The following is a 106,142-nucleotide window of genomic DNA, read 5'->3' on the forward strand; positions in this document are numbered from 1 at the left end:
CACGGGGACATCTGTGGTTAGTAAGCTGCTGTAGGACATCAGACACTTATCATAGGAAACCAGGCTCCTTTAGTTCTGCATGCAGCCAGTTGTTCCTTTCTTTAAATTAACCTACAGAAGAAAGATCCTTGTTAAAGGTCACAGCAACAGAGATGATGTTTGCAAGAAAGTGTCATCAAGAAGCCAGTGTCTGATAGTTTCAAATGAATCACACTGATATTAGAGCATGTTATACTATTCTAAACTGACCATGATGCTCATGTAATCTGCAGATGCCCACTCTGAACCCCCCTTTTAAAAAAATAAAATCCTAGTGCCTTACTGCTATTTGGAATTTTATGTTGAACTCACACGCAGGAACAAATGAAATCAGAAGAGCATAAGTAGTTTTCCAGTGTTTTCTCTTGTGAAGATGAACAAGCATCTTAGGAAGCCACTAATCATTTGCACTGGAGGGAACAGTAAGAGAAATCTCGTAACTTTGAAAGCATCATAAAAAAGTGTATTTCCTCCCCTTCTCCATCCCCACTAGCACCTTCTGCAGAGAACTGCCCTCATTGCTGGAAAGCAGCACACCTTGTGGTATCAACCACGGGAAGATGTGGTCTATGCCCTTGGGAAAGCTCAGAATCACTGATTTTTGTCAGATTAGTTAAGGAGGAGGGGACACGGAAAGATTCAGAGTCTGGATGGCAACCATGAGAGTAGCATGCTGCTTCTTTTAACCATTTGCTAACTAGAGTTGGGAACATACAGTTTATTTTCAGTAGAAAGAAGAAATTGGGACCAATATTTCTTTGTTCAGTCCTATTTATTTGTAAAGAAGGAAAAAAACAACCCCTGTGTCTTTAAATGTAAAAGGAATCAAACCACAGGAGATATGGGCTTTGCTCACAAATCCAACCCCCTTTAAAGCTAAGACTTTGCCTTAAAGGTCCTTTTCTTAAAAAAAAAAAAAAAAAAAAAATTAACAGCAGACTGCTGTCACTTCTATGGCTGTGGCCATTGCTTTCTTACATCCCTGTCTGAGTTTCGGGGGATTTTTCTCTGCCCTTCCTCACAGAACCACAAACCTTTACCAAACAGCGCTCAATAAAACCTCTTTACCTTGCACATGCTGATGCTCTGGAAAAAAGCTTCTATATTTCAGTTATCTGGCCCATAAAAGATCCAATTTCTTACCAACTTACCAAAACTTACCTAAGCTTATTAAAACTACTTACCTCTCTGAAGGCCTGGATAGCGTTAGACGTGGGAAAATGATAGCAGCATGTAATCTGACTAAAGACACTCAGCATGGTATGACCTAAGGAAATAATAAAAAGGATCTCAACTCTGGTCTGCAGAGCTAAAAGCAACACTAAATGACATAGTGCTACAATTCCTCCAGTAACAGATTGTTTGCAGATAAAAGAGATCAGCAGTCAGTGAAACCTCAAATGTAATACAGCAAATACAGGAAAGGATGGAGAAAAAAAGAAATGTATCAAGAAAATACTGAAGAAATTGCCGTATCTTCAATCAGTGTATCTTCAGTGAAGGCGATGATCTTCTTTAGTGTAATGGAGCTGAGAAAATAGCCCAGAACAATTACTAGAGATTAGGATAGTTATAGAAGAACAAGGAGGAAGGGAATAAATGAATGGGTGAAAACTAGTTTCACTTTGCATTATCTAGCAAAAGAATACTTTAAATAATGTGCTTACTCAGATGAACAGAACTTTACAATATTCTAATGGTAAACCCAATAACCCCATTCCTCCAAGTGCTGCTGACAGTTTCTAGTCACCTGCACAGACTTCCAAGTTCCTTCAGACTCAGAGTCCTAATCCCTGAAAGCACAAGTACTATGCCTTTCTAAGGCACGAGAAACAAAGAGGCAGTGCCTGGGAAGTGTCCTTTCCTAAAGGCGCAACAGTTGGACAGAGGGAAACATAACCTTGATGGGTTTTGCTGTTTGGGATAACACGGTGATTTGGCCAAGGAGTAATTCTAGACTGTGCAAACATACAACACAAATAAGTGTGAGCTGATTTTCAAGTGTTCCATAGATAAAGTAGATTTCCATTCTGATAAATTAAAAAGTTTTTTGGAAACCAGCTCTTGGCATTGAGAAAACACTCTTACCCTCGAAACGAGGGCACTGCTTGTGCACTGCATACTGAGGGCTTGGGAAAGTGAGTCCGGGCAAGGTGCCATTCCAGCAAAATAGCAATAGAGATGGGAGAGTCCCAGTAGCTGGGAACAGTCCCTGCATTGTTTAATTTACTTATGTGGCCATAGTCTCAGGTTTCTGGTGATCCTCCAGAATCCTTTCCTATAGCTTCAGTTTTGTAGACGTTTTGGTCTTTAGAAGTTAAAGTCCTGGGCAAATCATACACAGCACTTACACAGGATGATGGTCATGGTAACCTACTCTGTAGTCAGTGTAGAGGGACAGGTGGTCTTCAGAGAGCCCACCTGGGATGTGACTTTCCATTACTGAGCACCTAGCTTGCCCCACTGACTGGAGAATGCTTTGGCTTTAGGCATGTCAGGTCACTGCCTACAGCTTGGGTAGGATCAGGCTATATGCAAGTCTCTGGATGTCTGTGCAAAGCAGGGTTCATAGCCATGCAGGAGGCTTTGTAATGAACTCTAAAACAAGTGAATCAGCACTTGACTCAGAAAAGAAATATACAACTGTACACAAAATAATAAACTTTAACAGTATTTTCCAAGCCTCTGTTTCCACAGCATTGTTTGGCAATATATCAGACATCCTCTAGTGTATCTACAAACTTCTTGTATCTCACTGCTTCTCCTCAAAATTACGGGTCCTTCCTTTGACATCGTAGGATGTCACAGTTAAATCCCACCTCTTTTCTCCTGCTTCAAAAAATTGCCTTTCTTTCCCATTCAAAACCTTTGAAGGACTTCCTATATCTCCCCCTTTGTTCCCTCTGTGAGTCCCTCTGGAACCGCCATTCTTTTAATATCTGTTCCTTCTTCCTGTTTGAGAAGTTTCCACTTTATCTGGTACAGCCATTAAAGTCAGTGCCTCTTCATCACTCTGGCAAGTTATGTGGTAGAGACTCATTGAGCAGATGGTCTGTTTCACATTAAAAATACAACATTCATAATAACATTGTCCGAAATTCGTAAGATATGTAGAACACGCTGACCACCTCATATGCCTGGGATCAAACAGAGTTTAAATGTTGTTTAAAAGGGATGCTTTAGAGGTTTTTCTAAGAGAAAGCATAGGACTGAGCCTACTTTAATCTCATAAACAGCAGCTGACCAGCTAAGTCAATCAACCCAGATATTTAAGTAAGACATAGGTAACAATGTTTTTGAAATTTCACCTTTTTTATGGGAAAAAAGGTAATAGTCAATGCTAATAATAAAACAGCAGTAACAAATGTAAGTGTTTGAAATCCCCCACTGCCCTGTTGGGCAGGGCAAACAAACACTAAAGACAATTAAGTGTCAATACATTTTTATAATGTTTAGTAATTAGATGTGTGGGCAGCAGTGCATTCAACACGGGACTACAGTGAAGACACTTTATAAATAAAAAACTGAGAATTTATACAACCTCTGAAACCTCTGTGGTGAAAATTGCTGAAGATAGGAAACAATTTTTGATCTAGAACATATATTTGGAGGTCTGAATGGGTCCTTTCCGATGATAGAAATCACATATATGTGGTTAGTGTATTCATTTGTCCACCTTATTTTGGAAATGCAGTGAATATTCCCGCCTTCTCTCCAGTAGAGTGATCTAGAAAAACAGTCAGCTGTGCCTGTATTAAATAAAACTGGAAGGCACCTTTTAACTATGCTCCCCTCTTTTTCTGAACACTTCAATTTGCACAGTGGAAAAGCAGGGGTAGGTTTCACAGCATGACACCTCACGCGTGGCACAGTACAGCTGTAGACACAGAATAAAAACATACTACACAAGAAATGCAGGGCACAGCAACAATACTTTAAAAGCTCTCCTCTCCCTTAGCAAACTTACTAGTGACTCTTCTTAACAGCCACAAAAATCCCAAAGTTGGAGTAATTGTTCTTGGGTTTGAGAGAGCAACAAAGTCTATGCAAAAAAAAAGTCGATTTTTTTAATTCGTGCTGTTGAACTCATAACAGCACCGAGTATCTTTGGCTCATTTAACCAGAGATGATGTTGGAAGAACTCCTAACATTTTTCTGCCTTATTTTACACACACGGTTTATACAAGTGCATTGATGCCACTTTGTGATAAATGCATGTTAAATGACTTTAATCTACAAAGGAGCCCATGTCCTAAGCCAGTTATGATTTTCTGTGATTGCCTTAATTTATCAGCTCTCCTACTTCCTAAATTTCTAAGCTGCTTCAAAGACGTGCCCCCAGTGGTGGCTCCCCAGAAGACAATAAACTTCCTCAGGCGGTGGGGCATTAAGTGGGCAGTGCATACAGTGACAGCATCATGCATCCTATGGAAAAGGTTATGGCATTTACTTTTCTTGTGAAGACCCTCTCAATCATTATTGCTTTAAGACAAGCAAAGCACACCCAGGCACAGAACTACACTTTTCTGCACTGGTTCCCAACTAATGCCTGCAGTGCAGGTGGAGCGGGCTGACAAATTCTGCAGGACTCATGCCAGCTCTGGGCAGAGAAAGTTCAGGACAGACTCATACATTTTCCAGCTGGGGCCGGAAATCATCCTGGCTACAGAGGGTGGAAGTGGTGGGAGAGCAGGACACCACCTGGCAGGAAAAAGGGAGGGGAGGTGGCAGCAGTGGCCCCATGGACAAGAAGTACAAAGATGCTGAAGGCAAGTAGAGGAGGAAGGAAGTGTGCAGCCCTGCAATGTGAGGAGTGAACACAGATGGATGCCAGCAAGAGAAAGCCTGGGAAGCAGTGCTCTGTGTGATAGCCCGCTCACAGCGGGACAGAATCCCTATGGATCATTTCATTGACTTGCAGGAGTGTGCAGCAGATGCATCAGGTTTTGGTGGAGATATTTGGTGTTAAGAATTGCATGGATCTGGGAGACCTGACACCAAACTCTGTAGTTATATGCAGATAACCCAAAGAAGACCTGCTGAAGGGGCATGGCACAAAGGCATATCGCAGACCCTTTTATTCTGCCAAATTGAGGGACTGTCTTGAACTCAATTTGATCTTAACAGACTAGAACAGAAAGTATAAAAATGAAATATAAATTAGTCATTTAACATAATGCAGAGGTAGGACATGAGAAGCAAAGAGACCGGGAATGGCTATGGAGATGGACGCTAGCCTAGCAAGATGTCTGGCCCAAGCCAATAGCATACTCAGAGAGGCAGAGGTATCCTGGTCTGAACTAGATGTACTTCAGAATGTTTACCAAACATATACATTTAAGATTGTATATATGTATCATCTTAGTCCCTTCCTATGCCTGTATACCTTTAATGTTTTTAACGAGTCGTCTCAGAACAGCATCAAGTCTTACTTATAGATCAGCTTGTACTTTGGCTGCCTACCTGTTCTGCAAGAAAATGGATTCCTTTCCTTCCCGGGCACCCACTTCAGTGATAAAAAAGATAATAAAAATTAACTTCAGAAAAATTAATTCCTCCCTGTTTACCATTTTAATTATAAAATCTGGCCTTCAGGCTTGTGTAAGGAATTGGTCCTTAATGAAATAAATTAGTACATTTTATGTCAATGTAACGTTGACAGCTTTGGTGGGTTTATGACCTCCAAAAGCTACATTACAGAAGTAGGCCACTAGCTTTTACAGAAGAAGAAAAATGGAAGAAGATTCTGAAGTACCCCTATATGAGGGCCTATATTACCTAATAGTTTAGCCTGTTTTTCCTTTAAGCTCTGTTTTATGTTTTAACTCACTAATCAGTGAGAAATAACCTAGAAAGGAATTACAGCAGGTTATACTCTAATCTTCTGCTTCACTTCAGACAGTTCTGAGGTCTGCTAAGACAAAATATAGTCTGAGTTTGTTCTTTCCTTAGAAGCTGGCAGCTAGTTAATGAAGAGATAGACTGGGGTAGCGTATGTAGTTACTGCAATCTGTTCTGATCAGTGCTGACTAATTAGGGTTTGGCTATTTAATTTTGAAAGATGGTTTGAGTTAGAATCTGAAAACTCTTGTTTAGTAATACAAACGAGAAGTGAAAACATATGTTACAACTGAGAACGAAACAGCACTTGTACGGCTCATGTTAAAGGAAGCTGTAGGTGTCACTGACAGCAGCTCATGTCAACTCAAGGGAGATGACATATTTTTAAAGTGTGAAATAACCCACCGATAAACTGCAGTGTTTCAAAAGAGACACTAAAAGTTACAAGGTCAAAGTAATCAGTAATGGGCTTCAGTGGAAAACCCTCAAAAAAGCCTTTAGTCTCTGTAAAAGATCTTTTCTGATGATTTGGTTTTGTTTCATCTGAAGAGATGCCATTGCAAATTTCTATTAGTTTGATTAGAAACCCGGGATATTTTTCTCAACACTAACAGCCTCTCCTAAGGCGTCAACAGGAGAGAAGTTCTGCCATTGCTTCGTGGCATTTTCCTGAAGGGCTAAGCAGGTAGGACTTGCATACATTTAACTGGATAGCACGGCCACTCCACGGTGTAGTGTGGTTTGAGCCAGAATAATATCAAACATGTGCTCATAATTGACTTCATAAGGGTGCTGAATTATCTAAGAGTTGTCCAGTATCTTCCTTCCCCAGAAAGATGGGCTTTCCCAGAAACGCAGTAAGGTGAGATAATGGCTTTGGTCTCATCCTGTTCCACCTCTCCAGGGTGTAAGTGGGTTGTGACTTCTAACGCCAGCTTTGCCCTGAAGCCAGGATACCTTGTAACAGCATGGTACACAAACTTTCTAACATATACTGAATTGTATCTTTTTTATGCTTTTCCATGACTGGGTGAAGATAAATATGTCTACAGCAAAATTTCAGGTTGGAGCCCATTACGCATACTGTGATCAACTCGTTTTGTACTATTAAAAATATTACATCTTAAAAAAAAAAAAGTGGTTGACTCATCTTTTAAGAATACTCAAACATATTTAATATTCCTGACATTTGGCTACCTATTTGCACTCACAAAGCTCTTTCTGGAAGGTGAAAAAAGCACTGTGTTTCTCAGCAATGTTTAACTTTCTGCTTCTTAAATAGTTAAGCAGTATCGCTATTTAGGCTGCTAGAGCATTTGATCTGTTTAAATCTTCCCTGTCTGAAAACATGGTTTATTTATTTATTTATAATATATGGAAACGCGGTTGGAAAAAAAAAAAGAAAAAGAAAAATAAAGTAACAAGCTGGAGTTATGAACTGAAATTACCATAATGGTGTGAAAAGGAAAATATTCAGAGGTTAAAAACATGCCATGTTGATAACTGGTAATTCAGGACAGAATTCGTCTCTTCCAAAAATGGCAAGGTCGCATACTGTCTAATCACATTCATGCTACATGAAGTTTTATTTCTCCCAAAATCTTTGTCTTTTTAGTTGGTGTTGATCTAAGATGTTAGAAATGATTGCAATCTACAGCAACAAGGGGGAAAAAAAAATCAGTTGTTAAACACGTCTGACTCTTGGAGATAATTCAAATGGAAAAAAATCCAGGTCATTGGCCTTTTTAAATAGACCCCCGGCAATATTTACTCCTCCATAAATAGCACAGTCACATGAAATAAAACTGTGTTCAGTAAAGCCTGCAAAACAAAAGAACAATTTACAGACTGAAATGCAAACTGTGGCTCATGTGTTCGCTGGGTAGGATTAAGTGAGCTTGCTGCACGGTCTGTGCTCAGTGACTGTGGTGTCAGATCCACTGGAAGGAGAGCAAGCCGGGTCACGGGAGGTGCTCCATCCTTCAGCGAAAGCAGGGCAGTGCTGAGGTCCTGCTGTAGGCAGTGACTTGTGAGAGACAGCTCTTGCTGTAACATTGCATCTCACAGTGGCAGACACAAGCGCCGCTGCTTTCATCATCATGACTAAGAGCACCTTATGTACAGAAAAATCACAGGCGTTACTGTGCCGCTTCGATTTGACCACTATGGCTCTGCTGCTATAGGGAAAGCAGTCCATTTCCCAGCATGGAGGTACATGCCTCTGAAACCTCAGGAAGACCATTTCTCTCATCTGCTGGCAAAAACAAAGCTTTTTGGATGTTATAGGCAAAAAGGCAAAGGACTAAATTACTACAAATGTTATTTACATCTCTCTAAAGCTCGCGTCAATCTCTCCTGCGTGCTTACCCACGCTTACCGTTTTATCTCAAGTCTTACTTGGTTTTTTTCTCCCCTATAGATCCAGCTCAGGCAATCATGCTATTACATAAGAAACACAGCTGTCTCTTTTAAGTCTCGTTTACAGCTCTCAAAACAGTTGAGAAAGGCTCTAAAATATGAAACAACTGCACACAAAAGCTGCACAACCTCTATGACAAGCTAGTAGTATCCGCAAGTACATGTGACGAGTTCATTCATTAACTGGGGGAGCAGAAGGACTGATCATAATGAATCAATAGTTAAGACTCCTCCTTACTAATAACACTCATTCTGCTTTTGCAAAAGAGGTTTAAAAAATGCCTCCTGAAAAGGTATAGCTTGAAGCTGAGCCTGGTTAGAGAAGAAAGATTTGCAGACAGTGGGTGCCAGCCCACTTGCTGGCGGGCTGTGGAGAACTGGCTGTTCGGAAGACTTGGCTTTTTGTTTCCAGTTGCTAAACCACAGCAGAGACAGATGAAAATATAAAAATACTTTTCTGTTATTATTCTCCAGGGGGAATAGAATTACAAGGGAATAGAATTACAATTTGAGGCGCAAAACCAATTCCAGAAAGCATTCTGCACTGCCAAAGTGCTCAGAACCCCTGGTATAGCAAACCCCTTCCACCTCAGGTTTAGGGAGAGATTTCCTGATCCTCTTCGTTTCCCTTTGTTACAGCCTATATATCTGGCTTACATCTCTTGGCCACATTTTGTACTTTTCTGGCTGCCACATTCATTAAGTTTCCAAGAGCAGCTGATTCCTAGGCACGCAGTAATTCTTGATAGCCTGCTGTGAAGCTGACAGAATAAACCTTGCTGTTTGTTTGTTTAATTCCCTTCACTGAGCATTAGGAATTATTTCTGAAAGAACTCAAGCTTCCAGGTGTTCGCTTTGACATGCAAACATTTCAAAACAGAAATAGTTCCCTTTTATTTTCTAAATGCTGTGTTGAAAAATCTTTACAGGAGAGTGTAACGCTGAGGAGAGAGCTTGTTGGCATTTACAAAGGTCTGGTTTGCCACAGACAAAAGCATTTAGAAAGCGGTAGAGGAAAGGCTGCAGTGGGTTTTGCTGTTGGCAGTGGTGGTTGGTCAGTGGTTGGGTTGGGGTTTTTTGCATTTCAGTGAATGCAAGTGCCATTTATTATATTTAAAAGGACCATGAATCCACTCCTCTTGCTGAGGACCTTTCCCCATTTTGTATATAAACCAGGAAGAAATCTTCTGCACAGAGAATGGATTAATAAATACACACGTGCCCACGTTCTGCAGCTTTTTGCTAAGGAAATGTCATTATGGCAAAGATGCTAACCGACTCTGAAAGCTTAGTTGTAAACCTACATCCCTGAGGGACGCCTAGCATCTTGCTGAGCCAGAAAGATTGCTGTTGAGTTCTCAGACTGTTTCCACCCAGAATGACAGTTCATGGCACAGGCAGAATTAAGGAGTTAAACCGGGATATGTATGCATTGGACTGCCAGCTACAATACCCAGTGTGCAAGTGCATGTGTGTGCCTGTGTGTACAGGCTTACTAAAATACATTTTCTGTTTGCAACACAGTCACGCCGGATTGCCTGACAGAAGATTTAATTAAAAGGTTTTTAAAATAACAACATGAATCAGAGCTAGTTTTAACAATCCATTGCCTGCACATACCCATGTGCATAGTTTTGCCTGGAAAGACTGTAGTGACGTATTCATAGGTATGCCGAAGGAAATCGAACTCGGGGCCTTTACAAAGAAGGTCTCACCAACTAATCTCTGAGTTCCAATCCTGTAACTTCAAATCCTGCTCTAGGAGAAACGTGACAGATGGTCCCTGAGATAACCAATGCTATATTATTTAAGGATTAATCAAGCAGAAGGCTTGGGAACACTTCTGCTAGGTAACGACTAGTTGGTGCAGACCACAGACCATGGAAACATACACTTTAACCTGAAGCATGCAAATAGCTCACTTGGTTTTACTGGGATAGTCCAAGTGCTTAAACTTAATTCCATGCATGCCTGAAAGAGCACAACCTTAACCCTGAAAGCGTTTTAAGTCAGTTCAAATACCCTGAGAAACCGATGGGGTGGTGCATTAGTAAATACAAGCATGGCTACAGCCAACGGGGCTTTTCCTTAAAATGTTTCCTTTTGAGACCAGAGGCAAGTTTTCATGACCTTTCTTCTCAAACCTTCCTGGCTGAGGGTTCATGCAGCTAGGGCATCCTCTTTACTAAATTATTACTTCCATTGTCTCTGAGAAGAGCTAGATTTCTTGTAGCTTGGTCTCTCAGCATCTGTACAGAAGAAGAGGAAAGCAGAGCCATAGTTAACTCCTAGTCTGCTGGTCACCAGGCAACTCCCTGCAACAAAGGCTTGGTAGCAACCTGGTACTTGAAGCATCATTCCAAGCCAAGTCAATCAGGATTCTTCAAGTTAATGATACATCATGTTCTCATCCACCTTTCAAAAGGCCTCCTTGCTGGGTAAAAGGATGCTAACTACAGGAAATAAATCTCTAGGACTGGACAAAAAGAACTGCAAACATGACTTTTTCTTAAATCCGTTACAGAACGTTGCTTCTCTGTTTTGAATAATGATGATGAATGATAATGAGCTTTCTCCCAAACCAAGTTAGAGACGTGTGTGAGGTTTTGCAGAACCGATGCTTCAGTGCATATTGAGGGCTCTGATTTAAGTGTGGCAATAGCTTGGCATAAAATTACTATTCACAACATTCTCTGTGGACAGCTCAGACTTTTATGAATTGGATTTGGAGCCAGCAGCTTATAACCTGGCACCATCGCTGTGCCTTTAAATACACTCCAAAAACCAGGGGGTTCAGAAGCTGACTCAGAGCAGCTCCAACAGCTGTGTAGGAAGCAGTATGTGCAGAAAGCAAGGAAGGGCAATTTTCAGCCTTCTCAGACACAGCGATTTCAGATTGCCCGTCAGAGCTCTCAATTGCTTTTTTATTTTCCTCCAACTACCGTAGTCCCACAGGCCTGTATATTCCTGGCTTTGTAAATCCACTCAACTCCCTGTGCACTGACTTCTAGTGTACATTCATTCAAACACTACCATTTCAGTTTGGGAAGCTGTAGCTGGTCTGTTAGAGGTGCTACTGATTCTTTTCCAAAACAGGAGTAATATTAAAAAGACAAAAGAAAACTCAACAGCAAAACCCCCCTTTTTTTTAATTCAAGACAATACAAGAATTTCTCTCTGCTCGGCTGACTCAGATTTCAGCAATATTTCTTTTATGAGCAATATGTGAAGGTATGATCTGAGAATACCTTCCAGTGCAATTGATATGAAAATTCCATCATTGCAAGACTACACCTATTATTTGCTGAGGTCTTTGTGCCATGGATTTCAACTGCCAAAAGGCGTAGATTTTTACAACATGGTCTTAAACGGCATGGCAGCCACTCCAAAGGCTAGTAACCCTGGAGAAAAAATATTTACATCTCAGAAAAATATTTTTATACGACTTAGAACTTACACAAGGTTTCTCATTAACAATTTCCTAAGTATGTAATTGATGGAACTTTTAAGGTAGACTCTTACACTGGCAACAGGCAGCTAGCCTTGAGTTGCCAATAAACAGTATGCAGGACACACTGGGCAGTGTCACTTTCTAAAAATGGGCGCAGAAGAAAACGACAGCTGCTGGAGGGCAGGCAGGAAGAGAGGAACACACCGACACAGGTTCTGGGCCTCAGTGCCCTCTCAATAGGAGCTGTGGGCCATGAACTGCAAATTAACCAAGCCAGGAATGCAAGGATTCCCTTTACTGCAATGAATTCACGAGGGGGCAGTTTAAAGGACAAGTTGTTTTGTCTATGAAATGGATTTTGCTATATGTATTTAAAAAAAAACCAAACGTCCACACACCTACAAGAAAGATGACAGTGTAGGACTTGTCCCCTATCAGTCTAGATATGCTGGGTCCAGAATTGAATCTAAAGTATACTGAAAAGAACTCTAATCTGAGAGTAGCCCCCACCTCTCTATTTCCAGTCACTAAATGTGGTTTATTGGGGGGGGTGGGCCACACAGGTTCAAACATGTAAAATTTAGTCGAGATTGTGCTGACGGAGGAAGAAACAGCAGAAGGAAACCCAGACAACAGCTTCTACTGAACAGGCTCCCGTCGTCTTAAGTTGTCTTTTATTTTTGCACGAAGCTGTAATCTACACTTGGCTTCCGATTTGTGGCTTATAGGTGTAAACCACAGCTCATGAAGGCCTTCAACAAACACGTACTTACAGGCTTTATGTTCCCACCACAGCTCCTGAAACCTGAGCACGTCATTACAACACTACAGATGCTTCGTCGCTGAATTGGGACGTAGGACTAGGTGGCAAGGAGAAATGTGCTGATGTGCCTAGAACTTATCTCTGTATGAATGACTGCGAGCTCAGGCATCCCACATGCTGGCAGTTCAAGGGCGGGGGGAGGCTGTTCGCCTACGGAAATGGGGCCGAGCAAACGCCAGGCCCGCACGCAGCCCCGTGACACCACCATCGTGCCCCGCAGCGGGCACGGTTCCCCTCTCCCACAGCCGCAACGAGCAGCGGAACGGGGTGCGGGGGTTTCGGGCGCCCTGTGCCCGCAGCCAAACAAGAGCGCGGTGACCGACTCAGCGTGGCGAAGGAAACGCCGCGGCAAGGCGGCTCCCCTGAGGCGGGGGAAGGAGAGCGGGCGGCTCGGCAGGCACGCGCGGGACCCCGCCTCGTCAGCAGCTTCCCGCGCGGGAGGCGGCATCGGCCTGCGGCCGCGTGCGGCTGCTTGAAAGGAGCGGGCGCGACCCGTGTCACCCCAGCAGCTCCAGTGCCGCCCTGCGCGCCCGGGGCGCGGCTCGAGGCACGCTCCCGCCCTCGGGGCAGGGCCCTAGCCAGGACAGCCGCCTTCCCGCGCACCAGCGCGGACCCCCGGCCCGGGCTCCCGGTTGCAACCTCCTCCCCACCCCCGGCAGTTCCCCCGGCGTAGCCCGCGGCCGCGGCAGCGAGCGAGCCCGGGCACCGCGACGAGCAGCAGCCTGCGCCGCCCGCGACGGCCGCCGCGGCTCGGTAAAGCGCGGTGCTGCCGTACCGGCGACGTCGCGCTCCCGACATCCCCGCTCCGGCCCGCGCCGCTTCCCCGCGACCACCCCCCAGCGCGGATTGGCCGGCGGCCGCCCCACCCGCCATCTCCGCCCCTTCCCTTTCTCCCGCGTGCTACGTCAGCCGGGAAAACCCCACCCACCTCACTTCCCCTCCTCTCCATTGGGGAAACCTGTCGTCGATCACTGAACCCCCGGTGCACCGCCTGGCTCCCGGCTCCTCCACAGGCCGCTAAACGGGGAGGGGTTGGGGGCGTTCCACGATCCTCTCTTGCTATTGACTGATCTGCACCGTCAATCACCCAGCACCGCCCTCAACAGGCGTTCCCCTTTCCCTCTTCTTGCTCCTGGCTCTACTCCTTTTCCCTCCTCCCTCCCCAACTCCACTCGCTCCGCCAAGTTGCACGGCCGCTCGCCCGCCGGCTCCGGGGCTCTGGCGGCGCGGCTGCGGCGGGCGGAGACACTCGCGGAGGCCCCCGGTGGAGCAGTAGGGGGCAGGATGACGGCGGAGGCGCGGGGAGCACCCGGCGGCGGTTGAAGGCGGAGAAGGGGGCGTGTGGAAGCGACTGGGGAGCGGGGAGTGGAAGCCGCCTCCCCGGCGAGCTCGGCCCAGGGTTGAGTGCAGCCGATGACAGCGGGCCCGGCGCGGGCTGGCGCAGGCGAGCCTGGCTGAGGGGAACGCGGAGCGGGAGCGGGGCAGCGGCGCCGCCGAGCTCGGCCCGCCGCGGCTCGCGTTGCGCCTGCCCTGAGGAGAGTGGTTCTCCCCCCTCCACCCTTCCCGTTTCCCGCCCCCCTTCCCCCCCCCCCCCCCCTCCCGCCGCGGGAAAGTTTGGCGCCCGCCCGCCCCGCCGGGCAAAGTTGTCGTTGGGTTTGTTTGTTTGTTTTTCCCTTTCCTCCTCCCCCACTTCCGCTCCCCTCGCCGGCCGCCGCGCTCCCCCGCCTCCCCGGCAGCCGGCTGCGAACCGCGGAGAGGAAACTACGAGGGAAGCAGGAACTGAAGAGCCAGGCGGCAGCCCGGACCCAGGAGCCTCCCCAGCGCCCGGCAGCCTGCGCCGGCACCGCCGCCGCCCCGCTCGGACGCCAGCCCTCTCCTCCCCGTTTCCCGTTGGTGTGTGTACGCGCGGGCGGGTGTGAGGGCAGGGAGGACTTCGGTGGGGATCTTTAAAGCCCTATTTTTGCCCGCCCGCTTCTTCCTCCGCTTTAATATATGCTTGTGGAGAGCGACGTCCCCCAGCGCCTCCTCACCGCCCAGCCATGTCGGCGGCCATCTCTGCCGCGGAGAAAGTGGATGGCTTCACACGGAAATCGGTGCGCAAGGCTCAGAGGCAGAAGCGCTCGCAGGGCTCCTCGCAGTTCCGCAGCCAGAGCAGCCAGGTGGAGCTCTCGCCGCTGCCCCAGCTCAAAGGTACTGCCGTTCTTTCACCGCCCCCCCCTCCTCAGCCCCCCGGCTACAGGTGCTGGTGCGCTCGGCTGCCTGTTCTGACACCCCGCTTTGCCCTCCCCGCGCTGCCCTGCCGCCGTCCTGGCTTGTCCCTTTCCACCGCGTTCTCTGCCCTTTCAGCCGTGCCCTTCTCCGCCCCCGGCCCTTTCCAGGTAGGGGCACGGTGGGAGTAATTCAGTGCGCGGATAGGCTTCCCCCTCTCGCGTAAACAAGTGCCATACGGGTCGGTTCTCGTTTACTGCCTGGGGGCAGACTCCATTAACTCGCCACCTCTCTCCTGGGTCACTTAGGAGTGAGCGTTGGGAGGGCAGGTGCCCTTTTGGAGGGCTTACCGCGGAGAATGCGGACGGTAAGTTGAGTTTGGGAGCGCAGGGAACCGAGCGCTAAACCCTGGGAGCGAGCGGTGGCTCCTCCCACGGGGGGATTTTGCGAAGAGGATCTCTGTGCCTGGGGCGTGATGCCCCGAGTTAGCGGAGGGCAGCTCGAGTTGGGGTTATTGATTCCTTCCCGTCGCTCCTGGGCAGTGTTTGAATGGCGTTTTGCCTGTCGTGTTTCAATGATCAGGAGTTGCCTCGGACGTGTTCCGCATGATGCCGAGTGCGAGCGCCCACGAGTGAATGGGAATTGTGGATGTTGGCATTGCTGGCGTTAAAATGCACGGTGAAGGTTTTGTCCTTTGTACTCGAGCTAAAAATCTGATAAGACTCACTTCGCTAGATCACAGAAGTGAAACTGCGGTCTTCCGCACTTCTGAACATCAAAACAAATTTGGTTTCGTCTTTAAAAACAAAATACAGAAATGATTATTAGGCAGAGGCTATAAATTTGTCATCTAAGTATTTGACAGGCACCTGAAAAGTAAGGGAGAGAGACTACCTTAACATGACCCAGCATATTCATTTTACTTCTACTGGTGTTAAAGTCTAAAGGTTTTTGCAGCCGCATATGATAGTGGGGGGAAAAAAAAACCCTCGACTTGCAGCAAGTACTCAAAACTTGAATGAAATACAGCAACGTTTAAAAATGTTCCTAGATACTGGGTATTTTTTTTCCTCGTTCGATTTTTATGGCTTTTGTAGTCATGTCTGCAGTACTTCAAGGCAACTTTTTTTCCCCCTACACTTGAGTGGTAGATGTACGTGAACCACAAAGCTGTCAGCTCTGCTATTAGATGGAAAGAAGCTCGGGTGGGACAGTAACAAGGGGAGGTTTCTTGGGGTTTTTTTTAGCATCTTTGTTGCAGCAGCTTTTGGTGTTGCTTTCAGCAGCAACAGGGCTGTTCTTGCTGCTTGTTTTCAGCTTTACCTGCAAAGTTATGTCCTGCCTTGGCATGCTAGTTTGATTTGAGGGATTTATTACTGGAGTATTTCGTTTGAAATAAAGATTCTGCTCTTCAGGTGATGTTTAGACAGTATGTTTTCCTTAAAGATCGCTTTTATAAACCACGCTTGAGACCTTGTAACAGCGCTTGGTAAATATCACACATAGGTGGCAGACTTAAGAAAGTTTGAATCCTGATCCAGCAAATAGTTAAACAGGCTTACTTCATGCAGGGAGTAATTCCAGCTTAAATCAGCAAAATGTCCAAGTTTACATTCTTTGCTGAGCTGGGACTTTAATATTAAAATTTTTAACTTTCTATGATTAAGTCTTACAGTCTTGTAAGTGCAATTTTCCAGCTTTTTTTACGTAGAAAGCAGAGACATTTGCATGGCATCAGCAGCTCAGATGTTTGGAAATTTGAGGCTATAAACTATCAGAGGAATTTCTTCAGTTATGCAGTTTTATAGTAGTTTGAATTGCCTTAAATTCTTGAAGGAAAATTGTATCTGACTATGCATGTAATTTAAATTTGAAGACTTGCCCTCTAAACCTGCTTCAGAACATATATTTTGGGAAAAATACACTTTTATTAGTTACCCTCTCCCAACTAGCCAGTTAGCAGGAAGATGGGCAGCATTGTTCTCTGTGTGTTTTCCACTAGGTTTGTGATGTTAGATTTGTCCTAAATGTAGCTATAGGATGAGCCCCACAAACAAACAAACAAAAGATTCTAGAAAAGAAGGTGTTTACTCTCTCTGGAATGTGTTGTTTTGTAAAACTTACTGTCCTAAGCACATATGTCTTGGGAAGACTGAGATTTTTGCTTTGTTCATTAAAGCCAATATGGAATTCAGCAATAGTGGTGATGCTGCCAGTGTAGTATCATCTACAAAGTAGTAGCCAGTGTTCCCAGGGAGGGGCTGAAAAAGGAACCTACAGTCATTATACTGATGCCTAAGGGTGCTCAGGATACTCTTAGGAAATAAGGTTAAGACTCTTTACTTTTCAAGGTATATTAAAATAAATGTTTTTTGAGGAGTTTTTTTGAGGTGTTTGAAGCATTTATTGGGATAAAAGTTGTATTTTGCACATGAAAAAGCAGCTTGGTAAAATATTTCATCCTGTTTACAATTTCTGACTTGTTTCATCCCTTTAAAAAAAGAAATTCTAAACCAAGAACAAACAGTATTCTAAAAAGTCCCCAACAGGCTTGTCAGACTGGCCTGAAATGTTTACATCTGTTTTACTGGACAGAGAGAAGTTTCAGAACAAAAGTGAAAATTACCCATGCACTTGAAAAGTACCTTCTTGGGTATATAGATACTGTTGTGGTTTTTTTCCCTTCTTTTCTAGGGACTTTGCCACTGATCAGATAGTGTAACACACTTTGGCTGTGGTGTTTGAAAGCCTATAGACAGATAACCTTAAAAGTATGTATTTCTGGAGTTAATTGTGCTGCTGCTGCGTAGTACCAAATTCCTTAATTTGACTGCATCTTATATCACTGCTAGGAGAAGCAATATGTCTAACTAGTAGCTAATGGTGCCAAATAGTAGGTGCTCCTCTTTCCTTGGGTGCTTTGTTGGGGGAGTGATATTGAGAGGAGGGGCAAGAAGATTGTGTGTTGTCAGTAATGTTCAGCTTGGTTTTGTGTGTGGTGATCTCTCACTTTGAGAGAAAAGCTCAGCGGAACTTGACTCATGTCAGCTACATAAATTAGTATCATGTTCTTCAGTTAAGTTAGCAGATTTTAGGAGAGTGTCCATTTTAATTTATTTAAAAGCTGAATAAGAAATTCTTAAGACCCAGTGACTGTCTTTAAAAGAGAAAGGCTTCTTCGACCTGTTAAATGTTGAAGTTATTCCCCCCACATCTCCTTTTCATTTTGTTACTTTACAGTTTACATAATATAAATCCTTTGAAAAAGCAGAAGCAAAAAAAATGTGCTAACAGCAGGGTTTTATCACTTTATGGATGATTCTAAGAGTGGTGAGTTTCAACCTGGCAAAGGAAGTGGGGCTTTTTTTAAATGTCTTAAGTGGTAATTTTGCCTCAATAGCAGGCAGTTTTAAAAGACTGCAATAGCACATGCAGCTACCTTCAGCTTTGAAAAGAGAGATGCAGCGTGACCTTGGAACCTGATCTGACTTATTACTGTAAAAGTATGCATACTTGTTTCTTTTGGTGTTGGTTGAACAAGCGTGTAAAGATACAGGTGGAAATTGGTGAATAGAAAACATGGTTTGTTGCTTTTATTTATCACAGTTAATATGATCTGTCAGGTCCTGAAGGAAATACACCTTTTTCTCCTGTATACCAAATGTGTCAAGTGCAGCTGGAATGAATAAACATTTCCTGATGCCTTTCTGTGATCTTCTGGATAGCGAATATCCATTTGGGAAGGTGCATGTCACCACAGGCTTATTTCTTATATCATGGTCAGAGAACAAATATGTGAAAAGAAATCCTTAGTATTTGCTTCCAAATTAATCTGTCTCCCCATGGAGAAAACCCTGGCCCTTGCAGCAGAAGAACTGGAAAGTGGTCCAAAAATCTTTCAACCATAGGCTAGCAATGGTTATAATGATCTCTGAGGGGCTGAGAGTTACAGTGGTAAAGCATGCTGGAAAGACATTTTTAAGATGACTTGGTGTGTGGCTTCACTGTTGAAATATGGGGTCTAGAACAGGTGTTAACAATAGTATTTTCTTTACCTAAACCCATGGGGGAGGCCTTGTTTTGACTGAAAACTAGTTGCTGTGTTCAAGCTAAGCTCTTGTGGACACCTTACAGGAATACCTAACAATTCTAATGTTACTAAATCCATCAGAGTCAATTCAAACCTTAAACTTTGGTGTTTTGAGTCATGTAGTGTGTGCTTCAGAGTGACAAAATAAGTGGAGTTAAAAACAGCAGAGAGCAATTCTCTTTGCATATTAAGTTGCCTTTGCTCTCCAAAGGAAAATGCCTGTCAAATTTTTGGAATGGTTCACTGTTACTATAGCCTTAAATACTTGTAAAACAGCAGTTTTCTGTCCCAGGCTTGCACTCTTTTTGTGTATCTCATGATTCATTGTGACTTCTTCTGTAGTCCCCCCATTCTCTACCTTTTGTGTTCAACATCCCTTGCAACAGCAATCCTCTTGGGTGAATTTTTCTTTGAGAGATAGTCTTTATTTCAAATGAAGAATGAGGATGTTCTGTGTGGAGTTGAGGTTTGTCTTGTATATAGTCTGAGCAGGATGTACTAAAAGTGGTTGAAGCTTCTGTTCAGTGAAGTTGCAATCTTGAGAAGTAGACTATAGTAGCTAAAAAGCTTTAAGATTTTTTTTTTTTTAGAATTCTAATGTAGTTCTATGAAAAATGGGTGTTTAATTATTTTTTTTCTATATTAAAGAGCTGTTCCTGGTATATGGAGTGGAACATTTAGTCTTTAATTCTTAAATTGACCTTTTTTTATCCTTAGACTTGAATTTTTGTTCTTAGAATATACTTCCATCAAGAACCACTCCTAAATATAGAGCCTATTGACAGTCTTCACATGAACTTTTCTATTTAAATCTTTCACATCTTCTGTCTGCCAACTTAGTATCAGATTTCTTTTTCCATATTCGTTGCTTTCCAGTTTAGTCAGATATTAGTTTTGCAGGTGCTGAATTTAATATTACTTGCTGTAGGAAATACAAATGGAATTACTTACTGTTCCAGCCCATCCGATCAAAAGATGATAACTTCAATCTACAGTTCGGGTTTTGGTGTTTTACTTTGTTTTTTTAATATCTATCTTAAAAAAAAAACTTATTGCTTTTGAAAGGGTGTCATACCAGTAGTTCGGGACAGATTAATATTCTCTTTCAGCACAGAAGGGGTATGTGTTTTGTTCTTAGGAAAAAAGACACTTTCATTCAAGAAAGGTATGAAATTCATCTTCTATGCCATTGTAGTCCTGACTCCTGTTTTTTCTAGCAGGCTAAAGTTATATGTAGTCTCATAACAGCGCGTGAATTTTGGAGGTTGGAACCACAGCTGAACTAGATGAATAGGTAGTAAAAACCGTCTGGTTTATAAGACTCCTTTGGCAAAACACTCCACTAGAAACTGGACTGGCACTGGCAGCTTCTTTTTAATGCCTGAATCATTGATTTTTATCAGAGAGTCACTGAACTCGTTTCTCTTAAGTTTTGCTGAGTTCATGGCTGATGAAATATATTGCCTACAAGATGCCTGTTTCGCAGTATGCTTTTGACTTCAAGGCAGAGTTAAGGTTGCCTACAGTTTTCCTTCACAAGACCTTATTCTCAGCTGCTTACAGCACTGCTAGATTGTTTGGACTGAAGTTTTCCATGCCAAGTATGGACAGTTTTATTTGAACTGTTCCTCTGGCTAATTTTCTTGGTTTCAGCAAAAACAGTTCAGACTGCTTTTAAGAACAGAGCAAAAATAAATTGTATAGTGTCAGTATAAAAAAAAAAAAATTAAAAACAAAATCCATGCCTTGAAATTTCAATGTTTGCTGTACTTTGGAGCTTAGCATGTAGTTATTAATGAAAATTGATCTAGCTTGGCCCAAATTCTAAGCAGCTATTGTAGCTCAGTAGTAAGACTGATGATTCGGTGCCTACTGCACTATTCTTTATAGATACTTAAGGATCTGCTTTACTGCTTTCATATGCTCCGTGATGGTCCTGTGCATGGCTCTTCATTGGTTTTGTTGGCAAGAACCTAGAAGTGTATTTGCAGGTGAGAGAATAGTATGAGAGTGGTGAGCTGAATAGAGACACTGAAGTGGAAAAAGAGGGTAAAAGCTAGCTCTTCTCCAGTCACTTCAGTAAGTCCAGTATTGAAGTTGTAATGCTCCTGTAAAACTTACTGGAAGTGTTTTTTGTCATACGCTCTTCTTGTTTCTTCATAATTTTTCACTGTAACCGTGGCTTCTGAACTTCCTGTGATCTTCCTGAAACATCATGGGCTTCGGGGTTTTGTTCTGTGCATCAGAAATTGATTGCAGATGAGTTGGCTCATCAAATGAGAAACTTTGCTTGAATTTAAAAATGAGAACACGGGTGCAGTAACTGATTAGAACACAAAATTCACTGTCAGTCATGGTGTTTAGTAGCACTGCTTCTGGCAGCGTTTGGAGGAGGTGCGGAAAGTGGAGTTGGCAAAGGCTGCTGAAATGTAGATGAAGGAAGATAGACAGCAGTCTGATTAGAATTGTAGGTGACCTATAGCCTGCTAAGAGTAACATGCATTGCTGGAATAAAGGTGAAGGGAAAAGGCTGTAGATTCAAAAAGAAAAAAAGATTGTGCTGTTGTGTTATCTTGCTATGATTGGGGAAAAGATTGCATCTCAACTTCACCTTCAGTTTCCTGTCTTTGCTGTTGTCAGGGCCTGTAGGGATGCAACTAGGAAGGCTAAAGCGCACTGGGAAGTGAAGCTGGCAATGGGTTTTTTAGATATGTGAATAGTAACAGGATGACCAGGGATAATGTAGGTCCCTTGCTGAACGAGGCGGGTGTCCTGGTAACAGGGGATGCTGAGAAGGTGGAGATACTGAATGCCTTCTTCGCTTCGGTCTTCACTTCAGAGGCCCCTCAGGACCCACAGATCCTGGATGAAAGAAGTAACATTTGGGAAATGAAGAGCTTCCCCCTGGTTGAGGTGGGGGTGGTCCAGGAGCATCTCAGAGGAATTAACACACATAAATCCATGGGCCTGGACGGTATGCATCCACGTGTGCTGAGGGAGCTGGCAGAAGTGATTGCTGAGCCGCTCTCTATCATCTACGATAGGTCTTGGAGAACAGGAGAAGTGCCTGAGGACTGGAGGATAGCCAATGTCACTCCGGCCCTTTAAAAAAGGGCAAGAAGGAGGATCCAGGCAACTGTAGGCCAGTCAACCTCACTTCTGTCCCTGGAAAGGTGATGGAACAGCTTGTTCTGGATGCCATCTCCAAGCAATTGGATGAGAAGAAGGTCATGAGGAGCAGTCAGCATGGATTCACCAAGGGCAGATTGTGCTTGACCAATCTCATAGCCTTCTATGATCTCATCTCCGGCTGGTTGGATGAAGGGAGAGCAGTGGATGTCATCTACCTTGACTTTCCATACTGTCTCCTGCGACACCCTGATAACAAAGCTGAGAGAGCATGGGATAGATGAGTGGAGAGTGAGGTGGGTTGAGAACTGGCTGTCGGACTGAGCCCAGAGGGTGGTGGTCAGTGGAGCAGTGGCTGACACGCAGGAACACTGCGCTGCCATCTAGAGAGACCTGGACAGGCTGGAGCTGGGCAGGGAGAAACCAGATGAGGTTCAACAAAGGCAAGTGTAGAGTCTTGCACCTGGGAAGGAACAACCGTCTGTATCTGTACAGGCTGGGGGATGACCTGCTGGAGAAGAGCTCTGTGGAGAAGGACCTGGGGTCCTGGTTGATGACAGGTTGGCCATGAGCCAGCAATGTGCCCTGGTGGCTAAGAGAGCCAATGGGATCCTGGGGTGCATCAGGAGGAGTGTGGCCAGCAGGTCAAAGGAGGTGATCCTCCCCCTCTACTCTGCCCTGATCAGGCCCCACCTGGAGTATTGTGTCCAGTTCTGGGCTCCCTGGTATAAAAAGGACAGGGATCTCCTGGAGAGCGTTCAAAGAAGGGCTGTGAAGATGATTAAGGGCCTGGAGCATCTCCACTATGAGGAGAGGCTGAATAAGCTGGGGCTGTTCAGTCTTGAGAAGACTAAGGAGGGATCCAATTAATGTCTATAATTATCTGAAGCAGGGGGTGCAGGGGGAAACAGCCAGCCCCTTTTCAGTGGTCTGTGGGGATAGGACAAGGGGCAATGGCTGCAAGTTGGAGCACAGGAAGTTCCGCACAGACATGTGGAAGAACTTTTTCACAGTGAGGGTGACAGAGCCCTGGGACAGGCTGCCCAGGGAGGTGGTGGAGTCTCCATCTCTGGAGATATTCAAGACCTGTCTGGACTCCTATCTGTGCAGTATGTCCTAGGGAGCTGCTTTGGCAGCGGGGTTGCACCCAATGATCTCTCGAGGTCCCTTCCAATCCCTACGATTCTGTGATTCTCACTATCTTACCAAGCAAAACTTTGATGCAATTGGTAGCTTCTGTCAGCTTCACTGATATGCTAGAGTTCAGAAGAGAAATTAAATTTTTTGCTGTGGAGCTGGGAGGTCAAGGGGTGAGTAACCGCAAATTATATTTGCATGTGCATGTTCAAGAATAGTGCTGCAAAAGGAGGATGTTCTAATTCTAGTAAGTTATTTTTAAACCCTTGAGAATTAAAGGCATTACAGTTACTCCTTGCCATAACAGGGCAACTTTCAATATGATACACAGGTTTATTTTTTCAAATAACTGATTAAAAGTTTGTATCTGAGACCATCATGCTCTTGTAGAGCTGTTGTGCTGTGGCTAACGGGTGAAAGTAGTGAGAGATGTTCTCTTTCAGTTCTTCTGAGAAAACCTGCGGTGGGTGAGCTTAGAGGACAGCTTTAGAGTGTAGCATGGGCCAGGAAGGCTGATCTGAAGAATAGTAGGAATAAAAAGTCACAAGAAGTTGAATATGAAGGGGGGAAAAAAGCTCTTTTTCTGCTGTTGCTGTGTTTGAGAATTAGCAGGGTGCATCACTGCATAAACAAGTGAGCTTTTTGAAATTTAATAGGTTACTGTAGATGGTTGGTCCTTTTAAAAATAAACCCACAGCTTTTATTAATTTATTTTGTAGTAAAACTATATGGGAAAATGTAGGGGAATAAAGTAGTTCACCAAATTGGAACTTTTCAGGTAATTGGGTAATAATTTTGAAAAATGTATTATGTTTTTCATTTAAAATTCTATGCTTATTTAAAGTACAGCATGTATGTAAGACTGAAGTCTTGTTAAGCAAGTGTAAATTTTGGTTCCACAGCAACAAATGATGAAAATTTACCTTTGGTTTTGAATTGTACACGTAAAATACATGCATTTCAGAATTGTTGGATTCTGTAGAAAAGCAGGTATTAACTGCCTCGAGATGAAAAATTAAGATGTAAATATCAGAACCCTTTAGAAAATCATAGGCTGTATCCCACAGTACAGTCAGGAAGGACTGGTTTTGATAGTTTATATTTCTGTGTATTTTCCTTTAAAAGTAGGAAGCAAGAGCATAATGAAGTCAGTACATCAAGATGGTGTAAATTGAGCTTAAAAATAGCCGAGAGATTTTGCCAAATGCGAATATACGTAAGTGTAGGATTCCTCATTACTGAACACCTGATGTTTATGGTTTTTGATAAAATATAATTGCTAGAGTACAGTTAGAATAGATGGGGGGCAAAAAATACCTCAACCTTTTATTTATGAGGCTAAACACTTAAGTGAAGTGCATAAAGAACCCCTGCAAGTGCTTGAGTATGCATCTGCTCAGAAGGATTATTCCCTGAAGGTCGGTGGGACTCAAGTCACTGAATGTGGCAGAACTAGGATTTTGCTTGTTTCCAGTCAAATTTAAGCTTAGTTCTTCCCACTGTAACACTTACTGTTATGAAGTATCTTATTTGCCTGAGAACTTTGAAGATTAAGTAGCACTGGTTTAGCCAATTCATAAAGAATATATTTATCTGAAGAATTAATCCGGTACCTGTGATTTCCACCTGGATTTACACAGGGATTCAAGAGAAGAGGAGGCTTTTCCTTGGCTTTTGAAAAGCTAGATTGCATGTTTTCTCTGGCATGGATTTCCTATTTAATTACTCCCTTATACATCCCCTTCACACATTTAAAACAGCGAAGTGCTAAATTAACTGCATAAATGTATTTCTGTACTTCTGTGAAGTAACGTTTAACAGCTACCCCTTGGTTTCAAATAAAAGGTGGTTTTGTATTGCACTGATTTTGCCATATGAAAATGACATGGGTGTTTCTTCAGTTTCTGGGAAAACACAAACTTGATTTGTAATGTTGACTTGCATTTTGTAGTGTGATGCCAATCTGGAGCAGCTTCAGCATCTTACTCATAATTAATTTCATACTTATCTAAGGCAAGGAAATGATTGGGGAGGTATAAAAGTTAATAGATTTAAAAAGAAATAATATCCCATGCCAGATCCACTCATGGTATATTTCATTATTGATGCTTACTAAATATAAAATACCATGATTTCAGTCAGACAAGAGTTTTGCAGTTGCCTTAATAAAAAGGGATCTTTCTCAAATTGTAAGTACAGCTCCTGTCATTTCAAGCTTAAACAGTGCAAATCAATTTGTTTTGGTCTTCTGGTCAAGCAAAGTGTTTGTGTTCCTATGAATAGAGCACTGTCGTGCAGTGACACAGTGCTGTGGGATGGGTGTAGAGCTGAGGCTTTTACTGGGGGTGTGTGGCACACAGCTTTGCCATGTGTTTTTCGGCCGTCTCTATTCCCTGGTAGTGTGTGTGCAGAGTACTGCAGCTGCTGGGGATGTGAAAGGAGGAGCGGAGCTGTTATTTTACTACTTAGCGGGGTAGAAGTGAAAGTTTCCTTGGGTTTGCCCTGTCGTAAAGTGAAGAGTTGTTTTACATCTTTGTAACTCCACATGACAATCCAAAATCATGTTGAGCCCTTGCATTTGGGTAAGTAGTATTTCTTTAAGGGCAAAAGCTTGTCTTTGGGGACAAGTATAATTAAGGGTTTATGTGTTGGGGACAAGCAGCATCGTACTGATTGTTCCTTCTGATCTTTTTGACTTGACAGTCTTAGAAACTTGGTCTTTAGTCTCCTTCCCTTTCTGTAGAGTCCGGTCTTGCTGGTGGTTAATTTTACTGGCACGTGTGTGAGTTACCAGGAGTGACAAGTTGTTGTGTGCCAGGCTCTCTGTGGGTGCTTTCAGCTTTGGCTAATACAATATAACCTGAGTTACACTTTAGAGAGAGGACCTGTTTGTATACCCAGGACTTTACATGACCTTTGTTTGACCCCCCCCCCTTTTTTTTTTTAGGAGGACTTCTTAGACCTTGTGTATTTTACCATAACATTGCATTGCAATATAGCTATCTAGGAGTTATAGTTTCTGTTTTGGGAAAGCAGTGTTAATTCTCAGGCCTTTGTATCCACATTTGTAATTTCAAGTTAAAGGTTGCTATGTCTCCCTTATTCACTCAAATCTTTGGAGAAACCATCTCCTACTCCAGAAATCAATTACTGTCATTCTTTAACAGTTTAATGACCTGGCTGTGCATGTTAATTCTGTGGTAGGATTTATGACCCTTAAATTTAGCACTATCTTCCTTGAAGAGGCATGGTTCCTATCTTAAATTATTTTAAGATCACTGTTGCTTAATAATCACAAAGCTACTATGCCTTTGTCAGGTCAGTGAAACCATTATTTGGGCTAATGCATCCAGGAGAGAATGCTAAGCTCTTAGAGCCTCTGGTTATATTCCTGGCATGTGATCAGTCATTAAAGCTGCTTGATGGTTTTTAAGTGAAGACAGCAAATACAGTGGCAGCATGTGCCAAAACTGTAAGCATTGGGGAACAGAGCAGTTGGCTAACTGGTGGAAGAAAGCTTGTTTCAAATACATGATGAGTAGTGTAATTGTTTTTTGAAAACATACTCTTCGGCTCTGAGAAGCGAAACTCCTTTGCCTTCTGTAATAAAAATAGTGGCACTGAACAAAACTTGCATCTGGTTAACCATATGCAAATTGCTCAACTTCTCAGTACTTTCAAAAGCATCATTGATTCAGCTGCCATAGGTCACTGGACAATTTTTTGTCCTACTTTTTGTTGTACGGATTTGAATTTTAGCTAGGTTCTGCACTGACGGTGTGCTCTTGAAACCTTTGTATTGTTCAAACGGTACATGTTGTTAAGGATTACTTCAGGGTGTTTTATGCTCCTGTGCCAGTAGTCGGTATGTTTGGCGAGTTACTACTTTGCTTTTGTAAAGAATCAATGGTGCTTTAAATCTCTTTGAGAAAGTGTAGTAGAAATGAAGTGAATTGTGGCAGACCTGGCTACTATAGTCTTACTATTTAACTTTTTGAGGACCAAGAGAATCATTTCTGTTACTTTTTGCGTCTGACTGCATGTTGTCTTCTGTAATTAGTAGAAAATAGGGCTATTAATATGAAAGCGCTTCAGCAGGGCAGTTATTTTACTGTCTGAAGCATCTTACTTGACTCATTAAAATTGAGGGATTTAATATAGTTGTAGCTGAGGACTTTTAACTATATGAGCTTATAAGAAAGCTTGGAAGATAGTAGAAACAATCTAGAGGGGACACTTGCAGCTTACTATCACTGCAGGAAGTCATTCACAGAATTTGTGACAGATGTTGTTAGATCAGCATAGGCTTTTCAGATTTTCTGGACTGATTTTAAGGTCAACTGCTGGCCACGTGGAATGGCAGATGCCACTGAACAAACAATATCTGCTATTGGATGGAAGACAGCTTTCCAGGACTGCTTTAAGTAAACAATTAAGGAAAAAAAATTGTATAGCCCTAGATTGTAACTACCTCTGTAAACCATGATTCTGTGTGTGAATAAAAATAATTGTTGATTTTTCTCTAGTTTTACTCCTAATATGTGATTATTAATTTTTTTCCTGTTTCTTCCCTGGCATGTATCACAGAATTAATCTTAATTTCAGAATACTCTAATGAGCAAAATTTCTGACGACTGGCTATTTCAAAAGAAAATGGAGGTTTACTTGGACATTGGTATGGCTTTTAGCAGGTTGGTGGGTTTTGGCAGCTTTAATTTGACCTTGCACAACTGTTTGGAGGAAGGTGTATGTTAACTTGGATAAAGCACATGTTGTAGGGGCAGTTGAGCAAGTAGGGTGTCATGGTATATTTTTGAAGTATTGTTCATGTGGATCTCCTAGTTCCAAGTCCTGTCTATTGACCATGTGCAGAATTGTTTACCTTTTAAGTGGAAGTACAGCAGAAGCTCAGCTCATTATCTTGACAGCTCCTTTGCCTTTCTTTTGAAGCGGTTGTTGGACTCGGTGATTTCAAAGGTCTTTTCCAACTTAGCGATTCAGTGAAGTTTTAGTATGTTTACAAGGGTCCTAGACAGGATTGACCAATGTGTGTTCTGTACCTTTTATTCTGTGCCAAGTCTTTGTTTTGGTTCTCTCTTACATGTAGTATGAATTTCCTTGTAGTATGATGTTTGAGAATACCATTCCATGTTGCTGTCTTCCAATTCTTCTTCTCTATTGACCAACCTTACAGCTATATATAGGGGCTGGCAAAACTTCGAGATGTATGTTGTTTTATTTGACTCAAGGCCTTATCTGACCTGGAAAGTCAGAGTTCTGTTTACTGAAAGCACACAAAGTAGTTTACTCAGCCTCTTCCAGAGTTCCAGCAACAGCTGTAGGCTTCGGAGTAACAGGTAATTTGACAATATATGCTGTTGAACTCTGAGTGGAGTGTGGTGGGGAAGCCTACAACCCTAGTCTATTAAGAAATGGTAGTTTTTCCTTAGAGTGGAAAAGTTTTTCTATATGGATAACCTGAAAATAGTGATGACAAGATTCCTTAGATGCCGAAGGTGCTGCACAAGTGCTTGTCTGAGTAGCTCTGCCAGTTTCAGTTGGGCTGTTGAGCTACCAAAGTTGGGAATTGTGGAAACTTCTCTTACTGGTGTATGGAGTTACTGAAGAGTGTTACTGGCTGCCAGTGTAGCCAAGTACACTGTGAGATTTTACATGGGAGCTACACTTATTCTTCAAAAAACAGGCTTAAATTAATGGGGGGGAGAGAGAAAACCAATGCACAACCAACAACAAAACAGAAATATTATTCAGTATGTAGGTAGGATTTTTCCGTTATCTCATACCTCTGTAGTTGATGATACAGTTCCAGAGGAGATGGTGGCTAACAGCTCACTGCAGCTGAAAGGAGTTTCTGCTCCTATCACTAATCTAGTGCCAGAGCTGATGCACATCAGGCCCCTCCAGAAGCCATTTAGCCTCACTAATATGGCTATGTTATTGAGTTAAAGCAGCTCACAGAAGAGTCTGACAAGTTCCAGAGCCAGTGTTGAGGGATGGATGTGACTAGGAGCAGAGGAGGGGAAGGGAGGAATAAATGGCAAGGGGGTAGCAGTGAAAGAGACCTCCTCTCCTTTTTATTGTCAACCAACTATTTGGCTGCCTGTCAGGCTGCAGATGTAGACTTCTGAGAACCCAGAAACATACTGTTCTGTCCCCTGCTGTAGCATCAATTGCCTTAAAACTCCATTTTTTAAGTGCTTTACTATGCCTCCTGTAAACACTGACCCCCAGATGCTGTGAGAGATCACAACAGTAATGCACCCAAGAACTTCCCAGAACAAACAAAAATCTTAAATTTAGGATAAACAGGGCTCCCTATGCTTGATTTACGTAGCCTTGGCCAGAGTTTACCAGCCCAGTCCCTTTTCAGACTAAGGGTATCTATGAAAACAGCAGGCTGTATGACAGTGTTGATAATTTACTGATGTGAAGAAATAAATAAGAAAGCAAACAAAACCAAACACTTAATGGCTCACAGTACAAGTGCTTTTCTCTCCATGGCAGTGTTAGGGCTTCGTTCTGTTCTAGCTGATCCCCCCTGCCCTTGAGTCCAGCTGCATACAGCACAGCAAATAGAACCAGAGAGCAAATGCTAAACTTCACGCTGTGGAAGATGATGTAACTACAGCACAGTCCTTATCTGTATTCCTGTGTGACAGGTAACTATGTAGAAGCATAGGATGGCCTAGCAGGCTCAGTATACTGTAAGGAGAGAGGCAGTACTTCATTACTTAATGTCATTGTCCTATAAATGTTTGAAAGGGCTGTATGTGAACTGCCTTAAGAGGCTGTCAGGAAAACTTTATGGTTGTTTCTCTGGTTTCTGCATCATCCTGGGGTAGCTTTTTCAGGGGAAAAAAAAAGAAAATATTTGCTTAGAGATACTAAAAAATCTCCAAAACCGACAACCAGACAAAAAAAAAAGCTAGAAACCAGTTGCAAATGTTTGAGAGGGTTTACTTTTTATTGGCAGGGGAAGTATGGCTTTTGAACTTCCGATTTGTGTAGCTGAGGGAGTTTTTTGTGAACTTGGATTCTGGTTCTTGCTGCTGAAGCAATCATTATGTGATTCTGGCTTTGTACAAAAGTCTTGGGTAAACAATTCTGTTGATAAAGAGGTAGTATCTATCTTTTCCTTCCAGGAGAAAGGTTTGTAAACATAGGAGACAAATACACTGTGAGAAGACGTCATTGTAGTCCCTGGACTGGCGATATGGTTGTGTGTTTGTCTCTCCAGTTACATACTAGTGAGGTAGCTCTGTGATTTTGAACTTTCCTACGTATATTTTTGTTTGGGCCCTCCCTGATAAGAAATTAAACTTTTAATTGAATATTCCACATGTAGACTTGGATTGATGACCTTATAAATTTGAAAGCATTCAATTTAGAGACAGATATGTCAAGTCATGGAGCTTGAATGTTTGATAACTTCTGCTCACGAGGAACTTCCAAGTCAGCTTGTTTGTAACTTTTTATCCTTTAATATTGTGGGTACTGTCTGTAATGATCAGGCTTTTGTAAATAGTAGTAGTCCATTGAATGGGTGTTATGAAGTGCAATGATCAAATGAACATTTTGCCATCTATTGTGGAAGTGACCAGAGCCAGTGCATATCCTTAGGAGTCATGGCTAAAGTGGATCATAATTTACAGTAATTCTTTTGGTGTCGGATGGAAACTTTTGTCTTTAGGATTTCCCACCATCATACCTGATTAAGAGTTGGCTTCCTTGAGGTGCCTAAAATCTCACTACTAAATTCCCAAAGACCTCAGATCAACTTACAACTGACATATCAAAGAATGTGACAGTGGATTTAAAGAACTTCCTAAAGCACGCTTTTGGTGAGCAGCCTCTAGAAAATAAAGTTGAGGCAGTTGCATTTTGATCACCTGGATCACATGGTGTGCAGGCCATTCTCTGGGGGGTGTGCTTTGTTGTATGTATCTTGATACTTCTAGATAGGATTAAATGTCCTTGGAGTTTGTTTCTGCTTCAGGCTTCCTCGTGTTTTTTGTTTGTTTTTTTTTTTTCTTCTGTCTCTCTTTTCCCCTAAAAATGCAGCAATTCAGGGACAAGCTGGTAATGGAATTCATGCTTTGCTTTTTATCCCCCCCCTTTCGAAACACAGCCTGTCAACAGGGCTATTTTATTGAGGCATTCACTGTCTACTTTGAACCTATGTAATCTTCTATGACCCTTATGGTGTTTGGGGTGTTTGAAGAAAAGCAGTTATCTTGAACTTCAGATTATGTACATCTTGGTAGATACTAAATTGAAAATGGTTTAAAAACCACAAATTGTTCAACTACTAAAGCTAAAAGTTCTGATGTTGACACAGTTATGATGATACGGGTTACTTTAGTCATAGAACTGAAATTGCAATGTGAATTTTATTGTGATGTGGAGTTGTCTAGCTTCTGTTGTACTAGGATAGTTAAAGTCAAGGCTGTAAAAAGTGAAGAATGCTATCCAACAAACAAATTTTCCCAAATCAGTTGGTGGTTCCCATGGTACCTCTCATAACATTCCTGGGATAAATGTGCTATTTGTCAAGCAGGAATTGAGCGCATGAAGACAAATAGTGCTGATACAACAGAACTGTCTTTCTTGTTACCTTATTTATTACCATGGTTGCACATGATTTTCATCTCTTGCAGATGTCTTTACTTTTTGATTCCCCGTATAAGTGTGGAAAATGAATGTATGTGTAGAAGAAAATGCTTCCTTTGGTTTTACTTAAGTTGGAGGAGTAACAAAACAAATTAATGGGCAGGTTTTTCATTTGAGAAAACATGTCTGATTGAGACAGATGAGATTGCTAATAAACCAGACTGCTGATGCATGACAAGGGAGATATGATCTCTGCTACTCTAATTTCTAAGGAAAAGTAGTTCATACAGGGATTTCTTTGATATTTTAGGAACGGTAACGGAGTGATGTGATTACTTTGAATGCCTGCTGCTTGCTTTTAACCTTAGCTAGGTCTTCAGTCTGTTCTGAACACTGTTAAGGAGTATTCAGATGCTGTCGTCTGGTTTTTAAACTCGTAGGCGAATTTTGGTTAATGAAACTTCATTTACTGAACACAAATCAATACACTGTTAGCTGTGGCTCACTGCTGGGCTTCTGTAGCCTAAAGGAAGCATAGTTAAGTTTTTGGGGTGAGGAAAAACAAGAATAGGTTTGATTCCTGTTTCAAGTCCTGCTATTGGCTTGGGGCTAGTGTTTAAAAAAAAAAAAAGCTGTCCTCTCTGTGTCGGTTCCTTAAATTAGGCTTTTTGGATTTTATCCTCAGCATGTCACTTATTCCCTTGTTGCTATGATACAGTACTTACTCATGCAATCTGCTGTAGAATATTAGAAGATCTGAGCTGAAATGTTATGTAACTTACAAATGTTTTTACAGCTGATGTTCATTGTTTTGCAGAGTGTAACAATTCATGTCTTTGTGGCTCTCTGAGCAAAATAACCATCTTGCAAGATTTTTTTTTTTTAATTCAAAAGAAAAACAGTTAAAATTGCAGAATTAACATTCAGAAGTGTGACTTGTTCTTCGTGAGGGAGTAGTAATTGCTAGCTCTTTCAAAAGCTCCCTGAAGTTGTTGTGCTTGGTTAATAGGATCATAACTGTCAGATGGGGAAAGGGAATACAATATTCTGGTGTTTGAACTTTCAGGACAGAGTGAGCAGTTGAGATTACAGTGGAGGCGTTTCAGTCCATTTTAGCAATTACTTTTTGCTTATGGAAACGAAAGAATTATATCAGATAATTCCTGAATATTACAGTCACTGTTGACTGTTGTTGTTCCAGCCACTAAATGGAAGGTGTTTTGGTAAGAAACTTGAGCAGCTGGCATTATTAAAGTGTGTTAGAGTTATTAAACTTACCAACTTTAACTGAAGTTTAATTACAGTAATCCTGAAAAGAGAGAAACATGAGATCCTTTTGTGATGTGTTCAGATTTTAAAGTGAGATTTTTGAATAGCCAGTGCTACAAGGGTATTTGCCTTTTTCTTGTTTTGATAGTTTTCCTTTTGATGAGCCCACAGTGCTAATATCAATACTAAAGGGACTGAATGAAGCTAAGGGACTAGTAGTCTGGCTATAGACAGGTCTTGAAAATGCTTGTGGGGTAGAGCATCACTTATTTCTAATTTTTACCTGCAAATAAACACTTTTGACCAAAACAAGTGAAATCCCAGCTGTCCAATAGATGAGGAGATGCTATGTTACTGGCATGGTTTAGAACCCCGACAAACAGTTAAACAGGAACAAAAGACACTTTAAACCAATTTCTTAGTTAAAACAATGGCTGCTTTTGTTGTGATCATGCAGCTTCTGAAGAGTTAAAAATATTTTAAGAATGTCTTAAATTTTTGAAGTGTACTGTACTTAATCCATCTGTTTTAGAGCTAATGTGAAACACTAATGGAGGAATTTTGCTTATCAGCTTATAGAGAAACTGCATTCTGGAATGAAAATGCCAAGTCATAACCAAACATGTTGTCTTAATAGGGCAAAAAAGCTGGAAAACCTTACATGATGCAGATTATAATAAATTATTTAGGCCAAAGCATGAAAATTCAGGATTAATCCTTTTGAAATATTAGTGTTGATTCTTAAGAGAAACATTCATCACATGATGTCAAAAGTATGTGAAGTATTTTGCATTGGGGTAAAAAGACAAGGTTCCTTCAAAGCAGATTTTGCAGCTTTTAAGCAGGTTACATAATAAAGGATTAGGGAACGGGATGAGACAAATCGGATGAATGAAAGGTTAGCATGATGCACTGCTGCTGCATGCGACTTCTGGGGAGGAAGAGTTGGTACTTATTAATGTTTGTGGATTTCAAATAAAGTTAATTCAGGAACTGGCTCTGTAAATATATTTACTGCCATATGTTTCTCCCATGGCTTCTTGCGTGAAACTCAAGTTAGGAATTTTGGGTTTTTCATTCCAACATCCTTAACCAGATGTTTTCAGTTTTGACAATATTGTGTATTTGCTGACTATAGAACATACTATTCCCCACAATAAAAAAACTGATAGCTCTGCAAATTTTAGTCAATAAAATAGACCTAGAAATGGTGAGTTTGCTTCAACAGACTTATATGTTGTGGGTTTTTTCTTTCTTTTATAGATGCCACTTTCAATGAACAGCAGGATCTTTTTTGTCAGAAGTTGCAACTGTGTTGTGTACTCTTTGACTTCATAGACACTGTTTCAGACCTGAAAAACAAAGAAATTAAGAGAGCAACACTGAATGAACTGGTTGAATATGTTTCAACAAATCGTGGAGTGATTGTTGAATCAGCTTATGCTGACATAGTTAAAATGGTGAGTAGAAAGCTTTTGTTGTAGTTTGAATTTTAATAAAATGTCTTAATTGGTTCATAACTTTGGCATCTAACTCAGAGCTGCTGTTGGCTATTCTGCTTATATAATTCATTAATGATAACTTGGATTACATGATTGTTTAGAAAGGCTTGTAAAAACAACCAACTTGTAAGTTTTAATTATTAGCTGAACTATGGTGCATTCAGGTTAATTAACATGAAATAACTAGTATATTGCAGATGCTTGCAGTCTGGGTAAGCTTTGAAGTTGTTCTCGTTCAGAAAATAGCAATATTTTGGTGCTGCCTGTCTCTCTTCATTTAAGCGTAGTGACAGGCTAAAGTTTTCTGGTAAAGATTCTTGCAGGTACTAGTACTAGTGTCAACAGAATGGTTTCTCAGTGAAGAAAGCAGCTCTACTTTGTAAATACTTTGTGTGGCTGTTTGTTACTGTTCTGGCCTTGGAGAGCTGTGCTAGAGTGGTCTAAGTGGTTTGCTTGAGTTGTAAACCGCAGAAAGACGCGTACTGTGCAATGCCTACAAATGGCTTGTTGAGTAAGCAACAGAATGTTTGTGGTTGTTATCTGCTGACTTTCCCAGTTTTTTAATACGCTTTTTCAAATGCTACATAAGTGATGCTTTAGGTATGCCTGTACTCTGTGTACAAGGAACGCAGCTGAAGGACGCTGATGATAATACAAAACAAGGTGAAATTATTTTTACTAGGAACATGAGATGTAAAAAGTATGAGTTAGTGCCCGTGGATGTAGGCTAATTGTTGTCTAAACTTCGGTTAAGTTTACTTAGGCACCATGCTGACTTGAAAAGTAGCTATTGAGAACTTAAGCAGACCAGTTCAAACATATGGCCTATGACTTTCATAGTTTTCTATACAGTGCAGTCTACTTTTTCTTAAGGTTTGGTTTGGTGGGTTTTGTTCTTGTGTTTTTCTTTTTCTCTGAGGAGCTGACGTATAAGATCATATCTTTAATAAGCATAACAATTTTGCTGTGGTGCTGAAAGGATAGGAATATTGAAATCCTTTTAATCATTTTGGCTGTTTCACTGGATGCCTATTAAGTTTTACAAAAGATCTAGGGCACTGGTTTGTTTTTTATAGCTTTGTTGTTGTTGGTTTTTTTATGTTTTTAAAAGGCCTGTGTTTCTCTAAGTGTGTTTCACATAAGAAAATAGACAGAGTATGTCTACCTCTTCCTTGGCTTTTATTTTTTCTTTGCTGCTGGTGGCAGCCAGCCTGAATCCTTCTGAATCCTTTCAGTATTTTCTTACTCTGTGTGCCCTCTATAGCCTCTTGTTAGAAAAAAGAGTGTACTAACTAGCCTATCATACTTGTTGAAGGGAGATTTTCTCTTATAGTGGAGCTGTTTTCTTTTCTTGGAGATAAGGCAGTTTTGAACTGTTCTTCAGAGGTTATTGTTGTTGTGCAAATGATTGGGCTCTGTGGATGCTTGTTTTTCTTTCCATAACAAATTACCATCTCCTTTTCTCCCCTAAAATAACAAAAAATGAAGAAGGCCTTAAATGCTCAGTGAGAGCTTTTTCAGAGCTTGAGACAAAAGATCTCTCCAAGCCTGAATAGTATTTCTAGTCTCCCTGGTAACTGGAGGCAGAAAAGGTCTTTGCTCTGAATTAGGACCAAGTACCAGCTTTCAGAAGGAACTCTGGATGGGTCTCCCCCTCCAAACAACACGTGTGTCAGGCCTGAGGCCTTTCTTTGTAGCAAAGCTTCTGTGAGATTTTAGAGAATTTTTTTCATTAGTTTTTAGACTGTTCAATGTTCCTACATTAGGAGAAAAGGCAGTTGAGTAATTTGCAGAGTTTGAGAGATAGTGTTTTTTTGGAAAGAACAAGTAGAAGTTTGCCTTAATGAAACCCAGCTGTTATCTCACTGGTAATAAAGGATGAACAGACTACAAAAATTCCCTGAAAAAAGCCAGAGTGGCATCAGTGGCAGAAGTGGAGCCAAATTCTTTGCAAAGCCCCTTGTCTTTCCCTAGGCCTGGGACACCTTTCCTCCAGCTTGCAAAGGAAGCAGACCAGTTTCCTTGGAGTCACCTGGGTCTTTGGGACACAGAGTTAAGCCTCTACCTCAAATATTGAGAGGACAAAATAACATTGTTCCTGACCAGTGCAAAGACAAAGGCTGTGCAGGGTGAGAAGGTCTCCTAGCATTCCTTCCCTTCTCGTGATCTCTGTTTCCATGATAACTATTGGGCCAGTACCAGATGATAATGCCGCAGGTAGTTTTCCCTGCTCTGCTTGGATTCTGAGGTAGGGAGCATTAGTTGAATGTAGTCTTAAGCCACCAAGGATGGCACAAGATCATACCCCCCCAACTTTGTTTAGGCAGATGTGCACTACCTTAGCTGTAGGTTCTTTTTTGTGCCCCAGGCAACTGAAGTTTTCTACTTTTTTTTTTTTTCCCCAAAGCCTTTGAATGAAAAACCAAAGGAAGAATTGTGCTTACAAATAGTTTTGAAGGGGTAGCACAGTGACATCTCTTTTCTAGGGTGCCTAAAAACAGTGTCTTCTCTGTTTGGGAACTCTCAGTTGAAAGTACTCTGAAGCTAACAGCAAACTATGGTTTGGCGCAGTGAATATTTTAGGTTTTAAAACTTCCTTGAAAGTTAGAAAGCTCTGGCCTTTATCGGGTCTGGGAGTGTAACAGTAATATCCCTACCATACACATTACTTCTCAATCTCCATGTGCCTTCCAGCCTCCCCTCATTTCCCACTAACATGTAAAATTCTGATGTAAATGAGCAGCTTGTACAAGCTGTGAATTCAGAATTTCAAAAGCCATCAGGTATCCCTATCTGCATGCTCAGAAACAGAGTTCAATCTAGTATCTCTCCAAATGCTTAGCTCCTTGGGAAGTACACAAACAATACTTTTTTGTCTTTGTTTTAATAAAATGTAACTGCTGTATCTTAATACATTAACTGGCATGTTTTCAGATGTCACTTTCCCAAAAACCTTTGAGATGTAATTTAGAAAGCTAATGCTGGGTTTCTCTGGAAACACATCCAGCTGTAAAAGCCTTTTATCATTTGTATTTCTTAAATCGCAGTATTGGGATAAGACCCTACCTAAGGAGAAAAAGGCGTGTTTTAAATAATATGAGAGGATATAGAGAAGAATCTGCCCTTGGAAGAACAGTGAGAGTTTTAACCCAAATCACAGCTTTGACCAATACAAGACATTATAAAGAAGAAAGTATTTCAAATGTCATAAAGTAAATAAACCAGTTCCTTCTTAAGGGAGACAGGCTAGTACATAAAATGCTGCACAGTCTATTGTGTTTCATATGTTCTGAGGAGGATGATAATGCTAATAGAAGAACTGAGTACTTGGAAAAAAAAAATCGTTTTCTAGAGGTCTAGCTAAGAGGCTTGCTGTTTGTTTCTGCTGCAGAGGTATGTTCAGTAGTTACTACCTTTTTCTTTGGACTTCAGACTTCTGCATTCTGTACTTAACTCTGTTCTGTGCTAAAGGATTGATCGGTTCAGTTGCCCAAGATGCATCTAGACAAAGATTCATTTTCAAGAGATGATACCAGAAGACTTGTACTCAGAGGTAGGGAAGTCTCTATACGGGACTGCTTTGTATGCTGGATGTTTCTGTCAAAATGCTTTCTGCTTCAGAGCAGCAGCATCTGCAGCTTTACTGGGTACCCACAGGAGATGGTGACAGAACATAGAATGAAGTGCACAGAAGGAAATGAAAACTCTGAGTGATAGCTTTTATAACTTCATTAATGAACCAGCTAATTATTCTATATAGAGCCAACTTTAGGATCTTTTAATGTCCTTTTGCAATATTCTCCAAACACCTTGAAAGCTATGTACTGGCATTTGCTGAAAACTGTCAAACATTCTCTTTTGTGTTCAGTAGGCTTGGTAGTTAGAAACTATATCAAATGGATTTGGAAAAATAACCTAAAGAGTTTGAAAGATGCTTGGAAAAGTTGGGCTAAAGATGTTCCTGAAAAAACAACAGTAGAAAATGCAGAAAAGAAATAAACTTCATATTTTCTTTTGTTCCTAAGAGGTTTAAAATCCAGTATGTTACATATGGCAGAAGAGGTGACCTTTCTTCTGACATGTGAAAGATTGGTCTTCTCTCCAGACTTCCATATACTTCAAAAAATCTTGAAGAAGCCTTTTTAAACTTGGCCTTTTGAAATTGATTTGATATGACTGTATCATAATTAAAGTAACTTGGTAGCTATTTTTTCTTAAAATAAGTTACTCCTGTTAAGTCAAAAAGTTAGAATTGTTTTGTATTTCTGACTTCACAAAACCTTGAAACATCTTAGAATTGTATAAGGTGAAAAACTGTAAACAGTTCTTCAGTTCTTGCTTGAAGGTGAGAAATATCTTGAAATGAAGAATCCTAAAATTAGATACCTTTTTGGGATTGTCTGCCTTACATGTGTTTAAATCATATTTGAATAGCCATACTGTATTTCTTGACTTCTATGGAACTTGGCTCTTGGTGTAACATAGTTAAAAATTGGTCTTTATATGGGGAAACTAGAATTTTCTTTTAACTCTCCTGGTTTCAGAGAAAATTAAATATGACCATGTCTAGTTACAACTTGTAAAATGGTTGAGACAAAAGTTACTACTTATTTTCATTGGCCTGTTTCAGACTTTCAGCTGTTTGGAACCAGCATTTATAATATTAACTTTTTAAAGATGGTTTTGTTTTGTGTCGTTTTAAGTTAAAAGCAGTATGTTGCCCAGTGTGGTATGTGGAAGCATAAAAAGTGGAGCAATTAAAAATAATTTCTCTTGCAGATTAGTTACAATATTTTCAGAACACTTCCACCGAGCGATAACCCAGACTTTGATCCAGAAGAAGATGAACCAACTCTTGAAGCCTCATGGCCCCACATACAGGTATGTTATTTCTTTACTTTGAAGCCTTCTTGTAAGGCAAGAACTGGGAGTGGGTACATGCCTCATTTTGTGCCTTTGGTAAGAATGTCAAAAATTGTTCTTATAGTACAACTGAGCTTCTGTGCTTGGGAGGGAAGAAAATAGTGCTTTTCTTACAGTGTAGAAATATGGCAGAGTGCAAGTCTTCCAAACTGTGTAAATGTTTGTGGGCTTTTGTTAATGGGGTGATTGCACTGTTAGTTCAGTATATGTGTGTGTCTCAAAATATTTATATATTTAGGTAATTATGCTCTTAAGAGGCTGATTTTTTGCACTTGAGTGACTTCAATAAAATAAGTGGATCTTAAAATTTCTGGGTTTTTTTGTGACAGTAACAAAAAAGTTGAGTAATAGCCTTTGTATTTTGAGCGAGAAATAGATATTTCCTCATTCTTCCCACCCTCCTCCCTCCCTTCATGCAAAAACTTTACAATATAGGCGTTGTTGTTTGGTAACAGTTGGACAGTTATTCTATTGTTGCTCTCCTGTGCCAATCACACAGCAGTGATGGATCAATCACGTGATTGACTTGCAATACTGCTGAACTCCTTTTTATATTCAATTAGCTGTTAAAAGTCCAGCAAACCTAAATGGCTTGTAGGCACCCAGGTCTGTATTTCAGGTAGTTCCTTGCCACATTTCAGTAGTATCTGTTAAATAAGTCATGTAGCAGCTCCTGTTTGTGAGTAGAAGATAATAGGTGCTGCACATCTGCATACCATTCTCTCCCCTCTCTGAAGAGAGCTAAAAATGCTACTCCATCCCTGTAACACTACAGTTCTAATGTGTCAGCGAGTGCTCTTACCTAAAAACTGGACTTATAATATCTGCTGTAAAAAAGTATGTGTGCAGGATAGTATTTGAAACTTAAGCCAAGTAGGAAACAAATTCTCACAAAAAACAACTCTGCAGGTTAAAGGCTGTGACCTTGCACCTGGGGGATCCTAATTCATAGGAGAAATGGTTATTACTGAACTAGATGAGAGGTGTGGTTTTTTTGTGGAGTTGGGGGTGTGCAAGGGCTATGTAAATCCTTTTATAGTCAGTACTGGCATCACCTTTAAAATGCCTCTGTGTCAGGAGTAGAGCTTGTAAATGTTAGCTCGGGTCACTTGAGGTCATAAGTAAGCTATAGTTCTTCTATAAAAAGACTCGTGGCTTCGTGACTGGTTCACTTGTGCTTCAGGCTTGTCTAGGAGAAAGAGCTTCGAAGCCTGTCGTATTATTTGAAACTTCTTTTCCTATTTCTTCCTTTTTCTAAATGAGTTTTGGCCAGGCTGTCTTATCATTTGATTGTGGATTTCCCCTGCTCCTGCATCAGTTGTTCCTGTCCTTGGAAAAGATTGCTCATTGCAGTACAATGGAAACAGTTACATTTTCCTCTTCTTTTACAGTTCGTGTGGTACTGGATGGTAGAAGACTGAGTTCAGTAACTTAGTATAACTGCCTTCCAGGAGCACAGAGCTGCTGGAATTGTCGAATTTTGTGTATGGAGGAAGGACACACCCATTCCTTTCCCCACCCCCTCCCCATTAAAAGCCATTATTTTTGATATAGTCTAAAGAACTGCTGGGGGGGGCGGGGGTTGCGGTGCATTTCACTGGCTGTGATTTGATTGCTTAGTTTACAAACAAATTCAGAACTTCATCCTGATCTGGCAGTCACATGGACTCTTTCCTGGGAGGGAGAAAGAAAATCTGACTATTTGGTTGAATCTGTTGGCATTTTTCTGCAAAATAACGTTAGATAATGGCTTAGTAAGTTATCATGTGTGCACTCACAGGAAAAGGCTCTAGGCCTTCAGTAAAAGTGCTGCTTAACAGATACTGCTTAGGTTGAACAGGTTGACATTAAAGCCACTGTGTATTTTGAAGCTTGGGGAGTTGCAGAGCTTGGTGGAATCGGTAGCTTAAAGCAGTAATACTCTGGTGGTCTCTGCAAGAAAGAAAATTGAATCCCTGCAGTAATAGGAGTTACATTTCATAGCTCTTTGACTCAAGCAGACCAATTTTGAGGACCAAAATGAAAAAATTCAGCAGTTCTCCCCTAATTTAGTGTTTCCCATGGCAATGCTTTGGTTAAACTTAGTCAAGCATACCTATCTCTCTTTTTTTTTTTTTTTTTAATTTTTTATTTTAGGTAGAAGCAGCCAGCATCTGTTGTGGCTAGAATTCATTCTCTATCTTCTAATTGATAGATGTTATGCTTCTAAGTTTGTAAACATTAGCATACAGGAGAAGGGAGAGGCTGACTATATCCAGATGTGGTCGTTGCAGCTTGCTTCCTGAAATGTCTGTGATAGTTTTGTGGATTTCCAAAGTGCACGTTCTAGGAGCAGTGGTACTAGTCTGATATAGATAGATACCAGAACTACATAAATCTAGATGTTCCTGAGATACCAGAACTACACAAATACCTCAGTGCACAAAACTTCCGTGATACAACTCAGAAATTGGATTTTTGAGCACTAAATTTTGGCTTTTGACAGCTCTTCAAGAAAAGTAGCAGTGTTTGTGATTCTGGAATTGCATGGGTTAATATGGAGAACTCAAATGGCTACTGGCATACTCTTATTAAAAACGAGACATGTAAGTGATATATTTGTTGTCATGTATTTAGAATCTTGTATTGACTGTTTCTGCTTTATAGAGGAGTTGTACATTGGTTTTAATCCTGTTTGATACCCTAAACCTGATCAAGGACAGCTTGTACCAAGGTGTTAGTGTTATACTTCAACTTTGTTCTTCTGCTTGATGTTCATTGCAGTTGGTATCTGTTCATGGACAGAAGTCATCATTGACCTTCTTCCTGCTGCCTTGTAGGGAAAACAAGACATCCCAATTTAGTCAACTTGTAAAAGGTGCTTTAACCCACAACAGTTCCAGTGGCTCTTTCTCTGTCTCCTTTCAAGTTTGAATAAATTTCCTTGAGCATGTGTAAGGACTGTGCATCTCCAGCTGTACTGTCAGTGTTGTCTTGGAATATCCCAAGATTTCTCCACCTGTCACTTCCATGGCATTGTGGCTTAGATGTACCTTAGTTGTTCTGTGGTTAACCTTTTCTCAGCTGAAAACTCTGCTAAGCCTTTGTAAGCCTTTGTCACGGATGTCTAACTATGGCTTTGCAATCCTTGGGTTGAATCTTGTATGTAGTTCTCCAGGCCTTTGCAGGTCAAGGTTTCTTATTGGTAACCTGACATACTTGTTCCCTATTTTTTCTTCTTGGTGGAGGCCTCCAATATTATGTCATTCTCTAAGCAGCTGTCACACATGACTTGTGTTTGCTGACAGAAGTATTTAATGTGGGAATTTATCACAGTAATATTTAATGATTAATTCCTGTGCAGCTGTGCTAATAATGTCCCTCCAGCCATACATTTCCCACTTCAATACAAACAACCACCAAATTTATCTAGTTTTCTAGCTTGAAAAAGTTCAGGGGAATCCTAGAATGGTTTGATTTGGAAAGGACCTTTGAAGGTCACCTAGTCCAAATCCCCTGCAAATGAGCAGGGACACTTCAGCTAGATCAGGCTGCACAGAGTCCCATCCTACATGACCTTGAATGCTTCCAGGGATGGGGCATCTACCACCTCTCTGAACAACTTGTTCCAGTGTTTCACCACCCATACTGTAAAACTTTCTTCCTTACATCTAGCCTGAATCTACCTTTCTTAATTTAAAATAATTACCCTTTGTACTATCACAGCTGGTGCTACTAGAAAGTCTGTCCCTTTCTTATAAGCCCCCTTTAAATCCAGGAAGGCTGCAATAAGGTCTTCCTGGAGCCATCTCTGCTCCAGGCTCTGAGAGAGTTGAGGTTTCTCAGCCATCTTAATCCGAGAGGAGTTTCCCTCTCATTGTTGTGGACTCATTGAGTCCTCTGGGCTCATTCCAAATTCATGCCTTCCTGTGCTGAGGATGCCCATAGCTCGATGCAGTACTCCAGATAGGATCTCACAAGAGGGGAGTAGAGGGGCAGAATCACCTCTCTTGATGTGCTGGTCATGCTTCTTTTGATGCAGCTGGGGACACAATTACCTTCTGGGGTGAAAGCACATGTTGCTGCCTTGTGTCTAGCTTTTAATCTACCACTACTCCCTAGTCCTTCTCCATAGGGCTGCTGTCAATCCCTCAGCCTGTATTAATAGCAGGGATTGCTCCAGCCTATGTGCAGTACCCTGTACTTGGCGGTGTTGAGCTTCATGAGGTTCATGTAAGCTCACTTCTCAAGCTTGTCCACATCCCTCTGGATGGCATCCTGTCCCTTAGGCATGTCAACCACACCATTCAGCTTGTTGTCACCAGCAAACTTGCTGAGGATGCACTCAATCCCCCTGTTTGTGTCACTGAAGAAGATAGTAAACAGCCATGGTTGATCTCTATCTAAAATGGATGATACAGTATGGTAGTATTTCAAATTGTATCATTAGATTGTCTATTATCAAGGTCTGAAATTCTGCCCTGTAACCTGTTGTGCAACTGTGTGCTCCTGTCTATGCACAAAATGACAAATTAAGGTTCTACAGGGGAGCTTGGGTTTTAATAGAGTTTCTATTAAATTAAATTTGTGTACATTTAAACAGCTGATGTGAAAGCTCTTGCTGCAGCCTGTCAGAGGGGAAGAAAGACTGAAGGGGAACTTGTGTTTCTGAGCTGCTGCTTTGCAGATACAGCACACCCTCCTTGAGGCTATGTGTAAATAACTGTCATCTCAAATGTTCTAGATAAAAAGGACTTATTGTCAAGCACTGCTCTCGAGTGAACTTGATAATTATAATTCTGAGTTACTTGGGTGTTAGCTCTGAGTGTAAGTACTCACAGTGGGAACAGTTGAAATATATGACTGGGAGTATGGCTGCAGCTCTGTGTGGGTTTTATTTAGAGGTCCAGTCAATGATGTCTTTATCTAAATTGTGGTTGAGTGTTATTACTAATCAGTTGTTTAATATGGAGTTATGAAACAAGCAGTGAGAGCATTGGCAACCTTGAAGGTATCCAAATGCTGTAAGGCACTTTTTCCTCTGAATTCTTAGGGGATGCCTTGTGTGTGTGCTAAATCTGCTGTTGCTGTGGAAATACGGTATTATGTGTCTTGGGCTTATGATGAACCCCGAGATATGGGGCTTGTACTCTGCCTTCTTCATGTCTCTGTTCCCTCAGGCCCTCGCTAGCTCTGTCTCCTGTTTTTCCCTCTGTGGGCATTGTGAGATCCTAGTGGAAGGGGACTTTAACTCAAGAGGAAATAATGTGCTATGAAATATAAATGGTGTTGAAGATCTATCTACAGAGGATCCTTTTGTTTGGATTGAGTGTCCAGGTTATAGAAACCTAATGTGAAGCCAAACTCTCAAGTTTGAGTGGCGAATTCAGCTTTTTAATAGGACTTCTTACTTTTGGAGCTTGCAGTTGAAACTTAATTTCAGGAACACTTAGCAGGCTTTTCTGCTTCTGTTTAAGGAATTCTGTGGTATTAGAGCACTTAATTTTACCCTCAGTGTTGCTAAGTGTTAACTTGTTTCTACATAATAAATTCTTAACATAGTAAGAAATGTGAATATATGTAATACTTAGAACTTGGGTTTTGTCTAGTAGTCATTTTCAGTACATAATTTATTAACCTTTGACTGTTCTGGGAATTAAAGTGGTTTTTTTATGCTTACTGTAATTCTTTCAGTAGGTTCCGGCAGGGGCTGTGATTAACCAGCGATGTGTTAGGCTCTGGTTTCCTCTTGTACCTTTTAAGGATGTGAGCAGTCCTACTGATTTGGTAACAGTGGTGAGGCTGATGAGATATGTTATGGTTACTAACTGCAAAATGTTCATTTCAATGTTTTGTAGCTGGTGTATGAGTTTTTCCTGAGGTTTTTGGAGAGCCCAGATTTTCAGCCTAGCATTGCAAAGCGATATATTGACCAGAAATTTGTACAGCAGGTAAGTAGAGAGTTTTTCCACCCCAGATTTAAAGATCACCTCTCAAGCTTAATTTGCCAGGTGACTTTACAGCTAAGGAGAATATCAGAGCTTTCATGTTGACACGGGCTTAAATTTTAGGTGTTCCAACAGTGGTTTCTGCCAAACACTAAATAAACAGCACATCATACAGTGCAGGCTATAAGTAACTAGCAGTTTCACACTTTGTTTCCACATATTGACCTCAGTGCTTTGCAATGCAAGATACTTGTGATTTGCAAGTACAAGTTGTGTCTCTAGTAACTCCCAGTGAAATCGGTGAGCTAGTTAATTTTTTGTAGTGCGTTTATGCTTGGTTTTTTCATAGTTTTCTCATGTGAAAATGCAAAGCAAATGTTTCTCCTGTAAAACGTTCATGTACCACTTTTATGTGGAATGTGCTTCAATACTTGTTAACTTTTGACTAGATAGTGTCATTCTGCTTAGTATCATGCGTTCACTACAGAAGGAAAATCAAGTAAGGAAGTACCTAGGAAAATCGTGCTTCATCATGCAAAGTAACTGTGATCAAGAAAGTGAAGCAAGATTTCACACTAAATAGAACTTCTTAAGAAATTAGGCTGTAGAATTCCATAAGAGTGTCTGCCCAAGGTTAACTCAGTGGGGATTTATTTTTTTAAACCATGTCAAAACACTTAGTTGTCAAGGAAAAGCTCTGTATCTGAAGAGTGAGTGCTGGCAGGCCAGCACAGCACGGCAGAGAAAAGTATAAATGTAGGTGAAGGTTTTCCTTCTCTGCATTCAGTGACTGCATTTAATCTCTGCTTGTTTCGTTTTACTGCACTTTTTTTATAGGTGTTTTCTTTCTGGTCTGTCTACTCTACTTTCCCACAAAACTTAGGCCTGAAGCTGCTGGTGAGGTCTTGGCTGTGGGTATCCAGTTTACTAACGGACCTGTGGCTATGAAGAGCCGTGCTGCAGAGCTGCAGTTCCTGATGTTTCACTTGATCTTTCTCTAGAGTACAAGAAAGACAATGCAATGAGCAGCTAGCTATATATGGGAAAAAAGTGGAGTAGTGACCCTGAGAAATTCTTTCCAAATATAAAAATAAAATGAGCCTGTACGAAGTTTCTGAACAGCTGTTTCCAGTCCCTTGTGCTGCTTGGTGTAGACATACCCAAGCTCACAGGCCTGGACTGAGCAAGAGACTCCAGTGACTGCTTGAGCAAGTTTATTAATTTGCTTTGCAGAGTTAGTAGTTCTACTATATGCTCTTACTTGGATATGCAGGGGAAGAAAAAAAAAACCCAAAACATCAAAGACCAAAACTAAAATACTGGTCTGTAATGGGATTGGGATATCTTTTGAGGTCTGCAACTGAACACGGTCTTTTTGGTGTCCTTGGAAAACTTTCTATAAGAAAACAAGTATAGAAAATTTTGCTAGCTTATCATGGTGGTTACTCTGTATTAGCAGAGAATCAGTTAATAATTGCATATCTTAAGCTTATTTCATGACAGCTCCATATTAAGTCATTAATTGTGAAAATTCTTGTATAGGAATGCTTGTGCTGAGCCTTCAGGACACAAGCAGGTTTGAGCTGACCTATACAGGATTTTAATTGAGAAACTGTAGATACTTGACACAGATTTGATTCATTCTGATTTCTTAAAGGCCAAGTGTAAAACTTTTACCTAAGGTTTGGTAATTTCATTCTTGCAAGTTTTATTTTGGTAGTGTAATACTTGTTGGAGTGGCTTTGTTTGATGTATCCGAACCTTTGAAGGGAATGAAGTCCCTGGGTTTAATTCTTAAAACTGCTCTCAGCTGCTTTAAAAACCTAATTTTAAAAACACAGCATTGACATCAGAACAGAATTTGTTAAATTGATTCTAGTTTTTTTTCTAATGTAGACTTGGAAATTTCAGGTTAAACTCAAATCAGTAACGTAACAAAATGCAAGTCTTTAAAAAGTAATGCATTTCCATTTGATTTTTAAAGTTGTTGGAGCTCTTTGATAGTGAAGATCCACGAGAACGGGATTTCTTAAAGACAGTTCTTCATCGAATCTATGGAAAATTCCTCGGTTTAAGAGCATTCATCAGGAAACAGATTAACAACATTTTCCTCAGGTATGCTGTGTATATGTGTGCAAGAGGCTTGGCTGGAGAATTATTTTGTCTGTCCTTCATGGTCTGAGCCTGCAGAGATTTAGTCTTGAAATAAGACAGTTTTGTTCTGTGATCTGCCTTTCAAGTATATGAAACTTATTAAAGGTTATTTCTTGGAAATCTCTGATCCTCTTGTTTTGTTTTCTGACTGTTGTCTGGGGTTTTTTGTAACAGGTTTATATATGAAACAGAGCACTTCAATGGTGTTGCTGAACTTCTCGAGATATTAGGAAGGTAAGTTTGATCTGATACAGAAAAAATACAAAATGTTATTGGGGGTGCTTGATTCAGCTTGCTTTGGGAATGGAGGGTGGAAAGAATTATTGCAGTAACAAATGATCAAGTGCAGTCACTGATATAATCTAATACTGTATGGGTTACCATGTGAGTATCAAATTAGGACACAGTATAAATTATTCTTTTTTTGGTACAAGTTTCAAAGCTGACTGGCAGAGTAGTTCTCAAGGGTCCTTGCTTGTCAGGAACACCTACTCTTATCTATAGATAACTTTTTTTCATTAAGAAAATGAATGTTGACTTTTGCCCTCATGCTGAATGAAATGCTTTAATCTTCAGCAGGCTGGTTTTCTTTAAATTATATTCAGAAAGGCCTTGTAAGTGCTAGAGGGTTTTAGGTATCTTTTTTAGACCATATTTGACTAATTTTGTGGTGGAATTGTTCTGTTTTTTCCAAACTGACATGCATTTCATAGTAGAATATTTTATAAATATTACTGGCTTAGGTGAAAATGCAAACATTGTGAAACTATTGTGGAACAATTTCATGAAAATAAAGTGAAAGGGTGTTTTTTCTCACCTTATTCAGCCTGGAGAAGAGAAGGCTCTGGTGAGACGTAATTGCGGCCTACCAATGCTTAAAGGGGTCCTACAGGAAAGTGGGAGAGGGACTGTTCACCAGGGAGGGTGGTGACAGGACAAGATAACAGCTTCAAGCTGAAAGAGGGGAGATTTAGATTAGATGTGCTGCTGAGGCCCTTGGCACAGGCTGCCCAGAGAAGCTGTGGCTGCTCCTCCCTGGCAGTGTTCAAGGCCAGGCTGGATGGGCCTTGGGCAGCCTGGGCTAGTGGAGGGTGTCCCTGTCTGTGGTAGGGAGGGGCCAGAGTTGGGACTTGAATGATCTTTGAGGTCCCTTCCAACCCAAAACATTCTGTGATTGTATAATCAGCTTCCTGATGCATCTGTCTAAGCTTTTCAATTAGACAGCAAGACTTACTGTAGCTTATTTGACTTGATGGATGTCATGGCAAAAATATTTCAGCTCATATAAGGAGTATTATTTGATGTGTATTATAGTTCTCTGGTATTCCTACCAAGAGTCTAAACTCGCATGATACCAACACTTAAGGTTGTGCATATGTAGAGCTATTCTATGGCTTCAAAATAATCAGTTTTAGAAATTGAATAAAAAATGGGATGTCTCTTGAATTTGCAGAAATTCTTGACTTGCTAGGAAAAAAATATTTTTTTAATAAAAATAAATCCTGCTTATTCATGTTTTCAGTATTATCAATGGTTTTGCACTGCCACTGAAAGCAGAACACAAACAGTTCCTTATGAAAGTTCTGATTCCTATGCATACTGCAAAGGGATTAGCTTTGTTTCATGCACAGGTAAGCTTTTGCCTATTTTTAAGTGGTTGGGTTTTTTTATATTTGCATTTGAAACAAATTAAATTTAAAGCAGTATGTCTTATAATATCAATATTCCAGTATATTTGCAAATTCAGTCACTTGTTTTTTAAAGATCTTATGGATCTTATGTCTAAATGTTAATTTTGAGATGGTATTTTGCATATATTAAAAGTGAAAGAACATAACAGCAAGTCAGTCGTGTTGGCTGAAGTGGGAAGCTCTTTTGCTTTCTGGTCTTGTCACACTTTAAGCTTCATTTAATCCCAGGACCCTGAGTGGTTATCACTTCTTTCATGTAACCTAAATGCTGTGTAGAAATGAGCCCTGGGTATGGCCAGGTACTTGCTTCAACAGGGCTCTTTAATTTCTAAAGCCATAGCAGAGGTGGGGAGGGGAGGAGAGCGGTGGATGTAAAAGGCAGAAATGTGTAGTAGCTCCCTGGATCAGCTAGAAATTATGTAGATCCATGACATGCTGTCAGAAAGCTGTGGCTCTTCATTTGACTTCCAGTCTTACATGCTGCACAGTTGTTCAGTGTGTTACTTGAGAAATAATGTATATCCTTTCCAGACATATGGCACTTGAGCAAAGTGTATATTTGATGCAGACTTGCAAGTAATACTGCTGTGGCTAATTAAAAACTCACTTTGTTAACTTAGCTCACTAATACAGCTCCTTATAGACTAATGATACGAGGAGCTGAGTTTCTAATTAAAGTGAAATCATTATGACTGTATAGCCTACAAACAGGATCAAGTCAAGAGCTTGGTTAATTCCCAATTCCTGTATAAAGTTGTAATTTAATTAAATCATTGTCATTGCGGCCTATTGCTAGGCAATAGGCTGCTCCATGGAATGAGTCAGTGATAAGAAAGGGACAAGTCACTTCCCAAAGGTATTCTCAGAGGTGGACCAGAGCAGCAAGCTATCCTGTGTTCCAGGATATCTTTAATCTAGTTCATTGGTTCCTGAAAGGGTCCAGCTCATTCAGCTGTACCCTGTGCCTGAAAGCACCGTTTGCCTGACCACTGGTGCCATGGTCAGTTCCAGTGCTGGGCTTCTGGGTTCGTGTTACCCTGAAGGTGTAAACCAGCATTAGAATGGCTTTGCAGTTGGGAGTGGCCTCGTTGCTTTGTTGTTACAGTACAAGCTTAGCCTACCCTTCAAATCCTAAAGCTGAATGAAGTACGAGGCTTTCCCTTTGAACAATGAGGTATTACTGTACAATATATATGTAATGGGATTTTATGAGATTAATGTGTGACACTTGTTATTTTTTGAATCTACATGTGTACATCCTTAGCCTAAGGGTAAAATAAGTTAGACCTGTTGTAGTTACAGCATTGTAATTATCTGCTTTGGGATAACAGATTAAAAAAAGGAAAGGTTCTGGTCAATTTCAAGCATCCTAGATATTGAAATGTATGTGTAATGCATGTAAATAATCTGTCTCTGCTTTATATTGTGGGATGAAAAATATTGTGGTTTATTAAAATCAGTCTTGATGGGATCTGAGAGGAAGTACTTTAGCAATATTTTTTCTGTACTGAGCAGAGGTTGTATGTGCCAACTAACTAAACACTCAGGGGTTCCATACCCTGTGTATGCACACTTTGGCCTGAGAAGACCCCTGGGCAGGACCCACTAGAGGCTGGGAGAGCATGCTGGTGACTTAATCACATCACATGTGCTTCCCCCACTGCAGACGCTGTTCCACGGGTGTCTGTGGGATGTGCTGGGGACAGGTTACTCAGCTGGACAGATGCTGCCTTGTCTCTTGTGGCTGTGTGCTAGGTTAAAACTTTCACCTGTAGTCTTACCTCTGAATGTTCTGTGCTGTAGGTGTCTGGTACTTGAGTACTGTGTGCTCAGTCAAACCTGGTTTAATTTTTTTTTTATTGGACTGAAAGCATCACCATTTTTACCCCACTGGAGATGTTAGAAAATAATAGACTTCATAATGTTCATGTGGGAATTGATGTTGAGAAAAATCTGCCTAGTTACTGGGTCTGAGCTAGGGAAACATCTGTCAAGCTTAAAAGTAACCTTCTAAGATGAAAACCCCCAAATCTTTTTTTTTATGCATGAACATTTTGTAAGCCAGAGCAGGCCTGTAGATCTTCCTGCTTTAATTGCTGTTTTGTTTAGTTTAGAAGAACTTAAGATGGCTGTGTTAGGGGTGTCTTGGGTTGGGTTCCCCCTGCCACCTCCCTGAGCTGAAGTGCTTCCATTATAAGTTGTCACATTTAGTTCTGCTGCAATGTCTAAACAATGTCTGTTAAAGCTAAATAATGGTGTGACTTGCATTCTAGCTCGCCTATTGTGTTGTACAGTTCCTGGAAAAAGACACAACTTTAACAGAGCCTGTAAGTGTTTTTCAGCTGAATGTGTTTCTATTTTTAATTTGAGCTAAACATTGCGGTGTAACGGCTGCTGCTATCTGTGCTGTCCTGATTAATGGTCCGGGGCGGAAATTAAATCTGGAAGAGTGGTGAAGGGAATTCTGGGTTTGAAAGGGCAGTTATCTCAACCTGGGACACAGAGCCTGGGTTTAAATAAGAGCTTGAACCACTGATGCCATGCAACATCACCTCATATGAGAGAGCATGTAACAAGGAGAGTCCCTCTGGGTAAGTTTCAGTATCTTTGGTGCCGATGGCTTGTGCCTAGCCACCTAGCTGAAATATTTTTAGGGAATAACAATCCCAAAATATAATTTGGAAATAGTGGCAACACTTTATTTAGACAGATGGAACTCAGAGATTCCAAATGCGATGTTTGCATTCTGCCTCATCAGTTCCTGGGGTGCCCTTCGGCAGTTACAATAGAGGTGCTTCAGGCATCAGTGGCTTTTGCCAGACCAAATTTCTTGTGATACATATTGACAGCTCAGCTAAAGAAGGGTTTGCTGTGCTTCACACCAGGGTTTTGGCGATGCCCATGAAGAAGAACGCAGGCTCAGGGCAGTGCAGCAGCTCGTGGGGACACAGGCTGATGTCAGACCAGCCAGAACAGAAACTGGTTTTAGTCAGACAATCAGGGATCTTTCCATGAGGGTTATCTTGAGGTTTAAATACTTCATCCCTTGTGACAGAAAAATGAAGAGCTTATGCAAACTTTAAATTATTCTAGAAAGAAAAAAATTAACAGCTTTGTGGAAACAATGTAGGTCTTTGCTGGTATCCCAGTGGAGAAGCTCTTTTTCTGCACAGACCCTTCAGTGTTGGTGTTCCTTATCAGCAGACAGCTTACTCCTTAGATAGTGGAAGGTGATCAGCTTGACTACCCATGAGTTTGCCTTGTCTGCTTGAAGCATCTTCTATCCCCGTTGCCAGCTATGCTGGTCAATAAGCTTATTTTGCTGCATAGGGTGAGGAGAAAGGAATTGCATAATCCTTAAGCCAAGCAATAAAACAGCCCAGGGATTTTAACAGTTGAAGTTGACATGTGAGCAAAAACTGTAGAATGTTGCATAAAGACCTGCAGAATTGAAGGGACTGCGACAAAGAGCTTCCAGATACAAATTTACTGAGCTGAGACCATGGGATCCAAGCCCAAGCGTTGAAGTAAAGGAGGCTGGGCTGTTGAAGTAGGGGTGCAGTAGTGCAGTCCAGAGGCTTCATTTGGACTGGGGTGCACACACAGTTCTTGTTGCTTTGTAATTGGTACAGGTGACTTCAGAATGGGGGAGATACAGGAACTCCCAGCACAGTCACTGCCTGTGCTGGCCTTGGTTATTGCTCAGAGCTGAGAGTAAATTTGGATTTGTGAAGGAGTACAAGTTAATAAGGGTGAAGCTTTAAGAAACTTCCTGAAGTGCTTGAGAAGCAAATGTTAAAATTTGGGGCAGCTGATGAGATAGCATTTGGAAATTTTGGGGCTTTGGGCCAAATAGTATTTTAAGAACTCCCATCAGAAGACAGTCTTCACAAGTACCTTACTGTTATTTTTCTGGCAGGAATTGTCACTCAGGGTCGATTTAGAGGGCATTCAATCTGAGCTTTGTAACTATGGTAGTCTGCCTTAGGTCAGTCCTGATGTTTGCAGAGCTGACAAGAAGAGTTTGTTACCTAACCCTGCTAAGCGCAATGGCCTTTACATTCAAGAGACCAGGGTAAACACACAGCCCTTGTATGCAAGATCTGTTTTTCAAGCAGGTGCCTGCTGTTGTAAGTCAACTTTCCAGGCATCCAGGAAGAATTAGTTATCTTAACTTGTGTAGCAAGAGGAGCAGGGCTTCAGATCTTCATTCATGCTGAATACAGCTTTGAATAAAATCTTTGACCACAAATGTGCACGTATGAGCTTTTCAAAATGAAAGCATAGTGAAGCTGGAGACTGATACTGAGGAGCAAGGAATAGGTGTGTCATTGAGGTTTGCACTTTTGTACTCACGATGTGTTATTTCTTTAGGAAGTTGACAACATGAGTGTGTGTAGCAAAGTGTATTCAGCGCTCTTACAACACCAAGAACTAGAAACTAGACTACTTCAGCTAACTCCATTTTATGCTTTCAAGACCAGTAAATTCATGCTCCAGTCCGGGTTGTATAGTAGTTTCTCACAGCTTTGCTCTGGCAAACGTGCTTGTCTGACTCTTTTTGCTTATTTGTATTGTTCTGGGGAGGGAGAGAAGGTGTGGGCAAGATGAGCTACTATACCTGTAAATCTTCAGGTCTGCTCTTCAAAGATAGAGATGCTCAACAGGATAGAACAGTCATTCAGTTACGAGCTAATTAACAGGAAATGGCCCTAGATCTAAAGTGTGTTTACACAGAGGACTTTACATTGTGGATGTAGAGAACCAAGTGTAATTAATTCCTGCAAGTGTGAGTCCTTGAGGGTGGAGAAGCAGGTGCATGGAAGACTGCCAGGTCAGGTATCGCTGTGAAATGGGAGAGCTCAGCTTGTTTCTTTCCCCTGCCAGTGTGCCATAGGTCCCAGCTCCCCTGCTCTGTCCCTGGGGGCGGGAAGGCCGGGTGAGTGCTGGCCCAGCAAACCAGGGAGGGAGCTCCACCTCTGTGGGCCAGGCTGCAAAAGTGTCACCCCCCTGTAGGCCTCCTGCCCTGTGCCACCTGTCAAGTGTTAGCATTTTGGTTGTCTGTAGCCTTTGACAAGCTGGGCAGAACTGTGTGGTTGGGGTCTGTAAGGGATGTGTTCTTTCCAGGGAGCTTGCTTTTTTGTGGGGGTGGATTTGAGCATAGGACTTCACCAGCTGCCTGAGGCTTTGGCATTTGTTCAATGTCACTTGAAGTCATGTTTGTATTTGTAGTAGCAGGATACACCAGTATCCTGGGGTAAAGACTTGCGGGCACCTAAAGCCATAGCTGATTTTGAGAGTATGTGTAGTTGTGAATCAAACAGCTGGGAAGCTGGAGAGGAAAAATTTATCAGTGTGGCAAAGACCAAATTAACAGGAGGCATTCAAATAGTTGAGCAAGTTGGATGTGATCAGTTAGGTGCTGTTGTATCATAAAAGATGTCCTTTCCTCAGGATGAAAGCTTATAAGGCTCCGAGAATGTTTCTCTTGCCAAAACGTGCAGTTACAGCTGCTTTTCTTAGCCAGCATTAATTTTGCAAGGTAGATGCCATGGCAGATGTTTGTTTCTAGGAAACAGGCCTCCAGCCATTGTTTGTGTGTTCCTCTCCTTCCTCTTGGGGCTGGACTTTCTAATTAAGTTTCCCAAAGGTTTTTCCAGTCTTCTGTAAGTTTCCAATGTAGATACTGGAATTTTTTTCTAAGTTCACTTTTTTTTTTAGTTTCCAGTCTTTTTAATGTCTCAAATTCTAGAACAAAAAGGGAAGTGGTGGAGGCTGTGGCTCTGCTGTGTAGCCCTGTTTGTGCAGTCAGCTCTTGGGCCTCAAACCCTGATGCCAAGGCAGGTGCTCCCAAAGTACGGATGAGTAGAAGACAATACTGTGGGCAGTCTAGCCATGGCAGAGTTCACTTCATTTTGTGATGCTCTGATGCTATCAGCATCCTATTGATTAACGTGTGTGCTGGGATGGGAGTGTGAACAGATGGTGAGACACTTGTGAAGTGATAGGGCTCTAAATTATCCCCATAACCTAAACAAGATAAATATTTAAACGAGACAGCCCAGTATTTCTTTTCATGGAACTACACTTTGCTGCTCTTTATCTAGAGTTTCAATGAGAGCAGAATACAGCTAACTAGTTTGAATCTTATCAATTATGTAACAAGAACCTGTTCTGCTTTAACTTACTTGTGTTTTTTAATGTAGGTAATCAGAGGACTGCTCAAATTTTGGCCAAAAACTTGCAGTCAGAAAGAGGTTGGTTTTGTCTCTTGTTTCTGGTGTCTGCTGTGATGGGAAGTGTCGTGTGGTGGGCCCACCCTACCTCTCTCTGCGCTCTTCAAGAGACCTTGCAGAAAACCTGTGGTTCTTGAAGCTTCTCAAGGAGCTGATGTTTGTCACGCGACTCAGTGCAGTTGTTTTGTATGTCTGTTCTTCCTCTGGTGTTACTATGTTAAAGCTATATGAGATGAGAAGCTGCATTCTAATTAAAATACTGTATAGAGAAACAATTTTCTGAGGTGAGAAGTAGAGACTGGGTAGGAGGTGGTCAGGCATCTGCGATGCAACACAGAGTTAGCATCTGAGATGCCAAGCAAGCCTCTGGTAAAGTGTACTTACATGCTTTTTCCCTAGTATAAAAGTAACTAAAATTAGTTTAAATTTATGCCAGCAGATCCCACCCTCCTGAGGACTCTTAAAAAGTGAGGTCCCTTCACACGTTTCCCTGTTTCAGTGCTGTTGCATTTTTCTGTGCCCCTACCTAGTGTTCTGCTGCCTGTAATTTGAAGTGGGAATTAAATATTTATCCCTTCAAAAGTTACTTTGGAGATCTCAGATAATAGTCATCTCTGCAGCCGTTCCTGAAGATATAAAACACTCATGTTGTGGGGGGGGGTTTAACTGTAAAAATCCCCAGCCTTGTTGAGCAGCAGCAGCACTGTGAAGTGCATAGAGCAGTGACACAAAAGGAAGTCCCAGAGGAGCCACGGCCTCGGAGCGGAAAGCCATGGCTGACTTCTCTCAGGCAGAGAAAGCCTGTGCATGTCTAATGCATTGCAGTGACATGCAAGCGTTCCCAGCGGGATTCAGGGCTGATGTACAAGCTGGATTTTGTTTGCTTCTGTTTACAATGAAGGTATAAAACATTCTCTTGCTTTTTGGTATGTTTCTTTTGTACAAACAGGTAATGTTTTTAGGTGAAATTGAAGAGATCTTAGATGTAATAGAACCAACGCAATTCAAAAAAATAGAAGAGCCTTTATTTAAGCAAATATCCAAGTGTGTGTCAAGTTCACATTTTCAGGTAAAAAAAAGAGTATTAACTCCCCCACCCCCAAACTTGTATAATTGATTTTTGTGGTTGTTGACCCCTAACCTTTGTGTTTCAGGTTGCAGAAAGAGCTCTGTACTTCTGGAATAATGAATATATCCTTAGCCTGATTGAGGAGAACATTGATAAAATTCTACCAATTATGTTTGGCAGTTTATACAAGATCTCCAAAGAACACTGGAACCCGTACGTAGTGTTTAACTCCTATCTGCAGTACTGTTCAGTTGTCCACTGTTCTCAGGATTGGGTCAGGAGCTGGTACATGTGACTTCCTTTTTAGGGGACTTCATTTTTAGTTTAATCAGATGAAATCACTCTGCTGCATTGTTATGGTGGAGACGTGGAATTTATTGAAAAAGTGTGAGGAAATTGGATGATGGGCTTCATATAGAATTGCATTTGAGCTTGTGCATTAGGTAAAAATGCAAATTAATGCTATTTAGACCAAAGCAATTTCCAGAGTTTATGCTCTGCTGTCCTTTACTACCTTAGATGAAGAAAATGCTGCATCTCTGTAAGTAGGTACTGCTGCCCAGTGAGCTAAGAACACGAAAAGATGCTGTGGGAGAAGAGTATGCCTACCCCTGTCAAGGATGGTAGGAATGAGAAATGTGTGACCACTGTATACCTTGTGACATGAAATACAAACAGTATTTCTGTCATGTTTGAAGGTATTAAACTGCTTTACTGAAAAGCGAAATTTGCTTGTGTCCAACATGCTGAATTGAGTTGCAAATCCATCTGCAGAATGGAAAGCTTGTCCAGGTGAAAGCCAGGGTGGGCGGCAGGAGCTTCCAACAAGTTTGATGTAAATCAGGTGTCCTGTTTTAAGCCCTTCAGAGGTACTGAGACAGTGTCTAGCTGCAAGCATAGCAGCTGAGACTGGATATACATTTTTGAGAGCTAGTCCCCAGAGCACTGATGGTACTTGGACTTCCAACACATCTGAAGGATGTCCCTCTTTCCCTAGCTCAGACAGAAGTTGTTCTTTACAAAGGGAGTGAGAGGCACAGGGTAACTGAATACCTTGAGGAAGTTTGGGGAAGAAAGTCTAACCCTTTGGTCCTACCCTGTTTCTGAGGACAGAGGAATGTGCTTATATCCATCTAGCTGCCCAATAGGGACTTAAGCACTTGCTCAAAATCTGGCTTTTCTCAGAAAACCCAAATCTGTGCTCAAGCTTTTGTCTTAATCCTGTATTTGAAAAGCAAAAGCTGGTGTTCAGAACAAACCAGCGGTGTACTCTGCAGTGCACCTGGTGTACAGCTGCAGTGCACTCTGTTGCGTGAGTGTAAGGCCAGCTGCTGAATTCTCAGGGTGTTTCCTAGAGCCACAACAGATGAGCCCCCTGCAAATCGGGCAGCCTGGAGCCTTTGGGTACTTCCTTAGATTCTTTTAACAGTTGCTCCCCAAGGCCTCGAGCCTGCACAGCAGCCCTGCTCTCCAGCCTTATGATCAGTACCACTGCGCCAAGGCCAGAGGGGGAGGCAGGTTACCTACCTCTTTCATTAGTGATAAGCTTCCTTGTAGGCACCTCCCAAATGTTTGATTCCATTGCTATTTGTGCATTTCTTTGTATAACTAAGAGCAGGTTTAAAGGGGACAAACCCCACAGCATTGAAGATAGCCTGCTGAAATATGGGTCCTTGCACAAAGCGAAGAGGAAGACCCAAGGTGGAAATGCAGCCACCTAAGACACGCCTGTATTGCTCCAGCTGCTTAGTCCCTTAAAGAAACTAAGGGACTGGAAACCATTATCTGCTGCTCCCCATTCAGTTCCCCAGTGGGGCACAGAGGGCACAGCTCCCTGCTGCCCAGGAGCTCTGCTGGCAGAGCTGGCAGTGGCTGCACTGGAGCATGTGCCTCATGTGCCTCAGCTCATTCTTCTGCCCAGTCTGAAGGCCATTAGCCAGGAGTTCTATTTCTTTAGCTGCTTGTATTTCATTACTCAAATGTTACAAAATTGTTGCTAAAACTTGTTTTATTGAATGTTAACATAATTGAATGGCTTTATAGTACAGCCATGGCACTAATTAATTATATCCTGTGCAGTTAGAAGAATGTAGCCATTTCAAAACACATTTAAATGTACATTTTATTAATTTACAGGTGAAATTATAGCGAAGGATTTAGTTTCTGAAACTTGCTGAGCTTTAGTATCTTAAACAAGCAGCTCAGAGTCCAGAAAAGAAACTGAATACCTGTTTCCTGCAGTTAATTCTGTGTTGAGTAACTCTAATGGTGGTGTTCCTTCTGTCCTAGAACGATTGTGGCACTGGTATATAACGTGCTGAAAACCCTGATGGAGATGAATGGCAAGCTTTTTGACGAACTCACAAGCTCATATAAAGCAGAGAGGCAAAGGTAGGGATTTTCTTCCAAATAGCCATTGATAGATACAGCTCCAGCCTCTGCTGACTGGAAGAAACAAAGTTATAATTGTTGTAGCTATGGGTTTCTGCAGTGGAACTGCTCACTGGGGACTTGCTGCTGTGTCCCTTGAGTTAAGCAGCACCTGTGCAGGTGTTTTAGCGATGTGGCAGGAGCTGAAGCCCTCAGGATGTGGGGGGAAGGCCCCAGCTCCCTGGCTTTTCAGCTGCCAGTGCTGTCTCTGGCAGATTTGGGGGTGTTAGCTGAAGAAAGCTGAGCTGCAGAATACCTTGTAGCTCACCTAAAACCTCTCTTACCCTACTAAGCAGAATGGGTGGAGTGAGGGAAGTGGGGGGCACAGAGCATCCTAGGCTGGCCAAGACCACAGCCTAAGCCTCCTCTCAGTCACAGGGCTTTTCTTCCCCAAGGATGCTTAGTCCCTGAACTTGTTTGCCTGTGGTAGGGAACCTCCTCAGAACTGGCTGTGCAAAGCTGCACTTCAGCCTTTGTCTGAGTTTGTTGGAGCAAAGGTAGAGTTTTACCAATTTTTAGGCTTGCTTTTTGATGGAGGAAACTAATTGCCTCTATAAATAAGTTTGAAGAAAAATATACAAGAGGAATTAGCAGATGTAAATAAGTGTTAAGTAACTGTGTCTGCACATTACATGTAAAATGCATCTGAAATGGCCACTTTGCTTTGTTCCTACAGAGAGAAAAAGAAAGAATTGGAACGTGAAGAGTTGTGGAGAAAGCTTGAGGAGTTAAAGCTCAAGAAGGCTCTGGCAGAGAAGCAGAACAGCACTCATCCTGTGCTAAATGCACACAATACAAGTGCCAAATAAAAGCAGCAACCCCTCTCCCCAGCAGACACACTTTTTGTACCCTTTTGAAACGTATAAGGATTTGCAGAAGAAACCTCATCAGTATAATAGAGACAGCCAGGTTTTTTTCTGGCAAATGTAAAAAGATTTGAATTTCAATACAGCAGTTAAGTGATGTCATACCACAGCATATTGTAAATTTCTCTAATTATTGATATACTGTCACTTCCAATGTTTCATAGAACTGAAGTATCCTTAATGAGTGAAAAAATTATGGGAGTGGTGAGAATTATGACTTGAATTTCTGATTGTGTTGCACATAGGTGGTATAGTTTGCTATGTACATTTTTCCTTGTTTTGTATGTGCTTTTCACATCGCTGCAGACTTTGGTTAAGGTGATAGAAAAGGCTTCTAGGTGTGCTGTATTTTCTCAAATAAAACCAAGGTACATTACCAGTAACCTGATACAGTGTATAACTGCCCCTTATGGCACTGAGAGGAACACAGCTCTGGTGCTGTCCAGGAGTTCCTGGTTGCATTCAGGTTTAGATTTATATAATGCTCTCTCAGTAATTAGAGGCAAAGAGCAAGAGAAAGGCATCTTTAACTAGGTTGGGAGTCCCTGACCTCCCCCTTGGTGAATGCCTCTGCCCTATTCTCCTTGGTCCTGGGTGCCTTTGAGGTTTCTTCCTGCTACAGCTGAGGATGGAGCTTCCTCCAGTGAGCCCATCAATGATGCTTCTTATTAGCCCAAGGACTCCCTGCAGCATAGTGCAGGTCTGAGAGCCTCCCTTGGATGTTTCTGCATTAGCTTTAGCATCTCATACGAGAATGAGACCAAAACGGGGATGACTTTGTTTGAGGGAAGGATGTCAGTAAATAGTTCCTTGTTTTATTTAAAGAAAATGCAGTCTGTTTCTTAAAGGTGGAAAGTTGCCAATAGAAGTCTTGTCTGTTTACTTGATCAAGTATTTTTCACATCTTTTATCAGAGTACCATTCCAATCTCTTAAATTGCAGTTGTGTGGAAAACTTTTGTAATGAAAGACCTTTGGGGAATTGAGCAGCATTCAATAAAGTCTCTATGTTTGTATTTAGTGCTGTACATCACATTTTGTGCTTATAAAGACCAGGAGCAGTAGAGTGATGTTCAGGAACAACCTCTTATCTGTGTACATGTCTGAATGATTTGGGGGTTGGCACTGAGGAGCAAGTGCTGGGGCCTTGTTCTTAGAGGCAGGGTGAGAAGCTGCCTTCTCTCTCCAGTCATCAGTGCAGCTCACTTGTAACACTTCCCCTGCAATGCTCCAATGAGTAAATTAGTGGCAGTTACAAATATGGACATCAAGAATAGAAAAGAATCACCCTGTAGCTACAAGAGGCCATTTCAAACAAGTTGTGCAACACTTGCTATTAAAATCACTCCTATAAATAGATACATAAAAGCAAGGTTTCTTGGCTAGAATCAGCTGGCCTGCTCTAGTAACAACATTTCCTTATAAAACAAAAGAAGTAGGGACTAAAGTTGACTACACTGGGACTTTATTAGCAAAGAGCACATCATGCACTTAACCACCTCCTCCTTCCCCCAGCACTAGCCCTGTCTTCATTATAAAAAAATGCAGTAGGATGCATCACTGCCTCATTTCCAAGTCAGCCCTGCTGCCCTGCCTCACCTGAGGCAGGGACAATACTGGCCCCACTGGGTGAGATTAAGAGCCATCACTGCAAGATCCTGAACTTAGTGAGGACTGAACAGCGCTGGTTCTTGGATGTTTTTTTCCCCAGAAGTGTGTGTGATCAAGTTAGCTCAAACTACACCATCCCAACTCCCAGCCCTGTGACGCGCTGATGCAGGACCTGGAGAAGAGGCAAAGGCAGGGAAGGAAGGGCTGTAACCTGCTCCCAGGCACAGGAGAACCTGCCTGGAGCCTGCACTGCCAGAGCAAAGCAGCAGTCAGCTGCCAGTAGTACATTTTGTCCAAAATTGCTTCCTTCAAAAGCAAAAAAGAAGGTACTTGATACACTTAATAGTCATTAGTAGGGGGCACAGAAGCCACGCAGGACTTGGACAAGCTCCTTTTCCTTGCAACAGCCCCTTCAGAGCACACACTGTAGGGCACTGCTCCCTGTAGCCTCCACAAGGCTGAGTTAGTTAAGCATCTAGACTGGTAAGGGACTTATAAGGAAGAAAAGAGACACTACCCCCCAGCCCAGTTAGTGTGCAGCTTCTGACTGATAGAGGCACACAGTCAAACAACAGGCTGGTGCAAGGTTGCTTCTCACTCCCCTGGCAAAAGGGATGCACAGCAGCCTGGTGCAGACCTGGACTCAGGCATGAGCTTGGCAGCCTGTAACTTCACTTGGAGTTGGACTGATCAGGATCAGAGTTTCACCTTTCACCTTACCTCTTGCAGTAACACCTGGACTGGTTCCTGTAAGACTGCAGGAATGGGAGCAGGGACTTTCAAAGAACATACACAGTAATGTATTTGAAGTAAGTTTTTAATATTAAAGTCATTATACTTTAAATCATAAGTGACACACAGTAAAATTCCAGTGTATTTTGTTTTAATACCTACTTGGGAGAGGGGAGGCCAGACCGTTGTGTTGGGAGCTTTTCCTTCTGCTGAAGGCAGTCACGAGGTGACTCCACTGGTTACAGTGGCCAGTGCAGCGCCTGGCTCACGCGGAGGTTAAGTGGCCTCCTGGTCCCAGGAGCATTCCAACACTGTTTTAGACCCAAAGCACTATACAGTGTGGACTCTTTGAACATTACTGAATTCTCTCCTTTCCCCCCATATGTTGAGGTAAGCTTGTTAAATTTAGAAGAGACAAGCACGAGTTTGTTAGACCCACCAGTTTGTTAGTGCCTTTCTGAAGTTCGAAGGCCAGGTCCCAGGGCTGTTCCTCCAGCCATTGTTTGTCTGAAAGAAAACATACCTGGTGTGCATCTTTAATTGCAGCTTGAGTATTTTCTATCCCTCCTGCTACCAACAGTTAAAAGGCAGTCTTAGTTTCAGCTTATGTGGTTCATTGCTTGACGACTCCTCTTCAGATGTCTCTTTCGGATCTTGATCATCCACTTGACACTTAGCTTGGCAAAGTCTGCTGCCTTAAACAGAGCCAGAAAGATCCCACAGAGAAGAGCAATCATGTTCCAGGGATTGGCTGTGATAATCTGAAAGATTAAAAGGAGTTGTTACTGACTAGGTGCAATATATGGCAGGTGAGATGAGGGGAATATTTTTCATCTAAAGTATTCTGCAGCATATTCCTTTACAGTGCAGAGGTGTGGAGAAGGCGCTACAGGCCACATCTGCCTCACACCATGGTCTTCCCAGACCTTCCATCAGGAAGGGAAATACATGCTACTAGCTGCCAAATTCCTTTTAGACTGTTTCAGGGTACTGAGTTGTTTAACAGTTTAGAGATAGCATTTGCACTGCAATTGTAAGATTATAGATTCACTCTGTTACTTAAGTATTTACAAAAATGAGTAGTCACATTAAGGACGATCTTCCAGAAGACAAAGCTAAAAGCAGCAACCATGGGAAGGTTTAAGACGACACCATGGTAATGCCAAACCAGATTTTGACAGCAGTAACTGCTTCTGCAGATCTACAGCAAATACTTTCTATTTCTCTTTTTAGCTACATTGGGTTCAAGAGCAGTTAAATTTATCGTTTGGGATTCTCACACTTCCAGGGTCTCAGATGAAGCAAGCAGAGCTAGGCTCGGACAGCAATTAAGCAGCACACAGCTTTGGGATTTGCAGCACATTGATCTACATTTTAAAGTCCTTGTTGTACATTTGAATGCCATACCAAACTCCACACTAATAACAGATAAAAATACAGCAGGCTGTTTTTATTATTCTGAATTGAAGTCTAGCTTTCTTGCTTGTCAATTAATTAATTAATACAAAAGTTTTTCAATCAGTTTATCCAAGCACACTTAATTAACCAGAAAGTTCAGACTTGACCTGAAGCTGTGCTTTGCTAGAACACAGGGGACACGGGCTGCTGCTTAGCTATGCGTACAGAGCCGCAGAGAGGCTAAGGAAAGGCAGTGGGTGGTCTTTACAGCCCTACATCAAGCAATGCTTATTGCACAGAAGAGCCCAGACTGGAATTTCAGAAGGAACTTAACTCTTCCTCTGAATTTCTGCTGGGACTGAGGTCCAGAGGCATGTGCACACACACATGCCACGAGCATGGCCCGTCAGACAGCAAGTCAAGAAGGGACTAGCATATTACTCACATCTTGAACAGTCTGTATAAAGGGGTCTTTCCATTCAAATACCACAAAAAACAGCTGGTCACCTCTCAGTTTAGTTCTCTGGTCAATGTAGTTAACCACGCTAGTCTGCAGAGAGGAGGGGAAAAGCCAAAGGTGCAGGTTACTTTCTTCAGTGGTGCCACAGAAGAGGCTTGTATGGCAGCAAAACCAGCAGAACTGTTTGGGGACTTCCAACTCAGCCCTTCCTCTATCCACAACAATAGGCTCCCAAAATACAGAAAGGGTAGTTTCCTGCCACGTGTTCATATTCCTGTCCCATTTCCCTGCAATACCATTTCCACACTGGTAGCCAGAGCCTTTATTAGATAGGTTTTCCCCCCTTCCAAAGGGGAAAATTTCATCTACAAAGTTAATTTACTTTGAGTAGTGCAGCATTTGGAGAGGTCTCAAATGAATGCTGAATTATTTCTATTTACCAGAGAACATGTCACAGTGGTAGGACTTTTTTTTTATTTAAAGTCAGTTATGGAATAAACTAGCAGATGCCAGCCAGTGCAGAATGAAAACAGAAGGGAAAGAAGCCTAGATGTTAACTACTAATTAAAGCCATACTTCCCAGTGCTGCCCATTAACTAGGTTACCATTTGAAGCTAACATTGACTGGCAGAGTGCTTTAGCACATAGAATCATAGAATGGCATGGGTTGGAAGGGACCCCAAAGATCATAGAGCTCCAGCCCCCCTGCCACAGGCAGGGACACCAACCTCCAGCCTGGACCTACACAAGGTTGCCCAGCACAATGCCATCAGGGTACAGCTTAGGCTACCAGCTGGACATTACCACCACATGAAGCCACAGTCTTAAGGACCACAATCAGGAGAGTATTAAGACATGAGGCCTCAGAAAAAAAAGAAAAAGTATTTATCTGGTCTTGTGACACCCACCCCCCACCACCCCCTGCCTAGCACGGGGTTTGTATGCAGGCAGTGACACTGCAGTTTGCACTAATCCCCTGCCACCAGGAGACAACACAAACCAGGCAAGCACACAGGAGTTACAGCTGAACAAGTGGTAGGAGGACTTCTCCCTTCTCCAACATCAAAGCAGTACTGACACCTTGGTGTGAGCACAAGGGAGTACTGCTGCTCTTCCAACTGTAGTAAGGAATCCAGCAGCACTGTAGCTTTGTTTCAGGGTTGTGCAGGACTGCTGATGTGAACACAGTGATTCAACAGGCACTGTGTGAGAGAGGACCACTACGTCTCCATGGCTTAGTTTCTTTACAAATACTTCAAGATTTCTATCAGAACTTCACCTTCTCATGTTTTTTGGCCAAAGGCTTTTGCTGTGGACTTACAACTCATTTAATTACTGCTGGGTAACATCACCCACAGTACACTCAGTCAAGAAAACTGCAGACCAGGAAACAAGCTGTCCACAAAGGCAAATGAAGGCAATGGGAAAGGAGGGCAGAGTAATGACTACTGGGTAGTTCGCGCTGACTGAGCTGCTGAACCTGATGTTCGTGCCCAGCTTTCTGGTATGCCATCTCCCAGTTTCGGATCTGAAAGGCTAATGGGCTCCCTTATGCAGTGTGAGGAGATGCCATACCACCAATACAAGCAATCGATGTATGAGCTATTTCAACTTCTACTGTATTAATAGGGATTTGAAAACCCAAATTCACATTTGTACCAATTCCTGTTTCCTAGTCTTATTTTAAAAAACCAAACCACCTTACAAAGCTAAAAAACCCACCAGTGTTCACCTACCCAAAGATCAGCCTGTCCACAAGAGCTGGGCTAAACAGATGTTTAGGGTCACAAAAGGCTCAGCTTTTTCTGAGTTCGAGTCAGCCTTTTGTCTCTACTTCGCAACATGTTAGACTTGGGCACAAAAAGGAGGATTTTCAGAAATCCTACACTCGGCAAGTACCAAACAGTAAGTGACACAGAGCAATTGTTCTCCCCCTCAAACTAGGAGTAGCTGTGTTAATATTTCCATGTGGGCTTCTTCAGACCCTTACCTCAGACAACCACTGTCACCTAGAACACATTCAAGGCCTGGCTTTCACCAGAGATGTGTCACTAGGCCACACCAACAGCTGGGCACAGCAAGGCATTTATTTATGCTTTTATAGGACCTCTCCATGGTAGAAAGAATGTGACTAACTGTGCAGCCAAAACTGCTCAGCTGTAAGTGGTGTAACAGATGCAGTGAAATAAAAGACAAGCTCCTGACATTTCACTTCATCAACCCACCCACCCTTCCTCCCACTCGTTTTGCCATTTGCCCCAAGAACTGGTTCTGTTGGCCAGTTATTAAAACTGTGGCAGTAACTAGGTCTTAAGCTAAGAGGCCTCAACAAACTCTTCTTGAGTATTTTTTTGACTTTTATTTTTACCTCTTGTTTGAATTCAACAGTCTCACTACCATCTTCTTCTTTTGTTTTCACCAAGGACATCTTGACCCAAGTTCGAAAGCCTCCGGAAAACTTCCAGCTGGAGTATGAACTTTCACAGTCCTTCATGAATTCTGCTTTTTCTGGACTAGAGGAGAGAGACCATTACCTTACTGGCCAAACGCAGAGCGGTACCTGGGCACTGTAGGCAGGACAATGTCAGACTTGCAGCCACTTTAAAACACCTTCCTTTTATGTTTCAAGTGCTACGATTCAGCCTACCTAAAGCATTGTGAGTACTGATGCCCTGATCAATGGTAGCACTTGCTCTCACCCACAGAAGACTTACCTGGTGCACAACCACTCGGGAGTTCTGCCTGCCCCTGGGGATTGTTGTGCTCACCTGTCATTGCTGGGACTGAAAGGAGCAGAGCCAGCACCCCAGCAAACGACTCTCCACCATGTCAGGAAGCACAGGATGGAAGAAACAGCCCAGAGGCAGGGCAGGCTGCTTCACCCCATTTCTGGGATGCAAATAAGATGGTTGCAATGCAGACATATTTTAAATGCTTTGAAATTTACATTTAGTGTAGTCCTATTATTTTGGGAACACCATAGCTTTGGACTAGAGCTCCCACCAGCAATAGCAGCTGCTTTCCCAATATGCCACCACTGATTACTTGTAGCCCCACAACAGCAGGACTGTATCACGTCTTTTCCTTTTAATACTGTGACTGTAAATGATTTTAAGGCCTCCGACACCCATGACACTGCCAGTCAGCTTTAAGGCATATCTGGTCACCATCCTGTTTCTACCAACTGCACAGGACACTGTGCATTAGCCATGCTGTTTACTTGGAGCTCCTCACTACTGCCATTTTAGCCACTCTATGAAATAAGCCCAGCCCCACAGCTGCTTTTCCAGCCAAGTTTCATTTGAGATGAAGGGGTAAACCACTGTGATGAGTCACGAATCTTTAAAGCACAGACTGCTGAATTTTAGCAAAGATGGATTCCAGGTTGCAGAGATACATATGCTGGTCCTTGAGACAAGGGAAAGGGTTTTGACTCTGAGTAAATCCATGTCCCTACGTGAAGGGAAAGAGCATACTTTGCTCATATGGCAGAGGGTGAACATGGTTAGGTCCATCAGAGTATGTTGATCTTTCAAAGGAAGATACAGAGAAATGAGGAAGAAAAGCAGAGCTGAAGCAGCAAGCTCTCCTCCCAAGGAACAGACCAACCAGGAAGATTTGTCCTGTACCAACACTGGGGTGGATTTGCACTTCTGTGTTTTTCCTTGGTTCTCAGAACAGGGGCTCCTTCTTGCAAAGCAAGGTGTCTTGTAGACAAAGCAGCAAGAGCACAGGCAAAAACCAACAGTGTCATACTGATGGCTATTCTGTACTACAGGAGTAGGTACATACATTTGTAGGTAGGCAAAACCTAGCAAAGCCATCGCTCTCAAGTCAGAGCTTCAGGCAATAAGCTCACACACAGAACCCCACTGTGCATGCAAACAGAAAAGTTTCTGGAAAGAAAAGTGAATACGCTTTGCTGCCCATCAAGACAGACAGTGTTTTAGATGGTTAGGAATATCTTTATGGATCTGTGACATGAGCTGTTTGTTTAGCAATCCCGAGAGGAGGGCAGTGCACCTCCAACCCTCAGAGGGAAGACATGAGCCAAGCAGCAGAACAAGCCCACTGCCTGACTGCTCCTCACCACACAATCCAATGGCATCAGAGACCTAATGTGACAATGATTCCCTCCCTCCTGGGTAAGTGGGTGCAGCAGCAGCTGATGGTGCAGTACAGAACAGCACAGTGCTTTGCTGCTCTGAGGAACATACACAATTAGCACTCTGCCAGCCAGTCATGTGCCTACTGCATGACTAAATACAGCATCCTAGAGAAGCTTTCCAAACCAACATGGAAAACTGGGGCTGGAATTTATGACAGAGCTGAATGCTAACAGCTACAACTTACATGGTAAGCAGACAGCAGTAGTGTACTTTGCCTTTGTCAGCAATTGTAGGCTTGAAAGATTAATAACATCTTAGGAGAAACTATCTCAGAAGGCACTTCCTTGCATGTGCCCATAATCCAGACCACTGCCACAGAGTCAGTACAGGAGGAGCAGAGAGGCACAAGCTTTGCACAAATAGATAGCAGAGGGCAAGTAACACAACTTGAAAGCCACACACAACTAAGTGAACACAAGACAGGCAAGAGATTTTAATCTTAAGAATAATTATCCAGGCAGTTGCTTTGATTCTCCCTTCACCTCAAAGACAGACACGGGCTGCACTTCTGTCCCCCTTCTCAGCAAGTTTTTTTTATTGATTACACTGTCCTTTAGGCATACAGCAAGATTCCTGAAACATTCTGCACCAGGCTCTCCCAAGATACTAATGGTACCTCAAGACCCTGCAAATGTTCCTACATCTCAGCAGAGCTGTACCAGAGGCCACACTCTCACTTGGGTGAGCTACAAAGCCCTGGTTTGCTGTTAGCCAATGCCTTCTTATAACCACTGACAGCTCAAACAACTAAGAGATCCCACTGCCCTGATACAGACAGATCAACATCAGACCATGAGAGGTTTTGTTCCAACTGTGGGTGTCACTAACCTAAGTCTGGACTGGGCTATAGCTCTGCCGTGGATCCTTCTAACACTAATCTTTATGGATTAGCCCACAGAAGCCAGAGGCAGCTTATGACATCCCACTATCAATTCCAATGCAACAGCAAGAGCCAAAACCCACAGTTGGGTCCAACCCAATTTGTGTTTACCCGTTCTGCTTTCCCCATGGGGTCTAATAAAGGGTCAGATAGCATGATACTGAGAGTCTTGACCTTTGTATGGCTTCATTTGTTTCTCTGCACACAGCAATCCAGACCAGAGATGTGAACGTGGAGCTCTGTTTAGACCCTTAAACTCTGACCTGTTCAGACTGGTATTCATCATCTCACATGGCCATAAGTTATCTTACATGCTATGCTAGCAGTAGTTTGTCAGTAATATGTTCAGAGGATTTCTTAAACCCCTGTATTATACTAATAACAGTTCAGGAGAAGAACTTGTATTTTTAGCTATTCTGGCAATTTGCAAGGGTTTCATTATTTCCTTCCCTCCAATTAAAATGGCAACAGACAGCAGCTGCCACTGTCTTAAAGAAGAAGAAAGAACACAGTGGCAGTATCCCTTCAACTCACAGGCCAACAATAGCATACAGTTCAGCAGCATTCTGTGAAGGCCAGAACAAAACTAGCAAGCAGTGCCAGTTTTGTGGCGTCTGTCGATCCAATTCTCACAGAAGAGCTGCAGAGAATAAAACCCTTGACAGAAACAACTGGACCTTACTTGAGTCCTCAGCACTTGCTATGCCTCAAAAAGACCCTTAAAGGCACATTTCTAGATGCCATTTTTATTCCTGCTTATCACTGCTGCGGGCATCAGCTGCCACTGATACGATTATTGCTATTTAAAGCAAAAGCTAGCTGCACATCGTACCGTCCACACGGAAACCACGCTGCAGATACAGCAGAGCTCTCCTCACTAATTTCAAGGGGGGTTGGACTGGGAGGTCAGGTGATGGAATATCCTACACATTTTACAGCCGTCTGCCTGCCCAGTCTAACCTAAATTCTCTGCAGTCTTGGCAAAAAAACCCCAAACCCTGTAGAGGTAATTATGACACCTCGTGAGTTTTATCACCTATCGCAGCATTTTCGGTAACACTGCACATGGGCTACTGGCCACAAAGCTAACAATACTCTCTCATAACCAGTGAGACACTGTCAGGAAAAAGTTAAGAGCAGACAGCAATTGCAGTTTTAGAGACTCAATGGAAGGAGACACAACATATCTTAGTTCAGACTTCCCATCAACTAAATTTAGAATGGCTTTCTGGGTCATCAGCAGATGCTATCTTCTCCTTTGCTGGATGCTGGACAGAATGAGTACATCTGACACGTGCACGTGGTTTCACATGCATTTCGTTGCCAGGAGAAAACAAATCTTTCAATCTGCCCTGAGCCTGTCCAGCTCATGCCCCAGGACAGCAGTACACACACTACTGAGGAAGACAAGGCATGCAATTGGTACCAAGCTTTGCAGGATGCTGGCCTCTCGCACACAAGCGGTTCTCTTACTGTATCTCACCTAGGTAGGCAGATCATTTACAAGTAAGTTTGAAGGCCGACATACCTTTGACAGTCGTCATCATCTGGGTTACTTCAAAATCAGTTTTAACTTGCCTTCCTCCTGCCTGCTGCAAATGGCCACAAAAGATGTATCCCCAGGCAGACACCACTACTCCCTACAGTGTCACTTCACTCCAAATATAGCCTGGGCTCAGTCTTCACTCCCTCAGCTCACAAGGTTGGAAAAGACCTTTAAGATCAAGTCCAATTGTTCCCATCCTAAACTAAACCATATCCCTAAGTACCTCATCTACCCTTTTTTTAAACACATCCAGGGATGGTGACTCAACCACCTCCCTGGGCAGCCTGTTCCAGGCCCCAACAACGCCAGTGCCATTCTATTCCAGTGACTGCCAACACCAAGACAAGGCAACTTTTCTAGGAAGAAAGTGACACTTCCCCATCCATTTGGGGATCAATTCTGCTGTCTAGCAAATTTGACCTGGAAAACCAGGAGGTTGCGATCCAGGTTTCTCCCAGGCAGCTTACAAATCATAGAATGGTTTAAGTTCAGCCCTACCAGGTCTAACACTAGGCCGTGTCACTAAACACAACATCTACTCTTCTTTTAAACATCTCCAGGCGTGGTGATTCAGCCACCTCCCCGGGTAATCGTTCCAATATCTGACAACCCTTTCAGTAAAGAAATTTTTCCTAATATCCAGCTTAAAATGATTGTTCCTGATTCACCTACACTGGCACAAACACAGCCTTCGAGCTAGGACCTTTGCAGTCCTGCTTGTTGCTTTGCTCATCTAACCCACCTTCACACAACACGTGGTACAAGCATTTGGAACAGCAGCGTGTAGACTTGTAGCTTGCTTGCAGAAAGACCACCATCTGAAGGAGGACATGTTTTAAGCTGGGAAGAAATATTTTTTAAAAAATGGCTTATCTGCAAATTGATACAATGAGCACAGAAATGTGGCTTCCAAGACCTGACTATGCATAAACCAAGTTGGATTGTTCTGCAAAGAGACAGGAACCAGGTGCAGGACAGCCACACCTCCTGCTCTGTTTCATAGGGTCATCTCAGTACATGTGTCTTGAAGTATAAACCAGCTGCATACCTTGCTGGAATTGTTCCCACTGTACATACATCTAACTGTGTCACAAGTAACAAAAACAACACAGAAGGAACAAATTGCACCTTCTACCTTGCTACTCTTAACTGGTATTTTCTCACCCTAAAATATCAATGCCTAAAATAGCCAGAACATTAGCATTTTATGAGGTGTTTTAGTACAGGTGCAGAAAATACTTGATGACTTGAGATCTATGCTTTGCTAAAGTAGAAATGTTCTGTCAAAAGCAAATTCAGCTAATCAGTCTTTGGCCACTGAACACTTTTAGTCTTCACTCCATTTGAAGAGCACCAGTACAATGGTGTCCCAGCCTCCAGGGGTGCTTTGTTTTCAGAAGATCTGTTCTTCCTCTTCCCTTCTCCCTCACCTAATTCTGTTCTGTATGTGTCCTTTATCCCCTATCCCTTTTTCACTCCACATCTGACCATTACCAAATTAAGGTTTTCTATTAAGTCTCACTGCAACTAATATTGTCTAGCTTTTCATCAGGATCAGAGAGAACAGAACTTAAATTTAAATTAAAGCATCAAGTAAACAATTAAGTATGGAATTCATTCTCATAAAGTGAGAGGGTGACATTTTCAGAAGAGTTCAATACAGGATTAATGACACTCCTATTAAAATCAGAAGGTTGCTCAGTCACTCCAGTGGCACCAGTGTCAAACCAATAGGAAGCAATTTTGAAAATCATGTACAAAGTTACATGATTCTGTAGAATCTTACATAAAGTGAGTAATAAAAAAAACAGTTAATCTTTCAACAAAATCACAACAAACCAATCTAGGGATCTGACATTTACAGCAATTGCTTTAAAATATGTTATGGAGACATCAGTGTTCTCAGTGCACTTCCTGAGCACACTTCCTGATCACCGTTCATCAGCAGACAGCAGTAAGCCAGCACAAACTTCAAGCTATTAAAGAGTGCAATAAGTGGCTGAAACAGCTGGAGGGTAGTTTTTGTCACTGAAAAAGTCCTCAATTTGTTTTCTGAAAAGTAAGATTAGTAACCTAAGACATGAAGGAGTATCAACATAACCCAAACATTAAAGAGACAGCCATATTTTCACTAGCATTGATGTAGCAAGTTCATAGCAGTCACACTCATCCCTTTACATACCTGTTGATGAAGTCTTGGAAAGAAGAAAAGAGAAGGTAGTCAATGGCACTAAAATCTTGGTCAGTTCCATTTAAATGAAACTGCAAAAAGACCAGTTCCTTTTTCTTCACATCACGAGGGCCTTGAACAACCAGAGCATACTTCTGTAAACAGAGAGATGGTGAGAATAGCAGAGGAATCCTCATTTCCTGTTCATGAATTTGCAATCTATCACTAATACTCTGTAGAAATTTAATACATACCAAGACTTTCTCAGCTGCTACAAAGTATATACCTATTAAAACATCTAACAAAAATACCAACTGAATCCTTCCTTTTAATTTAAGGAAAAATTAAGTCTTTACATCAAGATTTAGGGTGTTTGGGGTTTTTTTCCCCCTCAGAAACCTGCTGTAGTTCTATCATAGTTCTTTGGGTTCACATGAAATACCCAGTCAAGGCCCTGCAGCCTGTCTTCTGCAGAAGGTCTGTCAAAACTGTTTTGAGCATTAAAGTCCATGAAGTTTTAAGCTCTTGACATGAAACAAACTAATTTGGAGTCTGATGTGGAGAACATCAGGCTTAACCTTAAGAAAGAGGAATGCTTCACAGCCCCCAGCATCCCAAGAAAGCTGCTGAAAGGAAAAATAAAATTAAAAAAAAACCCAAACAAACAAAAAAGTGGTAGTAGGCAGAATACAACTGAAAGTAGTGCAGACATTATACTGAATGGCAAGCTGCTGCTTGCAAAAGCACCTGGCCAGTTTGAACAGGATTCAGAGGTCTGTCTCAGTGACTCTCCATTCAACTGCAGGATTAGAGCCTATTGGATCAGCAAAGCTGCTCCATCACACAACATAAACTGCAGGTTCTTAGTTTGTGAAAACAAGCCAAAAAAAATTAAGTTAGACTTGTACCTGGAATATTACTGTCAAATATGCTAAGGAACTGCCCCCCAGAAAGAAGCAGTGACTAGACAGAAGGCACACATAAAGAAGACAGATGCTGACCAAACAGGTACCTAGTTTGTTTAGTTTCCTTAAAAACAAATCTGAGCAATCACTGTAGATACAATTGATTGGGGTTTTTTTGAACATTTATTTATAGAGAAGCTAGATTCCCTGCATTTACAGGAGATTTAAGACAATCACTGAATGTACCTATTAGCTCACAGCATTTCAGTGTAATGAAACACTTGGTGCCCAGTTACAGTTTTTGTACATGTAACAAAGCCAGTATATAATTCCCAACAAAAATACAAAGAGATAAGGTATCCTGCTTTTATGGCATAACTGCTACTGCTCTCAATCAAAGCTAGATTTACTCTATCAAGGAGTGTGCTTGCCAGTTCATTTAGAAGAGTAATGAAGCGACAGTTAAATTGGGAAAAATGACTTATTTTGTCCCATTCAGATTTTCCTGCTGCACACCCCCACGACAGCTGTTCATCCACAACACACATATACACACTGACTAGGATCTTTTCCAACAAGAAAAAGGACAGACGGCTCAAAAAATAACTAGAAGCAAGGATTTTTTGCAGAGCTTAGTAAATACTTTTACTTTCAAATACCATTACAAAGAGGACCCCCCCACACACACTGAATATTCTTTGTTCTATTATATTATTACCATAGTTTGATTAGTAAAAGGGTCTGTGTAGTTGATTCTCTGAGTGGTACACTCTATGTCTCCCGGCTGACCTGGATTTATCAGAGGCGGAATGTGATCATAGTAATGATGCTTGCAGCTGAGCAGCCGAGCCTTGCCTGGGTAAAAGGCAATACCTGTTTTGGGAGGGAAAATAAAACAAACACTGAAGAGAGCTGATTTCTTTTTCAAGTACACAGCTTTTCATTCTGGGATTTAACCCCACAGGATACTGAGCTGTCCTCAAGATCCAGCAAAACAAACAAATTAAAGCACGTGCTTCAGCATTTTTCTGGAGCAGGACAACAGTGCCAGCTGCATCAGGACAGAACCTCTGCAAGGCCTTGAAAAACAATAATCAGTGTTCCTGTTCTGTTACAACATTTCAAGGTTGACACAAGTTACAAAGTTTCCCTAGTTCTCCCACAAGCCAGTAGATAATACTCCAGTCCCTCTGGCCCTAAATGAGAACACCACGTGAAATTAGGAGTCAAATAGCACTTCAGCATGTGCATGTTTCCAAGTATCATCAGTCTATATACCAAGTTTTAATTTAAAATGGTGTGCTCACTATACATGACAGATCAAAGATTACTGTCTGATCTAATAAGAGTGAAAAGATGCTCTTCAAAACATCTAGCATCTTCTATTCACCAAATGTGCCACAAAAAAAAACCCCAAAAAAACCCAAAGTCACCAAACAAATACTAACTGTTACCATCCTGTATTACTTATATCACTAGGTAAGCAGACTGCTACTTTCTATATAGAAACTCATATATGTATTATAAAGATACAGTTTCAAACCACTAGCATATAGTAAAAAATCCTCAGTCATCTCAGCTATGGAAGGGTAGCAAACTAAAGGCCGAAAACCCAAAACCCTGTTCACCAGACATACCATATTTAGAACTGGAAACAAGCTTACATGATGGTAATCTAGTCCTGTTACAAAAAAATGTATTATTTGTGTTATTAAATACATTTAACTCACAAAACTGAGATGACCTGCCTTCTAAATCATGAGACACAAAAGCAGTTGGCATTTATCAGTCCAAAAATGCTTTATCCCTTTTGTCAGTGCTCCACACTTGAAACTTGACATCTCCTCAGTTTCACAGAGTAAAATGAAATAAAGGGCTACAGCAATTCACGTTCTCTGACCTGGGCAGAGACCCCCAACAATACTTCTGGATTTGTATGTATGTTGCGCTCTGCTTTTTTAAATGGCATTTTCTTCCAGTTGCTGTATGAAGAGGAAAAACCTGCATTTACAGTCAGATCCATACAGCTCAAACACAAGGTCCTACTTACAGAGCTGAGCCTAACTGACCATACAGAGAAACAACCTGGGGAACACGGCAACAACTTGAAACACTCACCTTTCAGCCACAATTACTGGCTATTTGTAAAGTGTGGTAACACTTCAAACAAAAGGGTTATTTTTAATTTGGAAACTGACACACAACAGTTTGAGCAACCACAGCTCTATTTATGAATGCTTACTGGTTAATTTAAAGAGAGTAATGATAGCACTGACTATTCAAGAGTGCTTCTGTGGAATAATTCCTCCTGCAAACTGCAAGTTTCCTGATGCCACACTGCATTTTTATGCCAACATTGTTCCCTGCAGTCACATCACATTTTCATTGCCTACTGATGAAATACCAAGTCATAAACAATGTAGAACAGAAGCAGAAAGTGGCATTGTGGCCATTTAGTGGTTGGTTTGAGAAATTCACCTTCTTTACCACCAACAGCATCTCACTGTCCAGAGCAGCACTGAGGTCCTGATAAACATCCTATGTATAAACCTTTTGAATGATATAGTTTGGGGAATATTTCCATAAGGAATTATCTTCTTTCCCTAAAATAGAGCCCATTCTAGAGTCTACAAACACTTCTCATCTTTCAGATATTGCATCACACTCTACAGCTACTGTCTTTCATATTACTGGCATGAAAGCTCCTGAAACCTCCCCCAAAATCTCCTGTACAATACAAATGCTTCCAGGCAAAGTCAACATAACAAATTAAAAAAGAGCAAGTGAAAGACCTGGGTCAAAGCATTAGATGCACTCTGGGCCCCTGGAAAATCAACACCATAAATGTAAGAGAATTCAAAGTAAACGTGAACATCAACTTAACCTGTTTTGTTTGTTACCACTCTTACCAGGTGCATCATACAAGGACACTTCCTTATAAGAGACAGACATCACTGGGTGCTTGAGCTTTTCCCTGAAGTCACTGATGGTTTGGTAGACAAGGAACACAGCAACAGCCATGAGCAGCAGATAAATAAACAGGAGAATTACTGAAAAGACATTCTTTAGGCAGGTCTTGCTGAAACGCAAAGAAGGGGTAGTGGTACCCAGTTCACTATCTGGAACGAAACAAAATATGGATACAAATATTTGGGCTGAATTTATGTAGCATTCATCTAAAGATCAGTCACTTGAGATCAAAGTAAGCCTCAAATTCAGCTTGACCTAAAAAAACCCCAACAGCTACTGCTGGTTTTAATGATCAGGCAGCTGCTTCCTGCTCAAGCAGGAGGCATAATCATCTAGAGATTGTGCATGTTGAATTTGTGCATGATTTTCACATGTTGAATTTCACACTCTACTTAAGTTGGTTGATGGTCAAGCTCTCCTAGAAAAACAACTCCTTTCCCCCTCCTATACTCAGCATTAGGCATCAGCACAGAGATAGCTGTAAGAGAATTAGGGTATCTGCATTGCATCTACACTATGGTAGAAGTCACTAGATATTTGTTACCCTCTCACTTTTGGACTCTAGTTTGTAACTCCTTGTGTATACCATAGAGTTCCACCAAAGGATTCTTCCAATTACAGGTAGAAAAAGACTGACCTGATTTTTTTGCAGTGGCCTTGCCTTTGAAGTTTATTCTCCAGAGATCTTTACACTAGTCTCACTTGCACACAGACACTGCCTTCCCCATACTAACATTTGCTATTCCATTTGGTAATACTTGTAAGGAAAAAGTTCACTTACTCTTGAGTTACACATCAGGTTCTAGCTGTGAGCAATACGTAGCTGCACACACAAAAGGAGCATCAAAACCCAATACATGAACGGAGGAAAGTAGGTGTATTTTACACTGACTTTTCTGTGTGGTATAATCTAATAAGCCATGCCAAACTGCCATTCAACTATAATAGCTTGGTTTGGTGTTTGCTCCTTACTATACTAAACACAAGGCTTTTTAGTAAATCCTACTGAACACACCACCTCTTACAAAGGTGCATGGTCACTGTTCCAAGGTCACTGCCAGGAGATGACAGTCCAAGAAGTTAGGATATTAACAAGCATAAAATCACCCTACTGAAAAGAGTGCCTTGAACCACTGTAAAACACTTAGGAGATACTAACTTCAGGTTTGCTTGCCCTAATGCCTCCACCCGAGCTGCAATAAGTCCATTTAACACCACCCCCACCCTCTCAAAGCAGGACTGAATGCTAATTGAAATCTGCTTAAAAGAATCTGTTCGATATTGCACCTTCAGTTCATTACAAAGAAGCACTCTTGTCACAGTCCTTGGGAAAACACCCTGTTTTTCCATCAGCACTTATTCCTTAAGATAAATAATCTAGGGTTTGCCTTGCTTTCATAAGTGCAACAAAGCCCCCAACCAAACCCCCCCACAGAAGCAGCTTCTCACCTGGTAAAATAACAGAGCTGGCATCTTCATGAACTTCCATCTCTCCTCCTCTTTCATCTGTCAGGTTTTCAGATACTCGCTCCACATCTTCACTCAGCTGTGTAGTTAAAACAGTGGTTCAATTTCCAAACATGCTCTCAACTTGCATTTGCTGGAATTTCTATGGTACAAATAAAAGAGGCTCCAACTAACCAAACACAAAAAACATGCCCCAGATCCAAGAGCACCCAACAGCTGTTCCACTCATTCACAAGACAAGAGCCACATTTATGCAGACCTACAACTAAAAATTAAGTGACTTGCATGCTGTAAAAAGACAGTACATTAAATGTAACCCACTTCTATCCTGCTGCTTCAACAGTAACACCATACAAGACCAAAGTAAATTGTTTCCCTGGAAGCTTCAGCTCACTTTAAACCCCAATTTGGGCCATGTCCTCTGAAATAAGCAGGAACTTTGTTTTGTCACTCAAGAATGCATTTTTAGATATAAACAAAACGACAGCACATACCAGTAAACAGAGCACTAGCACTTCTTAATAAAGAGGTGCACAAAGAGTGACCTGCACTATGACAGGTAACTCAAATAAGGTTTCAGCTACATTGGTAGGTGGGTCATTACAAGACAACATCCCTACATTTCTGATACTTACTTGAGCTCACTGTACTTATTATTATGTATTAGTGGTTATGCAACCAATTAGTCTTCCAGTGTTTCCACAACAGCATCAGAAACCAGATGTTTTCTTGTTTTGCTATTCAGAACTCCACACCCAAACTGCCAAGACACTTCCAAAGTCAGAAGCTTGTCACATCAGATAGGTAACACATAAGCTCTTGAAGCATTAGATTTTTTTGTATATAAAAATATATAAAGGATGGCTTTCCAAGTTTCTTCCGTGGCAGGGACTGACATACAAATTACAACAGGGCAAACCAGGGGATAGGCTTCCAGGACATCACATGTTGCACTCTAACTGTCCAAGCTAGACACTCAGTGTCAGGTTTTTGTTCCTATTTCAAGGAAGTTGGGGACATAGTTAATGCAGCAGCCACAATGAATGCTATTAAGCTTTACACCCCCAACTTACCCAACAGTAACACGCACATATCCATAAGGAAGGGCCTTAATTTCACTCGACCTTAATTCAGTATTGAAGTCATCATTACACCATTATTTGCACTTATTAGGGAAGAGTCCATTCATTTTACCCCTTCGAAGTCTGACGTAAAGCCTTCATCACCACCCCCTGTATTTCCACACTCATTGCCACCATGCAAAACAGGTTGAAAGGAGTTGTTGTTAAATGCTTTGCATTTCAATAAAGCATGATTGCCCATGGTGTGAGGCACAGAGTGAGCAGGTAACTAAACTGCTTATTTGCGGGAGACTTACCAGGGTCCAACTGAAGATATTTTATAGATATAATTGAAAAGAGTAAGGGAAAATTAACTTTTTCTGCTCCTTTTTGTAGGAACATACCAGTTGTAATTGTTTACCTGATCCAAAATAAGCTATTCTGACACAAGAAGAGTATTCACCAAACATCTTGTACTAATTAAGCTAAATTAACTAAGAAGCCAGTTCAAATTCTACTCATGCAAATTTCTTTACCAGAGCTGATGCAAAGAGTTTAATAAAAGTTACAAAGTCACAGCTGCTCCAGTGACTCCCACAACTCTCTGGTTCAGGCAGGGTTCCCCAGGTACCAGCACTTCATCAACAGAGGAGTTGCAGAGAATACAAAAGTTCTATTCCTGATAGCAAGGAGATCCCAACACAAGTTTAAACAAGAACACAAAATGCAACATTTCTTATCCTCTCAACAGGACTTTCAGTGACTGTTCAACATGTAGAAGAAAAGAAAGACTTGGAAAATGTAGCCTATTGACATTCCTTAGAAACAAAAAGCCAACAATATGTGAATGTTTTATTGTCTGTGCTCACAAGGCAGACAGTTTCATAAGCTTTTCACACAAAGGCAGCAAAGGACAGCTAGTCAAAAGCAGGATTGCTAACATTGCTTCAGGTGCAGCAAGTAGGTTGAGCTGATGTGTAATACCCCCTAACAACAACTAATTTCAGTGCAAATCCGAACACCTGATTTGACAAGAAGTGAAGGTGCATAAACCCTCTGGGGCCGCCAAGAGCCTAGCACTGCTGATGGCTTGGCCGCTGCACTCTGAGCACGCAGCACACCGACTCTACAAGGCATAGCAGCACAGACCTCCAAACACAACTGAGACCTCCTGAGCTTCAGTCTCCCAAAGATCAGGAAGTCAGCACAGCATCACTACCTGACAGCTGATTCTAGTTTCTCTACACTTGTCAGAATCCTCAGATCAAGGCAAATGACAAGATTGAACCTGGTGTACACAGTGAGTTCACCCTCACAGACCAGCTCTTCCGGCATCTTATTTTTGAGAAAAAAATGTGAGCACAGTGCTACATTCAGAAAGAACACAAACTTGCAGGGCAGTTAAACTCACAGTAGGATGCAGAGATAGTCTAAGATGTCAAGAGCAGGAAGGGCACGAAACAGACCTTTGTTCAGCATTCCTTTGGGCTCAGCACATAGATCTGAGTGAGAAATAACTGTAGGATCCTGTTTGTGACCCGTCAGTTCCTTTTTAGTCCTGCATATTGAAAAGCATCAGACACACTGAAGCTCAGAAAAGACAATTCCAGACACTTCAGCATCCCTACATAGGGCAGGAGCATCACAGGCTGTCCCAGGTTCCAGAGAAGGGATGGCAACACAGCCACTGCACTTACACACCACCTGGCTGATAGGTAGGATGAAAACGTAGCATGCATGGTCCAGCCCATACTTCATGCATCACCGTGATTTCATTAACTCTTTCAAATACCTGCCCTGCCAATAAGCTCTTACATGAGTTAATTTTATCCTGATAATCACGAGATTAAACTTTCCTACTGGATAAAGTGCTCTTAAATAAAAGAGGAACTTGTTCATACAGGCCTTTTGCAGGTCTTCCACCGCCTTCCAATGCCTTCTAGCCTGGCATAAAACCCAGCAGCTGAAACTAAATAGACAGCACTGTGCTACATCGGAACATATTAAAACAGAGCCCCACGCTACTCTTCACATATGTGGAAGCCAAGCTTTTGCGCTCCTGTCGCCTGCAAGCTGTGAGCACAAGTGACCCCCGCAAGTCCCCACGGCTGCCGAACGTGGCACAAAGGGCGCCTGTCTGCAGCAGGAGAGATAGGACCGAGCACGGGATTCCGGTCGCTGGAGCCCGGACATTGATACACAAACGGCTGCCGCCTCGGGCTCTGGGCAGGACGAGAACGCGGCCTCCGGTCTCCTGCTGAGAGCTGCGGTACCAAAGTCTCCCGACAGACCGTCTCCTTGTTACGAAAGCCCCAGGTACAGAGCTCACCGGCCAGCTCCACCTGGCTGACACACTCCAAAGCGCCACTGCCTGTTACTTTAACCGCTTTTAAAGGCGAAACGCGAAACCAAGCACACCCAAAACACCCGCCACGTTCCGGCCAAGGGAGGCGCGACCTGACATCCCAGTTACCCGCCGTAAGGAGGAGGGCTGGGGGCAGCACCGGGCAGGTGAAGGCACACAGCCGCATGGCAAGACCCTGCCGCGCTGCAGGGCCAGAGGCCAGAGCCGAGCGGAGCTCACGGGGACACCACTGAACGCAACCGCTTAGCAAGCGCCGGGGCGGCACCGCCGGCCGGGGTCCTGCCCTGGCCCCTCCCGGCAAGCCCCGCTCCGCGCCCGCCCTCCCCTCACCCCTACCTCCTGGTAGGATGCGGAGACTTCTGGTCTGAGCATGGCATCGGCGGGGGAGAGCGGCGGGCGCCGAGCGGGCCAGCAGGCAGCCCAGCACGGGACGGCGACAGCGCGGCCGGCCCGAGCCGCCCTGCCCGGGCAGGGCCACGCAAGCGCCGGGACCCCCTGCGCCCGCCCGGCAGGCTGCTGCTTCCCGCCGCGGCCTCGCCACAGCGGCGCGGGGGCTGATGGGAGGCGTAGTCCGTCGCGAGCCGCTTTAACGGCTTCTGGGCCGCCGTTGGTGCCGGGCTGAGGCGGCTGCTGAGCGCGGACCCCGTCTCACTTCAGCAGCGCGCCGGGAGGGCACCGACAGTCGTCCCAGCGACAACCTCTCTCGTTTTCCGCGTTCGGGCTGGGGGGGCACGGTGCGTTTGTAGCACCAGATGTTACAAGGCTTGCAACGCCATCGAGCTCGGGTCTTGTTTCAGCTTCCAGAGCTTGCTTAGCAGCTTCTGCCGAGGTCTCTTGTTCTAGACAGTGTGAAGCGACCCAATCCTGCACGGGCGCTCATCACACCCACTGGGAGTGGGGGGTGGGGAGGGGGGTTTGTAAGGTTTAAGGGAACGTTCCTCTCTACTGAGAGCACAGAGTACAGTGCCGTGATGGGGAAATCAGGTTTTTCTACACCACACACCTTCATAACACAAATCTTCCTACGTGAGAATGAACTAGGTGGGAAAAGCAAATCCATTTTGCCAGCTCTCCCCAAGATGCACACAGTATTGCTTTATAACCTCTAGCGTGCTGCTCAAGGCTGACAGCAGAACACCAAAACAACAGACACACCCGGCAACCAGAGAAAACTTGTGCGGGGCTCCCACAAACACCCACCTGGGCTGAGCTAGCAGAAGAGCAGCAGCAATGGGGTACCCCAATAAGATAAAAGCCCAAACCGCTTAAGAGCTGACTCATGAGCCATCCATCCACAAATGCTTTCACAGCTATTTTTCTTCCCCAGCACGGAAGTGATGGTTAATGTTTCAGCATCATGCAAAGGTATGTGCAGCATTTCTTGCATTGAGGTGCAATGCTGTGGTGGGGTCTGTACTCAGTAGATCACTTCCCTATGCCCAAGATCCTAGTCAATTAATAACCAAGGTTTGAAGTCCTTTGAGAGCAATCCTAATAGATAGCTTCTCCTTTCAGAGATAAAATATTTCTTGATACACATTTTTCAGATGTCTGTGGTTGAAACTCAAACCCACTCCCAAATCAATAACACTTCAAGCAGATATTGGCTAGTATTCAGCACTTGCAGCCCTCCCCAGGGGAGACACTAATAAATAACGATTTCAGAATAAAAGGCAAATCTATAATGTGATTGAACCAAACTGACAAGATAGACTTTTCCCTGTTTCCCAGCAGCATGGGTCTCTGCAGAAATCCATGCAGGGTATTTGCAGTCACAGCAACCAAGCAAATGCCAGAACTCTTTCTCACACATAACGGGAGTGTTCAGGAGTTGTTTTGTGCAAAGGTTTACTAAAGGTCTCTTTGCTACTTGACAGTTCATACATCTCTTGTGGTGTGTGGAGTCAGCAAATGGACGAGATGGGCAGCTGGGATGAGAAGCCTGTTCTGAAGTCTAGCTATTGTTTAGGCAATGTAGGCAAATTTCACTGCTTAGGGAGAGACACAGTAACAACCTTGTAAACCTCCACCCTGCCAGAACCAATGCTTGGCTTGCCACACTGGATGGCAGCCTGCGAGCTCCCAGATGGCCACAGCATTCCTCACACTCTGGCTCTGAAGGCTTGGCCTAGCTCCTCACAAAGGGGATGTGGCTCACTGATCAGCACCCCCATACTGTGGTGACACACTCTTGCTCTCTTGTGCTGCTTGTGTCACCCACAAGAGAACTATGGAGATGCTGCTTTGGATTAGCAACTTCAACTGTTTACTCCAATGCGCAGAACTGCCTTTGGACAGCCAGTGGAGAAGGGTGTTACTTCAGGTAATGTGGAACAGGTGCCTTCCAAAGTGGACACCAAGATTTTGTGCAAAAAGTGTTTATAAACAATCTTTAAAGCAAAGATCAAACCCATTTCTATCCCCTATTTACTGTCCAGACCCTTCTCCGAACTGTTCAGCTTTCACAACACACTGTACAAGAAGCAGTCATACCAAGCACGGTAGTCAGGAAGACTGGGCGCTGCAGCATCAACCATCCAAGTTTTACATCCATCAGGCCCGCGCTTGCCAGCACTACAGTGAGGGATGTGATGCATCTAGCAAAACTGTAAAACGTTTCTAATTTTCTTCATCTTATATAGAATTACAAACCGCCCATTCTTCTGCCAGCCCAGAATGTTTCCCCACGCTCTATTTATAGCATGGGGAAATCACGTCATTCGAAAATTTCCTATTTATTCTCTCCTTCCTTAGGCTAAAAATACGAGTTCGCTGGGTTTGCATAAGCCGAGGCCTGTCTGGGGTGTGCTGGTTTGTGAATACACATTTAAAACTTCATGGGGGGAGAAGGGTGGAAAGGGAGGGATCTCTCCTCAGGTGCCGGTAGGTGCCAGCTGCACACGCCGCCCGGCAGAGCTCCCCAGCGGCGGCCCCAGCCGCTCCGTAGCGCCGGGCACTTCACATGCAGATACTTCGCTTCAGTGCATGGGCGGCCCCGGCTTAAACACGCCTCCACGCACTTTTCTTTCACCGAGCCACCGGGGCAGGAAACCTGCTCTCTCCCGGTTGCCCGGGGACGAGCGGGGCCCGGGGCTGCCCCCAGCGGCGGCTGGAGGCGGGGCTCCCGTCCGGCCTCGGCGGCATGGCGGGCGGCGCGGCGCGGCTGCTGCTGGCCGCCCTGCTCGGCGCCTTGCCGGTCGCGGCCGAGCGGGAGCTGCGCTTTAGGCCGCCGGCCGAGGCCCCCGTGCGGCTCTTCACCGAGCCCGAGCTGGCCAGATACGACGGGCAGCAGGTAGGGGCGGGAGGGAGAGAGGCAGAGCCGCGGCGGGGCCTCGGGCCCCCGCGCCTGCCCGGCCGGGTATCGAAAGCTGCGGGGCCGGGCCGGGGCTGGTGTACGCGGCGCGGCGCGGCGGAGCGTCCTGGCGTCGCACCGCGCAGCACCCAGCGTTGCCACCTGCCCTACTGCTCGGGGGCCTGAAACCATGTTAAAGTTTGGTTTTCTCGTGCCCTGCTGTTATGCCATTCCCCAGCTCCCCTCCCCCCGGAATTATGGGATACCTTGCTCTTTAGCATTCCCGAGAAGTTTGTTAGCGTTCTTGTGTCGCCAGCCCGCTATTGGCCTGTCCTGCTGGCAGCTGCTGATTTTGGTCCAATGAAGCTGCATACAGACAGTTAGATGGCACGTTCCTACTTTATTAGTTGCCTGCTTAACAAGGTACTCATGCCACTGAATTTCAGTCGCCATCAGTTGGAGCAAAAGCAATTTTCTGCCAATAATTTGTTAAACCATGTATTTAGACCCATTTTTTTTTCCTCCTACAAGATGATAGAGATAACAAAGCAGTTTCAACTGAAGAGTTTTTAGCTTTCTGTGATGCAGAAGTCTCGGCAGAACTTTGTATTCAATGTGATAAATTGAGGCACATCTGTCTTCTCTTTTGAAAAACTCGCTGGCTGACCTTCCTAGGGTCTTCTCGAGATACTTTCGAGAAACTAGCCAGCACCCGACTAAAAATACATCTTATGTATAACAGATAACACAGAAGCACTGGCTTATTAAGTAAAACAGATGTCAGCAGATCAGATTTGTGTGTGTTTACGTATTTATCTGTTGTTATCCTAATCAAATAAAGAATGCTCTTGGCCATGCACCCTTTTATCTTGGGTTATATCCATCTGCATTAGGAACAGAAAGATGCAGTTGATCATCTCGAACAGACAATCGTGGGCAAGAGGTGACTCGCAAAAGAGACAAGTCTTCTATGATTGCGACGTTTAGATTAAAAAGATTCTCTCATTCCATATGCTTCAACCCTGTAAAAAAAATTAAAATATCTCAGGGACAGTTTAAAACATGAGCAAGAAATTTCTAGAGAGATAATACGTATGCTTGTATACACACACAAACAAGAGAAAACACATAGCAGGGAATTTAATTAGCTGCTTTGTGTCCTGAATGCTTACAATGCTATAACTAATTACATTTTGCCTGCCCTTAAGTGTTGAGGATATATTGATGCCTTCTTTCCAGGAAGGACAGCCCATTTACCTGGCGGTGAAAGGAGTAGTATTTGATGTCACTTCTGGAAAAGGTGAGTTTGCATCCCCTTTGCCATCTGCTTTGTTTTCGTGCTATTATTCAACCATTTCTCTTCAAATGTTCCCAACACATTAGAAACCTGCAGTTCAGTTGTAACAGAAAGAATATACTTTTTCCTTTTTGAAAGGACGTGATTTTCCTCCTCTGACACTTCCCCTGCTGAGGTTTTGCCCAGAATTTACACTGTTGGAGATTATAGTGCATTTAGACAGCCAAGGCAGCGTAGTCCAGTTAGCTTGGGTGCTGACAACAGAAACACTGGACGCCTGCCCAGACCCCCGAGTCCTCGCCAGATGTGGGGTCAGGCCACACAGAAGCCAGCACTACAGCACTGTACTGCACTGGGTACGTAAACTGACCAGATCAGAGCTAACTTGGATGCAACTTGACTTGCACTACACAATGTCAGCATTGCTGCAACTTCATCTTTTCCTTTTGTGCTATTATTTGCTTACCCATGCAGCCCAGCAGCTTGGTCAAAGCTCTAAAAACCAGGTGAATTCTAAGACTGCAGTATAGGAGTTCAACAGTTATATAACCACACCTTCTGGTTGGTTTGTGTTTTTTTAATTATGAACTGGGATATATTATGAAAAAGCAGCAAATTGAAAGAAGAGTCTTAGACTTGAGTTGTTCCTTTCAGTTCACTGACAAATCTAACAGGCTGGTGAAAAGTAGAGGCTGAACAACCCTGTACATGGTTGGATCATCACTGGATGATTTTTTTTTTTTCTAACAGAATTTTATGGAAAAGGAGCCCCATACAATTCTCTTGTTGGAAAAGACTCAACAAGAGGAGTTGCAAAGATGTCTCTGGATCCAGCAGATCTCACACATGATATAGTAAGAAAATGGGCTATTAGTTTAATTCTGATTTGTGAAGTTCTAGTATTTTGCAAGATGATGAATGATAATATTAAATTATTTGTTTTAATTTAAGTTGATTCACATATTTTAAAACATTAATATTCTTTAAATACATAAAATAGATGTGTATTTATTGCTCATGAAAGGTGCAGTGCTGACAGCCTTAGGGGGGAAAGGTTTTTAATCTGTGGATTCAGTACAACTTAGGTAAGCACATAATGGGGAAGTTACCCACTGTTTAAAAAGATGCTTCCAAAGACAGTAAGTTACTTTGTCACTTGATTTAGTGTATCCTGTGTCACCGACACGGCAGTGGATGCTAACTCTGGCAGTGGGTTATTTGTTGTTTGTACTAAGATCTACTTTTTCAGGGAAAGTGAAGGGAGACTAATGGCTTGACCTGAATATATTAAAGTTTTGTCAAGGCTGAATTTGAATTAAGAAAATAAAGTTACAGATTATACTATCAATTTTGTTAATTGTGTTCTAAAAAGTGACCCAAAAGCTGACCCTAAGGTTTGCAGTAATCAAGAGAAAAGAAAGATGCATGTAAATATCTGTATTTCTATTTCTTTGAGACAGAACTTTCATTTCCATGTTTCATTTAGACAGGACTCACAGAAGAGGAACTGAAGTCCCTAGATGATATCTTCAACAATGTTTATAAGGCCAAATACCCAATTGTTGGCTATACTTCTCGACGAATTCTGAATGAGGATGGCAGCCCCAATCTAGACTTTAAACCCGAAGATCAGCCACACTTCAATATTAAAGATGAGTTTTGAGGAACGTTTCTGTATTTTGATAATGCCCGAGGAGAGGCACCACACAGGATTAGATTGGTTTCCTGTTTTCTGGAGTTCATTATGACAATTAGCTATCCTCAGTCAGCTCTCTGGTTAGAAAATATATGTGTGTGTGCACAGAGTCTCCAGGAAACAAATGGATCTGTATTAGTATCATACACTTGGGCTGTTTGAATGACAGGAATTACTTCACATGAACGTTCTTTCTGCCCGGATTTCTCTGTTTTCGAGTGCACAATGTAAAATTACATTCTTTAGAAGAGATAAGGACATTTTCATAGTTGAAACATGACACTAGTCTTTTTGTAAATCCCAAGTTTGTTTCCCGCTCCTTGGTAAAGTGTGAATGCATGATCTGGATGAGCTAACATCAATTCTCTGTGCTTCAAGCGAGTGTAGGCCTCACATGTTCAAATAGGTGTAATAGAGGCTTACATTTTAAAAAGCATTGTGGGATTTAACATTTGACAGGTTTGAGAATACTGGATATAAAATCACTCACTTGCTTAAAGTGCAGTTACTGTGGAATATTTATGCAAAGCCTACAGCTGTAAACCAAGACAAATAAATCCTTTTTCCCCAGGAGAACAACTGTGACATTTTAAGTAAGACTATTATTATGTTACTTTTGAATAAATGGCACTTTAATTTTTTGAAATAATTATCAAAGATGTCATCTGTATTGGATTATGATGGCTTCCTTCGAGCTTCCTCCACTCTTTCTCTGACAAAAATAAAAAGGAAATGCTAGTCCACTGTTTAGCACATACTATGATAGCACAAGTTTATTACAGTAGCCTAGTATGCTGTGGATATTAACATCTTTATATTAACAATTTCAGGTCTAATTTTTAATTTGTTAGATTTTCTTTATTCTTACTCTTGCTTCATCATTGCTGTTGCACTGAAATGTGTATTCATATGTTCCTCTTCCTTTTAATCCAATATAAAACTGCAGATGCTGTAGGGTGGAAGCAGAGCCTCTTTGCTGGCTTCCTCTGGTAGTCCTTCAGCAATAAGGGGACTGTAAAAGCACATGCTATATAAACTGCTGCTAACCACTGACTCTGACTAACTGAAGTAGAATGTATGTCATGTATGCAGGTTCATCTGCCACTGTGACAGGTTGCATGAGTGTTGAGCAGCTGCTCCCAGTTCTGTATTAATAATACAGGTATAATAAAAATACAATTTTTTGGTTTGTTCTATTTCTTTAGGATGAAGGGTTTTATTAGATGATACTCCACTTTATGGCTTGCAGGGGACTGTTGCTTGTCTATTGAATAACTAGAAAAGCCATTTCTATTTATTTATCTATTTCTCCCTCCTTTCTTTCAGAATGTTACAGATTTTACTCTAAACCTGTTTTGTGTCTTTACTTTTTTAATTTGCAGGAGGGACTCCATAGGTGCCTCCCTTGCTGTTAGATGGTGCTCTAGGGTGGAATAAATAATTTAGCATCTAAGAAAATACAATTGCTTCAGAGAATTGTTTTTATATTGTTATTACTGCCGACCTTTTGATGCTGTACCAACAGCAGCTGGGAGTTGGCCCCTTGACCATGCCCACAGGTATAGGTGTACATCTGCCACCTTTTGAGAATGCATAAAGGTTTGGTATCATTGGTGGTTGTTCTTTTGCCAACTTTTCACAAATAATCTTCCAATGCTTGCTGTTTTCTAACCCTTCCCCTCCTGGCACGCTTCCTGGTGGGGCAGCTTCAGTTGCTGTGCTACTGTGGGATCAGCATGTCCAGCTGCATTTCAAAAAATGTAGCTACATAGTAACTCATCACCACTTAGCATTACATTTCTCAACCTGCTTTTCCTATTCACACTACAGAGGTCACCTTTGGTGATCTCAAAGTGGGTAATTTAGCTTCTGTTTGTCCTAAACTTCAGGTTCGTTTCAGTGAAGAAATGTTGCAACAGGAAACTCCTATAAACCCCACTCCTGTAGCGTGAGATCCTTGTGATTGCAACTTGCCTTCCCTCATGTCTGTGAACAGGAGATCCTCTAGACCCTCCTTTCTGTTATTAAAGATTATCAAAACTGATTGCATTTTAGAATGCAAAATGTTTCCTTTTAGTTTTTATTTCTATTCGGGAAAGGAAGGGCTCATATTTAATCACTGCCTCAGCTACTTCGCTTGCTTCCACTTGGTAGAACAGCGGTATGATAAGGCAGCTCTAAGTGGGCATCTATCCTTAACATGTTTTCACTGACTACTTTTGAAAAATGAATTCAGAGTACCACAGTATTCTTTTAGTGTTAATTTAATGACGTCATTTTATGTCTAAGGTTGCTACTTGTCAATAGCCTGAAATACATTTTGCTTAAAAGCAAATTGGCTGCTACAGTTGTTTTGTTGAGTAAATGGCATTTCCCTGACCTCTGTATTATGCAAGTAAGACAGGTGCCCTCACTATCTAGACATTGCACTTATGCAAGCTGTGTAAAGTCTTATTTTAGCCTTCCTACTACTCTGCACACCTCCTTTGGAGAGCAAAGATTTTCTTTTCAATTTACTTGCTGCTTCCAGATAATGTTGCAAATGCCATTAATTTTGCTGTGCTGCTTCTGATTTGCATCTTGCTAACTTAATAGTGGTGGCAGAATGGTCTGAGGTTTTAATGAGTTGCTGTGCCAAGGATTACTTACTTTACTATTTATTAATACTCTTGAGAATCTTAAGAATATCAGATGGGTTCATTGCTTAGAGGACGCATAACCTGAGCTGCTGTTTCCCAGCTGGGGCTCTTTTCAACAGTCCATCACTTTGATCCTAAAACACTTGATAAACTTTTGTGACAGGATCGATTCTATCATCCATACTTGAAGGACTTCTCTGTTTACCAACTGGAGCAACAGATCTAATAAAGTAAGCAAGCACAAGTCAATCAAAGGGTTATGAAACGCAGATGAAAGTATTTAATTTTTGTGGATGCAGAGACTGCAGTTAAGTGAAATCATACCAAGAACATGTAGGGTGTGTTGGCAGCTCTTGGTCATAGTTACTGGTTACTGCATCCTTATCTAAACAAGACCACCCAACAGAACACAGGTATGGCCAGTCCTGCAGATCACACAGCTGAGACTTAGGCATAAACAGAATTTATTTCTTTCCTAACTGCAGTGTGTTTACAGAAATAGTTCTTTCTGTGGCCCTTTGCCAAAATGTGAGGCTTTGATTAAGAGAATCACTTTCTGTATTTGTTTTCTTACACAGAAAAGGCCTCTTTTTTTTTTTTTTAAACTGCAGCCTAGACTAATACTCTTTGTGGTGTGATGATACTGGCTGTGAATTCATAACAACGTAGGAATTGGTGTAGGATCATGTTTCTGACTGCCAGACCTGCCAGACTTCCACATTTCAGTAAAAGTTAAAAGAGGATGCCTATCCATAAAAGTACAGTGCTTTGGAATGGGAGAAGCCTCAATACAGTTTGTAAATCACCTCCTTTAACTTTTTCAAAACCACCCTTAGGCTACGTCTTCAACAAATTATATATTAAATGGGAAGGCATTTAATTGCTGCAGTTTTTCCTTTGCAAGACTCCCAATAACATGTAGAACTCACTTGACAGTGCAAGAGACAAAACAAGGAAAAAAATTTGCTTAGCTGACTTCCACAAATGTATTCTGTCTCTTTTATAGACAAATATACTTATCTGAAATATGTTCAGTGTGATTTGCATCTGCTTAAGTAAAAATGGAAGAGCTGTGAAAAGTTTCATGTAGGAAGTCCAATGCTAATTTCTCAGCTGATCTGGTTAAACTGAGATGAATAAAAAAAAAATCAGAAAAATCTGTTTGTGTGAGTGAAAAAGCTGCCATTCAGTAGGATTCAGCTGCATATCAGTAAGATGTGCTGTGTAGCTCTGATTAGTATTCACACATTTTCAGATGAACACTGGATATTCTCAGGGATATCTTGAAATCCCCAGAACTGACGTAAGTCATGTCAGTCATACACTTTGGTATATATACATCATCCATTTATACTTTTGTGCTTGATGTTTTTCTGTCCATACAGGAAACAACATACAAGCCCTGTAACTTATGTGACAAATCCATGTGCTGCAAGTTATATTCAGATACAGAAAAATAGACATGAACTTATAACCTGAAAGCTATTTACATGGTATATAGAATGACCATTTCCAAATGAAGTCAGTCCTTGTCTGGGAATGCTTTAAAATAAATAAAACCCCCTTAACTTTTAGAATTGTAATAATTACTTCACTAAGAGCCCAGTCTGTGAATGCTGATTTCAATGGTTATAATATGGACTGTATCTCACTGCTTTGCCAGAAAAAACAGTGCTCTATCAAAAGGTGATTCTTTTCTCTTCATTCTATTCCACCAGAGTGTGAAAGAACTAAAGAGTATGATAGGTAGGCATCACTGCTAGTAGTACTCCAACAGCATAAGCATGATTTTGATCTTGGCATGATCATAACAACCCCTAACAAAGCAAACACAATGGGCTGGAGATGAGAATGTATCTTAGTGTGCTACTGGGACAATTTATGCTCGTAAGGTAGATTTGGCAGAGCAGCACATGCGGATCTGATAACAGACAGTTCTTATTTTTGCCTCTGTCAAATATGGTCAGTGACAACAATGTAAACTTGTACCCTTTCCCACCTGCTGGTTTTTCTGTAAGGCCTTCTGTTTTGGCCTTTTTCTTCCTGTTCAGTAGAAGTTGAGAGTCCGAATTTACTTAGTTACAAAACTTATGCTTAGATCTTCTTGGCTTGGGTTATCTGTTGACAAGAAATCAGAGAGAGAAACTGAGAAACTCTGTGAAAAACAGAGGTTGTGCACCTGGATGAACTGCAGAACAACAGGATAGAAAGTCATCTCAAAAAAACAACTCCTATTACTGTTTCCAATAGGTAGCTCTTTTTCTATCTGTAGCTGTTGCAGTTGTAAATTCTGCACTTGCACTGTTAATATTCAGGTTACCATGTTCTGCAGTACTCCTTGACATGAGCTTTTACCCTTCTGATGTGAGACATCATCTCTCTGAGAAGTAAAAAGCTTAGAAGAGTTTGGGTGCAAGCCATCTTGGAGATAAACCATCCAACAAAAACCCAAAAGATGACATAATTTTCCCTCAAAGAAAGCTCTCTGAAAAAGGAAAATAAATCAATGTCCCAATGTCCATATTTTACCTTCCAGATTTTGCTGAAAGTTTTCTCAAATTATGCAAAGGCAGCAGATAAAGCAAGAGACTTGGAACTAACCCTTGCATTGTGAAAATCTGAGTTGACTTCTTGGCGCCTCTACTTGGGCTTTAGACATGACGATGACAGAGATAGTGGACTGATGACAAAAAGTCAAACACATAACTGAATCCCAACAGGCCTAAACTTGCAGGAATGTTTGAATGTAGAGCTGAACTTAAAGCCTTGCATCCTTCTTTTGTAGACAACAGATTCTTTGAATGGAAAAACCCAACCCCTTATATATATATGGCATTTGGATAAATAGAATTAAGTTACAATTGAAGTGAGAACTTCCCTGTGCCTAGTTCTATGCTCCTTTGCATAGTAAAATCAGTTGTGTTTGATACACAGACCTTAGTTACCAAGCACTTAACTGCCCGGAGGATAACTTTATAGATTAAACTGATAACTTAAAATAAATAGCTGTGGGAGATCAAGAGCATCCCTAGGCAGCTACTCTTCTCCTTGGAGGCTGTGACCATACAGCTTTGATTTTACATTGCAGTGATGTTTTGGTAGTGATCACAGATAAAAGCCAGGTAAACATACTCATTACAGTTAACCTGTATTAATTTTTATATTTAAGCAAAGCTCCTAGAAACATAGTGTCATTAAAAAGAATAAATTTTGCTCCACAAAAAGCAAAGTGTTAATTCTGAGCTGGGGAACTGTGTGGCTGTGCATCAGACCTAAGTATACCTACAGCAAAAGTGTTAATTAAAGGGATTACATGTTTAAATTGAGATTGTATTCTTAGGTAACATGTTCTTTACTGAGAAGGTGGTTGGGCACTGAAACAGGCTCCCCAGTGCTCCCAGCATCAATCCTGACTGAGTTCAAGAAATGTCTGGACGATGCGCTCAAGCACAAGCTCTGACTTGGCTGTCCCTGTGTGGAGCCAGGGGTTGGATTCCATGATCCTTACGGGTCCCTTCCAACTCAGGATATTCTGTGATTCTATGTCTGTGTCCTACATCATGCTTGGAAGTGTCTCAAGAAGATAACTGATTTTTCCTTATTTATTGTTGAGCCATGATTCATATTTTAAAATAGTTATGCAGTGCTTTTTAAGAATACAACAGTAGGACTTAAGGTATTTGTGATGCACTTTCCTGATACAGAAAGACATACATGTATATCTGAGATACACACAGACAGATCTGGCAATTTTGACAAAGACAGAGGTCTCACAGTCTAAAATAGGCCCATCTATTTCTTAAACTAAACAAGTCAGAAATAATGCCCTGCAGCTTTGATCTCTGACACAGCAAAAATGGTAGACAGAAACGAAATGATGGTGGCACCTCGTAGGGATGCCTGAAAAGCTTTTGGTATTAGCGTGCAGAAGACCAACCTATTGATTCTAGTGAACCTGAGAGTTAACTAGAACACGAGGTTAGTAGTGACACCCGAGTCTGTATTGAGCCTCTATGATTCTACGCATTAGATATCACTTATGGCCCTGAATTGCTGCTGCCAAGGGTAGATACTTCCTCTCCATTTCTCTGAACGGTCTCCTTTGAGTTTAGCGTGCCATGGAGCTAGAAGAAAACTGGCTGCTGAAAGGTTCGTATGCAAAGCAGCAGCATATCCGTGTAATATAAGTGTCTGAGGCAGAGAGAAGGAAGATAAGTGAAATTCCATTTAGGAGAAGCAGCAGCAGATTATAAATAACTCATGGGAGAGTACAGTTTAGTTTCAGAAGAGGTGAAACTTTGCTGATGCACTCAAAGAAAAGGTTGAACTTGAGAATGGAAAAGTGTGACATCCTTCCTGGACACAGTTCTGGGAAAATCAGCATGAATTAAACAATTTGTGACTGCTGGCTCCTTGCTTGACATCAACTGTCTCATTTCCCAAAAATACTGATACCTTTGGCTCTGACACCTTGCAGGTGCCTGGATTCACAGAAAATCACACTGCTGCTATTCAGTCCATGCCTTACCAATTTTTCTCATTTTGTCTTTAAATGACTGTCATTCTTGTTGAAGAAAGAAGGCTGGAGTTATGCTGCTTAAAAGGTGACCAGGGGGGACAGAAACAAAGATGTGATTCTCAGCTTCACTACAAACCTTACAGCTAGCTTTCCTGGTGTTAAAAGAGCTGATATTTCCCTTGAATTCTCTTTGTCTTTTATCCCTATTTGGACTTCCAGATGTTTGAAGAAGGTAAGATGGGTTGGACATTCGGGCTGGGGGGACCCTACGATAGCTGTAATATCAAGAATGCTTCCTTCTGAAGCTCTAGCATTAATCTCCTCACTCCAGAGAGGTATCACTTTGGGGTGCTTCATCTTTAGCTGATGTGAGTATATTTTACCCATGTACATCCATGTCTGCCATCACTTGGAATTTGCCTATATGTCCATTGGTCATTTCTTTGTTGAAATGCTGGTGATGACCCCAACAGTGTTTCTGGCTCAGTAGCATAAAGACATTGTATAAAAGGATGTTTCACAATGTTGTCAAGAGTTTTAATGATACATTCAAAATGTGCAAAAAGAAGGTGCAGCTGGAAGCTAGAGGTGAACTTCTAATCCACTTGGTTTAGCCAGTTTATGATAAAATAGCCTTGCCATTTCAAATAAGTAAGAAAGAAATGAGCCTCTAATCCCATAACAACTGTTTGTAGCCTTCACAGATTAAGATGCATTAGCCTGAACTTCCCCAAGTACCTACAGGAGCTTTTTAGCTTGAAAAAAAGTAACATCTTAAGCAAGACTTTGTCTAAATAATTGTTAGCTGTATCTGCTTCACAAAATAGCATTTATTTATGTGAAACTTTCATATGGAGGGAAATAGTTACAAGTTATTATTCCATGATCCTATAACATGTTATTCCAAGCCCTGTCAGGGAGTGTGTGTGTGTGAATTCCATCTGGTACTGCGAAAGCACAAAAATAATCTAGTCTGCCTAAGTGTACCTGGTTATGCTACCCTTAAAACAAAAAAGAAAATCGCCCCCATTCTGCTAGGCTGTTTGATTTAGTAACAACAGGTACTTTTGTTAGCTGAAAAATTATTGGACTGAGTACATTTTCTTCGCAGCTGGGAGCCTGCTGGCACCTCTATTTCAGACTGCACACACCGTTCATCGTCATGTAGTATCACTGGAATAACTGCATCACTTATTTACATAAATAATTTCAGAATTCTGCTTTGAAAAATATATTCTGTTTTGAATGCAATTGAACTGAAAACAAAGACCGCTAGCACCACATGACCAGAGAGGTCTCCACGAGCCACTGGAAAGCACCTCTTGATTTACAGGCAGGGTTTGGAAAGCCAAATGAATTCTGCAGAATGTTTATATAAAAGCATTACTCTCCATAACTTCCTCTAACTGGACTGTCCTTTCATTTATATCTTTTTCCATCAACTCATTTAGACTGACTCATCGCACCTAAAAATAGTTTAGATTTACTTTATCTTTTTATACTCAGAATAACACCACAAAATGGATGGTGCCTACATGCAGTTATCTGAGAAAACCTACTCTGTTATTTCAGCTCATTCCTTTTGGTGTCTGAAAAATCACCAAACTGCATATTAAGTTGGTATAAATTTACATGACCATAAAAGTCAAGGCATTTATCTGGAAGAATCTGACCTCAACTTAAAAAGCATAACAAAGATTACTCTCTAGGCCACAGAGAAGGTCCCACCTTTACATAGCCTTTCAGAAACAGAGCATGACTGCAGTGTTGTTAATGGGATCATCCCCGTTGGTGCTTCTTGAATTTCAATTGTTTGCATGTGCTGGAGCAATTTTTCCATGTAGCAAGAAGCTAGCTTTACAGCACTGGAGATGAAGGAGGACTTGGTGAATAGCAAGTTCTTATCCTGTCTGGGACAAATCACAGGAAGAAACAAAACCAACTGTAGTTGATTATTCTGTGCTCTGCAATGTGGTCTTTTTAGGGAGAAAAAAAAACCCCAAAGAATGGATTAGAGGAAGATGTGGGACAATAGCTGCACTCCAGAGAGCTGGTAAGAACTTTAACAGGAAGGCTTACCCCTTGTACACATTTTTCACACACACAAAAGCTCAAAAAATATTTTGAAATGCTTAATACAAGCGAGAACAGCACAGATGTAATTTACCTATGATCTATCCAGTTCAGAAAACAGATTTCTCCCTCAAGCTATAAATCATTAAGACCTGTAACTTTCAAACAGCACATCACGAACTGGCTTTCCGGTTTATAAAAATCACCCTAATGTGCCTCAGCACTGGCTTCTTTCAAGAAAGTCTGGAGAGAGCCAGCTGTCTGAGCTGGTTGCGTTGCTATGTAAGAGCTTGTGCATAAGTGTCTCTCCGGGAGTTTTGTTTTGGTTCTATCATTTAATATTCATGACAATCATCACTAACCTGCCAGCTGAGCCGTCTTAGCATCCTCGCCTCCAGATAAAGTCAAAAGTTTATTCCTAGCCCACACAGCTCCTGGAAGCCTACATTTCCACATTGCAGGCTATTTCAGCTTGGAATTCTTATGTTTAAATTAACAGGATGAAAAAAAAAACTCCAAACCCCACACCAAAAAACCCCAGAAGAACTGCTAGGGAAAAAGATAAAACAGGAACAGGAGGGTGCTCAGTACTCCTAGTTAGGAGCGACACAGCTAAGCAATTAAATTAATCTGATCACTCCAGCCTGCACACGAAGGCTTTGGGAAACCTGACAATTCAAATGTGTCCATTAATAATAAAATGTGATGGGGCAAAATGGGAGGGGGGGAAATCCTTGCTTTTAAGCTGCATGGAGTTAACTGTGCCACCTTAAAATTACTCATAGTCCACTGCGTATCTGTCAAAATAATATATTAATATTGAGAGTAGTAAATAATTTCATTGTCACTGAGAAGAAGTATATTCATGCTAAAAGCGACTTCTGTAATTGCATTATGATTTTAATGTACATATTTTTTCATCAAGAATGTCAGAATAATCAAATGATGATTAACACTCTAGACAATTCAATTACACAACATCCAGAGAAATCCAGGGGGCGCTGAGTTTCAGCTTCCCCAGAGAGAACAAAACATACAGTAGGTCCAGTCCTGCTAACGTGCAGCGAACTGAAAGGCTGTTGGAGAATCAAGAAAAGGAAAAAGGGACACAAGGAGAAGGGAGGGATCAGTGGAGGAAGGAGAGTAAGAGTAGAGAAGGACCCCCAGAATTAAGTGTGGGAGAGGTAACAGAAGTTTTGCTGCTGACAGCCATAGAAGACGAGAGCCAGCCTGACTGGGCAGTTGGTTCCCACCACATTTCAGACTAACAGAGCACGGAAAGAAGATATGGGCATTTTAAAGAGAGAACTGTTGGGGGTTAGAAGTACCTAATGATTAGAAGAAATATATGTGGAATTCTATTTCTTCCTCTAAGTTTCTACAATGGTTTTGTTCAATTGCCATTGAACAAAAGGGGAAAAGCTTACTTGTTGCCTGAAGGAGGAAAAAATGTGTTTCCTTACTGTACACTACACCCTGCAATGGAGCATCAGGGATGGGTTACTCAAAAACCAGGAGCTGAGGGAATTAGGAGCTTGCTCTTATGTCAAGACTGTGATATCTCAGAATCTTTTCTAAGGAGGCATACATTTTCCAGATGGAACAGTCCCTCAGGGGTGTTACTAGTAACAATGTATTTCTTTCAAAAATAAAGATTTTGATAAAAGCTCCTATGTAAAAAATTAGGTAACAGATTGCTAAAACTTGCCAGAGGGCAAATAACTTTATGAATGCTTCTTCCCACTGACAAAGAATTTAGGAGACTGGAGGAATGTGAAATACAAATATCCGACATGATGAACAGCTGTCTACGGATAAAATGAAATTACCAAAAACAGTTGCAGTAAAGAAGAGTTTCTGTCTAATGGGCATCCCAAACAGGGATGCAGATATCCTGAACAAAATCACAGTTCCCCAAACTTCTTGGGTGGAACCAGGTCCATTGTGATGGGGAGAGCACCAGCAGCTTTCACCAGACTGTTCCCAGGCTGTAAACCAGCACTGCTCAGTCTTGTTTCACTCTCTAGCTGCCTTCTGTAAAATCAACTCCACGAGGACCCAAACCCTCTTACAAAATCCAAACAGGAAGGCCCAATATGTTAGCATCTCTTTTCACACATAGCATGTCCTTTCATAAATCCAATCCTATGAGCTGTTTAATAATGATAAGCCCCCCAATTATGGCACAAATATGAAATGGAAGCAGAATAAAGTACAATTTAGGTTAACTTGCCAGCAGCTGGTCTGTGCAGAAAATGCCAAGTCTGCGCAGAAAACAATGATTTGGGATCTTTAGTAAAAGCTGCTTCTCAAGACTGTTAGGAGCTTTAACACCACTAAAATTAAAATCAAGGGGAAAAAAGCAGCAAAAATAAAGGAGAAGCAGCTCCTACTGCATAACAAGTAGCAACTCTACAAGGAAAAAAATTTCTCAGACTCCTTTCTGGAAGCCACTTCTTGAAAGATGTTGTATGTTCTTTGAAGCCAGCCATAACTATGGTTTTATGGTGATGTGGCATAGCCGTTGCATTTTAAGGGGAAAAAAAAAGTGTCTCCATAAGACTGTTTCTCATCTCCTCATAGTCACAAGCTACGCTTAATATTGTTTATTTTCTACAATTTGTTGGATCATGTTTTACCCTCAAGTGCATTTCAGAATTGCTTTACTCATAGTTGATTCCAAACAGCTAAAGGAAGCAGGAACAGGACAGCCAAGTATGCAGTAATAGGTAACAGGCCAAGAGAGAAAGTTTAGAGAAAGTTTCAGTTCAGAGAGTAGCTATTTCTGTTTAAGCAGAAATCACCTACAGGCAATTTTCCTTGGTTTTAGGAGCTTATTAACTTTGATACTCATGAAACTATTAAACTGATCCTTTGGAAACAACCACAGCTAATGCTTCTTCTCTAGAAAGCTTCTTTAGAAGTATTGAAAAAAAAATTAGTTCTTGTAAATACACTGTCAGGGGAGCTAAAAGAGCAATCAACGTTTGCTTCACATTTCAGTCCACATTTTCCAGGAGCTCCCCACTAAGAAACTTTATTAAATTTAATAGCAAATTTCATTTAGAAAGAGTTCTGTTTTCACAGTATTTTTCTTCCCCAATGTTTTCCTAGATGAATGTTTTCATAATAGTTTCTTCGGTTTTCTTTGTTTCTATACAACTTGAAGCCATAAACCAATTTTCAACTAGTGTACATCAACTGAAATAAAGAGCTCTGAGTCATGCTGATTTTCACTAGTTTAGAATCCAGTCTTCTCCTCTTTCCGTGGACCACAATAACCTTCTACATTATCAGCTTTGATGTTTTCTGTGGTACTCAGAAACATACAGTATTTAGATTAACCACCAAAAAAGGACCTCTCTAATTATGAAGATAATTACAGATCCACTTTTCTTCCACAATTCTTGAGTTAGACAGACATTTGCTTTTGGCTCAAAATACACTGGGACTTCAGAACTCTGAACTGCTGTGTACTCTATTATCCCCTTCCCTTTGTGTCTCTTAGCAGAGATCCACATTAGTAGATCCACACTATGGGGGCTCCTGACAGCACTAGGATAAATATTGTTGCAAGACACAGTATATGACAAGCTAAATCTAGCTGAAACCTATAGAAAGAAACCACACATTATGACGATGCTTATTCTTCATTTCGCTGGGGATAAAAAAAACCAATCAAAAAACCTCAAAGCAAAACTCCTTTTCTATCTGCACATTAATTTACACAGTTAAGTAACTCGTCAGGGGTATCACTGCCAGTCTAAGGTAACACCATACAATCTGGCTCTTGCACTACATAACCACTTGTGATTATTGTTTTTATACATAATCAGGATTAGGCAAAGATCTTTCCCAATACTAACGTGGAACAACTAAAATCCAGAAGGAGCAGAGGTCTTAAAGTATTCAGTATAGCAAAACGCAGGTTTGTCTGCCCTAGACTTTATGAAGATGGCAATGAGCACATCCCCTGTTTAAGCTGTTAAATTTCACTTCCGCCACTCTTACAATTCCGCTGTCCGAGACAAGAGACAGCAAGACTTCTAGGATGACCAGATGCTGTTTAGGTCCTTTAAAAAGAAGTGAAGCTCAAAAGAATCGATAACAGCACGTTTCAAAATATTAAAAAAAAAAACAAAAAACCCAAACCATTCAAAAAGCAGTAGATTGATTTGTTAACCCACCTTTTACAGAGAAGTGGGAGGAATACTTTCCCTGCTTGTTTTCCTTACTGGCTAGAGAGAAAAACAGGGAACAGGCTCAAATTAAACTGGCTTGTAGCCCTTGAGAGGAAAAAAGTTTTGAAATGTAACTGTGGGCAAACAGAAGATGCAGACTAATAGGTTTCATCTTCCAAGCACTGGCTTCAAGATAGGCAAACAAAAAAAATCTGAGCCGTGTGGATGCAGACACAAGGGTGTGTATATAACTTCAGCAAAATAGTTTAGGTGAACCAGTCAGCAGGGTTACTTATGCAGGGGAAAAAAAAAAAATCTAAACCAGTAAAACACTTTGTAAAATGATCCTAAATTCCTGCAAAGAGAGAAAAAGAGGGAGCGAGAGTTTTCAAAGCACAGCACTGATTAAAAAGAGAGGCTTGGCTTAGTGCCAAAGGAGCTGTTTCCTATTGTCTTTTTTCCTGCTACGTTCAGGGAAACAGGACTTCAGTTTAATCCCACTTTGATTACACAGAATGTACACAAAGATACATCACTTCATATCAACATTTGGGATAGAAATAAACCAAAGGAGCTCAAGTATTGGCCAACCATTAAAGTAAAAAATTACATAACTTATTTCATGGACTCTGAAACACGCAGAAAAAAAAATCCAGTAAAGTTCTGAAAGATATCAGACTTTTAGCTTTCAATGTAAATTGGTTTAAAATTAAAGTATTAAACAAACTGTATTAATATAAGGAAACATACTATCTTGCAACATATAGATCAAACTGTCTGAAAAGAGGGTGGAGCATTAAAGAATAGAATAAAATCTCTAGTTGTCATATTTCCTCAAAACTTAAAGATGTCTATTACATTGCTCCTTAATGCCAAATTCCTGTATTATCCTATCCAAATTGCTGAAACACTAAATTCTCAGCACTCACCTTCACAGGTCCTTCTGAAATTCCTGCATGAAGCTTCAGTCTGTTTTCCCTGTATTTTGGATAGCTGAAAGCTATGTGCTACAAAGCACGGTGAAACTCTCTGACTCCACGCAAGTCACAGTCCCTGAAGTTCTTCTCCTCAAAAGGATTCCTTAAGCATTTTCCTGCCTTCATTTATTTTTGACACATCAAACAAGAGCAAATAATGCACATGCAGAAAGATTTCCATTGCTTAAGCAACGAAGCTGAGCAAAAGAAAGACCTGGTCCTGTACCCTCAACTCACATGTCTCTCCTACTGTTTATTTTTCCAGAACAGGATTGCATGGGAAGATCTGAATGTGTCTCTCAATTCTGTTTCAGAAAGGAGAAATAAACTCATGGTGCAGTTTTTCTAGAGAAAGGAAATCTGATTCTTGCTTAGCTAAAGTTACTACCAACTCCAGCTGCCCCGAGCCAGAAACCCCAGGAAGGAATAAAGAAAATGTACCAGGTGCATTTCCACTGTATGGCGGTGACTGGTGCGTATCATTTCAGTCAGCACCGGGCTTTCCATACCGCCCCGTTTATCTCCCCCAGCTGTAGGCTTTTCACTCTGAGAGACCAGTCCTCATCCGTGTAAGCAGAACAAGAGAGACATCCAGCGGCTGGACCATCTGTGTGCATTTTTTCACCTGACTAAAGACAAGCCTAGCAACTTCTTACCTATTCCATGTTCTTGTGTGTATAAGAAACCATTTATGTGCCAGCTACCAGACATATGGAGCTAGAGAGATACAGATTCAAGTGCCTGAAGGGATAATATCATCTCTGCTGCATATTTTCCCTATGTACTCCAAGTTCCATCCCTTTTTCTCTTAAGCTTAGCTCATTGTTTTGATTCTCAGCTCATGGGAATTGGTACAGCTCTACTAACTTCCATAGAATTATAATGATTTGTGTCAAACCAGAATCCCATTTGAATTGTTTTGACATTCAGACCTCTACTTTTCATATCTCCTATCTTCTACTCAAATATTTTCGCTAACCTTAGCTCTATTTGTACTACTGATTTTTAACTGCATAGTAAATAGACTTCCCAGCCGTTACTGATAAAACATTCCAGAGTATCAGTAGTAAATCCTGGTATTAAGGGGCTTGAACTTCATTTAAGAGCAGGGAGACAAAGATTATTACATTTACTAATATAAATTATTGGTATCCACAGTATTTATTAAAAAAAATCCATGTCTTCACTGTCACATCTAAACTATTTCTTGTATATCAAAATACAGCTCATTTGGAAACATAAATCAGCACAAAAGGGCTTAGAAACACAAAACCCAAAAGACAGGATGAATAAATATAAGGGAGACATAGGGATGAACTTTTTGACAAAGTATTAGACACATTAATTTAGAAGTAATTTATTTGCAAAAATCAACTTTGTCACTGCTACATGTTAAATAATTAATTTTTAAAAGGGTTTTCCCCTTACAAACTTGAAAGATTTGTATGAAAAGTTCTTGCTAGAGAGTAACGAATAGGTAAGTTCTTCCATATTTAGTAGAGAACTGAAGGCAGGCAATTGCACACTTCACTGACAACAATATAGACTGAGGTGCTTGGGATACAATTAAGAGCTATGAGGAAACTTCCCAGTTTCTAAAGAGAAAACTGTATGCAGCCAATGAGGTAAAAGCAGGTAATATGATGTGATGACCCAAGATTAGCAGAATATACTACTTACGAAAAAACTGACACATCCAGCATGAGAAGAAATTTGGTCCCCTTTGGACCACATACACATATGGAAAATCCATGACACATAAGCCAAACAACATATCAAGCTGCAATAGATTATTTCCTGATATTAGAAAACTCCCACAAAATAACAGAAGGTTCAAGCTCTTGCACTGTGCCCTCTGCTAAAAAAATGTCACTCTACTGTGCACTCCTTACAAAGTTTAATTGTGCTGCTACAAAAACACTTGCTTTAAATAAGCAAAACAAAAGAAACAGTAAGAGAAAGTAAAGAAAGAAATGCCCACAAGGCACCTTCTATTACTGCTTAGTAGTATAATTGCTGGGTATACCTTTCTATCAACATTCATTCTGTGCTTGAATTAAAGAAAAAATTTCCCAACTACCAAATCTCTACAGAAGTTGATTTTAATTGCTACAATCTTTAGAATCTACTTTCAGAAAGGCTGTAAATCAATAGATTCACAGACTTCTACATATACCCTACTGTGACTGAAAAATGAGAGCAAATAATTTTCTCTTATGATTTCAGACCATAGATGATGTCATTGGAAAGTGAGAGAGGCTTTATTGAAGCAACAGAGCTGTATCTAAAGAAATTGAAAGTTGAAATCAGCTTATCAGGTTCTGAAAAATCAAGTGCAGCCTCTTTACCAATAACCTTTGGATAAGGATCTAGTTCTTTAAACATTTTTCAAAACAAAGCTCTTCTTGTGTTTTTAAAGGATGTGTCTAAGCAAGGCAGAGTAGAGGACATCTGGAGAATTATTAGACATGCAGTAGACATATTTTTCAGTTTGAAATCTCTGTTTACAAAGGATGTATCTTGGACAAGCTGTAGGCCAGAGCTGTTCATGTTGCCTAGGGTTATGGATCTTAGTACCCATGTGGCACACCCCAATAGGCAATACCCTCCCCCAGGCAACCAAGAATACCTAACAGAAGAGCTTATGTTCTTCCTGCTTACTATGTAGGTGAGGGCTATTTGGTTTCAATATTGTGTCCTGTGTTTGTAAATGTTTAAACAGTAACAGCTGTTGGTGACCTTTATCCACAATTAATTTAACCAGGTGGAGGTCCATGACACTGCTCTGCGATGTACAACTTCATCTCAAGCCTCACTGGTGGTAGGAAGCCAGCTGTCAGCAAGTGTCACACCTTGACCAGTCTGGGGAGGGATGCTGAGCCGAATTAACCCTGTTTGCTAACTCCAGGGCCTCATGTGGTAGTGGACCACGCAGGCGGTGAACCACACAGGTATTAAGGACTACGCAACACTTCAGTGTCCTAAAAGCCTGCATGTCAGAGACCTATTACATACAGAGCAAGCCAGGCAAACAAACAGCAATTTAGAACTGGGCACAGGCACTGAAGAATGTGGTTTGTCTGACAAACCATAGAACTTAAATAACTCCTACTTCCTGCTCAGCAAACCCTTCACTGATGCCTTTACAGCAGTACACATTCAGCCACAGCCCATCTAGCACATATCTGCCACCCCTCAAACCAGCTTTGATCAGTGTTACTTAAAGTAACTCTCTAGTTGCCTCACTCAAATAACCCAAGTTGAGGATTTGTTCATCTGCTGAGTCCTGAACTGAGGTCCATCTGCTGAGGCCACCTCAGAAAAGAGAGACAAAAACACATCAGCTTCAAAGTGTTTAAAGGCAAATCCAAGGCTTTTTGCTCATTCACAAAAGAAAGTTCCATCATCTACACAGGCTCTAGGAGACAACAAACCTAGCATGCATTTTTAAGACTCAACCTGTTGTATGTCAGAACAGCACTATAGCAGTGGTTTCCATCTTGTTAGGTAACAATTTGGTAATACAGAAACTGTATATCCCAACCCTGGCTCTAGTGCTTCGCATCAAGGGCGTGCAGCTTAGCATGATACTCGGGATACATCTGCTAGGAGGCAGCTTTGTCTACAGGCAGATTTTTGGTCAGTGTTACATAGTGGACAAATGGGAACTGAATTTCTAGCAAGCTCTCCTGATGGCCACAGGACAATTAGTGTTCATGGTCCAAAACTGGACTGCTCTAAGCTCATCTCTTCAGCCAGGAGGTAGAACAAGGGGAAATGGCATGAAGCTGTGCCAGGGCAAGCTCAGATTAGCTATTAGAAAAACAAATTTTTACTGAAAGAGCTGTTGGGGCCTGGAACAGGCTGCCCAGGGAGGGGGTTGAGTCACCTTCCCTGGATG

At 41.8% G+C, this 106,142-nt stretch overlaps 3 protein-coding genes across 3 annotated transcripts; 2 read left to right on the forward strand and 1 right to left on the reverse strand.

Annotated features, from left to right (window-relative positions):
- The first annotated feature begins 13,758 nt into the window (after nt 1–13,758).
- Nucleotides 13,759–60,849, forward strand: PPP2R5A (protein phosphatase 2 regulatory subunit B'alpha). The gene is made up of 14 exons (XM_084262368.1): nt 13,759–14,467; nt 14,577–14,762; nt 34,300–34,496; nt 39,318–39,419; nt 45,299–45,391; nt 47,373–47,503; nt 47,717–47,776; nt 49,065–49,173; nt 51,507–51,560; nt 55,440–55,490; nt 56,419–56,538; nt 56,624–56,751; nt 58,828–58,929; nt 59,645–60,849. The coding sequence occupies exons 2-14, from the start codon at nt 14,612–14,614 to the stop codon at nt 59,775–59,777; spliced, it is 1,431 nt and encodes a 476-aa protein (XP_084118494.1). The 5' UTR covers nt 13,759–14,467; nt 14,577–14,611; the 3' UTR covers nt 59,778–60,849.
- Nucleotides 60,850–62,255: 1,406 nt separating this feature from the next.
- Nucleotides 62,256–82,003, reverse strand: PACC1 (proton activated chloride channel 1). Its single transcript, XM_084262287.1, has 8 exons — nt 81,904–82,003; nt 78,124–78,220; nt 76,614–76,823; nt 74,423–74,577; nt 72,812–72,954; nt 66,403–66,547; nt 64,020–64,124; nt 62,256–62,937 (listed from the first exon to the last, which is right to left on the reverse strand). Exons 1-8 carry the CDS (start codon nt 81,937–81,939, stop codon nt 62,776–62,778), a joined length of 1,053 nt encoding a protein of 350 aa, XP_084118413.1. The 5' UTR covers nt 81,940–82,003; the 3' UTR covers nt 62,256–62,775.
- A 2,706-nt stretch (nt 82,004–84,709) lies between these two features.
- NENF (neudesin neurotrophic factor) lies at nt 84,710–89,306 on the forward strand (the record flags this gene model as incomplete). The annotated part of the gene is made up of 4 exons (XM_084261279.1): nt 84,710–84,859; nt 86,099–86,159; nt 86,907–87,010; nt 87,643–89,306. 4 exons carry the CDS (start codon nt 84,710–84,712, stop codon nt 87,817–87,819), a joined length of 492 nt encoding a protein of 163 aa, XP_084117405.1. The 3' UTR covers nt 87,820–89,306.
- Between the last annotated feature and the right edge of the window lie 16,836 nt (nt 89,307–106,142).

The sequence above is a fragment of the Gallinula chloropus genome (assembly GCF_964237585.1).
Source record: "Gallinula chloropus genome assembly, chromosome: 3".
In the NCBI taxonomy this organism is placed as follows: domain Eukaryota; kingdom Metazoa; phylum Chordata; class Aves; order Gruiformes; family Rallidae; genus Gallinula; species Gallinula chloropus.

What these genes read in the sequence shown, in the direction of transcription:
- PPP2R5A (XM_084262368.1), top strand. Translation starts at nt 14,612, where the DNA reads ATGTCGGCGGCCATCTCTGCCGCGGAGAAAGTGGATGGCTTCACACGG. An exon ending in ATTAACAACATTTTCCTCAG is followed by an intron (nt 47,504 to 47,716) that starts GTATGCTGTGTA and finishes TTTTTGTAACAG; the next exon opens with GTTTATATATGAAACAGAGC. An exon ending in TGTCAAGTTCACATTTTCAG is followed by an intron (nt 56,539 to 56,623) that starts GTAAAAAAAAGA and finishes TTTGTGTTTCAG; the next exon opens with GTTGCAGAAAGAGCTCTGTA.
- PACC1 (XM_084262287.1), bottom strand. Translation starts at nt 81,939, where the DNA reads ATGCTCAGACCAGAAGTCTCCGCATCCTACCAGGAG. An exon ending in TCTCCGCATCCTACCAGGAG is followed by an intron (nt 78,221 to 81,903) that starts GTAGGGGTGAGG and finishes TTAACTACACAG; the next exon opens with CTGAGTGAAGATGTGGAGCG. An exon ending in TTCCAAGACTTCATCAACAG is followed by an intron (nt 66,548 to 72,811) that starts GTATGTAAAGGG and finishes TCTCTCCTCTAG; the next exon opens with TCCAGAAAAAGCAGAATTCA.